We start from the raw sequence: 144,179 nt of genomic DNA, 5'->3' as shown, positions 1-144,179 counted from the left end.
CTTTTATTCAACAATAAATCCTTCTTCTTATCTCTAAACTCTTCATAAACTTCACTTTTTTATTGCTGGTTGTACAACAGTAGATCTGTGATGAGGGTAATGACTTCCATTGTAAAGATATGCAAATGAATTCCAAGTGTGCTGTCAAATGATGAAAGGAAAAATGATGACAATTTTATTCTACTTGTTCTAGAGTAAACATTGGTAAACTAATTATACGATACACCTCCACTGAATATCTATGAATGGAGCAAGAGTCTCTGATTACTAGTTTTGTCTTTATTTCTATTTGATAAATTACATTTAATTACAGTGTAATTAGATAATACCTTTAGCATTAAAAAAATAAGCCATGTAATAAGGTATAATTTCTGAGAACAGCATAAATTCTAAAGATTGTAAATAAAGAGACCACATGATAACTGTGAATTCATCAGAACAGTTTGGTTTGTATATTTTTATAAAAGATTGCTTTGCATAATATGGAACTTTATTCAGTGTCAATTCTAGAATTCTTCATGAAAAAGCAATTGAAGAAACCAGTCTTACATGCAAATGCATTTCATAAGAGGTAAAATTTACCTAGCTAGTAATGAAGCCTTGAAAATTAAAAAAAAAAAAAATTACCCACCAAATTCTCTTCTAATTGAAGCAACTACTAATTAAATCAAGCACTTAACTAATCACAATTAAATAGTGAATTTCAAAGCCTCTCCTAGTTGACATTTACCAGAAATTATTTACTTTTCTCTCTTCAATCACCTGCCAACACCCACTGTTCTCTTGTATTTCATATCCAAATCAGCAGGGTGAGATATCTGAAAACCACTTTCAGCAAGATCCTTTTGTCCAAGGATGTATTTCCGTATGTCTTTGTGATGAAAATACAAGAAAACGACAGTGGCTGCTTTCACAACTCACTTCCCTATTCTGTTATGTAAATGCCACCAAAAAGCAGGCATGGCTATTGGCAGTTAACAGTGGTGACTCTAAATCTGGTGACTACCAGATTAGAGGCAAAGGTGAGGGCATGTTGGTACCTTTCAGCCAACTACTCAAGTATACTTCTCCTACTGTTACCTATTTAGAAGAAAATATTTACCTCATGCCACAGTGACATTTGGGGGACAATGATATAACTTCCAGAATATATCAGAGATTATTTCTTCTTTAGCAAGTCTTGGCATGAAAGCTCTAACATTATTCTTTTCGATCACTTTCTAGTTATAAATTCCCCTTTGCATGCTACTTATAAAAAGCACCTATACTATATTTTCTCACTTCAATTTTATCATTCTAGGGTGATGAGAATCTCTACTGAAAATGATATTTAAAATCCATTTACCACAGTCATCTGGAATACTTGCCTCATTAAGTGAAGGTTTTGGATCATGGTCTCAATCTCTAATTCCTATGCTTGTCTTAGATGATTCCAAGTCAATGTTGATGACCCAAACTACACACCAGTCTTTCATTAACACCTTATGGTCTCCAGGATCACCAGTTTATCTCACCTAACATCTCCTTTGGTCATACTCTGGACATTGCCACCCACAAAACTTCCCCAGCTTTGGAATACTAAATTCAGACATATTCTCCCTGAGCACATCTTCCTATGCTTCCATCTTGTTTCCTGAACCACTTCTTCTCCATTGTTTTCCTACCCCATTGGGACCATGAATCCATCCACCCCTCTTTTTATTCCTATTATAGCAGCTCCCCTTTTCATAATATTGTTTCTGCACAAAGAAAATGATGTCATGTGGCAGTAGTTCCTACTTGGACAAGACACTGAGGTAAGCATTTCTAGCTATTGAGTGAAGTAGCCAAGGAAAAAGAGAAAATAAGAAGAATAAGGACAAAAAGTAGACTTAAGCTTTTCCCCAACCAACTGGTGTTGAACTTCTTTATCAACAGGCCATCTGAGAAAAAAAGAAATGAAGACAAGACACCTTTAGATGATGAGAAACATTCATGAAAAGAATTTTGAACTTTGAATTAATGGAATATTTGTTCCTACAGGCTATGTTAAAATACAAGATTGAGTTACCTTTAATTGTCAAATTTGATTTTCTACCCTCTGTGGAAATAGGAGGTACATCTCAAGATGAGTTCAGAACTAAAACATTCAGATACACTTTTGCACATGAAGTCATTGTGTGTAATTCCAATCTACAAATTAGTGTTTGTGGTCCATTAGGTTAGTCACATTTTTGCAAACAGATTGAACACAATTTTTTTCTGTTGCCCATTAGTTAAATCCCTCACAACACGCTAATCCAGGATGCATCCAGCCAACTATCTATCTCCCCTGTGCAAGCTTTGGAGCTAAGGGGAAAATTCACATATACAAGGAGATTAAAACCATTAAAAACTAAATTAGGACTTCAATCCTGACTAGTAATACTACCAGGTTTCTCTTGTTGACTCTCTCTCACCTCCTTACCATTTCTTACCATTTCTTTTTCTCCAAAGAGATTATTTCACTGTATATATATATATATACAGCGATATATATATATATATCACTGATATATATATACACTGTATATATATACATATCAAAGAGAATGTAGAAGCTTTCAAAGATAACCAGCTCAACTTTGCACTACCATACCCATAAGCCTACCTGAAATGGTTCCCTTTCTTTCCACTTTCTCTCTCATTATAATACATGAGGTATTGTGGGAGGAGATATGCAGAGGATGTGTCTGCTGGTTGACTCTCTAGCTGGATCCAGAAATTTGAAGCTCATTACCCCCTCTCCTGTCCTTGGAATGTACATTCAACATTCTGCCCACTGTTCTCACACTAGGAGCCATTTCAAGGATGCAGCATTAAGAGAACACTGTGTTACTGAGACCATCTGGACTGTATACATGATTGAACCCCATTAAGTCCTCTACATAAACTTTTAAGATCCTAGTGAGCGATGCAGAGATCTACTTATTTTGCAGTTACTGAGACAGGCATCCTACATAAGTCCCCTTGCTTATTAAAAATACCACCAGTCAATCTGGAGTGGCCTGTCTCTTTCTTTGGTCTTCTTCCCCTCAGTGTACAGGGTCCAGTTTTGAATTTCATCCAGAGAACTCCTGAGGTTGCAAACCAACAGGCATCTCCATTCCTTAAGTATCAAGGGATACTTCCTTGATTTCAAACCTAGCTTCTCCTTCTCTTCACAGGCAGTCTTCTTTAAGGAGTTTTCTATTTTTAATAGTCTTCAGGACATCTGGGTAGCTCAGTCGGTTAAGTGTCTGATTTTGGCTCAGGTCACGATAATTCTTCTGAGCTCAGATCCACATAGAAACATCTAAAGTTCATGATCAAATGCAAAATCAAGCTCATCTTCCTCCAATTTTTCTTCTCCAAAAAACAGACTTCTCCATTATTCTTTATTTTAGTTTATACCACTAGCCTTTACCTATTAACCCAGCAATCTGGGTTAACAGCAATCTGAGAGGTGCTGTTTCATAAAAACATACATATACATGATAACATAAAATAGAGTTCTTAATGTTTGTTACATTTAGAAAAATGTTGGAAAGCCAAATTTAACATAAATTGCTTAGAAAAATGTCTGACACAGGAACTATTCTAAAATGTGAGGAATTATTATAGCTCTTGTCGTTAACCCATCATTCTCCCTCACTGCCTCTCCAAAACCAATTCATCACCAAAGCCTCTTGTTTTTCTTCTCCAAATATAGATTCACTCATATCACCCTCCCACTTGGCCAATCTATTCCAGCTTCACTGTCCCTTCTCTCAAATTTCCTGAACTCACCAAACTCCTTTCCAATTCTGTATGGGCATCTACACCTTCTGATTTCTCTGGGCAGAACGCAATTGTACACTGCCTCCCATCCCCTACTTTTTGTTAGCCACCTTCCACTTATTTTTTCAGTCCAAGTTTACAGTGTAAAGTTATATTCTATGGAAGCATTATCTGATACCTTCCAATCAGTAATTTCCAAACTATAAATCATGGCTCACACATCAATTCAGTGTGTCTATAACCACTGTAATTTTAAAGTGGTGGAATGTTTGGTCAGGGCATGAATTGGGATCAGATGGAATAAATAATGCATTACTTGCAGTTAAGGTAAAGTACTATTTTATAAATGTGTGTGTGTGCGTGTGTGTACGTATATATGAAATATATGAAAGTATATTTTTTCTATAGTGAGTCACATCCAAACATAAGTTTGAAAGTACAAATTTGTAAACCACTCTTCTAATATTAATATGTTTTTATAACACCAGCATTTGTTTTCTGTGGGTTTTGTTTTGTTTTAGTAAATTTAGTTTCCTTCAGTAAAATGAACACATTCAGGCTGTTATGTGTATATCTGCAATGGAAGTATCTGTCTTACATAAGATTTAGGCAATAAAGTAAGCGAAGATTTAACCTTCATTAAATAATATGTCAAAACATAATCTACTTCAAATAATCGATTATCTTCTAAAGTTGAGCCTATATCACTGAGGGTTTCTTTTTTCAGCATCTATCAGGAAGCTACAAAATGAGAAACATAGGGGTGCCTGGGTGACTCAGTCAGTTAAGCATCTGACTTCGGCTCAGGTCACAATCTTGTAGTCCGTGGGTTCAAGCCCTGCATCAGGCTCTGTGCTGACAGCTCGAAGCCTGGAGCCTGCTTTGGATTCTGTGTCTCCCTCTCTCTCTGCCCCTCCCCTGCTCACACTCTGTCTCTCTCAAAAATAAATAAACATAAAAAAAATAAAATGAGAAACATAATGATGGACCTTTGGCTACAGGTGCTGCTACCACTGTTAATTTCAGGTTTAGCAACCACTATAAACATGGGCCTGGCAGGCAGACATACCTGTGTTCTAATGCCTTCTCTCTTGGGTACCAGTTTTAAAAGTTTTGCAGAAACAAAGTCTCCCCAAAACAAGGTCTTACACAGCTCCTTAAAGTTTCTTGTTTTCCCTCATCTTCTGTTGTAGATGACATTCCCAGTCTTACTGGGTTATAAAGGTTAAATGGTATAACATATTTCTAGAATAGTGTCTATCAAGTGGCAGGCATTTGATAAATGTTGTCCCATTTTTCTCTATTTCTTTTCCTTCTCCAATCCCAGATGCAATTCCTTTTCTAAGTGTAAGAAGCATCCTGAGACTTGTGGTCTCCTAAGAAAGGCTTTTCTAACATATTTCATACTTATTTTATAATGTAATTATAATATAATTGAATTAATTTCGAGTACACTGCAAGCCAAACTAATAGTTTCGTGAAATGTTTCTTAATTTTTTTATCTTATTCATCTTTTCTTCGGTTGTCTTATTCACAGCTGAGCAGGCCACCTGTTTGGACCAGATTCAGTAATCCCAGAATTCGCATTCAAATATTCCAAGTCAAGTCTGGAAATCTTCTGTATAAGTGGGACTGTTTGCTATCTGATGTAGGTATGCTGTCAGTTTTTAGATTATGTCCATAGGCTGATGGAAAATAAAGTATGCCTCAGAAGGAAGATCCTATTAATGTCCCCACCAAAATATGCTTTATGAAATAATTGAAATGGATATCATGATTTGATTGACCACTTCAGTTCAAAACTAGTCTATAACATTTCTTAGAATATCCATGAAATTCTATAAAGCTTATCTATTAAAGCCACCAGGGGTGCCTGGGTGGGTTGGTTGGTTGAGAAAAAGCATTTAGGGATTTAACAACAATGGAAATTGTAAGACAAGAAGCATTTCCAATACTAATAAAAGTCTCATTATTAAAATTTCGATAATTGCGGTTGGCATTTTAGGGGAGATGGGATGTTACAGTTTGATTCTCTTCTATAACACTGGAGCCATTGATTTCACATGTCCCTCGATGTGGGGGACAGCTAGAAGAAAGGGACAAAGCTGAATTAACTATACTACCTACCAAACTATGCTCAGAAATTCATATTAAAGCATCAAGGATCTATACTAATTCTTTAAAGATTTTTTTTCTTGCTTTTTAAGTGAAACTTTTCATGCAGACATGTCTCTGTTTCTGGATGTCAAAAATAAAAAGGAAATTGAGCGTAATAGTTTTAAGAGACATAACTTTGAAAGCAGCATCACCTTTGGAGCAATCTAATCCTCAATTTGTAACAACCCTGATTTTCTAAATGTGCTTATTTCATAACATGTTGAAACATTTTTAAACCCTGGTAACAATATTTATCTGAGTATATTCTTTATTTTAGAATATGTTAGGCAGGCAGTTTGCTCTGGAACAAGGTTACATATTTTTAAAGCTGTTCCACAGAGAATACATAAGAAGCATAATCACAATTTTCTTTATGTTAGACATATTTATAAATAACTTGATGCTTCATAATTTAAAGTAATTTTATTTTATTATTATTTCTGTTACTTATCACTGGCAAATTCATGTGGGGTCTTAAATCCTTTATACATGAAGAATATAAAGATATATTCTTTGGATGATTTTCCCAAGAGATAAAATAAATCCTGGGCTCAGATTTTTAAGTCTATAATAACTAAGCAGGTATCTGCTCTGTGAACTGAATACAGAACTCTTGTTATATAAACAGAAAATTTGGTTAAAATTAGAAAAAAATTGTGCTACTTTTTAGTTGATTTGTTAAATCATCGTCACTATATAAACCCACCTGACTCATCTACCTTATGTACTTTATTTTAATTAAGTTCTCTAAGTTCTGCTAGCTGATAGTAAAAATCAGAGAGAGGCACTAGAATCATAATCTAGATAGAAATTTGACAAAATTCTCTTTTGTAAAAATGTTTATTTTAAATATATTTCTTCCATGTTTTTTATTTCACCCCAACAACTGAAAGTTCACTGGGAAATCTCTTAATTAGTGAAAGATTGCATCCAATTATTAAAAACCCAAAATATTTGTTATGCTAAACTTTGAATTAAATTTTCCCAATGAAAAACTAAACTAATCAAAAATAATTGTTTTAATGATTTTTGGCACAACTCCTCATGTGGGGAATAAAAATCAGATCTCTGAAATATATGCTTTAAAAATATAATATGTTTGAAAACAAATTATTAAATAATATATTTTTGTTTCCTGGACATCTAATAGATAATTTTGGTTGTTTCCTCTTGGGTCTATTTGTAATGAACCACCTTTAACCAAAACCAAAATTCTCACCTTATATGTCAATTATTAAGAGGAGAGTAAAAAGAGAGAGAGAGAGAGGAACTAACATCGTTGGAATTTATAAGTAGGAGATAAGCATTATGCTGGATACCTCATATTTATTATCATATTTAATGTTCCAGTATTATATATAACAAAATAAAAATTAATCAAGTAATATATAGTACTAAATAGTAGTTTTAAAAAGTCATTTGCAGGGCGCCTGGGTGGCTTAGTCGGTTGAGCATCCGACTTCGTTTGGCTCAGGTCATAATCACACAGTTCGTGGGTTTGAGCCTCGCGTTGGGCTCTGTGCTGACAGCCAGCTCGGAGCCTGGGGCCTGTTTCGGATTCTGTGTCTCCCTCTCTCTCTGACCCTCCCCTGTTCACACTGTCTCTCTCTCTCTCTCTCTCAGAAATAAATAAAATATTACAAAAACTTTTTTTTTAAAGTCATTTGCAATGAATTAGACTTTCACCCTAAATTTCTAAAATGTGGTCTCTCAGCATCATTTCCATCACTGGTGACATAATTGGTGTTGTGCTAGAATCATGCAGCATAAGTCATTTTCATTTCTTGTCCTCAGTGGCTTTAAAATGTGTATATTTTAAATTAATTATATTTCAATTAATTTTGATTTGCAGCTTCTTTCCAATCATAATGAATTTAGAAAATTAATTAACAAGATGACAACATTCAAAAACAAGATTAGGTGAAAGACCCGTATCTAAAACCACATAAGAAATAAAATGTCAGCTGTCATTTTAATTTATTGTCCCTTATCACTTAACTATCAAAAGATACAGTTCTGGCATTTAGAAAAATGACGATGTGCATAATAAATGTCAAGGCTTTTCCCCGTCTCTGAATACAACTTTATTTTCAAAAAGCATAATGACAAAAATGCAGGTGTCATATAATTTGTTCTTCTTTTCACACTATAAGCTTTGCTAGAAACATGCATCAGCCAAACCTGATATCTGTTGCCTAGCAACCATCTGAAAATTGTATGACTTAGATGACCTGGATATATTTCTGACCGTTAACCCTTATACAACTGAGTTAATTAAACACTTAGAAACTCGTAGTGTTCCTAGGTAAACAATATTGAAGTGGAGTTTAATTTTAACCTTCAACAATTTAGGCTGATTTTCTTATTAAAGGAATTAAAGAATTGGAATAAACATGGCAAAGAATTTTTAAAATACCAATCAACTGTGAAGAAAACAGAATAATGGCTTGAATATTCTCATCTAGTAAACTTAAGAATAAAAAATACACTGCATAACTCTTGTAATTGAAGCCTCAGTTTCTACAATTATCATTCAATTTATATGTGTGCTTATTTTTTCAAAATTTCAATGTCATAAATTCTGAAAAATAAGATCACTGACATTGTCAATGACAGACTTCTCCAGTGCTTAAAACAAATATCATAAAGTTAAACAAAGGGATGCTTTCTGCCAAGAATTCAGGCAAACATATTAATCTCTAACATAAATATGGAACAATAAAATTAATGATTGCATCTGTTAAAAAGTTATACTTCCAAAAATACGCTTACTGGAGTTTTTATGTAAACACTCACAAATGAAGGATAAAAAGACAAAGAAGAGAGAAACTAAAAGTTTTTGCAAACAGTGACATTTTAATAAGTACAATTTTGCCACTTCTTGAGGCTACAAAAATAATCAAATGCTTAGCTGAACTCTGACAACACTCTAATCTTTAAAATGATTATTTCCACTAGGAATCAAGTGTTCAAAGTTCTTCCAAAAAATTCAAAGTAATTATAACTAGAATAATTTCATCACATTGGTGAAACTATTAAATTTTATGAGTTGACGTCGGCAAAAAGAAATCTGTGTGTGTGTTTGTATATGTACAGTAATTAAGAAAAAAACTGAGTGCTCACATATTTAAATTTTTTAATTGTCAACATTTATCATTAAGAGTATCTTCCCATTATAAATACATTTATTATAAAAATCAATTTTTTGAATCCTGAGTGTAAAAACAAACTTATTAGTAAATGGGCTAATAATGCAATATTGAAGGATGACCTCTACTAATTTCACAGAAAAATTTTGATTCTCTCAGGATAAAATATAATACAGTTCAGGGCCATCAGGGTGGCTCAGTCAATTGAGCATCTGACTTTGGCTCCTGTCATGATCTTGAGGTTCCTGAGTTCAGGCCCCACATCGGGATTTGCTGGTCTCAATGCAGACCCTGCTTCTGCCCCTCTCTCTCTCTGTCCCTCCCCTGCTTGCACTCTCTTTCTCTCAAAAATAAATATTAAATTAAAAAAATATATATATATATACACAACTGTATTATATTTTGTATATATTGTATCATTATAAGTGCTTGTTTGAATATATAAAGTATCAGTTTAAAATCATTGAAATTTAGGTGCCCTGGTGGCTCAGTTGGCTAAGCATCCAACTCTCAGTTTTGGCTCAGGTCATGATCTCATGATTTGGGCATTCGAGCCCAGCTTCAGGCTCTGATCTGACAATGCAAAGCCTCCTTGGGATTCTCTCTCTCTCTCTTCCTCTCTCTCTGCCCCTCCCCCATTCGCATGGTCTCTCCTCTTTCTCTCTCTTAAGATAAACTTTAAAAAAATGAAATCAGTTTGTATCATTCAATTAACTTATAAAGTTGTAAATGTAATTCAACTGATGGTTTTTAACCCAATGAAATCTCTTAGTAGGGTTCTATTAACAAACTTTAAATTGTTGAATTTGGAAGATGATAGGAGAAAAATCAAGATAACCTTATGTTCTAAGGGTTTTGCATCATATTGGAAAAAATATATAACTTAAAAAATCAGAATGATGATAGGATGTTAGTTGTTATTTTTATAATAGAAAGAAAAAAGAATATTCTTGAAACTAGAGAGGAAGAACAAGGGCAATAATAAGAATGAAGGAAAAAACACCAGTGATGCATTAGGAGAATGACTATTGTGGAACTAAATCTGAAAAGAGACAGGTTCCAAAATATAGATGGAAGTACAGCATCTGTTATTGGGATTAAGGAGTGAAAGTTAACTTAGAGAGTCAGTTTATATATTAGGCTGAATAATGGGGAGGGAGAAGTATAGAGACGTAAGGTAAATGTCATCTTTGCTTTTTTCTTTTACCTGGATGTAGACAGCTGGGGCTTTTCTGACCTAAAAGATGAAGGAAAGACAAACAATATTCCCATTATAAATTCTCCAGTACAGTCTGACCAAAGTCTGTCCAGGGAGGACTTCTGCAGCTGTCATGGCCATGCCCAGTATAAATGCCCACTTGTGGGAGGCGGAGGAGGTCAATATAAATGAGAAAGAACCAAGAGCAAGTTGGAGCAAGCATCTTTGCATGCCATGGTAGAAAAGCCTTTAAATTGTCTCTACCATCCTCTCCTAAACATTATACCCTCTGTCCATATGCAAATATAAATAGCACAGAACAGTGGAACGCTGATCCTGTAGGACAAGAAGGGAAAAAAATTAACTTTTAGTAGATTCAGACTTTGTTTTGTTTTATTTTATTTATTTTATTTTATTTTATTTTGTCATTTTATTTTATTTTATTTTATTTTATTTTATTTTTATTTTAGAGAGAGAGTATGCAAGCTACAGAGAGGGGCAGAGGGAGAGAAAGAGAGTCCCAAGCAGGCTCCAAGCTCAGCATGGAAGGCAGAGCTTGGCTGCTTCCCACACCCTAGAGCCATGACATGAGGCAAAATCAAGATCTGGACACTCAACCGACTGAGCCACCCACATACCCTGCAGAATTTATTTTGCTTTAAAACCAAATAGTTATGACCACGGAATTTTGGTATCAGATAAACCCAGATGCCGGTGTAATCTCTGCAACCCCACAGCTGTATAAACTTGGGCAAGTTGTTCAATCTCTATGAAATGAGATTTTCCTTGTCAATTTAGAAGACCAATACTTTATCAAAATGAAATGAAATGATGTATACAAAACACTTAAGATAATGTCTGGTGCATATTAAGTGTTTAAAAATAAAGGGAAAAAGTGTGTGATTGGGGAATGCAGGAATGAATAAATATTTTGCACTTATAAACATATTTGCACATCTTCTGATGCTATGTAAATAAGAAATACAAGAGACTTTCATTTTGCATCTACTCTGTAATCAGTTTGAGTACATCAATTGAGTTATAGTCTTAAAAATCTTTCTGAAGCAAATACAATTACTACCACTCACTAAATTAGAAGCCTATTGTTAGAGTAGGCTGTTAGCTAGGTTCTAACAGGATATTTGGAGGCCAGCAAAGAGGAAGTCATGGTGAGCTACTGGGTAAATCAGAGGCCCGTCCTGGCGGCACTCCACAAGAAGCAGGATCCAACCAGACAGGCCAAGATTGCAGGCGCCATGACAGGAAACCCCGACAAAGCCATTTGCAACAATGTGGATGGAACTAGAGTGTATTATGCTAAGTGATGTAAGTCTTTCAGAGGCAGATAAATATCATATGATTTCACTCATATGTGGAATTTAAGAAACACAACATATGAACAAGGGGAAGGGGGAAAAATAAGATAAAAACAGAGGGAGGCAAACCATAAGAGACTCTTAAATACAGAGAACAAACTGAGAGTTGATAGGCGGAGGAGAGTCAGGGGATGGGCTAAAGAGGTGATGGGCACTAAGGAGAGCACTTGGGATGAACATTGAGTGTTATATGTAAGTGATGAATCACTGGGTTCTACTCCTGAAACCAATATTACACAGTATGTTAACTAACTAGAATTTAAATAAATCAATTTTAAAAAAATAAAAATAAAAACAAAAAGTGTGAAATTCTGCATCCCCAGCCCAGGCAATAAATATTCTGCCTCTTCGTTACTTCCTTAACAACTGTCAATGAAAGATAAAAACCCAACCCCCAGGGCATGCAGCCCTACCTCTACCTCTACCTCTATCTCTACCTCTCTCTCTCTCTTTCTCTCTCTCACTCCCTCTCTCTCTCCTCTCTTTCTCTGTTAAGCTCTGCAACTCTCCTATCTTGAGAGTGTACTTTTGCTTTAATAAACTTTCCCCATTTGTGTTGCTCATCTGCTATGCTGTGTGTCTGTCCTTGAATTCTTTCTTGTGACAAGACCAAAAACCTTCGGCGACCACTCTCAGAAGGGCTGGGTTGGGGCCCCAGGACCTGGCATCGCCCTAGTTTACCTGACAACACTGTGACTAAAGTAATTTTTGTAACTTTATCAAAGTTGACTCATCTAGCAATTTTTAGAACCTATTTTTGGGCCATGTACTTTTCTAGATGCTCAGTATACAGTACCCAATAATTAAGACAGAATAAAGGCAACCAGCAATAGTCTAACCTGGACTTTGTTTTATTCCAAAGTTTCTGCTCCTTTCCTATGCTACTTTCTAATTCGAAACAGCTAAGTTGAATGCCCTTTTCCCTGGTGGTGAGCAACAAAGAGAATTCTAACAAGGTAGCCACAGTTTTAATCAGCATAAAATATCTAAACCACAGACTGGGATTCAGTGTATAAATCCCAGAGGAAGTTAATGAAACCAAAATGTTGAATGTCATTACATATATATTCAGCCATAATTGGTCAGGAGTAAATGTTAGTTTTATATAAGTGACCAAGCTAAAATAATTATATTGTTTTAATCTTAGTAAGAATTCAAGTTAAAGGTTAATCGAATAGCTCATGTATTCCATGAATATTCATCAAACACCTCCTAAGTACCAAAGTGTAATTCCTAACTCCTAAAGTAGGAATTACAGAGGTAAAGATGAGCAAGATTAGGAGTCTTATATGGGACATAAGTAAGCAGGTAATGATGACAGAGTGTGGTAGGGGCCACAAGGGAGGAAGATAGTGTGTTATGAAAGCAGATAAGAGAGTAAGAATGCAAACTCATCAGGATTGGAGGGGTTGGGGGGGAGGTGGAATTTTTCTGGAGAAAAGGGTACCTAGAATGAGACCAGAAGGGTGTGATGATTAATTCTGCTTGTCAACTTGACTGGGCCATAGCGTGCTCAGATATTTAAAAGTTATTCTGGGTGTGCCTGTGAAGGTACTTCTGGATGTACCAATTCAATTAACATTTGAGTTGGTAAGCTGAATGAGCCCATGTGCTCTTCCTAATGTGAGTGGGCCTCACCTAATCCACTGAAGCCCCGAATAGAACAAACAAGCAGAGTAAAGGAGAATTCATTCACTCTTCCTGCCTGCCTTTGAGCTGCACATTCATTTTCTCTTGCTTTTGGATTTGGACTCAGACTTTAGTTTACACCATATGTATCCTATTGATTCTGTTTCTCTGTAGAGAACCCTAACCAACACAAAGGGTGAATAACAAAGATGGACTAAGGAAAGAAGTGTCTTGGGCACAGAAAATGGCAGGGCAAAGTCTCAGAAGCAGGATAGTCAATAATCCATTCCAGAAACTGGAAGTGGTTCAGGGGAACTGCAGCAGGGAATGCTGGGAGGAAGAACTGAGAGATGAGGCTGGAGTAAACAGTTGGGGGAACAAGATCTTAGAGGAAGATGTGAACCAGGTTAAGGAGATTAAACTTTAAGTTTAGGGCAGGGAGGAGCCATTCACAACGGTTTTGGCACAGGAGCGACATACAAGTAACTCTGTGTATGCATCCGCATCTATGCAAGAAGCAGGCTAACAAAATAGGATGCTGCTGCCATAAACTGCATAAACGATGCTGATGGCCTAGAAGGTGGGAGGGCTACAGAGATGAAGAGAACAAACTGGATTCAGTAAAGGAGGTAGAATTGAGAAAATACAGTGACTGACTGGATGCAGGGTCTGTTGATGGAGAGGGAAGCATTTGGCTGATATCCAGTTTGGGCTTTTTGGGGTTTTTTGGTTTGTTTTTTGTTTTTACAGAAAATAAGCAACTTGTATGTGTAGTAATGCCTTTCATTAAGATTTGTGTGGAGGAAAATTAATGAGTTCAGCTCTTCATAATTGTTGTTTAAATGTCTATAGCAGGGGACAGTAGGCAGTTTAGAATGCAAACATGGAATTCAGTTAAAAGACCTATGTTGGTAGCATAGATCCAGAAGTCTTTGAAAAAAGTTGCAAATTTGTAATTATAGCCCTTGGAGAGAATGAGATCCCTCCAGGTGAGAGCACTCACATAGCATTCATACAGTAAACTGAATGAATATTAAGAACATGTAGAAGGGTCAATAAGGCACTTTGTATATCTGCTTTCCATTTTTAATAAAACATTGCTGGTAAGGAGAGGATTTTATAGTAGACTGGAATCAAATGCTGAAAGCCTTTCTGTGACAACAGCTCATATAGAAAAAAAAATTAGAGAAGGTAATGGATAGCACTGATAAGAAGATATAAAAATTTATTATAACTCGTATTGCTTAGACCAGCTATTCAAGAATATACTGATATCAAAGACATATTTTCAAAGAAAGTACCCATATGTTAAATACATATAATTTAATGAACACACAAGTGGCCATGATTTATTCCTTTACTGTAAAATGTTTTTGAACTATACATCTAGCAACCTGTAGTGAAACATGACCACACATTTTATCTCAAGGTGAAATGTGAAGTTCCCATTTCAAAAACTTCATCATTCATGAAATAAAATCATATCTTGATGGTAATCACATAGCATATTTCATGCATCATGTTACATTCAATTACTGTTAAATTGGTCAAACACCAGTATGCAGTATTAACACATTGGATGAGTCAAAAGGCCAAATAATGAGTCTAAAATTATCAATATCTTAACAATTCATTATTGTGTGCATTTGCTTTTGAAAAATTGTATTTCTTAAATACTATCCAAATAAGACAAATATAGCTTCATTTTCTTCCTTTCCAACTTTCCCTTGTTATTTAATGCTGTGGTTTTGCTCCAACTTACCCTTTTCCCCCCCCTCATTTCAACTTTAGGTACTTAGTCTCTTGAGAATTAAATCAAACAGGCCAGTTCCTAGACAAGACTCTTTTCAGCATTTATTTAGAGGTGAACAATAAATATATTTGCTATTTAGTGCATAAAGAACTTCATGAGAAATGGGGTAAGGAAAAGTTGAGGTGGAAATATAAGGGTAATAATTTTAATAATGACTAATATTGTTGCATGATAGCATATTACGGGTATTCTGCTAAATACTTTACTTGCTAATTAAAACCAAAAATAAAATAATAAAATGGCTCAGAATAAATGGTGACCAGAGATAGATAGGAAATTATAGTTTTTGAACACCAACACTGTGCCAGAATTTTTGTGTATATTACTAAATTTACTCCTCTCAACAACCTCTCAAGCAAAAATGATTTCTAAGATGGACCTCTTTGGCTAACAAATTCTCATGCTTTCCTCTGACTACTGCTTTTATCTGTGTCCTGAAGCTTCATGTGGAGGGAGACATTTAGTCCTAAGTAGCTCTAAATCCTGCTCCTGGGGAAACTAACAAGAGACAAGAAAGACTTTGGAATTAAAAAGGAAAGATAGATTTTAAAAAAGTGTAACAAAGATATCAGAATTGAAGGCCTACTAAATAAAGGAAAACAAAAAAGGACCCAGTCAAGGATACAGTCAATGGACAAATTAAGAGCCAATAAGGGATTTTAAGTAGTGAATAACGAGTTGCTACTGTTTTGAACTGAAGAGTAAATGTACTCATATAACTTGGGACACAGAAGATCATCTTTTTTGACAAACATGAGCCTACAAAAGGAAATCACCTGAAAGACACATTCCTAGGTAGCCTCTTCCTAAAAGAGTGAAATATTGTTAATATTATAAAATACTGAAGCTTTCAACAAAATCTTCCATATATATTTTAAGTGATCTGGTAGTGGTATGAAATATAATGTGTAAATATGGTTACTTTTCATTTCATTTAAAGAGTAAATTATTAGAGAACTTGGCCTAAAATAAGAAAAAATATCATTGAAAGGCCAGGTCTTGTCTTATTTACACGTCAAAATAAACGACACAGCTATAATTCCAGGAGTTTGAGGAAAGACCAAATCAGAAGGTCATTAAGAACTACCTTTTTGTTCCATAGATCAAGAAGAATTTTATTCTGAAACCCACTATATTGTGATAGGACCTTTCAAGAGAAGACATGATTCTAATTATTGTTACTGGATTTTAAAAATATGTCTCTGAAATAAAAGTATAGGTCAAAACCTCTCCCATGACAGATCTATATAGGAAAATGGCATTGGACCTTATGGCTAGGAAGAGAGATAATCATCAATTCCCATTAGTGGCAGATATAAAGTCCAGAATTTTTGTCAGGGATATGTGGCAAAACACAGGCACTTTACAGGATCATTATTCTTTCATGGGGGGTGGGGGTCAGGGGTGGGGGGAGATAAAATTGTAACTCAAAACTGCTTGTCTCTCATTCTAGTTAAAATAAAATTACCACTGAGGTTTCTTTCTTTCTCTTTCTTTCTTTCTTTCTTTCTTTCTTTCTTTCTTTCTTTCTTTCTTTCTTTCTTTCTTTCTTTCTCTTTCTTTCTTTCTTTCTTTCTTTCTTTCTTTCTTTCTTTCTTTCTTTCTCTCTTTCTCTCTTTCTCTCTCTCTCTCTCTTTCTTTCCTTCTTTCTTTTAACTGGGGCTTCATTTTAAAAAGACTAAAAGTTGACAGATAGGAGGATGAGATGAAAAATTCTGCTTGACTCTTGGAGTGCAATAAGCTAGAACACAATGTTAAAAAATCACCAAAAGACAGGACCTGTTTTAGTTGGTTCTCCTCATTCACTTGATAGCAAATGCAAAAATCATACCTGCGCAATGATCTGCTACCCAAGATACATCTAGTTGAAGAAAAACAGACCATTAATAATGATGCCATTAAATTGCAGTTGCAATGTACTCTTCCATTATTCCATTAATCTCCCTTAAATTTACAAAAGTGTAATTTAACTACCCTTAAATTTATAATTTTTTTAAAGTAGAATCCACACCCAGCATGGAGCCCAACATGGGGCATGAACTCATGACCTGGAGATCCAGACCTAAGCTGAGATCAAGATTCCAATGCTTAACCAACTGAGCCACCCAGGCACCCCTAAACTTATAATCTTAATGAATATTAAAGACTTTTTTATTCTTTTCAACTTTTTATTTAAATTATAGTTAGTTAACAGTGCAATACTGGTTTCAGGAACAGAATTTACTGATTCATCACTTAACATACAACAACAAGTGCCTCCTAATACCCATTACCCATCTAACTAATCCCCCTTCCACCTCCTTCCATCAACCCTCAGGTTGTTTTCTATCTTTAAGAGTCTCTCATGATTTGTTTCCCTTTCTCTTTTATCTTTTCTTTTTTTGCCCCTCCCATATGTTGATCTGTTTTGTTTCTTAAATTCCACATATGAGTAAAATCATAGGATGTTTCTCTTTTTCTGACTGATTTATTTCGCTGGGCAAAATACCCTCTAGCTCCGTCCATGTTTTGCAAACGTCAACATTTCGTTCTTTTTGATGGTTGAGTAATGTTCCATTGTATATGTGTATACATACACACACAAACAACACACACACCCCACACCTGCTTTATCGATTCATCAGTTGATGGACATTTGGCTCTCTCCATAGTTTGGCTATTGTTGATAGTGCTGCTATAAACATCTAGTGCATGCAACCTTTCAAATCTGTATTTTTGTATCCTTTGGGTCAATACCTAGTGGTGCCAATTGCTGGATTGGATTATAGCGTAGTTCTGTTTTTAACTTTTTAAGGAACCTGCATATTGTTTTCCAGAGTGTTGCACCAGTTTGCATTCCCACCAACAGTGTAAGGAAGTTTCTTTTCTTCCACATTCTCACCAATATCAGTTGTTTCTTGTGTTGTTATTTTAGCCACTCGGACAGATGTGAAGTGATATCTCATCGTGGTTTTGATTTAAATTTCCCTGATGATAAGTGATGTTGAGCATCTTTTTATGTGTCTGTTAGCAATCTGGTTATCTTCTTTAGAAGATGTCTACTTATGTCTTCTGCCCATTTCTTAACGAGATGATTTGGTTTTTGGGTGTTCAATGTGGTAAGTACTTTATATATTTTGGATATTAACCCTTTATCAGATATGTCACTTGCAAATATCTTCTCCCATTCCATAGGCTGCCTTTTAGTTTTGTTGATTGATTTCTTTTCTCTACAGAAGGTTTTATCTTAATGAAATTCCAATAGAGCATGTTTACTTTTGTTTCCCTTGTCTCTGGTGACATGTCTAGTAAGACAGGGCTCTGGTAGAGATCAGAAGAGTTGCTGCCTATATTCTCCTCTAGGAGTTTGGTGGTTTCCTATCTCACATTTAGGTCTTTCATCCACTTTGAATTTATTTTTATGCATGGTGTAAGAAAGTGGTCCAGTTTCAATCTTCTGCATGTTGCTGTCCAGTTTTCCCAACATCATTTTTTGAAGAGATTGTCTTTTTTCAATAGGATATTTTTTCTTCTTGTACCAAAGATTAGTTGGAAACCCATTTCTGGGTTTTCTATTATGTTCTATTGATCTATCTGTCTGTTTTTATGCAAGCACCATACTATCTTTGATGACTATAGCTTGTAGTATAGCTTGAAGTCTGGAATCGTGATGCCTCCAGCTTTGCTTTTCTTTTTCAGGATTGCTTTGGCAACCCAGAGTTTTATGTGGTTCCATACAACCTTACGGATGGTTTATTATAACACTGTGAAAAGTGCTGGTGTCATTTTGATAGGGATTGCATTAAATATGTACATTGTTTGGGTGGTATAGATATTTTAACAATTCCATGAGCATAGAATGTTTTCCCATTTCTTTGTGTCCTCTTCAACTACCTTCATAAAGTTTTCTATACTTTCAGAGTACAGATCTTTTACCTCTTTGGTAAGGTTTATTCCTAAGTATCTTATGGTTTTTGTTGCAATTGTAAATGGGATTGAGTCCTTGATTCCTCTTTCTTTTATTACAAGTGTATAGACATGCAAAAGATTTCTGTACATGGATTTTATATCCTGAGACTTTGCTGAATTCATGTATCAGTTCCAGCCATTTTTTGGTGAAGTCTTTTGAATTTTCTGCAGTGTATCATGTCATCTGCAAATAGTGAAAGTTTGACTTCTTCCTTGCTGATATGGATGCCTTTTATTTCTTTGTGTTGTCTGATTGCAGAGGCTAAGATTTCCAATACTATGTTAAATAGTAATGGTAAGGGTGGACATCCTTGTCTTGTTCCTGACCATAGAGGAAAAGCTCTCAGTTTTTCCCCACTGAGGATGATGTTAGCTGTGGGTCTTTCATATGTGAACTTTATGGTGTTGAGACATCCATCTATCCCTACTTTATTGAGGGTTTTTTTTTTATCAAGAATGAATGCTGTATTTTGTCAAATACTTTTTCTGCTTCTATTGAGAGGATCATATAGTTCTTATCCTTTCTTTTATTAATGTATGTATCATGTTGATCAATTTGCAAATATTGAACAAACCCTGCAGCCCAGGACCATGGTGGATATTTCCTTTAATGTACTGTGGGATTTGATTTGCTAGTATCTTGTTGAGAGTTTTTGCACCCATGTTCATTGGGATATTGGCCTGTAATTCTCCTTTTTAATGGGGTCTTTGTCCGATTTTGAAATCAAGGTAACATGAGTGTCATAGAATGAGTTTGGAAGTTTTCCTTGTATTTCTGTTTTGGAATGGTTTGAGAAGAATAGGTATTAACTCTTCTTTAAATGTCTGACAGAATTCCCCTTGGAAGCCATCTGTCCTTGGACTTTTGTTTGTTGGGAGATTTCAGATTTCTGATTCAATTTCTTTGCCGCTTATAGGCCTGTTCAAGTTTTCTGTTTCTTCCTGTTTCATTTTTGGTAGGTTTTTAAAAAAATTTTTTAATGTTTTATTTATATCTGAGAGCGAGAGAGAGAGAGACAGTGTTAGCAGGGGAGGATCAGAGAGAGGGAGATACAGAATCTGAAACAGGCTCCAGGCTCTGAGCTAGCTGTCTGCACAGAGCCCAACGTGGGGCTCGAATTCATGAACCACGAGATCATGACCTGAGCCAAAGCCGGACGCTTAACCGACTGAGCCACCCAGATGCCCCTCAGTTTTGGTAGTTTGTATGTTTCTAAAAATTTGTCCATTTCTTCCAGATTTCCTGTTTGTTGGCATATAATTTTTTATATTACGTGAATTTTATTTGTATTTCTGTGGTGTTGGTTGTCATCTCCCCTCTTTCACTTATGATTTTATTGATTTGGTCCTTTCTCTTTTCTTTTTGATGTCTGGCTGGAGGTTTATCAATTTTATTAATTCTTTCAAAGGACCAGCTCTTAGTTTTGTTGATCTGCCTTTGTTTGTTTTGTTTCTATATCATTTATTATTGCTCTAATCATTATTTTCCTTCTGCTGGCTTTAGGCTTTATTTTTGGTTCCATTTCTAGCTCCTATGGCTGTAAAGTTAGGTTGTGTATTTGAGACTTTTATTGCTTCTTGGAGTAAGTCTGTATTACAATGTACTTTCCTCTTAGGACTGACTTTGCCGATTCCCAAAGATTTTAGACTGCTGTATTTTCATTGTAATTTGCTTCCATGTATCTTTTTAAATTTTTTTCTTTAATTTCCTGCTTAACCCGTAAATTCTTTAGTAAGATGTTCTTTAAGCTTCATGTATTGTGGTTGCAAATTTTGTCTTGTGACTGATTTCAAGTTTCATAGCGCTGTGGTCTGAAAATATGCATGAAATGATCTTGTTCTTTTTGTACTTGTTGAGGGCTATGAAAGACTTTTTAATTTTATTTATTTTTTAAAGACTTTTTAAAATGTTTATTATTTATTTTTGACAGAGTGCAAGTGGGAAAGGGGCAGAATGAGAGGGAGGGGCAGAGACAGAGGAAGACGCAGAATCCAAAGCAGCCTCCAGGCTCTGAGCTGTTAGCACAGAGTCCAACACAGGGCTCAAAAACCCACGAACGGTGAGATCATGACCTGAGCCAAAGTCAGATGCTCAACTAATAGGGGAGTCTGTGCCACGCAGACTCCCCTATTAAAGACTTTTCTAAGTGCAAAAATAAAATTCATCAATTTTCTCAAGGTTTTCATAGTTTTTTAAAAGAAACACAAAGGAGAGGACAGCATTTAATTAACTGTACCTGTGTATATCTGCAATTATCTAGACCTCATATATCTTACATAATGGATTGATTTTTGCCCTTGCTTTCCCTTATTTTAATTAATTACATGTTCCTTCTCCATCACCTAATGTAAATTACCAGAATTTTACTGTTTTTATAGAAAAGATCTCTTGACATTATGCCTTTGATTAAGTGACATGCAGAACACACACCCACAAAAAATTTTTTTAAATGATATCAAAGAACATGATATGACAACATCAAACAAAGTTTAAAATCCTTTTGACAATTTCAAATTTTCAAGCTCCATGGAATTTGCTTTGCTTCTGACAGTTTAACCTCATGAACTACAGCATGTTCCTTTTTTTTTAATTATGGAAATTTTCAAACATACACAAATGTGAGAAAATTGTATAATGACTACACACTTTATCTACTTACCTTAACAATTATTAACAATTGGGGGCGCCTGGGTGGCTCAGTCGGTATGCCTCCGACTTCAGCTCAGGTCATGATCTCAGGGTTCGTGGGTTCAAGCCCCACGTCGGGCTCTGTGCTGACAGTTCAGAGCCTGGAGCCTGTTTCAGATTCTGTGTCTCCTTCTCTCTCTGACCCTCCCCTGCTCATGCTGTCTCTCTCTCTCTCTCAGAAATAAATAAAACATTAAAAAAAAGAATGCTTAAAAAAAACAATTATTAACAGTTATCAATCTCAGCATGCTAAAATTATATGCCCTGATTAAAGAAAAAAAACTCTGAACCACAAATAAACATACTACTATATTTTACCTTATACATTATACTTTAGGTTTAAACTGTATCCTATAAACCCAAGAGTTTAATATATTTCTCTTTCATTAAACTACTGAGTTTATGAGATCTAGTTTAAATTTCATGTATGTATATACATACATAATTATATTACATAATATTTATAACACATATATTAATTATACATACATATACACATGTATACACATATGTATATGGTACATATATAATTTTACATATACACATATACATATATATATATATATACATACATACGTGTTATATATATATATCCTCTACCCCCTCTTTTAAAAAATGAAATACTTAGGAGCGCCTGTGTAGCTCAGTCAGTTAAGTGTCCAACTTCAGCTTAGCTCATGATCTCACGGGTTCATGGGTTCGCATCCCGCGTTGGGTTCTGTGCTGAAAGCTCAGAGCCTGGAGCCTGCTTCAGATTCTGTGTCTCGTTCTCTCTGCCCATCCCCTCCTCATGCTCTGTCTCTCAAAAATAAATAAACATTGAAAAAACTTTTTTTAAACGAAACACTTAGTGGATTTGGGCTGCAAAACCTAATAGCGGAATTCTGGTTTTGGGTCTACCATACCAAACCAGATAAACTCATGCAAGTCACTTACATTTTACACTTTCTGGCATCAATCTCCTACTTCTCCAGCTCTAAGATGTTTTCTCAAAACAGTACATATCAGTTGTGTGCATAACAAATTTATCATTATTATTTGAGATCCTTCTCTAATTGATGTGGCTTTGCCACAAAACTTGTATCTTTCTTTTGTTAAAAGATGCAAATTAACTGTTCACATGTACAGAGTATATGTAAAACTAAAGGAAAAACCACTGATAACTAGGATATATGTTTTGCACTGCATCTGAAATTAAACCTTTCTTGAAAATGATTTCAGTGTGTCATGAGAAGAATTTTTCAAGAATGTGGTAGAAATGTCTGCAAACTCTTCTAACAGCAGTATGAGACTGCTATATTTATATATATAAGATTGAACATATAAATGAATAAGATGAAAGAAAACAATTAGTATTCCCCGATCTAAGGACAGTAAAGAGCATTATCCTCAGATTAAAAGAAAATACTTCAATGTTGAAGACCCATTACAGCTCAGAACTGGACAAGAATTTGCATTTATTATCCATGTTCCAGTAACCACAGATTTAGTGGCTTAAAACAACATGAATTTATTATTTTACAGTTCTCTAGGTATGAAGACTGATACAGATCTCACAGGGCTAAAATCAAGGTGTTCACACGGATGCTTTCCATTTTGTAGGCTCTAGAAGAGATTAGATTTTCTGCTCATTCTAGTATTTGCAGAATTCATTTCTATATAATTGTAGGACTGATGACTTAGTGCCCTGGCTGTCCACATCTGGGGCCACGTTTAGGTCCTAGAGACCTCTGCCTAATCCTTGCACATAAACCACTACATGTCTGAACCAGCAATGGGGCATCAAATCCTTCTCACATGGCCATTTCTCTCTTACATAGCCAGGAAAAATTCTCTGACTTTAAAGACACATTTGATATATTGTGCACACCTGGATAATTTAGGATTCTCTCCCTATCTCAAGGTCAATAATGTGAATCACGCCTACAATGTAAGATTCACAGGTTCTGAGGATTAGGGCATGGACATCATTGAGGATTCACTATTCCACCTACCACAGAACTGTATCTTCAAAAACAGCAGTAATTGGTCTGTTCCTCAAATCCCAAACTCAGTAATAGTACCCTGCATTGCACAAAACTTAAAATAGCCTCCCATATTATTTTTGGCTTCCAAAGATTTAGAAAAAAATTGGAAAAATTCTGATTTCATGGAGATATTACCACACATTCATTTTTCTATTTATTTGTTCATGTATTCATTCATCTATTAAATGTTTATTATGTGCAAGACACCATACCAGGCGATAAGAAAACAGCTATAAATAAAAAAGACATCATGCCAACAACTGCCATGGAACTTATGTCTAGAAGCTAGTACATTGGTGCATTATACCCTATATAATTTTAAGTACTGTGAGTATGTGCCATGAAGGAAAACATACTAGGGTTTTCTAGGCCAGTTATTGAGGGAACTACCATAGCATGTGCTGTTAAGAAAAGTGTCCCTGAGGAAGCAACATTAAGTTAAGAAATGAAAAGATGAAGAGTTTGCCCGAAAGGCTGATGACCAGGGAATTAAGAAATTGAGGATAAAAAGAAGCCATGCAAGACAAAGAGAAAAGCATGTGAACAGGCTCTGAGTTACAAAGTAACATTCTCTACCCCAGGTATAAATAAAAAACAAGAGATGAAAAAAACCAGGACTTTGTTTATATTTGCAGAGTCCAGGTTAGAGTACCAATGTAGGCCCCTAACCATCTCTCCTCCCCATCATCCATCATTCCCTCTGCAGTTTTCACACACATGAGTATGGACATCCTAGTCTTCACATCCAAGTTTCATCTATCCTCTCCATCCTTTCATGTTTAAGGGTCAGAAAACTTAATATTGTTAAATGGCAATACTCTCAAATTTGATCTTTGGATTCAACACAATTGCTAACAAAATGCCAATTAGTGACATTTTTGCATAAATTGACAAATAGATCTTAACATGCATATGGGAATTCAAGGGACCCAGTATAGCCAAAATAACCTAGAAAAAAGGATAGAGTTAGAGGATTTCCATTTCCAGATTTCACAATTTGTTATAAAGCTAGTTATTAAGACACTGTGCTATTCCATAAGGTAGAAATATAGAACAATGTAAAAAATTTTAGGTCCAGAAATAGGCAGTCATACTTATGATCAACTGATTTTTGACAAAGATACCAAGACAATATAATGGGGAAAACATTGTCTTTTAAAGAAATGGTCAAATGGTGCTAGAACAACCAGATACTTGCAAAAATAAATAAATAAAATTTAAAAAATAAAAAGAATTTGGATATCTTACTCAGATCATATACGAAATTAACTCAAAATAAATGTGAGAACTAAAGCACGTAAACTCTTAGAAGAAAATACAGGAATAAATCTTCATAACTTTGGACTAGATGATGGATTCTTAAGATATGACTCAAAAACACAACAACAAAAAAGATAGATAAATCGGATTTCATCAAAATTTAAAATTTTTGTTCTTCAAGGAATACATTCAAGAAAATGAAAATACAATCCATAAGATGAGAGAAAATATTTGGAAATCATATATCAGCTGAGGGGCTTGCATTCAGAATATATGAAAAACTCTCATGAGCCTACAACAAAAAGATAAATAAACCAATTAAAAATAGGCAAAAGATTTGAATAGACATTTCTCCATCGATCATACACAAGTAGCTAATAAGTATATGAAAATAGGTGTCACCAGGATTAGCCATCAGAGATATGCAAATCAAAACCAGGAGACATCACTTCATACCTACTAGATTGACAATGATCAAAAAGACAGATAACAGTTTTCGATGAGGCTGTAGAGAAATTGAAAATTTCATATACTGATGGTGGATATGGATAACAGTCTGGCAGTCCCTCGAATGGTTAAACATAGAGTTACCTATAACCCAGAAATTCCTCCTAGCTACGAGAAATAAAAACAGAACCTCCACACAAGGACTTGTACATGAATGTTTATAGCAGCATTATTCATAACAGCCAAAATGTGGAAACAACCCATCTACTTATTAAAAGATAATAAAATCTGGTTTATGTATGTAGTAGAATACTATTTGTCAATAAAAGTAAAAACTAATGAAATGCAGATGGAAAACAGTCTGGCAGTTCCTCAAATAGTTAAACATGGAGTTTATCATTATTAGATCATGACGAGAGTTGCACAATTGTGAATATACTAAAATTAATATAAAACATTCATTGAATTGTACACTTTAAATAAGGTTAAATTGCATGGTATATAAACTGTATCTCATGAAAGTCTATTAGGGGTGCTTGGGTGGCTCAGTCAGTTGAGCATTTGACTTCAGCTCAGGTCATGATCTGCAGTTGGTGAGTTGGAGCCCTCGTCAGGTTCCATGCTGACAGCTTAGAGCCTGGACCTGCTTTGGATACTGTGTCTCCATCTCTGCCCCTCCCCTGCTCACGCTTTGTCTTTCTCTCTCTGTCTCTCTCTCTCAAAAATAAATAAACATTAAAAAAAATTTTTAAATAGTGTCTATTATAGATTTGTATCCAGTATCCTGTCTGTTTTGCATGTTTCTTTCAAATTCTCATTCCTTTACTGCTTTTAATCTTAATATGTTTACAAGGACCCCTATCCTAATGTTAAATAGAAACAGCCAGAATGACTATACTTTGTTTCATTACTCATTTTAGAGGAAAGTTTCTAATACTTTATCATTAAGTATTATGTTTGCCATAGATTTTAGGAGATCCTCGATTCATATCTTATGTCTTCCATAAAGGATTTTCAGAGTACTCCAGACTTGAATCATGTCTTCCTCTTTGAGTGTCCGTGGTATTTATTGTCTGCCTCACAGATGTAAAGATAATAATCTTTTTGGTCTAATACTGCTTAACACAAAATAACCTTTGAAAAGTAAACTGAATGCCCATAAAATATCCCAGACCAGGCCAGACCAGCACGAAATGAGTTACTTCACCTTTATATACCCACACCGGTCATTTAGCATGTAGCACTGAACAGATTTAAAATAGCTTTTGTGTGATTATTAATTAAGTTTTATGTATCTTTTATGACTGGATCTTATTTCTTTGATTAAGGTCCTGGTGGGCACGGACTGTGTCTATTTGCAGTTCCATGAAGTCCTCAATAAATATTCGCCAAATTGACGTAATACAGTCCTTTTAAAGGCCTGTACTATCATTACCACCCCAGTGTTTTATGCTGCATCCATCACTTCCATTTCTCTATAGGACATACATGATTTTCAGAGATGAAGGCATATAAATTGAGGGCATTGATTTCATCAGTGTGAGCCTAGAGTGGGAGATTCTGCTGTATTTATCAATTAGCACAACTTCAAAATTAGCAGCAAAATAGTTTCATCGATGAGGCCCTGCAGAATGCATTTCCATCTGGAAATGAGGCACATCCTTGTTTACCTTTTATGTTGATTTTTTTAAAAATATTTCACCATTCTGTTTTAATGGTCAGGTGCTTCAGCTCCAATTCAGTGCAACCACAGAATCAAAGCAATTTTAAGGAGCTATCTTTGAGGTAATTCAGGTCTACTCTTTTCATTTTGAGGGTGAACAAAGTAGAGAATAAATCATTCACCAAGTTCTCGTAGTGACCTGATATTAGCACTGCAGTTAAACCTCCCCAATTGCAATCTATTGATTGGACCACTAAACTACAACCTACTTATTTTGCTTTCCCTTTCTCATTCAAGAATTTCATTTAATGAACTGGCTGGTGAGATATGAATTGTTGCCACTCCCTGGGCTGCTGAGTTAAAAATATCCAGGCTTTATCAATAGGAATTATAGAGTTAGATTTTTAAAGTCTGCCAGGATCACCATAAAAATGTGAATAACATCTTTAGATCAAATAGTGCATAAAAGAAACTTTAGCAATAAAAATTAATATTGTATCCATTTACTGCCTTACGGTCTGCTGCTTATTGAATTAGTCCAGTTGTTGAAGATAAAATCATAAAGCTTACTAAAGAAAAATAATATAAAAACGTATTTGTTTATGATCTTTCAGTACCAAGAGAGGAATCAAATCTGTAATTTGAAAACCATTTTTCAAAAATATAACAGAATACAGAGTAAAAAGCAATTTACCTTTACTCAGTAGGGTATGTTAAGACTGAAGGAATAAAGTGAAGAAACTCTCCACTATGTGCAGTTTTTCAAGATGAAATAAAATCCTTGTCAAATCCCACCAGTGAAAGAAAATGAGGAACGATGATTAATAACACTGTTGGCAGGATAAAATAAACCTTGACATCTAAACAATCTTCTATTGCACCAAAAGCACATGAATCTATTATCTCTTCACATTTTAATTGTTGGTTATTTCTTTTTTTTTTAATTTTTTAATGTTTTATTTATTTCTGAGAGAGAGAGAGAGAGAGAGAGAGAGACAGCATGAGCAAGGGAGGGACAGAGAAAGAGGGAGGCACAGAATGAGAAGCAGGCTCCAGGCTCTGAGCTAGCTGTCAGCACAGAGCCCAATGCGGGGCTCGAACCCACGAACTGTGAGATCATGACCTGAACCAAAGTTGTACACTTAACCGACTGAGCCACCCAGGCACCCCTAATTGTTGGTTATTTCTTAAGTACTGTTTAACTCTGTTTAAATGTTTTTAAATATTTTTCAGTATTAAAGTAGAATTACAGAAATTATTAGTGAGCCAAATACATACTTGATAGTTCCTATTGCTTTTAGGTACATATAAATCTTTTAGCTTCTCTGGTAGTCACTTAGCAGTTCCTAAATCAACATTGCTTACACACTGTGTCTGACACAGTTATAGATGTAGTGGATAAAGTTTCTAGCTACATAAACTAAATTTCCTTGCTGCTTGGAATATCCTATTATGGGCCCTTACTTTGATTATCAAGCCTATCTTTAAACAAACACCCAAACAAATATCCTCCCCTAGAATTCTTCACCTGATTAACAACCTCTTAAAAGTTATTTTTCTTTTTTACCTTTGATTCATATGTTTTCATCATAAATTGTGCCCACCTCTGAAATAGGATACTTCTATTCCATTTGGGATTGCTCAAATGTGAATATTCATTTTCCCTAATTAAAAAAATATATAGTACTTTCAAACTATATGAATTATCTACTGTTAATAAATGTACCTCCAAGTGATCCAAATACTTTAGATTATTTTGTTCTTCACACACCATTACTGGAAAGGCGAATGTACTGGCATGGTATTTTTATCCATGTATTAATTCAGGGACCCAGGTTCACAGCAGCTCTGCAGTCTTCAAATTCACCACTGATTGTGTCCGTGCCCACTAGCCTGAAGGAGAATGAAACATTGACTGCTCACAAGGGGTCCTTATGAACCAGGACTGGAAATGGCATGCAATATTCTTCACACATTACACTGGCTCAAATTTACTCACAAAGCCACAAATATCTCCAAGGGAGGCTGAGAAATAAAATCTTTACTATGTACCCAGAAAGCAAACACAATTTTTGATGAATAACAAGTTAGTTCTCTCAGAATTATACAACTTAAACTTTTGATATTTTTTAACTTGACGCAAAGTGTTTATATTTCATTAAAATCAGACCAATTAGGTCATCAGACCAGTTAGTCATAAATTCAGAATACTTTATTTGATGTAACATTTTTATGATGCATTATACCCATTTTTTTGAGATAAGAAACCTAGGGCTCAAAAGGAGTCATATGACTTAATCTAAGGTCACAAATTTATCTCATCTTTAACTATAAGTCTTACTTTTCTACTGGAAGTTTTCAGCATCCTCATGGAAATATCAAGAATACTAACAAAGTAGTGTCTAGTTTGAATCAAATGCCTCATGCTAACTTAAGTCAAAACTTGTTGTATTTACGGTATAAATACATATAAATGTATTTATATATATACATATGTATAAAATGTTGTTTGCATTTTAGAAAATTCCACATCCATTCAGAGTAAAAAATCCAATAAATAGCATTTTTCTAAAACACTTACAATAAATACCATAATTAATGGTAAAAAACTGAATATTTTCCCCCAAACCATCAAAAAGCAAGGATGATCACTTGCTCCTATTCAGCATCATGCCAATAAGGAAAATGAAAAGAAATAGGTGCACAGATTAGAATGGAAGAAATAATCCTACCATTATTTATAGACTACATGATTTTCTACTTAGAAAGTCTTTATGGAATCTAAAAACAGGTAGGGGAAGAGAACTCCTAGAATTATCAGAGAGTTACAAAGTCACATATTATAGAGTCAATATATAAAATTCAATTATTTTTCAATATACTAGCAATAAAAATTAGAATTGAAGTTTAAAAAGCAATATTATTTATAATAACATGAAACAATGAAATATATATACCTATAAATTTAGCAAATTATACGCAGGATATGCATGTTGAAAACACAAAACACTGGTAAAAGAAATCAAAGGGAACCTAACCTAAATTAATTAAGAGAAAGAACAAAGCTGGAGGTATCACAATTCAAGATTTCAAGAACCACTACAAAGTAGTAGTGGTAATCAAAACAGTATGGTACTGGCCCAAAAATAGAGACATAAAGCAATGGAACACAAAAGAAACCACTTGTATATGGTCAATTAATCTATAACAAAAGAGGCAAGAATATACAATTTATTGAATATAGTCTCTTCAATATATGATGCTGGAAAACTGGACAGCTGACTTTAAAGAATGAAACTTGACCACTTTACAACACCACACACAAGAAAAAATTCAAAATAGATTAAAGATCTAAATGTGAAACCTGAAAACATGAAAATCCTAGAAGAGAACACAGGCTGTAATTTCTCAGACATCAGCCATAGCAACATTTTCCTACCATGTGTCCTAAGGCACAGGAGACAAAAGCAAAAATTTAACAAAATAAAAAGCTTTTGTGCAGCAAAGGAAACAATCAACAAAACAAGAAGGCAACCTAGTGAATAGGAGATATTTGCAAATAATATATCTGATAAGGGGTTAATATCTAAAATATATAAAGAAACTATATAACTCAACACCAAAAAACCCCAAACAATTTGATTTAAAAATGAGCAGGGAATCTGAATAAATATTTTTCCACAGAAGACATACAGATGGCTGATAGACACATGAAAAGATTCTCAACATGACTGATCATCAAGGGGGGGCCTGGGAGGTTCAGTTGGTTAGGTGTCCAACTCTTGATTTTGGCTCAGGTCATGATCTCATGGATCATAAGATTGAGCTCCACATTAGGCTCACTGTGGTCAGTGCAGAGCCTGCTTCAGATCCTGTGTCTGTCTACCTCTTTATCTGCCCCTGCTCATGCTTTCTCTATCAAAGAATAGGAAAAAAAAAAAAAAAGCCACACTAATTAAATACTGTGGTATTATAGAATATAGTGACACACAGATCAGTGGAATAAAGTCCAGAAGTAGATCAATACATATATGGTTAATTTATAGTTTACAAAGATGTAAGAAAATTTCTATAGAGAAATGATAGTCTTTGAGCACATGGCTCTGAAACAATTGGTTATTTTATCTATCTACATTTCAATTTATATCTTATACAATTCACAAAAATTAATTCAAAATGAATCATGGACCTACATTGAAAATGTAAAACTATAAAATTTCTAGAAGAAAGTATAACAGAAAATCTGCATTATTTTATGTCAGACAAAAAGATTTTAGATCCAACACTAAAAGCATGACCCATAAAAAAATTGATAAATTAGACATTGTTAAAATCTAAAACATTTGCTCTGCCAAAGATACTATTAAGAGAGTGAAGAGACAAGCCATAAACTGGGAGGAAAAATCGGCAAATCACATATCTCTCAAAGGATTTACATCTAGAATATGGGAAAAATTCTCAAACTCAATAATGGGAAATCAAACAACCCAATATTTTAAAAGATTTTTTTAAGTAATCTCTACATCCAACATAGGGCTTGAACCGACAACCCCAAGGTCAAGATTCATATACTCCATCAAGTGAGCCAGCCATGCACCCCTGAAACAACCCAATTTTTAATGAATGAGCAAAATATTTGAACAATAATATCGTCACCAAAGAGGATACAGGAATGCCAAATAAATAGATGAAAAGATGCTCAGAATCATCTTTTATTACTGAAATGTAAATTACAATTTCAATAAGCTACCACTACATGTAGACAGCATTACATATCTCTTAGAATACCTAAAGCCAGAAAAGCTGACAATATTAATCAGTGTGAGGGAGTGGGCAACTAGAATTCTCATACATTGTTAGTGAGAATACAAAATGGTACAGTGACTTTGGAAAATAGTCTGGCATTTTCTTATAAAGGTAAATATACACTCACCATATGCTCTGACAATGCAATCAATCCTAATTATTCATATCTGTACTTGTGAACTTTACCACTTGCTGAAATTTATTTATAACCCAAATCAATACTTGTGAGGTGCTTGCAGTCATTCGATGGCATGTGCAGAACAATGAAAATTTTGACTAACTTTACATTCATGTTCCCAGCTGAGAATGAACAAGGCAGTCCTCTGGATTCTTGTTTTAACTCTCATATTGTAAATAAATGTCCTTTCCTTGGTTTATTTAGTTTTGTGGGGTTTTTTGTTTTTGTTTCTTTGATTGTTTTTTTTGGTGGGATTTTTTGTTTGCATTTTTGTGCTTTTTGTTGGTGATTTTAAAATGGCATCCAAGTGTGTAATCTTTCATTGGTGCTTAGTATTTCCAAACACAATAAGGCTAATATAGAGAAAATACATATGTGAGATCAGTTTCATTTAGCCATGAGTTACAATGCTGTTAGCTATGAGTTCAAGGTTAATGATCAACAATATATATATTTTTTCTTTTTTTTTGGTTTATTTCTGAGAGAGAAAGAGAGAGAGAGAGAGAGGGAGAGAGGGAGAGAGAGAGAGAGAGAGACTGCGTGAGCAGGGGAGGGTCAGAGAGAGAGAGGGAGACACAGAATCCGAAACAGGTTCCAGGCTCTGAGCTAGCTGTCAGCACAGAGCCTGACGCAGGGCTCGAACCCACGAACCGCGAGATCACGACCTGAGCCAAAGCCGGATGCTCAACCGACTGAGCCATCTAGGTGCCCCTGATTAACAATATGTATTAAATAAAGTGTTTTTAACACATATATAACAAGGTTATGTATTGATCAGTTGACAAAAATGTCATTGTAACCAGAGGCTTGCAGGAACATAACTCTGCATTTCCCTTAGGGGCAATGTCTTATTATTTGCGAATTCAATGTTCAAAATGACCTTATAGAACACTGCTATCACAAATAATGAGAATTGACTGTGACACTCCTAGGTATTTTCCCAAGAAAAATCAACACTCAGATTTAAATAAAAACATATATATTTAAGTTTTATAACAACTTTTTTCATAAATGTCCCCAAAGAGAATCTACCTATATTATTTTTCCATTATTGTCATAACAAATTGCTGCAAAAGTGGCTATTTAAGCAACACAAATTTATTATCTCACAGTTTCCATAGGTCAGCAGTAAAGCAAATTTAGCTTAGTTTCTGCTTAGAATCTCAAAAGCTCAGAATCTCTCAAGGCTGAAATCGAGGTGTTGACAAAGCTAAGTTCCTTTCTGGAGGTTCTGGGGAAAATATATTTCCTTATACATTTAAATTTTTCCAAGAATTCAGTCCATTGCAGTTGTAGGACTGAGATTCTTGTTTTTTGTTGGTTATTGCCTGAGGGCCGTTATTAGCTTCTAGAGACTGCCCCATGCCTTAGCTCATAGCTCCCTTCCTCTATCTTCAAAGCCAACAGCAAGCCAAACTCTTCTCACTCTGCTTCTATTTGACTGCTGCATCTGTGTTCCTCATTAAAGATCTGTGATTACACTGGACTCATAGGGATAATCTTATTTTAAAGTCAGCTAATTATCAACCTTAATTCCATCTGCAGGCTATACTCCTGATTCCATCAACAAACATTTCCCTTTTATCATGTAATATAATATAGTTACCAGCATAATATCAGGAACAAAGATCAGGGTGTCCCAAATCCCACCTACCATGCTATCCAAATGTCCTCCAACTTGTGAGTAAATAAACTATGGTATATCCATACCGTGGAGTACTACTCAGGAACAGAAAGGAAAAAGCTATTGATACATTCAACAATATGGATGAATCTCAAATGCATTATGCTAAGTGAAAGAAGCCATATTCAAACAGGCTACACACTGTATGTGTCTATTTATATAGAAAGATAAAAAACAGGTCAGTTGTTGGGTTGAGGGTAGGTAGAGGGTTTGACTATAAGGGGTAGCATGAGGGAGTTTGGGGAGGGAACTGTCATTATTTTGAGTATGATTTTGTCAAAACTCAAAGAATTGTAAACAAAAAATAATTTTCTTCTGTATGAAAATTTAAAAATCAATTTTATCAACTATTCCATTTGGTTACTGATCCTCTTCCTTTGCTTTTAAAGTCCTTACCATTCGACTTAGTAGGTACAATACCAGTATAAAGACACATAATATAAGAGAGTGAGTTTTGTAAACAAAAGAAAGATGGTTGTGTTTTTTTTTTTTGGCCTAGAGACAAACAATACTAGAAGGAGAAGGGCTTTTCTTTTTCATAGGACTCACATTCTTCACCAAATGCCTCAGACCAGTTCATCAAACTGTTCTCATTTTATTTTATTTTATTTTTTAAAATATTTTTATTTATTTCTAGGAGAGAGAGAGCGTGAGCAGTGGAGGGTCAGAGAGAGAGGGAGTCACAGACTGAAACGGGCTCCAGGCTCCGAGCTGGCAGTCAGCACAGAGCCCAACGCGGGGCTCGAACCCACGAACCGCGAGATGACGACCTAAGCGAAAGTCGGACGCTTAACCAACTAAGCCACCCAGGCGCCCCATACTGTTCTCATTTTAATGTCAAGGTCATGCAAAGAATCTGCATAATCCTAATCGACGGTGATCTTCTCTAGGTTTTCCTTCTTTTCAACCCTACAACACTAACTTGGGCTTGACCAGGAATAATTCTTGGTAACCAGGCTCCAAGCACTCTCTAAAAATCAAAAAGAATATGTGGTGAAAGTAGCCTATTCTAACAGTGGGTAAGGTTCACAGCCACTGAAAACCTTTCCAAAAATTAATTACTCTGAAGTTTCTTCTAAGAGGAAAAAGGTTATTGAAATAATTTTTTAAATCATTTCTGAAAATTCCCACGTGGGTTCCTCTCCAGGTCTGTAAACGGTAGTGGGGCTACAGAGGAGCAGGAGCTGTCAGATTTTAGGCAGGGATTAAATAAAACTCCTATGATGTGACCCAACAGCTAACTCCTCAAATTCTCACTTGCCAGGGAGGGCATCCTTATCCTGATGGCATAAACCTCTGTGTCGATAGTGATTGTGCTGTTTGCTGGCCACAAGATTTCTAGTCTCAGGCTGTCATTTTATATCATGCTTGACTCAATGAGGGGAAGAGAAATATAAAGAAAATAAAAACTCAGCCGCAAATCTCCCTGATTGAAATGTCTTCATTATTGCTGAAAGGATGGTGTCCTCAGCTTTCAGGAGGAGAGCTGAAATGGAGTTCTGGAGTTATGGGGTTTACATATATATGGCTGCTGGAAGAAATTTATCTGAAACTTCCTAAACCTTGATTAAAATTTCCTTCCATTCATGCTTTATTGACTCATTCTGAAACTTCCAATATTTTCTGTAGCATTTTCTGCACATTTTACATCATGTGATATTTAGTCTATAGGAGACAGAGATATTGAGTCTATAATTAATGGCTGATTCAAAATTTGCAAAAAGGCTAACATTAGATCCACATTGTCCTCAGGTTCCATATCTCCATTCACTCCCATATCAGAAAACAAAACTTCTACTGAAAAATAGTCATTAGCTAGCTCTAGCTTCATTTTCTGGGAGTCAGCATTACCATCCTTGTTCTTAAAATAACCTTAATGCAGGATCTCCATTCTGATCACTATGTTTCTCCCTTGTTCCTTGTTCATTTTACTTTGTATGCCTCCATTTCTTATGTCTGTCTTTCTAGCTTAGCTACCGTTCCTAAATTCCTCCTCTGTAATCTGCTCCATACACTAATCACCTACTAATATAAGGGTATTTTTCCTAAGTGCCAGGTTAGCATTTAAAGACCCTTTTATCCAGTGACAGATATTTTGGGTGATTGCTGCAAGGACTTCTCTTCTCTTCTACTTTTGCTAGATTTTCATTGCCAAATCTCACCCTCCTTCCTAATGGATCACTCTTCTTCGTTTTGCCTCATTTTCTATTTCTATTGCCAACTGTTTACCTGCAGTTTATCATTACCATTAGATCTTGTTAAAAGATTAGGGCACTTTAGTCTCTGTGTTGGTCAGTGACCAATGGGCTATGATGAACCTAATAAGATCACTACCAGAATGAGGACAGGGCTCTATATGCTGAGTCCAGATGCGACTATTCAAAGTGAACACAACTGAGATGGCACTGAGCAGTGAAGTCTTGGGTAAGTACCCCCTCCTACCTCTGGAGAAATTAAAATAAAAACACACTTTTCACTATCCCTTTCCCCTCCAAGTCTTCCCAATCTCTCTAGGCATTAGTCTCTACTTAGACAATTCCATTTGTTCCACTCTCTAAATAAATAAATACATCAATAAATGTATTACAGAGTTGCATATTTTCTTATAGATCCATTTTTACTAGGTAAGCTCGAGGAGCTCAGAAAGGAGATGTACTCAATTTAGATTCTGGGATAAGTACAAAATTTGCCTCCTATGTAGGATAAACCTTCACCTCACCCCTGCATTGGTATCACAATTGTCCTAAGTAGGTACCAGGGTGCCTGGGTGGCTCAGTCAGTTAAGCTTCCCTTTTCGGCCCAGGTCATGATCTCATGGTTCGTGGGTTCGAGCCCCGCGTCAGGCTCTGTGCTGACAGCTAGCTCAGAGCCTGGAGCCTGTTTCAGATTCTGTATATCCCTCTCTCTCTGACCGTCCCCTGCTCTCTCTCTCTCTCTCTCTCTCTCAGAAATAAATAAAACATTAAAAAAATAAATTTTAAAAAGTAGGTACCAAAATAAATCATAGAAAACTAAGATGAAAGGCTCATCACTCATACCCAATCCATGTGAATATTTGTATATGTACATTTATGTGTGTATGAAGTACTAAACCTTGAACACCTCACCAAGGTCCCAGATATTTACCACAAAGTAATGACAGTTATGATATAGTTCTTCAACATGGAATGTTTAACTCATAATTCACTTATTTATATCAATCCCCACAATAGGAAAATGGGAGAAAAGTTTCAATTATCCTGTCCTGTATCTTCCTCCATCCACCTAGATGATCCCCTGGCCATTACATCACTTGACCCATTCCTCTGAATATCAGTCCCAAATGGCAGTCAATATTGTCAGTTGGAAGTCTCTACCTCCTGTATATTCTTTCAGAATCAAAGCCTTGGTCTTTCTCTACTGACTCCTCTGACTTTATGATTTCTATCAGTTTCAGTGTTTGTTTAATGATATGAACTCAAACATTTTAAGTTTATTTATTTTGAGGGAAAGAGAGAAAGAGAGCACGTGGGGGTGGGCCAGATAGAGAGAGATGGAGAGAGAATCCCAAGCAGGCTCTGCGCTGTCAGCTGAGAATATAACGTGGGGCTCAAGCTCAAGAATATGAGATCATAACCTGAGCCCAAATCAAGAGTTGGATGCTTAACTGACAGAGCCACTCAGGGGCCCCCACATTTTTTAAACAAACTAAAATACTTGAATCATCTGTCATTTCTCTTTCTTTTGCCTATCCCATGTACAAATAGCCAAATTTAAAATAATGTTTCTCAGTCCATTCTTTAGTTTTATTCACATTGCCACTACTTTGGTCTAGGTTCTTTGTTGTCCATTTTTGGCTATTGAATAACCTCCAAATCAGTCTCCCTGGCTTCAGTTTTATTTCACTCCCCCATCAATCATTGGAGTTTACCATAAGCAGATTGGCTTTCCTTCCTAATAAATGGAAAGGAATTAGTTTTTACCCTACAGAAAGCTTCCAGTGACTCGCAACAGAAAATACTCAATATATATTTGTGAAATGAAAGAATAAATATTACTCAGAATACCTACCATGGTACTTTGCATATGAGAGGCACTCAATAATTAGAATAAGTTTTCCAATTGATGTTTATTTTTAATAGATCTTAAAAGAGTGTACAGAAATCTAAATATTTTCCTCATAAAGAAGGTAATCAGAATCAGCTCTTGAAACATGTCTGAACAATATCCCAGCAATGTTCCTAGATCTTTAACATGATCCTTTTAGAGCAATTTAGTTCTAACTTTATCATTTTCAAAGAGCTCATGGTCTGCTTAGTTTCATCTAAGGTTTTCCGCAAAGTGAAATCTCCTATAGGTTCAAATGTTTCCTCCTAACTCCTGATTCTTTCTGTAAAATTTCAGGCATATCACCATCTTAGCTTGTGTTAAATACAGACATACACAATATACATGAATTTAACAAAGAAATTAATTTAAAATTTTTTTAATATTTATATTTGAGAGAGAGAGACACAGTGCATGAGCAAGGGAGGGGCACAGAGAGAAAAGACATAATCTGAAGCAGGTTCCAGGCTTTGAGTTGTCAGCCCAGAGCCCGACACAGGGCTCAAACTCATAAACCAAGAGATCATGACCTGAACTGAAGTTGGACGCTTAACCAACTGAGCCACCAAGCACCCCACAAAAGAATTAATTTTAAAATATAAGAGTAGGGGCGCCTGGGTGGCTTAGTCGGTTGAGCGTCCGACTTTCGCTTAGGTCATGATCTCGCGGTTCGTGGGTTCGAGCCCCGCGTCGGGCTCTGTGCTGACTGCCAGCTCAGAGCCTGGAGCCTGTTTCAGTCTGTGACTCCCTCTCTCTCTGACCCTCCCCAGCTCACGCTGTCTCTCTCTCTGTCTCCTAGAAATAAATAAAACATAAAAAAAAAAAAATAAAATAAAATAAAATATAAGAGTAAAAATTTACTCTTATTACAATATTTCATTTCTTTAAAATTCAAAAGTTGAGTAGTTTTACTTATTTTTGGAGTAAATGAGGACAGAAATCCCTCAGAATTCTAAATTCCTAAAAGTCAAAAAATACAAAAATGACACTAAAACATTTAGTCTATTAGGCAGCTTAATAATTCCTAAAGCCAATTACCTGGGTAATTTAAATCCCCAAAAGTGAGTATCAAGCACAAAAACAGAGGAAACAGTAAAACTACACAGCAAGGATTGAAAGTGATTCTTTAAAAATTCCTTTTCTTCAATTTTAATGTTACAGGTTATGCCAATCATGTATTGTAGTCAGGTAATTTTATCTCTCCAACCAGCAATGACTATTTTTTGCAGTGGAGAATGAATTCTATACAAGGCAAAAAACAGTATGAATGGTTTTATAAGAAAAAATTCTTTGAACAAAGTTCATTTAAGACCATTTACTACCACAGAGGTAGAAAAGTATTTCCATTATCCACATGAACCCACAGCGCTGCTGTAAGTCCAAAGCACCGTTGCCAAGAGTGATGTGAGTCATTAAGCCTCAAGCAGATGCTAAGACTCAGAAGATCCAGGGCGTTGCACACTGTTCCAGAGTACTACAGCCCATAACTTCTAGGCAATCAAAGGTCAAGTGAAAGGAACACGAGTCTACTATCTTGGAAGATTATTTGGCACACACTCTCAATTTTTCTGTCTTCCCTGATGGTCAATAGCATTGACCTGAAATGCAATGCATTTTATACAGAACTTGCCATAGAAAATATGATTCCTTTAGAGAAAACTGGAAAGTGAATTGCCTATAACATGAATAAGTTGCTACTGCAAGCAAATTTACTCCTTTGGGATGACCACGGATGCTCTATTTTTAGTGAAAAGAGACCTAATAATTTCACTAGTCCCAACTATCACATCAGCACAATCCGGTCTCTGTACAATCAATATGAACACAGAGGACATCCAGTCAGGAAGAACCACAGCCCCTGGTATTACTGCCTCACACACTGAGCCAGAAGGGATGGGATATGAAAAGGAGAACCATAGACTTCTTTTTACAAGCCGCATCCTTAAATGTGAGCCACAGGAATGAATATTTATTACACGGACTTTCAAAAGGAAATATTTAAAACTTAAGAAATGATGAGACAGAAACAGAATGGCAAACATACTAAAGTCCATCACATAATTTAATGGTTTTCTAGTATCCTCGTTCTCTCCTTCTGTAACTTTTCCCTTTCTCCCTTAAAACAGGTTAATTACTGCTTATTTAAAAAACAACTTCAACTCATGCTACCAGTAGTACTAACTACTATCCTCTCTGCATGTAACACTCAAATTCTGCCTTCTTCCTTCACTGTTTTCTCTTAGAACTCCATGTTTCTGCCATACCAGGCTACACAATGTCCCAATGGGGCCCACTCTTTCATTTCTTTTCATTTCATTGCAGATGACACTCTCCACTTGAAAGGTTTTCCATGGTCATGTTCATTTTTTAACTAATTCATACCCTAATCTCTTCCTTTTCCAGACCTATTACAACCATCCAGTTAGATTCAACTTCTCTATACTTCCGCTATATCTTGTTCTTATTTCTATTTCATCATTTTTCATGCTGTATTTTACTTATCATATTATTTGATTCAAGATTATGTTCTTCTTCAGGATGACAAGTGCCTTTTATCTATCACTATCCTGATAATAGTCCCCAGCATATAACACTTATTGAATAAATAAGTACACATAAGTAAAGTGTATCCAAAGCAATGATTTCACTGTGCTTTTGATCCAGAAATTCAGTCTCTAGGAATTTACCTAACAGTTTTAAAACAAATTTTTAAATTAGGAGAGTCTTAGGGTGCCTGGATGGCTCAGTTAGTTGAGTTTTCCACTCTTGATTTTGGCTCAGATCATGCTTCCAGGACTGAGGGATCAAGCCCCATGTCAGGCTACACACTCAGCATGGAACCTGCTTAAGATTTTCTCTCTCTCTCTCTCTCTCTCTCTCCTTCTCTCCTCCCTCTCTCTTTCTCCCCCCATCTTCTCCCCAAGTCATGCACACAATATCTCTCTAAAATAAAAATAAACAACAATAATAATAATAAATTTAAAAATAAATATAATCAGGAGAGTCTTTACAACTTCAGATAGTAGACAATTTCTCACCACTTAAAAAATTTTTTTAAAGGTGAATTCCAGATTCAGATACAGAAATGCAGATGTGGACACCTGTATCCAAGTGTTAAAAATTATAAAAGATATGAGCATAGCAGGTTCATGGTAGATGACATTCTTTAAACGGATTTTGGCAAGCTAAGATTTGTGATCTTGAAAGCCTGGGTTTCCCATAACTTAGTTCTGACAATGTTAGAAGGAGAAGCTGCATGGGGCAGTTGGAGAAGAGGGTGTGAGGTGTGAGGAAAAGACAGAGGAACAAGACGGAAGAACAAAGGAGAAGACGGTTTAATTGCTTGAATTGTCTCACCTTTAATCAGAATTTAATCTTTTTAAAAATTGAAAGAGAAAGTAGTCATTGCAGAATAACATCTGTGGGCTAACTTCAATAATTTACATCTAAAGAACAGCTGTCAATTTTTATTCATAATGTAACCTAAAGAACTAAAAGTATGTGTGTTATGTAACAAATTTTTTATATACACAGTTTGCTCTTCTGTCTATAACTAATTTATTCTTCCTACTGTGTCCCCCATTGTTTATGTAAGCAAATAGCCAATCCAATCTTAAGGTTAGTCTGACAAAAATTAGCCCTTTGGGATATATTCAGTCTCTTAGATAAAAATGCTCAGTCTTGAAAATCACTCCTCCAGCTGTGTCTCTCCTTAAGGCAGTTGCATTGTTCACATGCTCCAGACTAGAGGCAGAGGAGACTCTACAATTCTGGAATATAGATTTCTTAGCAACCTGCTAGTCTCCAATATAAAAGTTGGCCCCTTGTAAACTTTTGGTACACTGTTCTTTGCTTGGACCCATGTTTCTGCTCACAGTTCAGGTCCTGAAGTCCTCATCTTCTCTCCTACTGGTGCTACAGATAGTTCTCATATCTGACTTTGATCCTACTCCTTCGTGGCATAGACAGTCCATCCTATGGCCATGACTGAAGAGCCATGCCTGCTAGACCAGTGCTTTTGGGTCTCCCCAAACATGTTTTCAGTGATACGGCATGGGTCAGTCTGCAAAGTGCAAATCTAAATTCATCCCAGAGTTGCAAGCCAAGGCGGGGAGAACACCTGCCCTGTACTTGGTGATATTCTTCTTTATCTGACACACCACCACTCTAAGGGGAAGTCTGGAAAACAGAAACAGAGACCCCTGTGTTTGACCATATTGCATGCTACTTTGTCACTTTTATCTGTCTCCTGCCCACAAGATTCAAGACTGGGAAAGGGAGTTCTCCCCTTTTTTCCTTCTACCTCCCAAAATTTCCCCTAATACTCAGTGATCTAGCTTGCCGAACATTTATCCCATGCGTAAAGGGATATAAACTTTAAGCCATTCAGCAAACAATAGCCTTGCTTGCACGGCAAAGGATAGACGCAAACACTCTCTTCTTGAATTTCAGAACCTGAAATCTCATTCTAGAGCTCATGGATGCTTAGGTAAACAAGAATGAAGGAAGACTCAGTAGGTCAAAAAAGGAATCGTAAGAAATTTAATCTACTAACATTGTTCTACATATCAAGTCAACTCTCCCTGGTCCATCTGCACAATTAAATAAAGCACCCTTTGGTAGTAAAAGTTAATTTATAGGAAGGCTTGACAAAAAGTAATAGGTAGAAGTGATACCAGCCTCTGTCCTCTTTTCTACTTTCCTGCCCCTGGCTCTAGAGTGTGCTGGGATGGATGTAGTACAGAGCTAAAGCAATGTTTCTCCTGAAACATAGTTCAGCTTCTAACACTCTCAATTCCAGGTAGAGATCCAGTGGAACTGTGTTGAGTCTCAGGGCATCACTTTGACTAGAGACAAAGGAACAATTAACACTATTTGAATTAGCTTCAGCCAATGTACAAAATTATACAGTCCCTCTCCCAGTGTCTGTCCATCAGAGCAGAACCTGTTTTTATAGTTCTCTCTCTCCTAAGGCTCTTACAGAGAATTATTTCCTTCTGAAACTCAGGGAGAAGAGACTCGTATTGTCTATTAGCTCAACTACTTTATCTTACTTAGAAAGACAAGTTTAATAAATCAGAACATCCTTCTATCTGAATCCTGTCTACCAGCATTATGTTATCTTTAATTCATGAGTGTATGTACTATCTGAACTTTGAACAGTAGGATGGCCTTGACTCTCTCTTTTTTTTAATCTCTAGGGGAAAATTCCCATATACAAATTAAAATCTTGTTTCACCTTTTTCATCTTAACTCTCAAGCTGATATATTCACACCTATAATCTTTAGCAATCAAAAGAAGGTAAAAGAGATTAATGGTGGGGAGCAGAGAAAAAGAAGGCAAAGTTCAAGTCTACTTTTCTAGCCACCCTAGGAGAACTGGATGTTCTGTGAAGGATGACATTTGAGAACATAGTGAGAATGAAAACAAAAACAATTTGCAGCTATTGGGAATTGGGGCTGAGGAATGCTCCTATATATACACGTAATAGTGACTGGGAAGAAATGTTTATTCTGGGTCACAGTATTCTGGAAAACACTTTCTGTGGGTATATCTTAGTCCATTTGAGCTGCTATAACAAAACACTATAGACTGGGTAGCTTATAAACAACAGAAATTTATTTCTGACAGTTCTGGAGGCGGGGAAGTCCAAGATCAAGGCACTGGTAGATTTAGTGTCTTGTGAGAGCCTTCTTCCTCAAAGATGGCTATCTTTTCACTGTAACATCACCTGGGGGAAGGGGAGAGAAATCCCTCTGGAATCTCTTTTATAAGGGAACTAATACGATTCATAAGAGCCCATCACCTCTCAAAGGCCCTGATTCCTAATACCATTACATTGGAGATTAAGTTTCAACATATAAATTTAGGGGAACACAAACATTCAGTCTATGGCAGGATATTGGAGAAAAGAGATCCCAATTCGCTAGATATGTTTTGCAAATTGATCATTACACCCAGGGATTTTGCTCCATAGTAATAGGGTTGTCATATAATGAGGTAAGTTTCCTGGCTCCTATTTAGGCATTCTTTCAAAATATTTAAACTTTTCATTATCTTTCTCACTAAATCTTGTGAGAATTATTCAATTTAATCTTCACAAAGTATTATTTCATAAAATTTCTGAGAGCACAAAACTTTTAAATCCCCTCAAATGTTGGTGAGCTAACTGAAGGCATGTTAAGAGGTGTGCTTTATCACTGGCCAACACCAAATGTTACACTTCACATATACTTGGGGGGACAATGGAGAGCAAGGGAGAGTATAAGGAAGGAAAGAACAAAGAACGGAGAGAGAGAGGGAAGGAGAAAGGAAAGAAGGAACAAAAGAACAGAATGAGAGGAGGAATAAGTAAATATTAGACAGACATAGCAATGCTTTCTTCTTGACTTACAGGAAATAGTAAATCTTATACAGTCGATGACAGAGAACTCCTCAGGGAGTAACTGAAAGGACAGCGTGAAAAATAAATCTTTAAGCCAATAAGAATTTTGAATACTTAAGAATGGTCAGATCTGGGGGCGCCTGGATGGCTCAGTCGGTTAAGCGTCCGACTTTGGCTCAGGTCATGATCTTGCAGTTCGAGGGTTCAAGCCTTGCGTCAGGCTCTGTGCTGACAGCTCAGAGCCTGGAGCCTGCTTCTGATTCTGTGTCTCCCTCTCTCTCTGCCCCTCCCCAACTCGTGCTCTGTTTCTCCCTGTCTCAATACGAAATAAACATCAAAACTTTTTTTTTAAAAAAAAAGAATGGTCACATCTGGATATGAAGAAGCATCCTCATATAACAGATTTGCCCATAGCAGACCAAATCTGTCTTCACCAAGTAATGTCAAATGTCTTCAGTGACTCATATGGTTGGGGAATGCAAGCTAAGAAATGTCCAAGTATTCCACATTTGCCATAGACGCTGTAGCTCTGGAAGCTGATTAATTCACAGTAAATGCTGAAAGAATTGATGCTCCAAAACAAAGACATCTGTACCCTGGGAGATGTGTGTGTGTGTGTGTGTGTGTGTGTGTACGTGCGCACAAATATACACTCACATGAGTGTATGCAAGCAAAAGGATAGTTCTTGTTTTTGTCACCTTTTGTATATAATATTTAGTGACTTTGAATAGCTTCCTTCTGATTACAAAAACAAAACCATGATTAAGAAACTTTGAAAAATACAGAAAATCACTAAAAAGAGAAATAAAAATTATTCATAATGCCTTATGCAAGAAATAAGAACTATTAATATCTCAGCATATATCTCCCAAGATTTTTTTCCACTGGGATTACACTATGCTTAATATTTTATAAACTACTTATTCACATAATCTTAATCACCCTGAATATTATTGTCTGTTATGAAGTATATATATTTTTGCCATGTGTTATTAGCACCTACAAGTATTCCCATCATACAGATTTAAGGTCTTTTAATAATATTCTTTGGCTGTAAATGCAGTTGTTCATATATTTTTTATGTTTGCTATTAAGCATTAATGCTCTAACTCACATCCATCATTAATTACTTAGGGTAAACTTTAGGAGACAAAATTAGAGATCAAAAGGTATTTTCATTTAAAATATTTTGATACAAATTACCAGATTATTCTACACATACGTTGTTACTTTTATACCTCTCCCCTATAATTCCCAAGTCCAATTTACCTGAACTATTAACAACACTGGCTATCATTTTTCTTTTACTTTTCAAATCTTAAAATAAAAACTACATAGATTTTTATTTTCTTTAATCAATTGTAAGGTTAAACAACTTCCATTCTTTTTTTTTTCATTTTGTTTTGTTGGTTCATGTCCTAACCAATTCTGTTATTTACGTAAAGCTCTTTATTTAATGAGAATATTCACTTTCAGGAGATTTTTGAGGAAAAAATTTTCTGAAAAATACATCAAGTTTTGGGTTTTTTTTTTTTAAGTTTATTATGAGAGAGAGAGAGAATAAGCAGGGGAGGGGCAGAGAGGGGGAGAGAGAGAATCTCAAGCAGGCTCCATGGTCTGTGCTAAGCCCAACATGGGACTTGATCTCATGACCCTGAGAGTCAGACACTGAATCAACTGAGCCATCCAGGTGCCCCAAGTTGTTTTTCATTGTAGTAAGGACACTTAACATGACAAATTTAACAAACCTTTTAAGTGTAAAATAGGGTGCTGTTAATTCCAGGCATGATGTTGTACAGCAGATCTCTAGAACTTCTCATTCTGCCTATCTGAAACTTACATTTTTTAACTTATATTCATAATATGTTTGCATACAAAACTTTTTTGTTTTATATAGGCAAATATGTCAATTACCATTGTTTTTATTTATTATGGTTTATAATCTCACATAAAATTCTTATTTTTATGATTAATAATGCTTCCATAGGGCAACTGGGTGGCTCAGTCGTCTGAGCTTCTGACTTCAGCTCAGGTCATGACCTCACAGTCTGTAGGTTTGAGCCCTGCATCCAGCTCTGTGCTGACAGCTCTGAGCCTGGAGCCTGCTTCAGATTCTGGATCTCCCTCTCTCTCTTACCCTACTCCAACTCGCACTCTGTCTCTCTCTCAAAATAAAATAAAGACATAAAAAAACAGTATATAGTGCGTCCAGCATCAGCATTTATATAAATTTTTCTACTGGTTTGAAGTTTTACTGTAACATACTTCACATTCTGATTACACTAAAGTCTGTTCCTGACATTTTTATTCAGATTCTAACTGATTTGGTGCTAATCACATGTTGTTTTAGTTATCATGGCTTTGTTTTAAAATCAAGTATTCAGGAGTGCCTGCATATCTTACTCTTCTTTGAAAAAAGAAACGAATGCCATTCTCCCTTTTTTTGTTCTTCCATCACACTTTTGTATGACTTTAAGTTCTAAAACTATTTTGAAGTTACAGAATGGAACTGACGTAAATCTTTAAATTAATAGGATAAAATTAGCATCTTTACAATATTCATATTTCCCATTCTGCAACATGACATAATTTATTTAATCAACAGGTTCTTGTTCATTTTTATTAGTTTATGAATATCCAGAAAATATTTTTTTTTTTAATTAAGTAGGCTCTATGCCCAACACATGGAGCTAAAACTCATGACCCTGAAATCAAGAGCTGCACAGTCCACTGACTGAGCCAGCTGTGTACGCCCTGAACATCTAGAAAATATTTTTGAGAGACTTTCATGGACCAGGCAATGAGTTAAGGCAATGAGTTAATTTACTCCTAGGTAAAATTTTGCTACTAATGTTTATGCAAACTGTTTTCTAGAATGTTTTGTGATCATTGTTGATAAATAACATAGGTCTTTATATGCATTTTAAACATATATAATTTCTTGTTAACTTTTAATACTTTTGAGTTCTTTCAAGTTATCTACAAACAATGTTAATTTTGACCATTCTTTCAAATATTGTAGAGATCATGCGTGACCTGAGCAGAAACCAAGAGTCGGATACTTACCTGACTGAGACACCTAGGAACCCCAAATTTGTATTTCTTCATAGCATTTGGTAATGAATTTCAGAATAGGATAATATATTAGTAAGTATAGAATTAATCATTCATTCAAATTTTTATTATTTTATGTATGTGTTTTCTCTATTTTACTTGATTTTTAATTATGAGAACTTTATTTCATTTTCTTTCATTAGACTTTTCAAGGAAGCAACTTTTGGTATTAATCTATCATTTTTGTGATGGTTTTTCAAACTGTTAAATTTTTCCCTTTGCCTTATTACTTATGCCACGTCTTCCTGAATAGTTATTTTGTGCACTTAAAAATATTTTAAATAGGACACTTAATTATTTCATTTTCTTTCTTCCTATTTTAATACCGAAGATGTTTAAGGGATGAATTTTCTAATTATATGTATGGATGCATCACCTAAATTTGGAGTGTTTGTTCAAAATGACATAATTTTTTAATTTCTAAAAATAGATTTCATTTCTGATCATGAGCTACCAGCCTGATTGGTACAATAAATTTTTCAAATTCCTTTTTGTGTTATAAATTACACTGGTGGCTCGCAGTGAATCATGCTCCCAGTATTGAAGCCTGGGTAGTTCTCTCCCATACTGATTGATTCCAGGCTTGTACATGAGACTTTGCCCATGCAACAATGTGCATGATAGGAACAGAAGGTTGACAAGCATTTGTACACTGGGACTGATCTTCTTGGAATTCAGTCTCCATGCTCTTCTCCTGAAGGGAGAGGACACATGGAAATACATTCTCTGAAGGACAAGACACCACATGGAGAGCAAAGGTAGCCTGGTTACCCTCTCAGCTTAAAGCAGCTGAGAATCAATCAAAAGAATCATAAAAAATAATAAATGCTGTTATTCTAAGCCAGTAAGTGTGGAGAGTGTTTGTTATGGAACAATAGAAAACAGAATTTTTTTCTGTTTAAACTCGATCTGACTCAATGACATTTTTCTATTTAGCCAAGATTCAGAGAAGACTGTTGAGAAGGAAGAGGCATGTCTCCATGTATCAAAGATGCCACCCCACCAAGAAGACAGTAATGTCTACAGCTAAATGTGCCTTGGAAAGGCTGTTTTTCCTCTCTTGTTTTCTGGTGCGAATGAATCCTTGCATCATTTCAGTATCATTTTGTTACTGATCCAATAGAAACATAGGACATAGGACATGATTTATTAAATATCAATATTCTCAAAGTCCTCATATGTAATTTCTAAATCATATCTACTTTTGAAAATACAAGGCATCATGCACAACATTTAACCAATGGTGATTAATCTGTCGTGAGTTACAGACCTTTTTAAATAAATGAGAAATTTGTGTGCCCTCTCCTCAGAAAATTACTTCACAAAGAAATTATTACAATATCAGCAGTTTCACGGACTCATTAAGGAAAATATGTAGTGATTTTCAAATACAGTTTAGCCAACTAATCTGTCCTCAGATAAAAGCTTACTGTGAAGCAACAAAAACAGAGCAACCATGGTTGAAGCAACAGTAGTGCCTGACAACCCACCTGTTGCCTTCATTCTTCATTTACCTACCGCTCTGCCACATCCCTCCACAGAGTGTAGTTTGTAAATCATTGTCTTAAAATGACACGATAAAATTAAATACCTAGAAGAGAGATAAATAAACATGAAGGGGCTGAAGTAAGGGAATTTCTGGCACAAACTAAGAGCAAGTATAAAATAAGGAGAGGCTGGATTCATTGGAGTAAAGGTAAAAGAAAATACTGTGTGAATCACTGTGGCCGGAGGTACAACATGAGACAGAAAATTACCTGCTGCTTTGAAAGAAGTTGGATGGCTACTTCAACTAATTTTATGTGTCAACTTGGCTAAACCATGGACTGCCCAGATATTTGGTCATACTTTTTCTGGATATTTCTGTGAGGGTGGTTTTGGAGGAGATTCACATTTAAATTGTTAGACTAAGTAAAGCAGTTGAACTCATCCAGTCAGTTGAAGGTTTAAATGGAAGAAAAGGCTGGCCCTCCCAGAGTATGAAAGATTTCTGCCTGACAATCTTCAAACCGGGAACTTATCTCTTCATGGCGTTTTACTGGGCGGGGGGTGTTTTCTGTGGGGTTCTTTTTGGTGAAAAAATTTATGTTTAGATTTAGCCAGCTTGGACACAGTTTAGATGATCCCAATTTTGTTGGCAACACAGTCAGGAGCCAGTCCAACATCTGCCTTCTTATCTCCAGGGGGCCTGATTAGAGTGTTGACCTTGGCCATTTCAATGTCATAGAGCTTCTTCACAGTCTGTTTGATCTGGTGCTTGTTGGATTTGACATCCACAATGAACACAAGTTTGTAGCTAGCTGTCTCCTATTTTCTTCATGGCCGACTCAATAGGGGGAACTTGATGATGCCATAGTGGTCAAGCTTATTTCTCCTGGAGACACTTTTTCGAGGATATTTGGGCTACCATCTTAGATGCAGTGTCTCTGAAGGAATGTAGGTGACAGGCAGATCTCTCTCTCTCTCTCTCTCTCTCTCTCTCTCTCTCTGTGAGTGTGTGTGACTGTGGACGACTTTCAGTACTGCTTTCTTGGCCTTCAAAGCCTTTGCTTTAGCTTCAGCTTTAGGAGGGGCTGGTGCTTCCTTCTTTGCCTTCAGCACCATCTTGAAAGCCACTCTTCCTGGTTTTATGGAGGCTTCCAGACTTTGGACTGAAATTACGGCATGGGCTTTACAGATTTTGGATTTGCCAGCTTCTATAATCTCATGTGCCAATTTCTTATCATAAATTCCTTGTATATACTACATACTATATACATGCAGATATAAAATAAAGAGCCCTGGAGAACCCCAATACGATCATATATCCCAGTGTGTCCAGGACAGACTAGGTTTATGCCTGTGGCCCAACTATAATTATTAATATCTCTCCTTTTCACTCACATATACATCCAGTTTTGGGTTTTGCTTTATTTCATTTTGTTTTTGTTTTGTTTTCACAAAGCAGGGAGAGATCATGTTTGTCTGAAATGTGTTACAAACAGGGACCAGTGTGGGCCCCAGCTGGGTGGGTCATCTGCTTGTTGAGGGCTGCTTTGAGCAAGGCAACTGGTAAAGCCACTGGGGACTGAGGACAAAAGCCCCAATGGGTATGGAAGCACCAGGGATGTCATTGTGGACACACCATAGGGTTGATTGGCTGAGAAGAGGTGGTTGTTCACCCAGGCCAGGCTATTCTTTCCAGAACCAGTGGAGGCTGGTAGGGACTGGTGCCAAGATGGCCTGATTTCATGCCCTCCTCCCAGCTTTGCCCTGCCCCTCAGGCCTCTGGAGAATAAATGATCTGCGCATCCATGGGAAGCCCTGGCTCTCATCAGGTTTGTTCTAGTGGGCACAGCAGTATCAAAATGTCCTTGTTTCTCCTAAGGTCAGTATGTTACATCTTAAGTAACCTGGCAGCACTAGCAACTCCAGAGTAAGCCACTAGTGTGACAGAACATGGTACTTAAATAACCAAAAAAAGAAAACTTATTAGGTTGAGGCAGGAGTTCTTGTTAAATTGACAAAATTATCAAAATTATTTCTTCCTCAAAGTTAGATTACCACAAAGCTTTAATGGAAATGCTTCACCTCAGATAGAGGGAAAAGCAAACTTTGTTTCACATTCACCTTTTCCTCCACACAAGTGAATCGAAAGTTCTAAAACCTTAAAATATATTACCATTGAAGTTCCATCCTATTGGATTATATCTTCACACTTTGGTTCTTTTTCCAATTAATGGTCCATTTGTGAAATGCATATGTAGTTATTTCAGCTCTATATGGCTCATTAGAGAGCCTTCTCAGTGATGGGTTTCATTTCCCTTTGTCTGATATGAATGAATTCATTAAGGACATACTATAAAATAACTAATAAAGTAAATTTTGAACATTTAAAAAGAAGTAATATAGCACAACTTACCTTCCTTAAAAAATAATGTAATCTGTTGTGGCCGTTTTAAAGATTTGAATTCAGGAGAAAATTCTTTACAAGTGGTTTTTATTATAACGTGGAACCTGACTCCTCATTCAAATGTGCATATTAATGTCTAATGCGTATCAGAGTAACTCCTGTGGGAAGAATAAATGTGTTAGACTACGCAAGTATAAAGAAGTAAGAATAAACATGAAAACTGGCAGAGGGTCAGATGGGAGGAACCTCCATTCTATTTATCCTTCCCTGAGTAATTTCCCAGTTTGCAAGAAACTATTGTCCCATTTAAATAGTAGAGCTGATCATGATTTAGTCTGACTTATGAATAAGATCCTATGTAAATGTGTTGCTCATTTGAATTGAATCAATTGAATCAATTGAAAAAATTCAATCCTTTTTTACTTTTACTTTTTCTGTTGTTTCAAGGAGGGGCCAGACTGCACTGATTAAAAAAGGATTTCTTTAGCAAAACTCTCCTACTTTAGACACACTGACGGTTTTAAATTGAGAAACAAAACCCTAGATTTTTCATTGGCAAGCAAAAATTAGTTTTTTTCCTCCTTTTTTAACAATAAGAAATTACAGTAATAAAAAAGTAACTGTCGTAGGTGCTACCTATACATATGAATTATATATGACATATTAAAAGAAAGCCAAGTTGTTACTTGACAAGTTGTGAGACTGCTCACTTGACCACCAACTGTGTACCAAGACCTTGAGATGCCTTTCCCTGCTTTCAACCATAACACATGATTACCAAGGTGTCAACTGCAGGCAAACTCCCTCAAATTCACATAATGCTGTTAGATCAAGCTTCATATCAATCTAATATCTAAAATTCAAGTTAGAACCATATAGACAATAGTAAACAAAACCAGCACATCATCTTAAAGTGCAAAGGTAACAAACTTTTGAAGAAATTACCATTTCCAACTTACATTTTACTGTTTTATTGCTACTGAGTTCAGATAGATATTTTTTAAATGAGTATTTCAGTATTAATGATATGTTCTCTTGTTTTCATATTGTCCAAATCACATGTAGCTGAAAAAGAGAGACATGAGATATAGATGAAAAAAATCTATTATTTTTAGCTACATTCTATGATGGTTATAGAAGAATGTAATAACAAAATACAAAAATGTATTAATAATTCCACGGTTTTTATGAAATGTGCATCAAAACAGACTTCAAAAGTCTAAAGTACACTATAAATAAATAACAAGAAACAATTTTCAATTTGTTCCAGTGGGATTAGGTCTTTAATTGATAGGATGGTGAGTTATAAAATTATAAAGAGTCAATTAAGGAGGGAGTTAAGTTGGCCATTTAAGAACATTAAAAATTTGACAATTTTTTAATCTCTAAATGTGTGTGTGTGTGTTCTTTGTCTTACGTTTCTCATCTCCTCTTTCAGCTATTTACAGCAAGGCATCCAGCCTTAAATAGTCTTGTCAGATGTGAATAAACCACACTCCTAGCAATGCATTACATAACTCTTGCATGGAAGTGTATTTTTAAGATATTTATATTCTGTTCCAGCAAGAAGGCTGATTCATGTATGTAAGCATCAAGGTCAGTTGATAAAGTGGGGTCACTCCTAACAGTAGCCGAGTGGGGCAAGACAGAATGCAATTGGGAAAGTCTTTGTTTAAAAGTAAAAATACATACTAACTTGATATTTTGCTTATAAAAACAGGAAGACAATGGCAAAAAGAAAAGAAAAATGAGTGAGGATTGGGCTTTGGAGTTCACCAAACAGGATTCCTCACATGGCTCTCTTTCCTGCAAGCTCAGTAATCTCTCAAAGGATAATCATTAAAATTAGCTTAAAAAAATAGCTGAACTTACTCCAGGTATTAGTATTAAACAAGGTAGTACAATTATAATATGGCTATATTTACCACACCCGAGAAAGTCGCCAGGTGATTTAGTTCAAGCATCTTAAGTAGAGGGATGTGGCATGAGACATGAGACAGAATTTTCAACCCTCAATTTTTTACTTACAAATGTTCTTGGGATTTGTAGTAGGCAAATGCAGTGGGTGGGTATGAGTTGGCAAAACAATAAAGTAAACAGGAATAAAGCAAATCTGGGGCGTCTAGGTGGCTGGGTCAGTTAAGCATCTGACTTCGGCTCAGGTCATGATCTCACAGTCTGTGGGTTCAAGCCCCGCGTCAGGCTCTGTGTTGACAGGTAGCTCAGAGCCTGGAGCCTGCTTCAGATTCTGTGTCTCCCTCTCTTTCTGCCCCTCCCCTGCTCTCTCTCTGTCTCTGTCTCTCAAAACAAAGACATTAAAAATTTTTTTTTAAAAAGCAAATCTTAGAACAAGCTCTAGCATCTCTCTTGCTGGGCTTATAAAATAGCATAGGACCCTGAACTACGAAGAGGTGAGGTCCCCTCATGAGATACTGACAGGAAGAACTGCTAAGATTGATTCTAGTTAGAGGAAGCCTGGGAAGGTGCACGCAAGTTCAGCAGAGTTTGCAATGGCTCAGTTCTTGCGTGAAACTGGGAAACCTAATAATGACTCCGCACTGATCATTTGGAGGTCCTTTTATTGGCTTTTCCCAGATATCAGGCTTCCTTCTTGGGAAACTTCTTGGGAGCAGCTGTCAAGAGAGTATTCTTTCTGAGAGCCCTCTCCTTTATATGTTTTTTGTCTTAAAACTACACACACACACACACACACACACAGATATTTTCCATATTTCTATAAGTATCTATAGAAATATTTGCTTCTGCCAAAATAGAAGACAATGTATCAAACCCTTTGATCCATCAAATGACGTTTTGTCCTGTGTTCTGTCTATTCTGCAAACCTACTTCTTTCTCATTTCTTTTTTAAAAAAATTTTTAATGTTTTAGTTATTTCTGAGAGAGAGACAGCGTGACCAGGGGAGGGTCAGAGAGAGAGAGGGAGACACAGAATCTGAAGCAAGCTCCAGGCTCTGAGCTACCTGTCAACACAGAGCCTGACGCAGGGCTTGAACCCATGAACTGCGAGATCATGACCTGAGCTGAAGTCGAACGCTCAACCGACTGAACCACCCAGGCGCCCCTCCTTTCTCATTTCTAAGCAAATTCTTTACTCTCTTCTCATATCCTTTAACAAATAGCGCTTACTGGTCCTTAAAATTCAGTATGAATGAAGGAAGATAAATTCCCTTTGGCTTACTATTCAAATCCAACTAAGACAAAGAAATAGTTCCATTCCTCTAATGAAACAAAGAGTGAGAGAGAGAGAAAGAAAGAGGGAGAACTATGAAAATCTATATTCTACCACATATTTACTCAACTCTCCATAGGCCTGAATGCAATAAATATTAAAACAATAGATGCCCTTCTATGTTTGAGAACCCAAACTTTGTTTCACTGGACTGTCATCCAGAACAGAATAGAGCTGTGGTCTTCGCAGTAAATTTCCAAAGTTAAATTCAGACTGCTGTTATTCATAAGTAAAAACATGTTTCTCTATAAGTTTGCATATCTTTTATCTCCCTATCTATCCTGTAACCACAGTACCCAAGTGAATCACAGTTAGAACAAAGCATTACAGTGTGACTTTGAGAGCCTAAAGTGTCCTTGAGTCCTCCACACAGAAGGGTAGCAGTAGTGATAAGGATTTTTAAAGCTCCAAAGAATGAATGAAACTCGGGAGCCTGAAGTATGGACTGCTAGAGTCCTTTCAACCTGTGCTTTCATTTTAGTACAGTTGCCTCTCAACCAAAATCAAAGAGGTAACAGTGAGAATTTATCAAAGCTCTTACCCATCAAATGGCAAGTTTTAGAAAAATCTTTGTACCTCTTTGACACTAATGCTCGAAATTTCTAAAACCATTTGTATGTCTCCCATACATGGGGAAGATAGGTCACTTACTTGATCCCTACTTTCAATGTTTCTGAGATACCCAAGGCTTCTCAATTTCCTTAGACCTTCAGAGCTCTAAAGCTCTGATGGTTCAATGGCCCTGTGTCTCTATAACAGGTCCAAAGGCCCTGTGTCTCTGAAACCAATTTGTTACCACATTCCATTTCTCCCGTGACATCATCTTTGGTAAGTTTTCCTAAATTTAAAGCTCCATCATCCTACTAAGCTATACCAAAAATAAAAAGACTAAAAAATAAAAATAAATAATAAATAAATTTTAAATGAATAAACAAAGCTGCACCACTCTTCTATCCCACCTAATTCATGTTCCATGAAAATACCCACTAGAAAAAGACTAGATTTGAAAAATTCCTGACCAAACTTGATCTTGAAACTCTTGGCCCACTGACAGTACTACCTCATCCCATCTCTTCTGTACCATTGCTTTCCACTAACTCTTCTCCCTCACTTTGTCCACATTTGCTTACAGCATAAAAGTTAGTTCTGACACAAATGTGTTACTAATAAAGACCACATTTATTTTCATTAACAGCCTCTGCCCTCTAGAATTAGGCTCAGATAACTGTCAAGTAAAATTATGATATATTCAAATTTTCAAAAATTATCCACACTCCTCTTTCAACAAGAGATTGAGTGGAGAGTTTGGCAATCTGAGGGTTATACACAATTAGGGTAGAAACACAGGTGTTGCCAAACATTAGTGCTGCAAAATCTCATTTTTTAACAGTATCACCTGTAGCTCTAGAGTGATATTATTTCCTTGTAAGCAAACATTTTTTCAGTTAATCCCATACCAGATCATACCTCTGTCAATGTTTGTAATAAAGGTGAGCAGTTTGTTTTTGGCCCCAGGACGCGCTATAAGAAATAAAATGTGCAACCTCCACTGTGCCTTAGGGAAGCATTTAGACATCTGTACATTTTACACAGTCTTTCCTGTGTTGCTATAGAAAGTATCACCTTGTCTTCCTCTTTAGTAGCTCTGGGGTAATATACAAAGCTGGCTTTAAATTATGAAATGCCAACTGGAGACCTCTCGAAGTATTCTCAAATATAATTCACTTCTTTGGAAATAGCGATTATCAGTTCTTCCAAAATATGATTTAATTATGTACTTACATAAAATGTCATCATCCTAGTACACTTGACATTTTTAACACATATTCTATTCCTGTCATCTATATCAATGACAAATGACAGAATAAAGGCATACTTAAAAATTATATCATCTGAGACATTTTATATAATTATGGGCAATTAGAATTTGTAAAACATTTAAATGAATTTAGCTTTTCTTTAAGAGCCCAGTAAGCTCATAAGAAAGCTAAAGCAAGCACTGAATACTATCGATCAAAAGGCCTGTTGAGGAGAAGTAGGCACTAGACTAATTCATGGCACTGCACTACCTCATCCTCTTCAAGATTATTTCTTCATCAGCAAGACTGGAGGGCTAAATTAGAAGCTTTCTAATTCATAATCTCTTAATATTTCCTGGGTATCCATATGTCCAGAACTTACCGGATGCTATGAGGAGTCCAGACATAGCTCTTATCTTGAGCTGCTTATAGTCTATTTTTGTAAGATAGAAGAAAAACATGAGGAGCACAACAAAGGGCAATTCATAAACAATTACCAGAGTATTTTCTATACAATGGGTGGTAGCTAACCAGAGTTACTGGAACTGAAAAAAGGGAGAAAGAAGTAGTGGAAGTTTAAGAACATCCAGATTTTCTTCAGGCTAACCACAGCCTACTTTTCTTAGAAAACCTACTAGGAGATGAAATTACATCCAATTTAATATATATTTATTGCATATTTTCTACATGACTAGTTAACAACTTATTTCAACATATGATTTTCCATCCTACTGCATTTCATCACTGTCAGTTTTTCCACTAAACTTTGAATCTCAAGCTCTTTGGAGCCATTTTTTAGACCTCTCTCCTGTAGTCTGGGCAGTCACTCAAGGTTACCCAGCAACAGAGTGGTGTGGGAGGGTTGGGATGCAGTTTCCTGACTCTTGGTTGAATTCTCCCCCAGGGCCATGGCCTCTATTACAACACATGCCCAGGTAAGCTCCCTCTCTGGAGTGCTTCCTGCACACCCTCAATACAGTTTCTCAAATAAACTTCCTCAAATCAACTCCTGTGCCACAGATCCCATCAGACTCTACTAGCAGCCTAGGCAGTGAAGAACCTTCGAAATCATCTAATCCTATTCCTTTCCATCACGCACAGACACAGCCGGTAGCAGGTGCAGAATGATAAGGTCCAGTACTGGGAAGTGATTACTTAGTGAACTGACACTGGTGGGACTTCATCACAAATTGGGACTTTTCCCACAATCACCCAACACAAATTCCCTCATTTATAAAATCAAAACATAATTCCTATCTTATGAGTTGTCATGAAAAATAAATCAGACAGCATCTGTGCCTGGTATATAATAAGTGTTTAATACTATATTAGCCATATCTTTTTATTCTGTATTTTGATGCTTTGGCATCTGGGACCTTGCTGACCTGGGAGGGGCTGCCCCTCCCAGGGTGAGCTAATCCCCACAGGTAGCAAGTACTTGCCTGTGAGGGCACCTTTCAGATGCAAACACAGTGCAGACCCCACAAATCCAACCACTTTCTTTATCAGCTATTCACATTCCAGGCCACTTTTCACTACCAGCTAGAGCCAAATACTGGTTTACTGAGGAGAACCCCTCTACCCCAAAGCCTGCTGACATCCATCTAATCAATCCTAAGGCTGCTTATCATGCCTTACTCATTCCTTCCCACAATAAAGGACCTTGTCCATATTTTCCTCTTACTCCCTGACTTCTGACCAACCCTGGTAATTTCCCCATGTGAGTCTGCATTGTATGCCATGCTTCCTGTTTCTAAGGATCTATGAGTATAATAAATAAACTTCTTCCTTCATGACAGTCATTTTCATACCTACATGTCTTTTTTTTTTAATGTTTTATTTATTTCTGAGACAGAGAGAGAGAGAGAGACACCGTGAACAGGGGAGGATCAGAGAGAGAGGGAGACACAGAATCAGAAGCACGCTCTAGGCTTTGAGCTAGCTGTCAGCACAGAGCCCCACGTGGGGCTCGAACCCATGAACTGTGAGATCATGACCTGAGCCGAAGTTGGACGCTTAACCGACTGAGCCACCCAGGCGCCCCCATACCTACATGTCTTACCATTCCTGATTAAAACAAATCCCAGCTACCCTTGAAACAAGTGCATACTTGTTTTCTCTTCTCTGGGCCTTTCCAAGTGATGGATATCCTATCCTGAAACTTCAGTACACCCCAACTGTGACTTCTAGAATTCTCTCTTGCTCTAGTAAATTGACAACTGAAATATATTATGTTTTATGTACCTGTGGCCTGGCTATCTTCTCTGTCCTTCTTTCAATATATACATTCAATCTCGGGGAGAGTTTCACATTTTACCACACGTGGTTTTGCCACATCTTAAGTCCTTTCTCTCTCTGATCTGATGTCTGGCCTACCTTCTAGCTTTTCCCTTGTAGCTTTTGTAGTTTTCTTTCCTTAGAAAAGCCAAAACATGGTTTCAGTCACAAGACTAGAAGCTTCATCTGTATAGGTGCTCCAAAACTCTCATCTTACCATATCTAAACCTCTCAACACATCCAAAAATGAAAGGCAAAATTGTGTTAAGAGTAAGAATAATGAATTTTTAAAAATGTGATTTTAAAAACTGACTCAGAAGACTATCTACAGTTGCTTAGCTTCTCTGAGACTCAATTTTTCACTTGTAAAAGTGGAGATAAAAATAGTATCCATATCATAAGGTGGGCATAAAAATTAAATGAGATAATATATGTAAAGTGCCTGATTTGTAATATGCCCTAAAATAGTAGCTATTATTGCTATGATTTTAATTGTGGTGGTTATTTCCATAGCAGTGGTTATTATAAAAATAAGACAATTTTTGAAAACAAAATTTGGAAGCACCTTTAAAATGTTCCTGTCACCTCGGAAAAGTGTGGCTTAATATCTGACTTTAAAATAAATTCTATTTTGGGACACCTGGGTGGCTCTGTCAATTGAGCATCTGACTTCAGCTCTGGTCATGATCTCATGGCTTGTGAGTTCAAGCCCTGTGTCGGGCTCTGTGCTGGCAGCTCAGAGACTCAAGCCTGCTTCAGATTCTGCGTCTTGGTCTCTTTCTGTCCCTCCCCAACTCCCTCCCTCCCTCTCTCTCTCTCTCTCAAAAACAAATAAACAGTAAAAAATGTTTTTAATAATAAATTCTATTTTTGCATATCTCCATCTATATTTAAAAACAAATCCAACTATTTAAATATCTATGATACAGGGGCAATTCTTATTGGCTTAAATTTATTTATTAAAGGAATAAATATCCAATTATTGGATGAATGAGTGTGTTTTTGCTTTAAAAATGTGCACCTCCAAATACATAAAAGAAAAGTAAATATTGTGTTCATTTGTGTAATGTTGCATAGGTCATCTTGTCTCATGCATTGTCATTTGATTCTTATAAAAATCTGGTAATATGAGAGTAAAAGGAGTGATGTGGGCATATAAACACCATTATCATCATTTTACACATGAAGAAACTGAGGGAGGGAAAAGTAATTTGAAATTCGTAGAATGCTTAACTTCATATATAAATGATTTTCATAATAACTGACTACTCCACTGAAATGACTTTTGTAAAGGATACTTAATACCTCTAAATTACCAAATCCATTAGTCAATTCTATGTCTTTATCTTACTAAAATATTTGACAACATTGGACACATCTCTCTTCTGAAATACTTTATTTAATTTCTTTAATGCTAAATTGCCTAATTTTTGTCCCCACTTTCGCCTGCTCCTTCTTGGTCTCTTTTTGCTGGATGTACCTCCTATTCTTGATTTTAAAATTATGGAGTATCTCAGATCCTTCTCTTCTCTTTCTGTAATTTCCCCTTACATGAGCCCTACTGCTTTAAACATCAACTAAATGTTGGTGATGCCCAGGTTTAAACTGCAGCACCTGCCCTGAATCCCGTGAGCCCCAGAATGGGACATTTACTCACTATAGTACTTCTCCATAAATATTTTACATTCAAAACTTAGCTTATCCAAAGCAAATATATTTAATTTCTGACCCCAATTCTAATGTAATCTCCTCTCCCAATCTTCTCATATCTAAAATGGCCTCCCATCCTCCAGCCTAAATCTGAAATAGATTAATTTTTCCTAACTTCAGAGAAACAATCCTTCAGAAAATCTTGCCTGCTCAAACTGCAACGTGTATCTCTAATCTGTAGCTTATTTTTTCCACAGCTGCCTCTCAAGTTCAAGTTTCATTATTTCTTACTTGAACTACTGAAATAACTTTTTAAGCAGTGTCCCAGCTTCTATTTTTCCTCCCCCACATTCCATTCCCTACAAAACAGCTAAACTAATCATAAAACATACATAAATTTTATCACTTTTCTGTTTAAACTCTCTAAAGACATCCCATTATTCACAGAATAAAACTGAGCTCAGTATCATGGCCCGGAGGCCCCACATAATCAGTTTCTTGCTTACCTTCCTGATCACTTTAGCCTAATGGTCCTCTTCATTTACAACATTCCAGCGATAGTGCACATCATTCTCTGTTCCTTGATCTTGTCAAGAAGACAAGATCCCACCTCAGACCTTTTTTTTATAGTGTCCCCCCAGCCTGGAATTCTATCCTATCACATTTTCAAATAGTTAGGGCCTTCTCATCTTTCAGGTCTTTGTTCAAATATATCCAGGTGTAGCTGGGTGGCTCAGTCAGTTAAACACTTGGCACCTGATTGCGGCTCAGGTCATGATCTCACAGTTCAGTTCATGAGATGGAACCCCACATCGGGCTTTGTGCTGTTGCAGAGCCTGCAAACTCCCTCATTCACTCTTGTGCTCTCTTGCTCTCTAAATAAATAAATACATAAATAAATAAATAGGGCTGCTTGGGTGGCTCAGTCGGTTAAGCATCAGACTTTGGCTCAGGTCATGATCTCACAGTTCATGGGTTCAAGTCCCACATCAGGCTCTGTGCTGACAGCTCAGAGCCTGGGGCCTGCTTCAGATTCTGTGTCTACCTCTCTCTCTGCCCCTCCCCTGCTCCCTCTCTCTCTCCCTCTCTCTCTCTCAAAAATAAATAATCATTTTAAAAATTTTAATAAATAAAATAAATAAATACATAAACATTTAACATAAATACAAACACACACACAGAGGACCTACTAAGAGCTCAATTAATATGACTGAAGCAATGGAATGAATGAATGAATGCAATGTTATCCCCTCAGAGACACCTTCCCTGAGCATCTGAAGTATGCTCATCTAAGTACTCATCTCACTCTCTAGCATTACCATGTTTTATTTTTCTCATAGAACTTATCACTCTCTGAATTATTTATTTTTGTGTCTCATATTGATTATCTGGGTATGCCATCAGAACACAGAGTCATGAGAACAGGAATCTTACCTTTCTTACACTCTCATGAATCTCATGCCTAGAACAGTGCCTTGCTTAGAGTAAGATCGCAATGACAGACATTCTATTGAATGAATAAAGAGCAAATGGGTTGTCTCCCTTTTACACATGAAGAAAATGACAGATGGGGAAATCAAATAACTTCTCTAAGATCATCAAGGTCATATAGACTAGTGGCTCAACAAGGATTCCAAGCTGAAACTGACTCAAATTCCTTTCTTTTTTCAATATGCCATGGTAGATGGCAACTTGAGATCCAAACAAGCTGTATAGGATCATTTCTCCCAGTTACTCCAAAATAAGTTTAAGTATAAATTCTGGAAATAATATAAAAGGCAATCAAAGAAAAACTCTGGAAGGTGAGGGGTGCCTGGGTGGCTCAGTCAGCTAAGCATCAAGCTTTGGCTCAGGTCATGATCTTCAGTTCATGGGTTCAAGCCACACATCGGGCTCTGTGCTAATGGCTTGGAGCTTGGAGCTGTTTAAGATTTTGTGTCTCCTTCTCTGTCTGCCTCTCCAGCTCTCCCACTGGCTTTCTTTCTCAAAAATAAAAAAACAAAAACAAAAACAAAAAACTGGAAGGTGAAAGAGGAAGGCAAACTGGTTTGCAATCTCAGGACTAGAAAAAGAATACAAAACTGAGATACCACCTCACGCTAGTCAGAGTTACTAAAATGAGCAAATCAGAGAACTCTAGATGCTGGCCAGGATGTGGAGAAATGGGCACCCTCCTACACTGTTGGTGGGAATGTAAACTGGTACAGCCACTCTGGAAAACAGTGTGGAGCTTCCTCAAAAAGTTAACAATAGAACTCCCCTATGACCCAGCAATAGCACTGCTAGGAATTTACCCAAGGGATACAGAAATGCTGATGCATAGTGGCACATATACACCAATGTTCATAGCAGCACTCTCAACAATAGCCAAAATGTGGAAAGAGCCTAAGTGTCCATCAACTGACAAATGGATCAAGAAGATGTGGTTTATCTATACCATGGAATACTTCATGGCAATGAGAAATAATGAAATCTGGCCATGTTTTGCAACATGGATGGATCTTGAGGGTGTTATGCTGAGCGAAATAAGTCAGGCAGAGAAGGACAAATACCATATGTTTGCATGTATAGGAGGATTAGGAGGAACTTAACAGAGGACCATGGGGGAGAAGAAGGGGGGAAATAGTGGGGGAGAGGGAGAGAGGCAAACCATGAGAGAAAACAAACTGAGGACTGATGGGTGTTGGGGGGTAGGGGTGGGACGGGCATGGATGGGGGCACTTGTGGGGATGAGCACTGGGTGCTATATGGAAACCAACTTGACAATAAACTATTTGTAAAAATTTAAATAAATAAATAAATAAAGAGAGACCCTACAACAAAAAAAAAAAAAAAAAAGGAAAAAGAAAAAGAATACAAAAGGAGGGCAATTTACATGAACTCTCTTCCCAACCTAGCAATAGGAGACAGCCAGGAGAGGCTCTTTTCTTCTGCCAACGAAAGGGGAATCCCTCTGATAAAACCAGCCAGTTGTAACGGGTGTGGACAGGGAACCTCACTACAATAAGCTGGCAGGGAAGTGCTCTCCTTCCATGCACAGCCCAACACACTTACCAAGAGCAGCTAAGCAACACTGGCAAGAGAGATCCTGCCACAACCTCACCTGGCCCAGGAATCCCAAGTTCCTATGGGCTGGGACTCCCCCACACCCACCCAGAGACATCTGCCTCCTAGCCTTGGGAATGCCTTTTGCCTCCCTTAGACAGCACCAGCAGGGACCAATAACAACCACATCAGTTTCTAATAAACCAAATAGGCCAAAATAACACTACAAATATTCTGAAAATTAAATGTACAGCCCAAAACTATAAGCCAGGACCTGGGTACTAACCCAGAGGTATCTGCTTGTTAAATATAAGATTTTAAATAACATCCAGACTCTCATAATAGACACAATGTCCAGGATTATATTAAAAAAAACACTCCTCTTGCCAAGAATAAAGACATCACAACTTGCATGAGAAAGAACAATCAACTAATGTTAACAACAAGATGGTTCAGGTAATGAAATTAGTGAGAAGGATTTTAAGGCAGCCATTATAAAAATGCTTCAATAATCAATGATAAATTGTCTTCAAACAAATGGAAAAAAAATAGTCAATTTCGGAAAAGAAACAATAAAAATTAACTAAATGGAGATCATAGAACTGAAAAATGTCATAGGAAAAAGAAACCTGATGGATGGTCCCAATAGTGGAGATAACAGAGAACTGAATCTGTGAACTTAAGGAAAGATCAACAGAATGTACTCAGTATCGAAAAATAGAAAATAGACTGGAAAAAAAAGAACAGAGACTGTGGGAATATAACAAAATTTTCAACATTCATATCATTGGAGTCCTAGAAGGCAAAGAGAAGAACAGTGGGGCTGAAAAGGGTATTCACAGAAATAATGAATGAAAGCATCCCAAATTTGGCAGAAGACACAAACCTACAGATCCAAGAAAGTAAATGAACCGTAACAAAACCTGGGTCATCTGGGTGGCTCAGTAGGTTAAGCATTGGACTCTTGATCTCGGGTCAGGTCATGATCTCACTCATGGTTCATGAGTTCAGATCCCAAGTCTGATTCTGCACTGACAGCACTGAGCCTGCTTGGGATTCTGTCTGTCCCTCTCTCTGCCCTTCCCTTGCTTGTGTGCCTGCACATGTGTGTGCATGTGCATGTGTGCTCTCTCTCTCTCTCTCTCCCTCTTTCAAATAGACTTAAAAAAAATAAACCCAAACAAGTCCTTGCCAAGACCCCTCATAATTGAGCTTCTGAAAATTAACACAAAATAAAAACCTTGAGGGCAGTCAGAGAAGTGATGCATTACTTACAGGAGATTACTCAAACTAATGACAATGCTTTTTCTCATATGAAACTCTACAGACCAGAATGAAGTAGCTAAATTTTAATATTATGTTTTTTCCCACAACAAACAGGAAGAATCATTAACTATCATCGCATAAATAGATAAATGTCTGGTGCTACTTACCTGGAAGCAAATTAGATCAAGTTGCAATGTGCGAAGCAGCTCTGTGCAAATCAATGCCTCAAGTTCTACTGGAGGCATTTCCTTGAGGAGTCTCCTGGGTCTTCTCTAAGTGAATTTCTTATTTAATACATAGCCTACATAATAAGTCCTAAGAAGGCTTTCTAAATTTCAGAAAATCTATCCAAACATTTTCACCATATGCAGTAAGCATCAGAGAGAAACTTAACTTTATTTATATAGATCAGTCGGGATAGCAATGCTAGCTTGGTGTTTCATGCATTTCATAAATGCACGCTCAATTTCCAATGTCGTACTAAAATCTTAAGTTTAGTCTCACCATGAACGGCCTCTGAAAAGGGATAGTCATGCTGGAAATGTACACAGTATTTCTTTTTGTGGATATATATCAAATAAAGTTTTCAGACTTCCTTATAAGATTAGAAACCCCAATGAAAGAGAGCTCAGTATTTGAATGTAGGGAACACCTAGGAAAGACTGTGGGGGGAAATAGAATTGCTAATTATAGCTTCTTTAAAAGTAACTGTCATTATGTGGCCTTGGCACTTCACTTTATTTAAAATGTGCTTGTTTTATATATACAAAACTCTTTTGAAATGATGATTAGGCAGTTAATAAGTCTTTTGAGAATGAAAAGCAGTCTTTTAAATGTTCAGGGTATTCCAGCTTTGCCCCTGATAGTATATCCTCAATGAAATGTAACTAGAAAATGGATTTTCTTATCATCCATGAAAAAGTATAAACTTAATCTAGTTTCAATTTCTTTATCTCAATACCCTTTTAATTGACACTTTGCCTCACCTAATGAAAAAGCACCCTCTTTACAATCACAACTATTAGAATCTTATTTTGGCCTTGTCAAGACTAACTGACAGCAAGTTGAGGCTTAAACACTGATAGTTGAAATCTCTAATCCAAAAGCCAGTAAAAATCTTCAGTATCCTGACTGAATATATATCTATTATTCTTTATACCTTACTTCAAGAGGATTTAAAATGACAGATTGCAAGATTCAAGAAAGCCTTAATACACTTTAATTCTAGCTTTAAAAGTCTTAGGTACTGTGATTTTTTTCCCTCTAAAATATATTTAAATGTGGAACGGGAGCTAAAGGTAAGTTATACAGACTTCTTAAAGCATACCATTTACTTCCCTTTAAATAATTCAATTTGTCAGCATCCATGGGGAAAAAAATGTATGAGCCCAAAGCTATGATTAAGCACATCAAAATTCTAGACCTCAAAGAATATATACTCAAAATATGGAGGATATCCATGGGATATAGCTGATCAGAACTCTCCATTAGCAGCCAAAAGCAAAGTAAATCCACAAACAAGTGAGCCTACAACCTTCTGGAATGTCCAATCCTATTTTGTTAAAGAGCATAAAATTGTGATGCTGGTAGTGAAATCAGAGTTCTGCTGGTGATTAGAGAGCATATTAAATAGCACATAACTCACCTAAATGATACAATACAATACCATACACTATTACAAACCACAGTATGTACAAGGGTGGGAAAATGCTTACTCCATATTGTCAAGAAAAAATAAAATATTCTAGCAGCATCCAGACTTTTAATATATCTCTTATGTCCATTCACTGCTTTGTATTCACATGATTCAAGTATATATAAACATACATATAAACCCTGAGTGTGAGTCACAGCTGAGTTTTCATCAGCTTATCCAAATGACCAGTGGTGTCATTTTACTGAGTTTATCATAGTATATTTTGCCTCTAGGAGTGACGACTTTCATTTAGTATACTCAAAAGCCAGAATTTACAAATGACGTCACCAGAGTGGATGAATGTTGTTTCATGGATGAATGGATTTTAAAATGTGGTTTATATGTACACCCCCCCACACACGTGGGATAAAAAAAAAAGGAAAATGCAGTCTCTGCCAATGTGGACAGACCTTGAGGACATCACAAAGTGGAACAAGTAGAAGGAGTAGGAGACCTCAGCCTCTATTCCCCCAACAAAGATCAAGAATTAGACAGCTATCCATGAACAAGAATATCTCTGGGAAAGTTCTAGAGTCCACTTAAGAAATATCAGCAATCCACTGGAACAAGACATATGAGAATAACCACACAAAGAGCAAAGGAAGACAGCTGCCTTTTGCCTGTACTATCCCATCTCCCTCGCCAGCATTGCTCAACACCAAAACGAAACTCCCGAGCTAGAAAAAATTCCTTCACAGGGAAAGGAAGAACAGAATGAGCATCCAGCTTGGCCAGCCTTGCAGTGCACTGCATGAAAATCCCTCTTCTGCTGCACTCACCCAGAGACCTACAAAGCTGAGATGCACAGGAATGACTAGGAACAAGGAAGAAAAGCCGAGGCTATCAATAGCAGCCACACCGCTGGAGAAACTGGGCTTCCCAGTGACCTGCTCTGGAGACAAACCCAGCTGCTTCTGCCACTGAAGAAAGCAATGGATGGCACAGCGCCTGCCATTGGCCTCCCCTGCCATGCTAGCATGGCAAGACCCAGTGACCGCGGTACTGCACACTGACAGCAAGGTGCACTGTCGGTGGGAATGCAAACTGGTACAGCCACTATGAAAAACAGTATGGAAGTTCCTCAGAAATTTAATAGAACCACCATATGATCCAGAAACCCCCCTTCTGGGTATGTATCCAAAGAAGATAAAACTACTATCTCAAAGCGTTATCTGGATTCTCTGTTCAGTGCAGCATTATTCACTAGACAAGACATGGAAACAACTTAACTGTCTTTTTATGGATGAATGGATTTTATGGATTTTTAAATGTGATACATACACACACACACACACACACACTGAAATATTCAGCTATAAAGTTGGTCCGAGTGTTGTGGGTTATCGTTAAGTTGAAATATTCAGCTATAAAAAAAAAAAAAGGAAATCCTGCCATACTCAAGGATGAACCTTGAGGGTATAATGTTAAGTGAGCTATGTCAAACAGATAAAGAAAAATACTGCATGGCCTCACTTATATGTGGATTCTAAAAACATCAATTTCATTGAAACAGCAGAATGATGGTTGCCAGGAGCTGTGGGGTGAGGGAAATAGGGAAATGTTGGTCACATGGTACAAACATTCACTCATAAGATGAATAATGTGTGAGCATCTAATGTACAGTATCATAATTATGATTAACAATACTGTATGATATACTTGAAAGTTGCTATGAGAGTAAAGCTTTAATATTCTCATTATAACAACAACAACAACAAACTGGTAATTATGTGATGTAAACGATGTATTAATTAATCTTATTGTGATAAATATTTCATATAATACACGTTTCAAGTCATTGCATTATATACCTTAAACTTACATCAAGTTATGCCAATTATGTCTCACTAGAGCTGAGGGGAAAAAGGAAGACACATAACCTGGCAAGTTTAGAAGAACAAAATAATTTTTCCAATATGGTCACGTTGTTGTGAGTTGATAAACTAGAGAAATATTTGTTCTTCAGAAGTAAATTCAAAAGGTAATTAAAGTTCAAGATGGGCTTATCTTCAAATAGATGTTATAAAGATCTTCAGAGTCTTCCATCATTTCAGATAAAATCTAATAAAATGAGCATAGCGACAACCTTGATTAGTGGCATTTAAATCATAAGAATGAAGTCCAATAGTAATGGCCAGAATATAGCTGAAGAAGGTCTGAAGTCATCTGTATTTGAAGAACTGTGCTCTTATTACATACAGATCCTCCACTGTAAATATTCATAACCTCATCTAATGCTTCATTCACAAATTAGAAATTCAAGGTCACAAAAATCTATGTAAATTTCCCACTGCTCAAAGGTGGTGAAGGTCAGAGCTTAAATGTTTCAATATCAACTTTTCACTACACAAAACTGGTTATGAGATCCCATATCAAGATGCCTGAGAGAGTTATAAAGGAAGAATGGGTATGTGACCGGTCATTGTCAGGCACCTACATCTGGGCAAACAGCACCACCAATCAATCTCCCTGTTGCTCAAGATGTACATTCTTTATGCTTCTTTTTCCCTCAGTACCCTTACCAATCTATCAGCAAGTCTTGTCTAGTCTACCTTGAAATCACATTTCAAACCCCATACTTTGCTCTGTGCCCACTAACCATCACTCTAGTCCAAGGCTTTAACCATGTCTTGCTTGGCCAATGCAATAGACTCCTAACTGGGCTTCCTAATTTTATTCTAGTACTTTCTTTGCATAGCAGTCAAAAACTAGAAATTAAATAACACCACTCCTTAACTACAAACTTATTTTGGTTTACAAGTAAAACTTGCAAAAATCTACATGGTTGTAGCCCCTGCTTTTATCATGCCCCTGTCCTTTCACCTATTATGTTACTAATCTCCTGACAACACTGACCTTTTTTTGACTCCTCAAATGACCAAGCTCATCCTCAGACGTAGGGCCTTTGCACTAAACTGCTCCCTTCTCTCACAATGTTCTACCCCCTGATCTTTGTATAGCTGCCTTCTGGTTGAACAATTCCATTCTTAAATGTTACCTTTTCAGAGAGAACTTTCCTAACCTCCTAAGACAAAGTGACTCGACAGACACTGTCTATCATATCTTTCTATTAAATATCTCTTTGTAACACTTATCGTTATTTTATTAGTAGTATTTATTATTTTGTTGTTAATTTTGATCATTCTCTGTCTCCCCATCAGTATGAATCTAATCAAGATGAGCAAAGACCTGTCCTCTTTTGTTTACCTCTGCATCATTGGAACAGAGCAAATATTGATATTGAAACATTTAAGCTCTGCCCTTCATCACCTATGAGCAGTGGAAAATTTACATAGATTCTGTGATCTCAAATTTCTAATTTCTGAATGAAGCATTAGATGAGATTATGAATGTATATAGCAGAGGATCTGTATGTAATAAGAGCAAAATAACTGTTGACTTAATCAACGACTCTAATTGTTTTTTAGCAGCAGAGCCTTCTTTTCTTCTCAGCCTACACTCTCCTATAAACATGCAAAATTCAGAGGTAGTTTTGGCTTCTAATGTTCTGTCTCTCACAGTATCTCCTATTGTCAGAGTTAGCCAAGTAACAACAGTCTCATTCTTGTTACCACTTTATTTTCTGTTCTCTATCTGTTCAGGAAATTCATTTGACTCTTGTTAAGGAAAAGCCATCTGTAGTCAGTAAAGATCAAAGTAGATAGAGCCATGATTTGAATGATTTGAGCTCAGAAATTAATAGTAACTCAAAAGAGTAATGGCATTTTGAATGTGGCAAGCAGACATATGGTAAAATAGCTCTAGGTACAACACATGCTAACAATACAGGAACACTGCATTCACAGCTCAAAATAAATTAGCAAACAGAATGAATAGCAGGCTAAATGAAAAATAATGAAGGGGAAGAGAGAGGAAAAGAAAGAGAAAAAGAGAGAAGATATTACAAAAACTCACCTATAAATGAAAAAAATCATGAGTAGTTGATATGTGTACAAGTATCATAATGTCTGTTCCAATGGCTTCCAAATCAGAACTACCTAGGAAGTACAGTCTCAGGTCCAAGACACTGATATTCATATTTCAAAAGCTTAGAGTGGAGCCCTAGAATTTTTTAAGCTTCTTTATTTATTTTGAGGGAGAGGGAGGAGAGGAAGGAGAGAGAGACAAAGAGAGAATGTGAAGGAGGGGCAGAGAAAGAAGAAGAGAATCCCAAGCAGGCTCTATGCTGTCAGTGCAGAGCCTGACGCAGGGCTTGATCTCAACTGTGAGATCATGACCTGAGCCGAAATCAAGAGTTTGGTGCTCAACTGAATAAGCCATCCAGGCACTCCTAAAATCTGTAGTTTTGACAAATGCCCCATGCTATTCTGAGTTTGAAAAGCTCTGGTTTTGTTCCACAACCTGCATCTTGCAGAGAAAGCAAAGATCCACAAAAATTCTTGATGCCCAACCCAAAAAACAGTGACTATTAAGTTCCCATAGATTGTTTTAGATACTGAAAGATCTCTTTAGAAGAATTTTAAATACTTCAAAACAAAAGGTAAGTGAAATGGGTTGATAGTGCAGTTAATACAGAAGATTGAACATATTTCCTATGGGCATATTTCCCAAGGATTATTTTACTGTTTGAAAGCACATCACATCAATCAAGTGTCACTCTATAACTTAAATGTTTGTTTCTTCTACTTGGGTTCCAAGTAGGAAATGAAGCAGAGGAAATCCTTAGTGGCCAGTTATGGAACTATTATAGAAATTAAGTAAGAAGTGACCATATCTTAGATTCGTGGGACTGCTATGTGAGGTTATAGAGGTTGAGCACATGGGCGCCTGGGTGGCTCCTTCAGTGAGGCATCCAACTTTTGATTACGGCTCAGGTCATGATCCCACAGTCATGGGATCAAGCCCCACATTGGGCTCTGTACCAAGTATGGAGCCTGCTTATGATTCTTCCTCTCTCTCTTTCTCTCCCTCTCTCTCTCCCTCATTGTCACTCTCTTTTGCTCTCTCTAAAATAAAATTTTAAAAACACCTAATTAAAATTTTTTTTATTAATTTAAAAAAAGCTATGCATAGCATAACTCTAGAGGGCCACAGTCACAGAGATTACAGCATGAATGAGTCACCTGAAATTATACAAGGAAACAAACTTGCAGGCTAAAATGGAGGGAGGGAGAGCCTGAGCCAGAGAAGTAAGAGCTGAGACTAAGATATATTTAGGATATAAAAAGCATATGATTTACATATACATAAAAGCATGAGCTCATGTGAAGTTGCTGTTACATAGTTGCTATTTCTAATACTGTATGTTCCTAGAAGTATATTCTCTATCTTTACATTTGAATTTCTCTATTATCCTTTACGCAAATCATACCCTACATACTTGACCCAGATAGTGGAAAAAGAGGCAAGAGAACTTCAACTTATTAAAAGGACTTATGGTCCTTTTTGAATAAATGCTCTTCTGCACATTTTCCAGTGATTCCTGTAGAAATAAAGACATTCTACCATCTTCATTTCAAAAATAACTCAAAAAGAAGTAAAAGTTTTAAGTAATCAACTAATAAGTTGAAGAGTAGGCAGTATAAAATAATTATTTCCAAAACAAAACCTTTTTAAAGACATTTTTAAAAAGTAGTATTTGCTATTTAATTTCTGCTGAATTCCAAATCACTATTAAGTATTTTCTACTTAACTTGATTTAATGAAGAAAAGGAACTACCAATATAAATAGCAATGTCCTTTATAAAAATATTTGAGAATCTATTATCAGAAAGTCAGAAAAGTAAGAAAACATTGTTACATTGAAGCATCACCTAAATTAATTTGGCTTATGGTCTCTCTGCTAATGTAGACCAGCAAAGAGAAGCTCTAAATTTAGTAGACACAATACAGTCTTCACAGTCCCTAATTTAGCATCTCTAGGAAAAACAACAATCAGGTTTGCATGCATTGATTTTTTTCCCACTAGATTCTCATGTAGTTTACTGTTCATGACTTAATTAACCAAAGTTCTATAACTTTAATAAAAGCTTACTCAATTAAGGAAGCTTAAATTTATTCCAAATCAGTTTGCAACTCTTGCAAAAAAGGTTTACCAGAAAAAAGCTAACAAGGCAAAGGTTGTCCTGTAAGAAGACCTTTTTAGTTATTATTTCAAACTTTTTAAAAAGCAAATTAAAGGTCATTTCTAAAATAAATGACCAAAAAAATTTTTGATGCTTGTGAGAATGAGCAAGTGTTATAAAGAACTAGTTAAGAAGGAGAGCCTAGGTGGCTCAGTCGGTTTAGCCATTTTCAGCTCAGGTCATGAGTTTGATCCCCACTGGAGCCCCACACTGTCAGGTTCTGTGCTGACAGCTCAGAGCCTAGAACCTGCTTCAGATTCTGTGTCTCCCTCTCTCTCTGCCCCCTACCCTGCTTGCACTCTCTTTCTTTCTCTCTCTCCCTCAAAAATAAACATTAAAAAGTAAATAAACACAAAAGAACTAATTAGGGAAACATTCTTATGAAAAGAATGAATTAACTCCATGCCTTATGACAACAACTACACCTCAAAGAGTGGCCCTATTATATGTTTGGTAGTATTATCATACACCCAGTCAGTCGACCAGAAGACTGAGCCAGAGATCACTCAAAAGAACATTGACTAGACTCTGGACCAAGGTGGTGACATTAGAGGATCCCAAATTTCCCTCTTCCCATGTACACACCAAATGCACAAGCTACACATGAAGCAATTACCTTGAAGAGAAATCCAGAAACTAGCTCAGGGACAGGAGTGACATGGGGCAAAAAAGAAAGTATGCCTACTGAAATGAGTTAGAAAGGCTGACACTATCTCTTGCCATAAACCCCACCCCCTGCACAGCCACACACAATTGGGATGGAAGCCCAAGTCCCAGATTCTCCTTGATGAGAGAAGAGTTTGGACTGCATATCTAGTGCCCCAACATCAGCTGCCCCACCTGAGGGACTAACCCCCACCCCCACCTCTGAAAACCAATGAGACAAGTCCCACAGGGCTATAGTCAAGAAGCACTCACTGCTGCTGTCCCCGCAAGGCTCAGCACAGAGAAAAAAGGTAAAAATCCATAACTCTCAGTGTCTCCCTGGAAGACTGCACACTTTACAAGCTGCTCCCGGAAGGTGTGACTTCCAATTAGCAAGCAGGATGGCTGACTGAAATGCTGGGGGCGCTGACGGGCACATCCTGTCTTCTCCCTCCAGCTCAATCTAACAGTAATACCGAGTCGCCGGCATCAGCCTGGAAGTAGCTCGTTCACACATCTAAAGCCCCAACTTTTAAAGCTGAGTTAAGGATAGGCCAAAAGTCACTTAATTCTGATAGCCAAGAGGGTTCAGCATCATGTGTCTCACAGCAAATAAAGGAGTATTTGCTAAAGAGCAAGAAAGCACTCCCAGTGGCTTGTCCCATAAGGCCTCATCCAGAGGGAGCAGGCAAACCCCTCTCTGGGTTTCTACCTGTAAGGGCATAGCTACATTCTTGTAGATGACCGTCTTCAACATCTTCACAAGGTCTGCCCTCTCTGTGAGTCTGCATCCGAATCTCCTCTTCTTGTAAAGATACTGGTCATTTGGATCAGAGGCTATGCAAATGACCTCTTTGTTTTATAAGGTTTTTAAAAATATAAATCATTTAAATTTCATTTATCATATAGTGTACTATCAGCCTCAGGTATACAATTTAGTGATTCAACACTTACATACAACACCTGGTGCTCATCACAAGTGCACTCCTTAATCCTCATCACCTAGTTCACCTCCCTCGCCCCTCTAGTAACCATCAGTTTGTTCTACATTGATAAGTACCTGTTGGAGTGCCTGGATGGATCAGTCAGTAAAGCATCTGACTTCAGCTGAGTTCATGATCTCGTGGTTTCTGAGTTTGAGCCCCACATCAGGCTCTCTGCTCTTAGGAAATATCCCATTTTGGATCTTCTGTCTGTTTCTCTCTGTCCCTTCCCCACTCACACTCTCTCTAGATCAAAAATAGGGATGCCAGGGTGGCTCAGTTGGTTAAGCAGCTGACTTAGGCTCAAGTCATGATCTTGTGGTCCATGGATTCGAGACCTGCATTGGGCTCTGTGGTGACAGCTCAGAGCCTGGAGCCTGCTTCAGATTCTGTCTCCCTCTCTCTCTGCCCCTCCCCTGCATGCACTCTGTCTCTCTCTCTCTCTCAAATAATAGACATGTTTTAAAAATAAACATTTTTTTTAAAAGCCTGTTTCTTAGTTTGCCTCTCTCTCTTTATCCCCCTTTGCTCATTTGGTTATTAAAAATGACACAAGTGAAATATGGGTTTTGTCTTTCTCTGACTCATTTTGCTTAGAATATTATTCTCTGGATCCATCCACATCATTGCAAATGTCAAGATTTCATTTCTTCTTCATGGCTGAGTAATATTCCTCTGTGTGTGTATGTGTGTGTGTGTGTGTGTGTGCACACCACATCTTCTTTTTTTTCCCTCCATAGTTTATTGTCAAGTTAGTTTCCATATAACACCCAGTGCTCATCCCAAGAAGTGCCCTCCTCCATGCCCATCACCTCCCTTCCCCTCTTCCCCACCCCCATCAGCCCTCAGTTTGTTTTCTGCATTCAAGAGTCTCTCATGGTTTGTCTCCCTGTCTCTCCCCAACTATTTTCCCCCTTCTTTCCCCCTATGGTCCTCTGTTAAGTTCCTCCTAATCCACCTACACATGTAAACATATGGTATCTGTCCTTCTCTACCTGACTTATTTTGCTCAGCATAACACCCTCAAGTTCCATCCATGTTGCTACACATGGCCAGATTTCATTCTTTCTCATTGCCATGTAGTATTCCATTGTATAGAAAAACCATATCTTCTTGATCCATTCGTCAGTTGATGGACACTTAAGCTCTTTCCATGTTTTGGCTATTGTTGAGAGTGCTGCTATGAACATTGGGGTACATGTGCCCCTATGCATCAGCACTCCTGTATCCCTTGGGTAAATTCCTAGTAGTGCTATTGCTGGGTCATAGGGGAGTTCTATTGTCAATTTTTTGAGGAAGCTCCACACTGTTTTCCAGAGGGGCTGCACCAGTTTACATTCCCACCAACAGTGTAGGAGGGTGCCTGTTTCTCCACATCCTCACCAGCATCTAGAGTCTCCTGATTTGTTCATTTTAGCCACTCTGACCGGCGTGAGCTGGTATCTCAGTGTGGTTTTGATTTGTATTTCCCTGATGATGAGGGACGCTGAGCATTGTTTCAAGTGTCTGTTGGCCATCTGGATGTCCTCTTTGGAGAAGTGTCTGTTCCTATCTTCTGCCCATTTCTTCACTGGGTTGTTTGTTTTTTGGGTGTGGAGTTTGGTGAGTTCCTTATAGATTTTGGATACTAGCTCTTTATCTGATATGTCATTTGCAACTATCTTTTCCCATTCTGTAGTTGCCTATTAGTTTTATGGATGGTTTCCCTTGCCGTGCAGAAGCTTTTAATCTTGATGAGGTCTCAATAGTTCATTTTTGCTCCTGATTCCCTTGCCTTTGGGGATGTGTCAAGTAAGAAATTGCTGCGGTTGAGGTCAAGGAGGCTGTTATCTGCTTTCTCCTCTAGGGTTTTGATGGTTTCTTGTCTCATATTCAAGTCCTTTATCCATTTTGAGTTTATTTTGGTGTATGGTGTGAGAAAGTGATCCAGTTTCATTCTTCTGTGTGTTGCTGTCCAGTTCTCCCAGCACCATCTGTTAAAGAGGCTGTCTTTTTTCCATCGGATACTCTTTCCTTCTTTGTCATAGATTAGTTGGCCATACATTTGTGTGTCCAATTCTGAGTTCTCTATTCTATTCCATTGGTCTATGTGTCTGTTTTTATGCCAATACCATACTGTCTTGATGATGACAGCTTTGTAGTAGACACTAAAAACTGGGATGGTGATGTCTCCCATTTTGGTTTTACTTTGGCTATTCGGGGTCTTTTGTGGTTCCATACAAATTTTAGGATAGTTTGTTCTAGCTTTGAGAAGAATGCTGGTGCAATTATGATTGGGATTGCATTGAATGTGTATATTGCTTTGGGTAGTAATGATATTTTAACAATATTTATTCTTCCAATCTCTGAGCATGAAATGTTTTTCCATTTCTTTGTGTCTTCTTCAATTTCCTTCATAAGTTTTCTATAGTTTCCATCATACTGATCTCCTATATGTTTGGATAGGTTTATTCCTACATATTTTATGGGTTTTTTTTGTCCAATTATGAATGGAATCAGTTTCTTGATTTCTGTTTCTTTTGCTTCACTGTTGGTATATAAAAATGCAACCTATTTCTGTACATTGATTTTGTACCCTGCAACTTTGCTGAATTCATGGATCAGTTCTAGTAGGCTTCCGGTGGAGTCTGTCAGGTTTTCGATGTAGAGTATCATGTCGTCTGCGAAAAGTGAAAGTTTGACTTCTTCTTTGCTTATTCTGATGCCTTTTTTTTCCTTTTGTTTTCTGATGGTTGATGCTAGGACTTCCAGTACTATGTTAAACAACAGTGGTGACAGTGGACATCCCTGTCGTGTTCCTGATCTCAGGGGGAAAGCTCTCAGTTTTTCCCCATTGAGGATGATGTTAGCTGAGGGCTTCTCATAGATGGCTTTTATGATGTTTAAATAAGTTCCTTCTCACCCAACTTTCTCGACGGTCTTTATTAAGAAGGGATGCTGTATCTTGTCAAATGCTTTCTCTGCATCTATCGACAAGATCATATGGTTTATATCTTTTCTTTTGTTGATGTGATGTATCGCATTGATTGATTGATTTGCTAATATTGAACCAGCCCTGTAACCCAGGAATGAATCCCACTTGATCTTGGTGGATAATTCTTTTCATGTGCTGTTGGATTCAATTTGCAAGTATCTTGTTGAGGATTTTTGCATCTGTATTCATCAAAGATATTGGCCTGTAGTTCTTTTTTGCTGGGTCTCTGTCTGGCTTGAGAATCAGAGTGATGATGGCTTCATAAAATGAGTCCAGAAGTTTTCCTTTGATTTCTATTTTTTGGAATAGCTTGAGAAGAATGGGTATTAATTCTGTTTTAAATGTCTGGTAGAATTCCCCAGGGAAGCCATCTGGCCCAGGGCTCTTATGTGTTGGGAGATTTTTGATAACTGATTCAATTTCCTCACTAGTTATGGGTCTGTTCAGGTTTTCTATCTCTTCCGGTGTGAATTTTGGTAGTGAGTGTGTGTTTAGGAATTTGTCCATTTCTTCTAAGTTGTCCAGTTTTTTGGCATATAATTTTTCATAGTATTTCCTGATAATTGCTCGTATTTCTGAGGGGTTGGTTGTAATCAGTCTGTTTTCATTTATGATTTTGTCTATTTGAGTGCTCTCTCTTTTCTTTTTGAGAAGCCTGGCTAGAGGTTTGTCAATTTTGTTTATTTTTTTCAAAAAACCAACTCTTGGTTTGTTGATCTGTTCAATTGTTTCTTTGGTCTCTATATTGTTTATTTCTGCCCTGATTTTTATTATTTCTCTTCTTCTACTGGGTTTGGAGTGCTCCTGTTGCTCTCCCTCTAGTTGCTTTAGGTGCGCTATTAGATTTTGCATTTGCGCTTTTTCTAATTTCTTGAAATAGGCTTGGAGTGCAATGTACTTTCCTCTTAGGATTGCCTTTGCCGTATCCCACAGAGTTTGGATAGTTGTATTTTTCTTTTCATTTGTTTCCATATACTTTTAAAATTTCTTCTCTAATTACCTGATTGGCCCATTCATTCTTTAGTAGGGTATTCTTTAACCTCCATGTTTTTGGAGGTTTTCCAGACTTCTTCCTGTGATTGATTTCAAGTTTCATAGCCTTGTGGTCTGAAAGTGTGCATGGTATGATCTCAATTCTTTTATATTTAGTGAGGGCTGCTTTATGACCCAGTATGTGATCTACCTTGGAGAATGTTGCCATGCACACTTGAGAAGAAAGTGAATTCTGTGCCTCAGGATTAGAGTTATAAATATATCTGTCAGATCCATCTGGTCCAATGTGTCACTCAAGTCCATTGTTTCTTTTGTGATTTTCTGTGGTTGATCTAATCATTGCTATAAGTGGAGTATTAAAGTTTCCTGCCATTAGCACATTCTTATCCATAGAATTGTTTCTGTTTGTGATTAATTGTTTCATGTATTTGAGTGCTCCCATATTCGATGTGTAGACATTTATAATTGTTAGCTCTTCCTGGTGGATAGACCCTGTAATTACTATATAATGCCCTTCTTCATCCCTTATAACTGCCTTTACTTTAAAGTCCAGTTTGTCTGATATAAGTAGGCTACTCCAGCTTTCTTTTGACTTCCTCTAGCATGATAGATATTTCTGCATCCCCTTACTTTCGATCTGAAGGTGTCCTCAGGTCTAAAATGAGTCTCTTATGGACAGCAAATAGATGGATTTTGTTTTTTTATCCATTCTGCTACCCTATGTCTTTTGATTGGAGCATTTAGTCCACTTACATTCAGTGTCATTATTGAAAAATATGGGTTAAAGTCATTGTTTTCTTTGTAGGATTCATGCTTGTAGTGGTATCTCTGGTACCTTGTGTTCCTTGCAGCATTTCACTTATAGAGTCCCCCTTAGGATTTCTTGTAGGGCTGGTTTAGTGGTGATGAATTCTTTCAATTTTTGTTTATTTGGAAAGACTTTTATCTCTCCTTCTATTCTGAATGACAGGCTTGCTGGATAGAGGATTCTTGGCTGCATATGTTTTCTGTTCATCACATTGAAGATTTCCTGCCATTCCTTTCTGGCCTGCATTAGTCGGTGGATGCTTCCATAATTTGCCTATTGTACTCAATGATCTCTTTTAATCTTAATTATCTCTTTAAATGCCCTATTTATAAATACAGTCATATTCTGAGATACCAGGGTTTAGGACTTCAACATATAAATTTGGGAAGGAGCATAATTTAACCCATAGAGCCATCCTAACCCCTCTTCCACATTCCTACTACCAGAGTCCTAGGTGAAAGCCTGTCTCATGACGTATATCCTGGAATTTCAAACTCAGTTTAATCTGTCTCCCTTATATCTTCCATATTACCCTCATTCTCACTTTATCTCTACCAGGATTTTAAAACAGGATATAAGAGAGCCCTTAGAATAAGATATTTATTGCTGCACATAGTGTAAGTCTGAGGAAAGAGTCTACATATGTTTATGAGTAGGTCAAATCCTGGATAAAATAATAATAATAAAATAAAACAATAAATAAAAACAATAAATAGAAATAATGGCTTAATAATGGGCTACTTACTATGTGTCAGACATTAAGCTACATGTTTTACAAATATCAGTTGATTTCATCATGATCACAACACCATGAATTAAATATTATTATCCTTATTTTACAGATGGATAACCTGAGACTTAGAAAAATTAGGTAACTAACAAATTTAAGCCACTAATAAGTGAAGAAGCTAATTTTCAAACTCCAAAATACAATTAATATTAGGATTCATTGCCTCCAATTTCCCACTTTTTTCAAGGCCACATTCCCTTCAAGTCTATGTTATTCTCATTCTTTCCCTCTCTCCCATTCAGGACTCTAGAGTTTAATCAATTCACCCTGCAGCATTGAGTAAATTTAGTCTTTAGTCCAAGAGTCTTTGAATTTAAAAGAAGACAGTTAAAAGAAACAATGGTTAATCAATAACATTGGTACTCAAAGTGTGGGCTAGGAACACATGAGAGTCCCTGAGATCTTTTAAAGTGACCTATGAGGTCAAGATTTATTTTATAACAAATCTAAGATATTCATTGATTTTTTTACTCTCATTATTTTACAAGTGTATAGTAGAGTTTTCCAGAAGCTACATGATAGGTACTATCTTAACAGATGAATGCAGAAGCAGATGAAAGAATCTAGCTGCCTTCTATGAAGCTAGACATTACACAGATTTGCAAATTTGAGACAGGAGAAATTCTTCTCAGAATTTTTTTTAATTTTAGAAAACGTAGTTCTTTTTCATGGAAATATTATTTATGTTAACATATAATGGTCTTGTATTTTAAGAAAGCAATATCAATAAATTTACTCACAGAAACAAGAACTCTCCAGGGTGCCCAGTCATGCTTAAAAGTATGGCAATGTCCTGAGACAAAATATTTTGAGAATCACTGAACTACATACATCACTCAGTAATGACGAACTCCCTGTTAGTGGCTCTACATCAGCAAAGAAAACATTTTGGAGGAAGTGACATTTCTAGCAGCTTCAATCTCTTCCACTACAGGGACACCTGCTCAATCTAAGTTTGTTTTCAAGCTCTCATCACTCTTTCAAGATCATAAAAAACAACAACAACAACAGTGTAGTCTACTGAAATTATACCCAGCCACAATATTCTAACATTTGTTTTTAAATCTAACATTTTAGGGGTACTATCCTGAATCTAGTTTTTAATACAATCAATATTTGGCAGCATGAAGACATAAACCTAAGTTTTCTTATTCCAAGTCTAGTGCTCTTTCCCCTACATTGCCACAAAATAATGTTTTAAAGCAATCAATTTAAGTACACCCAAGAAGGATCACCCCTATCATGCCAGTATATTTTCTATCTTTTCGCATGCACACACACACACACACACACACACACACACACACACACACACAAGCTCCCTATTAATAGAAACTGACAGAAGTAGACTTACATTTTCTGAAATAAAAAGAGAAATCACTGTTTTGACCTCTGCATTCTCATAGCAAAATTGTCATTTAAAACAATGAAAAAAGGTTTCTTGAGGGGCGCCTTGGTGGCTTAGTCGGTTAGGTGTCCGACTTTCGCTTAGGTCATGATCTCGCGGTTCATGGGTTCGAGCCCCGTGTCGGGCTATGTGCTGACTGCCAGCTCAGAGCCTGGAGCCTGTTTCAGTCTGTGACTCCCTCTCTCTCTGACCCTCCCCTGCTCACGCTGTCTCTCTCTCTCTCTCCTAGAAATAAATAAAACATTAAGAAAAAAAAGAAAAAAGGTTTCTTGCTTCATTTCCACTGATAATAGCATTATTGAGCTACTGAGCTGTTACCCTGCACTCACTGTACTTGGTGTTTTTCATTCAGTGTCTCAATCTTTACAATAATCTGTGAGTTAAGTATTATCACCCCCATTTTACAGATGAGGGAAGTAATGGTTTGAGAGAGTAAATAAGTTGGCACAGATCTCATGGCGATTCCATTGCAGCGCTGGGGTTCATGCCGAAATTCCTCTATGTATAATGCCTTAGCTCTTTATTCTCCTTCATAGTTTTCTTATTATTAATTCTCCATATGATAGATGGATAGAATTACTTGTGCAGCTGTTACATGGTTTGATAGCCCAAAGTAAAGAAGGTGGCAGGATATAGGGCACAAAAACATGAGGAAAATCAAGTTTTCTTCCTATTATCTACTCGGAGACTTTTTCTTTTAAGATGGTTTTAGTTCCTACTGTGTTATAGTTCCTCAAAAGTTTAAACAATAGGTCACAAAGCAAACGAAATTATTGGTAGATGTATTTATTCACCCAGCTATTCTGAGTTCAGTGAAAAATAATAAATTGACTCTCCTTTTTTAATGTTAGCTGAAACACTAGAGAGACCTCATGCAATCTACAGAGTATGGAAAGAAATATAGACAGTGGCAAGTACAGTTAATTGAACATTTTATAGAACATTGAGAGAGTTCAGGAAAAGTGCATTTCCCATTTTTTATCTTCCCATGTTTAATGAAAATTCACCTATTATGACTGCATAGAAAAAGAAGAAATAAAAGAGAATTATCATTTTTATTTCTACTTAGTAGCTCACCCAAGCATTCATGCTCGTTGGGGCTATAGGCAAAACATGTGGAGAGTCAGCCCGAAAGAGAGACAAGAGAGCAAATTTAGCTGCTTTCAATCTCCCTCACACAAACTAAAATCTTCTTTACCCCAGCTGCCCAGATTAGCCTTTAAAGTATATTTTGAAATAGGCAAAGATTTCCCTTCAATTCCCAGAACTTCTGTTTCTCTACTTTATTTCTCTTCTATCTTTCCAGTGGGGTGCCCAAATGAATTAAAAATGTACTGATCAGCTCTGGTGGAATACTGTTCCAGTGTCTGATGTAACTTACATTTCATTGATGATAAAAATCAATAGGTTAGAATGAAGCCTTAGGATAAAATTTCAGAGAAGGTGATTATTAATTAGCAGCTGGAGTTTTGAAAAGCAACTACAGCCACAGTTACTGCCTTTTTAACCTAATGATTACATTTTCAGATCAAATTTTCAGTAGCAAACTGTGTATAAATCTTATCGGTGATTTCATTTTCTGCATATTCACTTTCTGATAATCAGGTAACTCTCCCATGAAACATTTTAGAGGACATTTTATTTAATTTTTTATATTAGTGCATATTAGTAAAGAAAAAGAAAAAAGGGGAAGGGAGAAACAGGAAGGATCCAAGGGAAGGAAGAGAGAAAAATGGAACTTTTAACAAGAAAAAACACTAAATTTAAAAGGATTTCACCATTTAAAAAATACTGAAAGCCACCCCCTGTCACCTCAGGGACTCCAGGTCCTAAAAAGAATAACTAAAGTAAAAACCTAATAGGCATAACTCCTTTTGGCTAGAATAATTTTCTGAATTTCAGACCACAATGCAGGGGCATATGGATAAAATCTTGGAAAAAGCATATTTTACTTCTAGAACTCCGCTTACCAACGTGCATGAAATGTTGAACACAGAAGAACCTCAGAAGCATTCTATCCAGTCCTCAAACTTACCACTCAAGGAAGAAAGGAAGGGACGGAGGGAGGGATGGAGGGAGGCAGGAAGGGTACTGATGCTCACAATGATAAAGACTTGTTCAAGAACAGATAGCTAGGGTGACACTGGAACAACTCTATAGTCTGCATTTCATTCCCAGTTCAGTTATTTTTTTCCCATAGCTTCACTAGGATTTACTGTTTCAGTGATTTGGACTTAAGCCCACTCATTTTCTAGATACAGTCTCTGGAGAAGTTTGGAAGTCCTCACATCCCCATATGTTCTCTTACTACCTTTTTGTCCCCTCTTTTTAAAAGGTTATTTATTAGAGAGAGAGAGAGAGAGAGAGAGAATCTCAAGCAGGCTCCACACTGACAGCATGAAGCTGACCACAGGGCTTGAACTCATGAACCAGGACATCATGAGCTGAGCTGAAATTAAGAGTGAAAACTTAACTAACTGAGCCACCCAGAGGTCCCTACCTTTTTTTTTCCTTAACCAAACAAGGCATCCAAATCTCTATGATATTTAATTTCCATGAAGAAATAAAAATGTCAACACCACATGTCTTGGCCCATTCTGTTGCTTCTCAGCTCCTTTCTCGGCCCTCCTATTGTTCTGTTCTGCATACCGAGGTAACTAATCCCATAAATGACCTAGACACCGTTGCCAACTGACTTCTACCTGGGTTTGGGTAATGGAAGGAGAAAGTAAAAAATTAGAGGATGAGAGGAACATAGAAACAATGTTGTTTCTACAAAGCCCTCCTGACCACAGCCTAGATTGGCATCTATAACGACTTCTCCTACTGGCTCCAGCTCCCTCAGAACAGCTCCTCTCTTCTTAGACCCGGCTCCCACAACATAGTCCTCACCACAGATCGAGTTCTGACCTACACACCTGGGTTTGGGAGCTCGAGTAACATGTCTATTTAGAATGATCACTATTTCACAAAGTTAGAAATAACTCTGACTTTGCCTTAATATCTTATATAATTTGGTAGTAGTGCAATGTGTTTAGTGTTTGACAAATTATAAGCTAGGCAACTATATACATATAAATGCTAATTCTAAGATATGTGTAAACCAAGACTATACAGTAAGCTTGATTACTAATTGATTATTTGTCTTACAAAATAATTCAACATAATATTCCTTCAAATATCAAACATCTCTAGCATATTTAAAACATGATTTACCAAAACATATTATACTAGCAAACATTTCTTACCATGAGGAAAAGTTATCAACATTTGACATGTCATTATGTTTTAATTTATTAGGCTCCAGTTTTCTTGAGTTTGGAATGCCAAAATCTATAATGGAGGCTCTCCTACTAGCATTATTCAGGTTGACATAAATAGCTGAATATCTGGGTTATATTCTACTGTGGAGCATTTGCCTCATGAATTTTCTTTTTCTTTTTTTAAGCTTATTTATTTATTTTGAGAGAGACAGAGATAGAGACAGAGAGAGAGAGAGAGAGAATGAGCAGGGGAGGGGCAGAAAAAGAGGGAGAGAGAGAATGAGCAGGGGAGGGGCAGAAAAAGAGGGAGAGAGAGAATTCTAAATAGGCTCTGCACTGCCAGCACAAAGACCAATGTGGAGCTTGAACTCATGAATAGTGAAATCATGACCTGTGCCAAAATCAAGAGTTGGGCACTTAACCAATTTACCCAAGGGATACAGGAGTGCTGATGCATAGGGGCACGTGTACCCCAATGTTCATAGCAGCACTCTCAACAATAGCCAAAACATGGAAAGAGCCTACGTGTCCATCAACTGATGAATGGATCAAGAAGATGTGATTTATCTATACGATGGAATACTACATGGCAATGAGAAAGAATGAAATCTGGCCATGTGTAGCAACATGGATGGAACTTGAGGGTGTTATGCTGAGAGAAATAAGTTAGGCAGAGAGGAACAGATACTATATGTTTGCACATGTAGGTGGATTAGGAGGAACTTAACAGAGGACCGCGGGGGAGAAGAAGGGGAAAAATAGTGGGGGAGAGGGAGGGAGGCAAACCATGAGAGACTCTTGAATGCTGAGAACAAACCGAGGGCTGATGGAGGTGGTGGGGAGGGGAAGGGGGTTGATGGGCATGGAGGAGGGCACTTGTGGGGATGAGCACTGGGTGTTATACGGAAGCCAACTTGACAATAAAGTATTAAAAAAAAGAAAGTTAAAAAAAAAGAGTTGGGCACTTAACCAACTGAGCTACCCAGGTGTGCCTGCTTCATTGATGTTCTTTCAAAACAATTATGTCAAGGATACTTAAAGAAAGAGGTATTTTAAAAGAGTCAGGAAGTCTGGAGAACAAAGATAGGGCCTACAGATCAGATTTAGTGCACCCCACTGGGTATTTTCCTTTGCATCAATATAGCAGTCATAGGAAACTATAGCTAAAGTATTCACCTTCCCATTATAATAAATGAGAAGTATTTAACAAACTACAGTCAACACTTCAGTCAAATCTGATCAATGTGCACTTAATTTATTGACATTGGTAGAGGAAAATAAAGGGAAGAAGCACTATAGGGAACTTCATCACCTCATTTTTACCTCTCTATTGGCTCTGCTGCAAAGCAAGGAACATCCTGTTCAGGCAACTACATCCATAAACACCTGGCAACAAACAGCCCAGAGGTGAATGGTAGCCCCAGGCAGTTCTATGAAGGATTCTAGAGAAGTAGCTTCAACAGGAATGACTTTCCTAAGTGAAGACGAAACAAAACCCTGATTTCCCAATAAAAACTAAAGTGACCTGTGGAAGTTTGGGGGTAAGGGAGGAGGGGATGGAGTAAGAGGCTGCAAATTAGATGACATAAGGTTTTGTCATATTTGTGCACAAACATATTAGAATTCTATTTGTCCATATAAGATAGTTTTATCCCTGTAGCTCCATGAAATGAACTCAATAGCAAAGGAGATGATAGTCTTAACCCTACCACAATTTAAAAATATGAGTTGGTGAATTTAAATCCAGTAAGGCATCTTTACATGCTTGTTTATAGCATTGGTTTTTATTACCAGGGAAAATCCAATGAGTCGAAATCTTGTATCTTTTACATGAAAGCCTTGCACTATAAGTGCAGTGGGCCACCTCCCCACAACATCCACAATCCAACATTGAGGAAAATTTGAAATCAAATCACCAGAATGCTTTGCCAAGAGCTAAGCAGGGGAGGGGTTTGGAGTAACATAAATGGGAATTACAATCAAGTGAGTAAATTAAAATTGCTTAAAATTTCCTTCAAAGTCAACTTCAAAATTTTCTTGGAGAATAAAACTCAGATAGTAGGAGAATGTGGGTAAAGATCTCAGATGAGAAATAGCCAATCTGATGCCTTATCACATGTTCCAGGTGTGTTTATATGCTTACTACATAAAAAGAAACAATGTGTTAGGCAAGAATACAGAATGATAAAAAAGTATATATATATATATACACATACATATATATGTAGATCATGGTATACTATCTTTAGTGATGATGTCTATAAAAATACACAGAAATTTAAATAGATTAACAGTGAAATAATTGTTAACCAGCTTTTCAAAAAATTATCTGATAGTTTTTATAAGAAGGAATACTCAGTAGAAAAAAAATGGGTAAATATGGATGGAACCAAATTTTGACAATCACAGCCACAGGAAAGCCAGCTTGCATCAAACTCATCAGGCTCCCAGCAGCTATGATGTCATAAACTGAGAACTATGAGCAAGTTAACTCAAATAATTTGCTTCTAGATCATCTCAGTATATTCAATAGGGTGTAGAGATGGTAAATATGGGAATAGAGAGCTGATTTAAATGCTTTATAAAATTTATCTATATACAAAATATGCAAGTTTAACACAAAGGATTGTTCTACTATACAGATTTTTCCTAGGGTTCAATAAGGCATTCTTCAGAGGCTTCTAATTTACTACTTAAGTGCATTATTTTTCTGCGGAAGAAACAAAACTAAAATGACAAAGTTGATAATTTATTAGTAACCTTATTGATGGAGTAAGACATATTACATGTAAACTAACTGGAATGTAAATAAAAACTTAAAAAAATAATAGAGTAATTCATAAAACCAGTGTATTCAAGCAAATATTCTCCCAAGACTGAATGCTTAACCAGTGGCATGCAAAACTATTAATATATTTTACCGCAAAACACATGATTGTTAGGGTGAAAATGAAGTTTGAGAATTGGACATAGAGAGTTATTTGAACCAGTATGAAGAATTAAGTAATTGAGAATCTTATTTCCTTTTTTTTTTTTTAAGTTCATTTTTGGAGAGAGAGAGAGAGAGCGCGCATACGTGTGCACACCAGTTGGGCAGGGGCAAAGAGAGAAGGGACAGAGATTGTAAAGTGGGCTCTGTGCTGATTATCAGTAAGCCTGAAATGGGACTCGAACTCATGAAACGAACTGTGATATCATGACCTGAGCCGAAGTCGGAGGCTCAACCGACTGAGCCACCCATGTACCCCTAAGAATCTTATTTTCACTAAAAAAGTCCTTTGTCCTGAATCAATAAAAGAGCCAGAGCTCAAATAACCTTTCAATTCACCATATAAAAAGTGGATTTGATGTCTCACTAAGATGGTAAATACAGAGAAATTTCCACCAAGAACACTTTTAAAATTTAGCATCATACCACCTTTTCAGCAGCACTCTGGGTAGCTATCTTCAGTGACTGAAGTGGTGAACCTGTTATCTGTATCTGTATTTTTTTTTTTTAATATTTTTATTTATTTCTAGGAGAGAGAGAGAGAGAGACAGCGTGAGCAGGGGAGGGTCAGAGAGAGAGGGTGTCACAGACTGAAACAGGCTCCAGGTTCTGAGCTGGCAGTCAGCACAGAGCCCGACGCGGGGCTCGAACCCACAAACCGCGAGATCATGACCTAAGCGAAAGTCGGACGCTTAACCGACTAAGCCACCCAGGCGCCCCGCTGTATCTGTATTTTTATGGGAGTCTGGGTTAAGGTGAAAAAATTACCTCAGGGGTGAATTTTAGATGTGGCTTCATTTCTTTCTAATTCAGCCAAACAATCATAATGTGATAGACTTGCCATAGAGTAGCACCCACAGTGAACTATCAAACGCAGGTAAAAGATCATTATTTTTCCTAATTGAGAATAAAAAATATTACTTTATGTTGAAACACATATACATATATTTTAGGGTAGAACCAAACTAATGAGACTTACTATGAAAGAAAGTGCTTCAGATGAATATGTGCTTATACTGTGCTACTTCAGGCAAAATCTCCAGATGCTGCCCTCTACCCTTACATTTCTTTGACCATGAGGAGATATTTTTGTCAAAGCATGTGAAAAATTAGTGCAGTTGATGCAAAGTTGGATTAACGTCCTATCTATGTTATTGACCTGTTCTGTGACTTTGGAAATATTAAACTCAGAATCTCAATTTCTCCATCTTCACAGAGAGATAACATCTAATTCACAGAAATATTTTAACGATTAAATGTAACTGTAACATAAAAGTGAGGAAGCTTGCTAGGGGCCAAGCACTGGTGCAAATAATGCCTATAGAATATGGTGAGTGCTGCATGTAAATGACTTCAAGCGTCTCTAAAAGTACCCAGGAAAATGGCTGAATTTTTCACCGAAGATAAAGAAGTTACACAGAGAACGCATAATAAAGCATGCGGCCAGAGAAGTTGAGCAAGAAAGAGCGCAAGTGGGGCACCTGGATGGCTCAGTCGGCTGAGCTCCAACTTCGGTTCAGAGCATGATCTTGCAGTTCGTGAGTTCGAGCCCTGCATTGGGCTCTGTGCTGACAGCTCAGAGCCTGGAGCCTGTTTCAGATCCTGTAACTCCCTCTCTGTCTGATCCTCCCCCACTCATGCTTTGTCTCTCTCTCTCTCTCTCTCAAAAATAAATAAAAACAAAAAACAAAAAACAAGAAAAAGAACGAGCACAAGTAACCAAACGAAAGGAGTTGTACAATAATGAGAGGATTTTCAGCAGGTGATGGTGACAAAATGGTGAATGAGGATTACAGATGAAGTTTCAGCTGATATGTCTTTTACACATTTTGACTTTACATTATATAAAATAGAGAGTCAGGAGAAAATATTTAAGTTGAGAAATAACTGACATATAACACTATACATTTAAGGTGCACAAGATGTTAATTTCATACATTTATGTATTATAATATGATTACCACCTTGGCTAAATCTATCAGTCTTATCATATCACATAATTATCTTTTCTTTTTTGTGGTGAGAACAATTAAGATCTAGTCTCTTAGCAACCTAGCTTCTTTGAAGTTTATAATACGGTATTGTTGATTGTAATAATTATGCTGTACATTAGATCCTTAATACTTATTTATCTACTAGTCACAGGTCTGTACCCTTCAGCAACATCTATTGAGAAGAGTATATTGCTTCAGGCAGTCTGGAGCATGGTGTAACAGGGAGACTCGCAGATCAAGGAAACTGCCACACAGCCAATAGCCAAGAGAAGAAATGATGAGAAAATTATAAAACAACAATTTGGATAATATTAGTGTCAAAAAAACACTTATCTAAAATTTCAGAACATATAAGAAAATGAGAAAAAAAGAAAATTTTAAGTCAATGCGCTAAATATAAGCAAAGATATGCTAAGAGGCAAATTTATTATAAATATATAATCTAGCTTTTTAAAAATAAGCTAACCATTGACCTGAGGAAATTATAAAAATAATTTAGTTAAAAAAATAAGAGTAAAGGGGAGCTTGGGTGGCTCAGTTAAGCTTCCAACTTCGTCTCAGGTCACAATCTCATGGTTCGTCGGTTCGATCCCCACATCAGGCTCTGACCTGTCAGCACAGAGTCTGGAGCCTGCTTCGAATTCTGTGTCTCCCTCTCTCTCTGTCTCTCCCCCATTCACACTCTGTCTCTCTCTCTCTCTCAAAAATAAATTAAAAATATTTTAAAAAATAGTAGTAAAAGTAAGTTTGAAACAAAAGGAAAATAAAATGAATCCAAGAGCTTATATTTACTTTAAAAAATACTATTGTATATAAATTTCTAGAAACTCTAGTCAAGAATAAAAGGTAAATAAAATTAAACATGGAAAAGGTTGTCTGATAACAAGTAGAAGGACAGTTCTTTTAAATTACCAGTAGATTAAATGCAAAACTGTATGTTAACACATTTGAAAAGAAATTTGTGAAGTAGGTAATTTTCTGGAAAAAAAAAGTATAAAAGCAACCCAAGTGTCCATCAAGAGTCCATCAATACATGAATGGATGAAGATGTGGCATATTACACATACACACACACACACACTCACTCACACAAATATTACTCAGCTATAAAAAAGAATGAGATGTTGCCATTTGAAACAACATGGATGCACCTACAGAGTATAATGATAAGTGAAATAAATCAAAGACAAATATCACATGATTTCACTCAGATGTGGAATTTAAGAAACGAAACAAATGAACTAACAAAGAAAAAAAAGACACAAACAAAAAAACAGACCTTTAAATACAGAGAACAAACTGGTGGTTGCCAGAGAAGGTGGTTGGGGGTTTCTCACCCACCCTCACTTACTGTGAGGATAAACGAGTGATTTTCAGAATTGTTGAATCATTATACTGTACACCTAAAACTAACTGTATGTTAATTATACTTCACACTTAAAAAAGAGAACTAATAGAGTTGACATATAGAATGCAAAAAAAAATTTTTTCGAGGCACCTGGGTGGCTTAGTCAGTGAAGCAGCCCACTCTCAATTTCAGCTCAAGTCATGATCTTGCAGTTCATGGGATTGAGCCCTGCATGGGCCTCTCTCTCTCTGCCCCTCTGCTCATGTTCTCTCTCTCTCTCTTTCTCTCAAAATACATAAAATTTTAAAAATTCAATGAAAAATAATTCATTTATAATGAAACTACCAAATCATATAAAGAAGCTACCAAAAACTGTATAAAATATCTAAGAATAATGCTAACAATAAATATGTGGCCCATAGAAAGCCCCCAAACTTTACTGAGAATAAATCTAAATAAAATCATTCTCAGTGTATCTAATGGGCCTATAAAAATAACAGAGAATGAGCTAATTTTTCCAATCTTAACCAAGCAGAAATATTAGATTATTTGAAATTCTCAGATTATTGAAAATGGAAAATAATTAAAAATAATAACAGTATTATGTAGTGTTTACTATGTGCCTCAGCACTTTCATATATATAACCAACATAATCTTCATCTCTGTTCTAGGGATGATTTAATACTTTTCTGCATTTTATGGAGGAGGAAATGAAAACTCAGAAAAGGGAACTGCTCAAGATCACATAACTAGTAGATTTCGGAACCAAGAATTTAATCCAGACAGCATGACTCCAAAACCCACACTCTGACTTTGTATGATATTCAGCCTCTTAATCCCCTAAATTTGGAGACAGGTTGAATAAGTTAGGAAGAATATATATGTCTTTGAAGTATGGGAAACACTTAGATAGAACGTTAAGTGAAAAAGAAACAAATACAACATTATAAACAATAGAATCACAATTTTATTATTTTTGCCCATTTGTATGTTTGTGAGTAGAGAGTGCACATTAGAAAAAATTGGACAGGGACACTTGGGTAGCTCAGTAGGTTAAGCAGCTGGCTCCTGATTTTTGCTCTGGTCATAATCTCAGGGTCATGAGATCGGCCCTGCACGGGGCTGGGCACTGGGCATGGAGCCTGCTTGAGATTCTCTCTCTTTCGCTCCCTCTGGCCCTCCCCCACATTCGTTTGCTCACTCTCTATCAAAAAAATTGGACAGAAATACACCAAACATGTTAACTGTAGTTTGAGGTAAGATTCTACCTGATTTTAAACCTTTTAAAACACATTCCAAACTTTTAGTAAGCAACAGGTAGTATTTGTATTAGAAAATAAACAATAGGGCTGAATGTTAAAAATAGGTATAAATGGTGACCATAGATACAAAACGTGAAAATGTGCTTTAAAAATATATTTTATGGGGTGCCTGGGTGGCTCAGTCGGTTAAGCCTCTGACACTTAATTTCAACTCAGGTCATGATCTCATGGCTTGTGAGTTTGAACCTCACATCGGGCTCTGCGCTGACATCGTGGAGTCTGCTTGGGATTCTTTCTATCCCTCTTTCTCTGTCCCTCCCCAGCTCCAGCTCCAACTCGTGCCCATTCTTTTTTTCAAAAATAAATAAACTTTACACAAATAAAATAAAATTTCACTTGACTGAGTCATTCAGATATAGAAAGATTCCCTCTTTAACATTTCCAAAGTATATGAAATCAACTAAGAGCCAATCATAAGCAAAGCTAAAAATACCCTCCCTTCCCAATCCAACTTTCATCAGGCCCTTCCCTCCTGCTCCCAGACATATGATGCTACAAGCTAAGAGGAATTAAATTTATGAAATTTATATTTAGAGGGAAACTCCAAAAAGCCACATAGTTACACATTTCAAATAGTATAAAAAGCCAGTTTTAGCCTTTTATTATTCAATGAGTAAACACAAATCAGCAAATTATGCACCAATCTGTCCAATTATAGATTGTGTAATCCTAGGGTTCACTGCAGGCTTTTTCTAAGCATATGACTCTAGTGCAGGAAATGAAAGAAAATAAAGCAAGTCAAAAACCTTTATATTATGTTACAACTAAATGGAAACAACAAATAAGCTTGATTATTTTATCTTTTTATTCAAATACTAAAATCTTGTTTTTATATTAGAAGTGCGATATTACTGAAACCTTAATTAATCCTGCCCAATAATCATTAAGCATCCCTTCAGTACCACTTTCTGCCTCAAAAACAAAGCCCCCTCAAAATACATGAATGTTTAACTGTATAATTACTTGCCTGGGTATCCCTCCCAAGGTCCACTTCTCCTAACACAGGTCTCGAGTGAAACCTGGAAACCACAAATTGTACCGTGGTAATAGAATCCTGCCGTAATGAAAGTGTCAGTGCCGGCCTGTGTCTGCAACCACAACCACTTTCAGCTTTCAGTTTTTATTTAAAAGGCTTAATTGGAAGTTTTTATTACTCCCAATTAGGCTTTTTAATTAAAAGGAAAAGTTGAAAGAGGCTGCAGGCAAATACGGCTGAAACTCATATCAGCATAAAATCAAAGGAAATAAAAAACAAAATTACGCTACTGTAAAACAGCAGTAACAGGCGAAGCTTTCAATAATGTTTACCTCTGGTCATATTTAATATTATGGTTAGCACATTGACAGTGATGAAGCTGACATGACTGATTGGAAAAACCAGAGTGTATCTAATGTAACAATAAAATTCATCAAAATGAGACTTAAAAGACCACATTAGCATTCAAGGCAAAAATCTAACCAAAATGCACAGTTGACAATTCAAGTAGTTAGCAACTCTAATTCACCAACACGGCACTAACTCTACACACTAATGCAGACTCTTAAAACTCCTTAACAAGCTGAATACTACATATAAACAATGTGGATAAGTGTTTATTGTTGTAAGATGATTAGCTTTTGAATTTCTTAGAGTCCTTTTTCTCCTATATAAAACCTTAGCTTGTCATGATTGTCGAGTTTTGAACTAGTGATGGTTTTTTAATTCAAAATGAAGTTAGAAGTTGCATTCACTTCTATTTTTGGCATCTTTTAAATTCCATGTAATGTCTTTAGGGCAAAACAGAGCTTCTTATATAAAGGTGAGTTCATCCTCAGAGGTAACAGAGATATGTAGAGATACTAGATCCATATCACACAAGACATGGTTTTATAACTGATGAACTTGGCCATTTATCCAAAATTTTATAAATGATACCGAGTCGGAAGAAGATATTCAGAATGACTCTTATGTAAGCTGTGATACTAAAGAAGTTATTTCTTCATATGTTAGCTTTCCAATGCACAGATTAGATTAATACTTGCTCCCAAATCACATCTACCAAATTTTCCCCAAATTTGGGGGAATAAAATACAAACGTCTGTGAAGAAAGAGTATATTTTAGTATGATATCAAGGCTGACAAAAATCTTTGTTATTTATGTCCATTTTGGGAGCTCATATTTGGGCAGTTGAAATCTGGACTAAAAGGTAACGCCTTGTAATGCAGCCCCCTCTGCGTTTTTCTAGAGACAATGATTACACTTACTGTCTTTTAGGAGAAGACATGCACTAAACTTGTGCAAGACTGAAAAGAAGCAGTAGGTATCTTTACTGTGTGTGTCATGAATTATAGACCTCTTTGTCTCCCTGCCTCAACTTTTGGCCCCTACAATTCATTGTCTGCATATCAAATTTTTGTAGGGCATAAATCAAGTCAGGTCATTGCTTTACAAACTCTTTTATAGCTACTTACAGTGGCTAGAATAAAATCCAAACTCATAAGCATGGCCTATAAAAACCCTGGCTGATCTGGCTCATGATTTTAACCTTATCTTGAGTCTCCTTTCTAGGTTGTTTATTTGAGATATTTCGATTCATCCCTATGAACCTTCCTGTTAGAATTGCTTTTGTTTCATCCTATTAGTTTAGGTATTATTGTTTTTCCATTTTTGTTTCTTTCAATATTTTTCATATCATCTTTGAACTACTGGTTGTTGAGGAATGTACTGTTTAATCTTCACATATTTGTGAATTTTACAGTGTCCTTCCTGATATTGAATTCTGATTTTATATCTCTGTGGCCGGAAAAAATACATGATATAAATTCAATCTTTTTAAATGATAATACTTGTTTGGTATCTAACATATGACCTTAACTTGGAGACATCTCGTGCTTTAAAAAATGTGTATTCAGATGTTGTGGCAAGGAATGTTCTGTATATGTCTGTTTGGTCCATTTGATCGAAAGTATAGTTCAAGTCCAACATTTCCATACTGATTTCCTCTCTAAATGATCTATCCATTATCGAAGGTGGGGTATTAAAATCCCTTGGTATTACTGCATTGTGGTCAGATCTGTTAGTATTTACTTAATATGGTTAGATGTTTCAATGTTGGGTGTATATATTTACAATTATTATCACTTCTTGAGAATTTGGCCCATTTATCATCATAAAATGACTTTTTTTGCTCTTACTACTACTGTCTTTGTCTTTAAAATCTTTTTTGTCTGATATAAGTATAGTTACCCCTGCTTTCTTTTGGTTGCCACTTGCATGGAAATATCTTTTTCCTTCTGTTCACTTTGAGGCTAGTTGTGTCCTTAATTCTAAAGTTAGGCTGTTATTAGCAGCATACAGTTGGGTCTTATTTTTTTATCCATCCAGCTGCCCTGTGACTTTTGACTGGATGATTCAATCCACTTCCACTTAGAGTAATTATTGATAGATAAGAACTTACCAAAGCCACTTTACTGGGTTCCGGCAGTTTTGTAGTTTCCTTGTTCTTTTCTTCTTCTCTTGCTGTCTTCTTTGTGAATTGACAATTTTCCATAGTGATATGCTTTGATCGTCTTTATCTTTTGTGTATCTACTGTAGGTTTTGCTTTGAAGTTACCATGACGCTTACATAAAACATCTTATTAGATGTAACGGTCTATTTTATACTTAATACAACTTTGATCACACACAAAAACTCTACTCTGCTATTCATCCCCCTTTTTATGTTTTTAATGTCACAATTTACCTCTTTTATATTGGTGTGCTTTAACAAATTATTGTAGCTATAGTTATTTTCTTAATGTTTTTTTTAAGAGAGAGAGAGCATGAGCTGGGTAGAGGCAGAGAGAGGAGACAGAGAAGGAGGGAGGGAGGGAGAGAACCCCAAGCAGGCTCCACGCTGACAGCGCAGAGCCCAATGCAGGGCTCCATCCCACAAACCATGAGATCTTGACCTGAGCTGAAATCAAAAGTTGGACACTCATCTGACTGAGCCACCCAGGTGCCCTTAGTTATTTTAATACTTTTGTCCTTTAACCTTTTTACCAGAATTATGTGGTTAACACATCACAATATTACAGTAGTAGATTATTCTGAATTTGAATATATATTTCCTTTCTGTGTGTTGTATATTTTGGCTTCATGTTACTAATTAGCATCCTTTCATGTTAACTTGAAGAACTCCTTTCCGCGTTTCTTGCAAGACAGGTCTAGTGGTAATGAACGCCCTCAGCTTTTATTCGTCTGGGAGAATCTCTATCTCTCTTTCATTTCTGAAGGACCACTTGGCTAGATAAAGTATTCTTTTTGGCAGTTTTTCTCATTTAGCATTTTGAATGTATCATCCTACTCTCTCCTGGCCTATTTTAAGGTTTCTCCTGAGAAACTCACCGATAGCCTTATGTGGATTCCAATGTAAGTGACAAGCTTCTTTTCTCTTGCTGCTTTTATAATTCTTTGTCATTGATTTTTGCCAGTTTTATTATAATATGTCTCGGAGAAGATCTCTTTGAGTTCAGGGATCAGTAAATCTCATAAACTTGGATGTTCATATCTATCCCAAGATTTGGGAAGTCCTCAGCCATTATTTTTTAAAATAAGTTTTCTGTCTCCTTCTCTCCCTCTATTCCTGGGACTCCAATAATTCACAGATTGTTTCTCTTAATGGTATCCATAGTTCACATGGCTTTCTTTACTCTTTTTCACTCTTTTCCCTTTGTTCTCTCATAACTTCAAAGTTACTGTCTTCTACTTTGCAAATTCTTTTTACATTTGATCTGTTCTGTTACCAGATTACCATTACCAGGTTACTGTTCTGTTACCAATGCCCTCGATTGAATTTTTTATTTCATTTATTGTAGTCTTTGACTCTAGAATTTCTGTTTGGTCCCTTTTCATTATTTCTATATCTCTATTAAACTTCTCATTTTGCTCATCTATTGTTTCCTTAATTTTGTTTGTCTTTCTGTGTGTCTTTTTTTTTTTTTTTTTTTGGTAGTATATTGAGCTTCCTTAAAACAGCTATTTTTATTTCTTTATCAGATAAATTGCAGATATTTATATCTTTGAGGTTAGTTACTGGAAAATTGTTGTGATCCTTTTGTAGTGTCATTTCCTTGATTTTTCATGTTCCTTGAAGTCTTGAGCTGCTGTCTTCACATTTGAAGTAGCAGTCACCTCCTCTAATCTTTACTGACTGCCTCTGGGAGAGAAATACCTTTTGTCAGTCCTGCTAGGGATTCTGAGGCTTTCTCAGGTCTTCTATGGATATAAATAGTTATTACTGTCTTAATTTTCTAATGTAATAAATTACCACAAATGTAGCGGCTTGAAACAACACATTTATTATCTTATAACTGAGGCTTCAGAAGTCTGACATGGGTCTCAGAGGAATAAAATCAAGATGTTTGCAATGCTCTGTTCCTTTCTGCTATGATCTGAATGTTTGTGTCCTCCCAAAATTCATATGTTGAAATCCTAATGTGATGCAATTAGGAACTGGAACTTTTTGGAGGTGCTTAGGTCATAAAGGAAGAGCCCTCATGAATAGGACTAGTGCTCTTATAAATGGAACCGTACAGAGCTCTGTAGGCCCTTCTGCAATATAAGATTATAACAGGAAGTCTGTGGCCCTCACTCAATCCTGCTGGTATCCTGACCTTAGTCTTTCATCTTCCAAAACTGTGAGAAATGCATTTCTGTCACTTATAAGTATTTTGTGTTAGTAATCTAAACAGACTAAAACACTTTCTGAACCCTCTAGAAGAGAATCTATTTCATTGTATTTTCCAGTTTCTTGAGGATACCTACATTTCTCAGCTCACAGCCCCCTTCTTCTTTCTTCAAAACCATAATTTCACATTTCTCCGACCCTTCTTCCATCATCACATCTGTATCTTTAACCACAGCCAGGAATAGTGCTCCTCCATTTAAGGACTTATGTGATGAGGTAGAGCCACCCAAATAAGCCAGGATAACCAACACCCAGTCCCAAGATCTTTAATTTAATCACATCTGAAAAATCTCATTTGCCTAGTAAGATAATACATTCACAGGTTCCAGAGATTACAGTGTAGGTGTATTTGGGGAAGCCACTATTCTGTCTTCCATAATTATCTTTCTGAGTCTCAATTCTCTCACTTGTGTAACAGGAGAAATAATACTTCCTACTTTATAGGGTTATAGAGGATAAAATGTGATTATACAAAAGAAGCAATTGGCCCAGCATCTACATATAACTGTAGCTCCAAAACTGTTAGCTACATTCATAAATGCTGTATCCACTCACTTCTAACAAAATCTAATTTCTTCTACCACAAAATAGTCAGTGTCATTGATTTTGAAACTTTACCTATGACAGATTCTTTTCTACTCTCAGAAGACAATCTTTTTTCTGCTTCTACAGGTTAATCTTAAATCTTTCATAAGCATTTCCCCTTCAAATAAGCAGGAGAGGTGGTACCAGGGGTTGTAACTCTACCAATGAAATTTTCGAAAACTGCTGCTCACTAATGGGCCCTAAACCCCTTCAAAACATCTCTTATGACAATTCATGGCTACCTTTCAATCCAAATAAACCCCACACTAAAATTCATCATTAACACATGTCTCTTTCCCCTAGGCCCAGAGCTGAAAGCAGTGAGGCAGATAGCCAATCACATGCTACTTTCAGAGGGCCTGGTGTTACAGTATAACCAGATTGTCAAGGTTCACCTAGAGGATTACCTGCTAAATCACAAGTTTAAAGAAAACAATTTGGAGTTACCCAAGAGGAAACAACACACTTACTTATCTCCAGACTCTCCACACAGACTGTATTAAATTTTCCATAACCAAATTTACTGCAGGACTGAGAACAAGCATGTGATATTTCTGCTAAAAGCTCTTGATATTTGAAACTGCCTTTTATAAGGAAGCTTAAGATGTAAGGTGTAATTCCCTATCTCTTTGGCAAAACTCATTTTTCCCACTGGGGAAAATTGCTTGGACATCTAATTGTTCCAGAGCACAAGATAAAAATAAGTTCAAAACACAGGGCCTAAATTAAACAGGATGCTACTTCTCACCATCAAGATTTTTTTTAACACTAAATTTGATATCATCAAACTGTTCAAGAGTTCTTTTAGCACCAATATCTGTGACATTTTTAAATCCATAAAATACAAGTAGTCAAACTAGTGGAGGGAAAAAGAAATAAAAGATGGCATAAAAATTACTTCTTAACAATTTTCTAATTAAATATGCATTGTAATATAGCTATCATTGAGCCAAACTGGTAATGAACTCTTAGAGAACCACTCAGCATTTTTCCAACACTTGGGAGGTACAACATTAGGTGTATAATGTAAGAGTTTAGAAAACAAGTAGAATTCAGTCAGATAGGTTTGTTGTAGTCAACATTCACAGATGCTAAAAAAAAGAAAGCATGTTATGCTTGAAAGGGCACCTCAATTCCCATCCCTGCCTATCAAGTGAAAGGGAAAATATATGAGGATATCAATTGTGAAATGTCAGCATACTAAGTAGGGTATGTAGCTCATGTTTCTTGATATAAAAGGGAAAGACCTCAGTGAATGCTATTTGAAAGTCCATCTGCCATAGTTATACTGTATTTTCCCATGTTCTATAAAGCCACTCAGGGGGATGCGCAGAGTGGAGAAGCACTATCTCAATACATCTCCCATCACCACCCACAGCTGTTCATAGGAATGCTGGAGAAAACTGGATGTACTAGAAAAAAATGAATTTAGAAATAAAAAGGAGAGCTTCAGAATATCAACAAGAAAAGGAAAAGAACTGAAGAAAATGATAGGGTTACCTTATCCCATGAGACAAGCATGCATGAATGAATACATATATTATAAGATTTTTTACTAAGCCTAAACATTGTGATGAAATATAAAAAGGGCCTATATCTTTTGTTGTCTCTATCAAAGGTGGGGCAGGGGGAGAAATGAGCTAGTCCAAAGTGTCAGTGCTAGCTGCAGATAATGAAAGTTTGAAATTGAAATGGTGAGCAAAACTGTGTGCAAATCCTATAGATTAGATGAATATTTATTTCAGTTACATTTCAGATTCTACTGAACAGCACATAACATCTTAAGAATAATTTAAAAACCCCTCATCTTTTCATTTCAAAAGAAAAAAGGAGGGATAATCTACATGGATGAATCTGAATTCATGAATGGCAATAGTCATATCTTAAAATGTTTCTCAAACCAAAGAGCCCTAATCACTTCCAAATTTAACAAGATGACATCAAACTATGAACAGGATCATTTCACACCCAAAGATATCACAGCCACGTCTGAGGAGAGAGTGCAGCAACATTACACGGTTTAAAAGTGCATATGGAAAGGAAGAGTGTAACCAAACTACCCAGAGTATATGAGTGAGCATCATAAGATTAATAATGTGTAAGATTTAGCCAAAATCCTGCTGCTCATAGCAGGTATCTTATCTTTTCTTAGAATGTTTAGGTGGCTGAAAACTTTTAAAGATAGGACACCGTCATTTGAAATGGATCTTTCTTTACAAAGATGATTTTGATATATCACTACACAGCTCCAAAAGGAAATGGGCACCCAAGTGCAGCAAGAGCTCTTAGGAAGATACATTTTCAATACACACCTGGCCAAGTGTAAGACTGTAGAAAATATATTGAAGTTTGGTTTGATGGTCATCTCAAAAAAAAAAAAAAATCCTCTCTCATTGTATCAATGACAATATAGTGGCATTTGTTTATACCCAACCAATGGAGTGATTTCTTATATACTGTAGTATATATCTCATGAGTCTGTCTTATTAGGCCAATGATAATTTTGACTAAAATTTATATCTACAAGTATAGTGGCTTGAGACAGTATAAAAAATATACCTAGTTAATGAAACTCAAAACTTTTATGTGTTTTCTCTTAATCGTCTGGATAATTTGTCTAAAATATTGCCCTCTTGTACTCCATCTTTTAAAATAATTCTGGCTGGATAAATTTGACTCATTTTTCAGTTGTGCCTCCCCCACCATTTCATATTAATATGCCATCCTATTTTTCAGAAATAGGAAATAAAAAATACACTCTATATTCTCTATTTTTTGGAAATAGAGAAATAAGAAATACATTCCATATTTTAATAATATAAAATGATGGCAGAAAAACATTAGAGGGCAGAATATTTGCTTCTTTTCTTCATTCCTTCCTTTTAACCAGTTCAGGGGTGGGGCGGAAAAACCTGTCTTGATTGAGCTTTTAATTAGTTAATCTCCCAAAACAGGTAAGTCAGTGCTGTTAAGTGCTGTTCTGGTTTCAAATAATTACCTGAAAATGAGTGCCTGGGGTTGGATTAACTATAGCCTCATTAGCATTCATCACTATTGCTATAGCATGAAGTGAAAGAAAAATAAAATGAAGAGAAGAGATAAAACTACAAAACCAAAATGAACACAATTTTTTAAAAACTCTTGGCATTGGCCATCTTCTACCTGGATACTTACTTCACAGACTGTCATGGTCACATAAAAACCCATTCCTGAAACATACTTATCTGGCACAAATTTTGTACTTGTTTCTGTTTTACATGCAGAGACTCTCACACTTTAGTGGGCACCAGAACCACCTAGAGAGCTTATTAAAAGTTAAGACTCCCAGGACTCAAAAGATTCTGAGGCAGCATGTATATTTTGGGGTCCAGAAATTTCCAAACACTGAAGTTGATTCTCATCAGGGCATCTATAGATCATATATGGAAAAAAAAACTACCCTTGAGCCTATGGACTATATGTAGCCTCTTCTACACATTAAAAGAAAAAAAGGTTTTATGCATATACTCTACACTTCAGTAAGGTAGAAATACAGTCACAATTTCATCTCACTGCCTACTATATGAATGATGCTAATGCCACCTACCCTAAGCTGAGCCTCTCAGAACCTCCAGAAATTATTCATTCCATCTTTGAACAACTCTGACTTTTCCTATATTCCTATGTTTGCATATAGATCTTTGTTCTGTCCTTTGGAAGCATATTCTGTAACAACTATTTTGCTACAATAACCCCTCAAGATGACAGCGTAGGCACCCTATAGACAGTCTTACCCAGGAGATCGTGAAATGCTCTAGAAGTCATATGAGAGGGCTCATTCTTATAGAGAGATGGGGAGATTTAAGCTATTTGAGATTTGGGTAAAGCTGCTTATGATTATAAAAGATATAGATAGACTAGAAAATGGAAATGCCAAAGGGGAGTATCTTTTCTAAAGATAAGGATCAACATGAAAAAAAAAAGAAATTAGAATGATATGGAAGTTAAGAGTAAAAAGGTAAGGCCTTTTTTGCCCCCAGATATGACCCTCCAGCCTTATACTCCCAAAATAAGTATTTCAACATTTTTATTTTTAGTTATTTTACTCGTTACTATCACCACAACATATTTATATATTCCTCTTTGTTCAGAAATGCCTGAGAGTCTCCCTTTTCTCCTCATCATGAGAGATGAATAATTTGGGTGCCTACCTTGCTCTCCTCTCCCTCTCTCCCTTCTACATCCTACTCATTTGAAATATCCCAGTGATTGCCTCTACGACTTTAAGTCATGTAGTTAAATTTCTAGTTCTAAATAAATCATCTTGGGCAGTACCTAAAAATACTATGAGAAAAGAAATTAGCACACATCCTTCCTAAAGGTAAGATGTCAAAAATGTTTTCTTAATCACTAACTTATGTTTTAGGTAACTAACCTGAGGTGAGCTTATTGAAATAATTCTCTCTTCTATTCACAGGTAGTAGTATTGCTGACATATATACTGTGGAGAATTGTTATAAAGTTTCTAAAACCTTATATCTGACACAGATATGAATTTGTGGAACACATACACATACTAGACTGATTGTCCCCATACATTTTCAATCCAACAGACACTCCTATCTTCTTGTAACTTTGATATGGCACATGGTTTTAACACACACAGTGTGACTCTAATCTGTTCTTAATAGAGTTTATGTCTATCCTAAGGCTTCCTGGGTAACACATTCTATTTCAACCCCACAGAAACCCTTCTTTACTTGACAGGGTCCTGAATTTCTAATCAAACTTCATCAATATGATCCAAGAGTAATAACATATTTATTGCAAAAAAGGACACCAACTAATGTCCTGGAACAAAGCCAACCTATCGATTATGAAAGGATGATTGCTTCTAGACAGCCACACTGGGTTAGTCATGGCTAGAGAAAAAAAATGACAAAATTTACCCAAAAGCTAACATGTAATGAAAGAAACGGCAGAGCCATAGCAGGTACTGAATGAGTCACAACTGTGAAAGATACAGAGCAGTTGTAACATTGTTACTAAACCACAATGGCAGACTGGCTTGTCAATCATACACTATTATTCCCAAAGGGAATGTGACTGTTTTCAGTGTTGCTATTTTTTTTGAGTAACAACTGAATGAGTGAATCAAAGATGAAAAAAATAATACTAAAAACAAACCAAAGAACAACTGTCACAAGAATTCTAGGTCATATACAAGAGATACAATTGTCNAATTGTGAATGGGATCAGTGTCTTGATTTCTCTTTCTGTTGCTTCATTGTTGGTGTATAAAAATGCAACCGATATCTATATGTTGATTTTGTACCCTGCAATTCTTGTACTCTGAAATCTTGTGGGTTTTTTTTAATGTTTTATTTATTTCTAGGAGAGAGAGAGAGACAGCGTGAGCAGGGGAGGGTCAAAGAGAGAGGGAGTCACAGACTCTGAAACAGGCTCCAGGCTCTGAGCTGACAGTCAGCACAGAGCCCGACGCGGGGCTCGAACCCACGAACTGTGAGATCATGACCTAAGCGAAAGTCGGACGCTTAACCGACTAAGCCACCCAGGCGCCCCAATTGTCATTTTTTGTACCACACTTCCCCTATGCAGAGCTATCACCTTCAGTATTATCATGAAAACTAATTGTTAGAGTAGGTTATCAAGAAGACATGACCACCAGCTGACCCTCTAGCTGGACTCAGGCAACTGGACTCCCCCACACACTCATTTTTGTCCTTCAAATGTGTGTCTTGTTTGCCTTCCCCACTCCCAGAAGCTGCTCCAAGGATACAGCCTTGAGACAAAAAAGCGGTGTTGAGGCTACATGGACTATGTATGTGACTGAACCCAGTTAAGATTTTTATATAGACTTTTAAGATTCTGATGGGTGAGTGTGAAGATCTATCTGTCTTGTAGCCATCTAAGATAAGCCTCTTGTTTGTAAATTCTCTTACTTGTTAAAACTGCTACCTATCAATATGGAGTCTTTCTTCAGTTTCTCCCTACCCTGTGTGTGCAGGGACAAGTTTTCAAACCAACATTAATTTATGTAGGTCAAACTTTGATTTTCCTAGAGTTGATTGTTCAATTTTCCCAGTAGGAAGTTACTGTCTCTTAGAAAACATAACTAACTGTACATTTCTCTAAAAGAATTTATGGTAAGCCTTTTTGGAAAAATGTAAATCTTTATACATGTTTGAAAAATCATGTGCTATTATGATATCCATAATGATGTTACAAATAAATAATCCTAAATAAGTAGGCTATTTAATGTCAAAGTACTTAATACTATGTATTATATTATCATAATATAAAACTTTAAATAGATAAGATTTACTTTCTAAAGATAATTAGCCAACAGAACACTCCAAGAGTGGAAGACAAAAAAACTATCCAATGAGGTTGAGTCAAATATTTCATAAGCACCCATTCAACGGGTATAATAATGCAGAGAGAAAAAGTCACATTAGCAAACAAACAATAACCAAGACATGAGGGGTGGAAAAGATGAAGTATATGTTTAACGAATATATATATATAAGTTCAAAATATTTTACAAGGCAAAAATAAATATTTTTACATATATATTAGATAGAATATATTACGTATAGCATTTGATGATAAACTAGGTAGTTACATATAGCATTTGATGATAAACTAGGTAGAAATGAATAAAATTTTAAAAGTTTTATAAATTGTTGGCTGTGTAGGCGGAAAACAGGATTATAATAATTGAATTTTTTGAAGTTAAATATTAGTGGCTTTAAAAGTGAAAACCATTTTAAAAAGTATAATCCACACCCTGATGGTTTAGGATTAGTTACTATGTAAAGGAGAATGACCTGATTGTGTGATAGAAGTTGCTAAATTCAAGCTTTGTTTGGGGTTTTAGATTTTCCCAAAAGGGAGAAAAAAATAATAGCTAACATAATTCAAAACCCTAATTCTAACCGAATCATTTTACCTCCCTATCTATTCATGAATCAGAAATCTACTACCAGAATATATTCCAGTAGAAAACACTTCCATGTTCCAGAGACTATTTGATACAATAGTTTTTCATTATTCATAGTACAAACAGGTTCCAAATGGTTAGGAATTCCACAGTTGCATGTTATTACCAAAAGTGCCAAGAAATCACAATTTATATATATAAGTGATTATGGCTGATTCAACATCTCATCAGAACAATAATTATAAGTGTGAAAGAACAATGGATCCTCTTGTTTAGCATAGAATTTACACTAGCCTCTGGTAAACAACATCTTGTAGATACTAATTTTTTAGATGCTAACATTCTTGGTTTCAGCAATTTTCATTGCATCCTCTACATATTGTTAACTGGCTTGGTAATTTTAGCTACCATTTACTGTGTAATCCTAAAGAGTAGGCCAGAGTTATCACTTAGTGGTTTCCACAGATATGTTTAAGCCAATGTTAATTAGGGTTATTTATAATAGCTTCACGAGATTCAAAGTTAACTTCCCAAAGAGGTAATTCTCCTAATTGCTAATACTATTCAGTTTTTCAGTTCTTACCATTTTCAATGTTTTGTTCCAAAGATCAGGAAAACATAGATGTTCCAAAGAACAGAGGGAGACAGGCAGAAATATTATAATCATGAAGGTACTGAACTGGATTATCTCAGTACAGCCCTGAAGGTTTGACACATACTTTCCAAAGCCACTTAAAGAAGAAAGCCAAACTGATATTCTTTTTTTTTTTAATGTTTATTTTTTTCTGAGAGAGAGAGAGAGAGATGGAGATAGAGACAGAGAGTGAGTGGGGGAGGGGTAGAGAGAAAGGGAGACAGAATCTGAAGCAGGCTCCAGGTTCTGAGCTGTCTGTACAAAGCCCTACACGGGGCTCAGACTCACAAACCGTGAGATCATGACCTGAGCTGAAGTTGGACACTTAAACGACTGAGCCACCCAGGCACCCACAGATATTCTAATCTAAGATATGTCACTATCTCTAAGAACATACATAATTAATTTCTCTGAGAGTCAGATACTACTACACGTTGTTAATATTGTTTCCCCTTTGACCTGCAACCAGTCAAAGTTTATTATTCAGAGGTCAAAAAATGTCCATCTTCCTCCACTAAGTCCTTTCTGATTATTTAAGCTGTTATTGATATATTTCTCCTGTGAATACTTAGAGTTTTGATAACTCAATTTTGCACAGAATGATGTACCCTTTGTTTTTTTAGAGTAGTTTAAGGTTCTGAGCAGAACTGAACAGAAGGTACAGAGGTTTCCCATATGTCCCTGCTCCTATACATGTAGAGCCACCCCTACTGTCAACATTACCCCACCAGAATGGTGACTTTGTTATAAGTGAAGAACTAAATTGATACATCATCACCCAGCCTCAGTTGTTTACACTAGAGTTCACTCTCAGTGTTGTACATGCTAAGAGTTTGGACATTTTTATGACATGTATCTACCATCATAGTATCATACTTAGTGAGTGCACTGCCCTAAAAATCATCTGTGTTCTGCCTATTTATCCTTCCCTCTTTCACAACTCCTGGCAACCACTGATATTTTTTTTACAGTCTCCATAGCTTTGCCTTCTCCTGAATATCATATAGTTGAAATCATAGAGGATATGTAGACTTTTCAGATTAATTTTTCTCGTTTAGTAATACTTATTTAAGTATTACTTAATTCTTTCAAGACATTAATTCTTCCATGTCTTTTCATGGCTTGGTAGCTCACTTCTTTTTACTGTTGAATGATATTCCCTTGTCTGGATAAACCACAGTTTATTCATTCACTTACTACAGTTCATCTTGGTTGCTTCCAAATTTGGGCCATTATGAATAAAGCTGCTATCAACATATGCGTACAAGTTTTCGGTAGACAAAAGTTTTCAACTCCTTTGGGTAAATGCCAAGTATGATTACTGGATTGTATGGTAAGACTATGGTTAGTTTTGTAAGAAACCACAAAACTGTCTCCCAAAGTAGCTGTAGTATTTTGTATTACTACTAGCAACGGACGAGGTTCCAGTGCTCCATATCCTCACCAGTATTTGGTGCGGTCAGTGTTCCAGATTCTAGCCATTCTACTATGTGTGAAATGAGTGGTATCTCATTGTTTATTTTTAAGTTTATGTATCTATTTGTGAGAGAGAGCACACAAGCAGGGGAGGGGCAGAGAGAGGGGGAGAGAGAGAAACCCAAGCAGGCTCCACACTGTCAGCACAGAACCTGATGCAAGGTTCTTACTCCCCCAAACCGGGAGATCATGACCTGAGCCGAAAGCAAGGGTCAGATGCTTAACCAACTGAGCCACCCAAGTGCTCCTCACTGTTGTTTTAATTTACATAACCCTGAAAACATATGATGTGGAGCATCTTTTCATATGCATATTTGCACTTATCTATCCTCTTTGGCAAGGGATCTGTTCATATCTTTGGTCAAATTTTTATTGAGTTGTTTGTTTTCTTATTGTTGAGTTTTAAAGGTTCTTTGTACATTTTCACTTAGCTTAATGTCCTTCTAGGTTCATCCAGCTATTGTTTCAAATAGCAAGATTTCCTTCTTTTATATGGCTGAATAATAGTCTCTCTCTCTCTCTCTCTCTCTCTCTCACACACACACACACACACACACACACACACACACTAGGCAAGAGTGCCTTCATGGTTTCCTAGATGTCATAGAATGTTTCAATCCATCATTTCATTTCAATGTAAGTCCAGTAGGTTCACAAAGAATCCAGAAAAAAATCAAGTTCTCTGGTTAAATGGGGGTAAGGGGGAAACAAAATAAAAACCAGCAGGTATTATGTGACCCTGCTGATGGGAAATACTTATCCATATTTGATGTGTATTTCCAGTTAAGGGGAACTAATTTGTGTAATGCACATTCTCTTGGCCCTGCTAGTTAACTAGTTAATAAGTATGGAAAGACTGACTGGACATGCTCTGCTTAACTCCCCTCTCTACCTCCTGAGAAGAAGCTTTCTTGCAGAGGACACAAATTTTCCTCTCTTCCATGCAGTGAATTTTACCTGGGTAGGTTTCTGCCATGGGCAAGCCCCAGTTCAGAACAACATGAGGTTAGATGGGGGATTCTGCATAATCCTGGAATTTCTTATTAGCAAGTCTATTTGGCTGACAGATATAAAGTTACTTACTTGCTCTTCCTAACCTCTGTTGGTTCAAACACTTTTTTGACTTTGATAGTACTTTGGGGTTTTTTTTCCTCCAACGTTTTCAATGTGAATAAAGAATGCGACTAGTTGGGAGTTTCCTTGAGAGGCTTACAAACCCGTTTTGCAAAATTTTATATGTACATTTACTAAAAAATCTGAAAAATAATTAAACCAGAATGATACAATTATATAAATTTGGATTTGCATCTTTGTATACTCTTAACTTCTACCTTATGAAGATTGAAGATGTATTGTTAATTAGGAAAAAAGGTTAAATATACATTTTTTAACATAATGCTGACCTCCTCAGAAAAAGTCCTTTCAGTAGATGTTGTGTGTAAATGCTAAATATTTTAGGCATTTAATAGTATTTTAGTAATGAACCCCCGGATGGACTATACAGTTGGAGAAGTTCACAAGAAGTCTCAGGCCTCCTATATTACTAAGCACTCCTAATCAGTTAATAGACTCTTGGAGTAATCAAAGAAAATTGCCCTTATTTTTTAGCAGTTACAAATCCACATGACTTTTCAAAAACACATTACTGCATTGCATTCTGATGGTAGATACAGAATCCCTTTGGTCCAGTAGAAGCTATAGTATGCTTTAATGGTGACATTTTCCTCCAAATATCACTAACTTTCATAGAAGCCAGCAGCTTCAAAGTGCTGGGTGCAGCAGGCTTGGAATCAGGAGACATTTATTCCCTCCTCTGTCACTATATTTCTGTTCACTTAGCCTTGTTTCACTTTGCTCATCCACAAAATGAGAAAAATAACTCTTGCTTGTTTCTTAACAGCAGTAGAAAGGAAATAAATGGGAATCTATGTATGAATGCTATAATTTGAGATTCTTACAAATAAAGAAAAATATATACACATAAACATTCAGAACTGCCATCACTATAATTAATTTTAGCAGTCCATCAATGTAGACTATGTATTTTATTTTTTAACTCAAGACGAGCTTAAATATGTGACATTTTTCTCCAAACATCACTAAGCTTCACAAAAGTCAGTAGCTTCAACATGGTAGAGGCTGGATCGGTATCAAAATGGCAGAGGAGCAAGCTCTCTGTGTCTAGGAAGAAAACTGGTATTCTACCATTCGACAAGAAATACATTACCCCTGAGAGTTTCTTTCTCCAATCAAGAAATGAAAAATCACTTGTATGTGGCAAGTTAACCAAATAACAGTGGAAGAATGCCAGTTCTAGGAAAAGACATTTTGATGGATGCAGAAGGAATGAAATGAGATGCCTGCTTTATTAAACAGCAGCTGATCTGTGTTCTACCCACAAGGGGAAGTTTACAAAGGACTAGGACAGTTGTGTCAGAGAACAGAAACCCACAATCATCTGCAGTAGTTTGAAAGGGACAAAAGCACAAAGTACATAGAGCATAAAGAACATAAAAACAAGTGACATCTGATAAAACACAAGAGACTCAGTAGACGGGCATTACAGCTTGAAGACAGAAAGCAGCAAAATTAGGGTCAAGGAAAAAGCTTGTTTCTACGAATCTGAAAACACTGAAAAGACCAGGGAGACAGAAAACCCCTTGCAACTTAGCAGGGCTACAAATGTCAAATAGCTGGGAAAGGTTATCTTAAATAGTTCCTTCGCAAGAGTTTTGCTTTTCTTTTTTTAATAAACTGAATGAATGAGCTGAAGCTTTTAAAAAGTAGGCACAAGAAATAAGCCATGTCGACATACATAGCATTAGAAGGTTGCTCAAATGTTCTGCAGTAGTTAAGCTTTCAGCTCACCACTAAACCCAGCTGTTGACTTAGGGGACAGCTGCAGGAAGCACAGAGGGTTAAAAGGATCATTTGAAATTGGGAAATAGGTTTTGAGGGTTTGTGTTCTCTTTTTGAAGTGATCATTTGCCCGATTACATCAGAGGCTTAAAGAAGATCAAAAGCTCCAGATGCTGTAACCTGCTTTGTTGGAAAGACTTCTAATTGAATCAGACATGGACAGAATATAATTACATAAAAAGTAATAAAGTCTCTGATCAAGATTTGGAGCTGCAATGTTTGGACTGCTCTAATTCCTTTACTGTCTCTTTCACAAATCACTGGTAATTAGAGACATGCATTATTTCCAAACATCCAATAACTCCTGTCTTAGATAAGAGAAAAGAAGATCAGAAAAAAATTCTATATTTATATTTTTGCTATAAAAATTATATTGACGTAAGGAGACAGTGGGTACAGCCTGGATATATGGTTATAATGAAAAAGGATAAACATGGCTTCATATTTGAATTTACTACAAAGCATTTGGCCAGATCTGGCAAAGCCTAATCCCCAACAAAACCAGATGGAATAGCATATCCATCACAGAGAGAAACTCACAGGAGTTTTTATCTAGAATTTCAGAAACAAATACTGATTTCTGAATATTTTTTAGACAGTATGTCTATATTTTTGTTCTTCATATCTTGGCCAACACTCTTTAGATAACTTCTGTCTCCAAGTTTGAAAAACATAAAGCAATAGAACAGTTGAGATGTTTACTTCCAACTCAGTATTGACAGTCAGTCAGTCAAAAAATATTCCTTAACACCCACAGGGCTCATAACACTGCCGTGGGTACTTGGGAGTACATATTAAAGAACAGATATTGTTTCTGAACCAAAGAAAATGCACGGTAATGATTTCAGTGACACAGGGCATGTATGTTCAGAGATTCAAACCAGATACGGGCATTTGAAAAAGAAACCAAATGCAGGAGATGCAAGGAGACATTTCTGACAAGAAACTGAATTTTTTTTCTTTTTACTTTTTGTTATGAGAGCCTACCCAGCAACTATTACAGCCAGCGTCTCCTTGCTACATACTGCCATCTAAAGGACAGCTGGTAATTGCTAGATAATAACTTGTTTTCTTTCTTATGGCTGAAAGTAAATGTCCTAATTAATTTTATGATGCCCCTATTTTTCATGCAGCATTAAAGTTAAGTATGCAAATGCACACTCGATCTTATGCCTATTATAAAATTAAAGCATTGCCTAGAGTTTGAGATTGGTTTAAGAAAACTAAAAAAGTCCCTCCTTGCATATAACATTTCATAGCAAGGCAAATTTTTATTCCTGTTCTATTTCATTTCAGGAAGCATATTATCAGGACTAGGTGGTCAAAAAATTCTGAGTTCAGAATCTTCTAGAATCTTCTAGAATGCAATAAACTTAATGTTCAAATGCAGCATTTAATAGGTGTTTTTGACGATGGTGGTCGTTGACAGCGATTACTTTTACCTAAATGTCTCATTAACTGTGACGCAATTATCCATTGTTTCTCAAGGAAAATGTCACTATGTTTATACTGAAAAGATTTGGAATTTTAGATAATCTTTTTGATAAGCATAACAAAAGGAAATTAAAAGTAAAAAGACTTTTAACAAAGCACTTAAAAATACACAAACTCAACTCTCAGTATCTGCTCAATGTAATAAAATGACCAAAATATAATGATTATCAGGAAGAGACCTTTATGAATTAAAAGAAACAATTTGGTTCTTTCAATCTGGTAATTATGGCATTCTCCTTTAGAAAGAATTATCAAATTACTTGCTTGAAAAGAATTTGATCAAATCAGGCCAGAAGAGCAGCTTCCATGGCAACTGATGCATTAGAAGATCATAGATGTTCTATATCCTCATTTAGCATCCTGACTGATATGATTCAGAGAGAGTCAGTAAACCCTAGATGAACTGAAAGCTAAATTTGATCCCACTGATTGGCAAAAGCTACAGTAAGATTTCTGGTGATAAAGATCAACAGATTCCCAGAGATGGACTGAGATTTTGTTACATGGTTTAAATTCATCCTGAAAACAAATTATCCAGAAACAGTTTGATATTGAAAAAAAGAATCTATTTTTGTTTCACAGTAAATGTGTGACGAGAAAGTTCTGCATACATCATACTTCTGGTATTCAATTCACATTCTTAAATGTACTAGAGAAGCTCCCTATTTATAGGAATCATGCAGAGCATCATTTTGTAAAACAGATTATTTTTATAGTACAAATAGTAACAATTTTCTCTCCTCCGTGTATTTGGTAAATAGTGATCTTTAGATATTGAATTTTCTTAAAGTGATATAGCCATAATTTGCAAATAACAAAATGCCAGGAGACACTTTCAGGAATTACTCCTTGAGAATTCAGAATTCAAAGATATAGCACCGTAAGAAGGAATTTTTACAAGCTAATTATCTCTTCTTTTCTTGTATTATAAATAATAAGCATTTGTGCATTAATCAGGCCTACTGTCAGAAAATAAAGATCCTGCAATTCAGGTTCTCAGGTTAAGTTTAACACAGCAAAAATCCAACCGCTTGGCTATAACATATACTCCGACTTGGCACCCCAGAGGGAGGAAAATCACATATCAAATTTTTTAGTTAATAAGCTTTATTGTAGCTAAATTTAATTTTTCCTTTAGTGTTAATTCAAACCTGCAAACCGTGTATCATTTTGGATTGGTGTATATATTTTTGTGTGGCTTGCCTTTTGCATTTAGCCATAGACCTTATGAAAGACACCCCTAAAGAAAGATCTTAGTAGGGGATACAACATAGTACAAAAATACTAACCTGGATTCTTTATTCTTTCACAGAATTACTGTTGCCAAGAAGGCCTTTAATCCCCTGTTTTATTTCTCAAAAAGGTAGTAGTATTTTACTCCAAATTATTTTAAATAATTTTAAATGTTGTATGTAAGGCTCTGCAAGCCAAAAATCACTTTTGCCTGAAATACTAATTCTCACAGAAGAAACCTGGAATGACTTCATTTGCCAAATAATGATGGGAAAGGATTTTGCTTTATTTTACTTCCATTTTACCACGGAGTTTCATAATTGTAAGAAAATTCTCATTATAGTTGTGTTAAAGAAAGCATAGAAACTTGTATGCTTACGTTACGTGGTGGGGGAAATACCCATTTTGTGCAATAGCATCTGACCATTATGCTGCCTATGACAGGCTCTTTACATTTTAATAAGGCATTTATATAACACACTGTTTTTAAATAGATATATCACAACACTGAAAAAATCATCTCATAGTTTTTACATCATCCCTAACTGACAGACAATATATACATCCCAAAGCTGGCAGGTAAGGGAAAATGAAATGATGGCCCAAGTCCCAAGTCCGTTATAAAACTAACTACTATAAGCTCCTTGTGGGTAAGTATAATATCTTATTATCTCATATCCCCTGCTGTGGACACTGCTTTGCACAATTTGAAAAAGTAAAAAGAATCATGGCCTTTGTGTCTCCACATCTCCATTATCCTCACACAGTGCTATCTAATTCCACTGTAACAGAAACCACTATTACATAGTTGTAAATAGTTAAATTTCTGAATTAGAATTAAATGTGGTAAGGACCATATATATAGAAGGGTTCATCATCTAGGTGGCTATTGTCTATATTTAATAAGACATCCATTCTCCTGGTTCTCTGAAACCTATAAAATGAAATCATTTCAAATGGATGCAAAAGTTTAGATCATCATCCAAAACAGATGATAAAGCTAATGACAATATGCTAATTTAGTGATAATTTACCTAAAATTAACCAGAGGACCCAAAAAGGCTCATATTCTCAGTCTTCTATCACTGCTTACTTTCCACAGAAATTACTAATTCCTTCAGAAGAAACCTAGAGTGCTTCCATGTGAAGGCTTGGATGGGAAACTGCAAGCCACTGCAAGCTGCTCTTGAAAGTGGTCCCAGTGATCTGCATCTCCTGCTTCACATACCCTACAGAGTTCTCTTTCACCTTGTGCCAGAGATGTGCTGTGTGACCAACAGCATACGGCAGAAATAATGTGTCACTTTTGAGATTAGTTACAGATAACAGTTATTTCCACCTTGGGCATTCTTTCTCTGTGCTCTCCATCTCTGTCTGTCTCTCTCTCTCTCTGAGAGATATATAGATAGATATAGATAGATATAGATATATAGATAGATATAGATAGATATGGAGATAGATAGTGAGAGAGAGGGAGAGATACAGCTATATCTCTTTGAAGTCTCCAGTTAAAAACTAGCAAGGAGCACAGCTTCCCAACCATCACATGAGACAATTTCAAAGCGACTCTGCAATCTCTTGGTGCAGACCCACCAGCTAAGTTGCTCTCTGATTCTTATGAATATCATAGGAATAATTATTTATAAATTATCACAGGATAATTTATTATCTCCCAGAAATTGTTAGATAATAAATGCTTGTTGCTTTAAGCTCTTAAGCTTAAGGATAATTTGTTATACAGAAATTGATAACTACTACAGATATGCAGGCACACCTATGGATTTTATATCTTCTATCAGTGAAAGTATGATTATAGAAGCAAAGTTTTTAAAAAGCCCAGAAAGTAAACATCTAACGACATAAAAGATGATGATCATGATTTTGGCTTTCTAGACTAAGATTTATGACTCCTCTATTATCAACCATTGGGAAAGGCTGGATCTCTAAAAAAGTCTGAGATGAATATTTTTTGCTGTGATAAAGAAAGTTTTTAAGACCTGAGAGAGGGAAGAAAATGCCCAGATCAAAAGATTGAACTGACAGTATGAACAGTAAAAATAAATTTGACATAAAAAGAATAATGATGAAAGTGATATTAAATAATTCACAGAGAAGAAGTTTGGTAATAAAACCAAGGTCTCTCATGGGTTTGGTTCTGTTCTATCTCTAGAACAGCTAAAAATAAGAGTGTCCTACAAATTAAGATTTAAAATGCAACCTAAAGAAGTAAGTTGATCTCATGAGTATCAGTGAAAACTCACGGCAGATAGAACGTATGCTTGAAAAAGCAATGGATATATAACAAAGATATCACTGAAAAAACAAAAACAAAAACAAAAATGCCTGTTGAGGAATCCATGGACCTAAGAGCAGAAGTATAATTGGGAACCAACAGGTAAGATTAGGAAGAAAGAATCAAAGAAACATCATTAGGCATGTGGTCTACAGAGTACTTAGCCATATCAAAGTTGGGGATTTCAAAATTGCACAGATGACAAAATAGGAAAAGTATAAATAGCTTCAAGTATAGTGATATCTGGTAAGGTTTGTTTTTTTATTCCCTAAATGCAAAATATGTGATAAATTCTAGACTTTCCTTGTTGACAATTTCATGTTTCACATTTCATAATACCCAAATACTGACAAGACTTAGACATCCTTCCATATTGGAATTTTGGGTGGTGGGGGATAGGAGTGGAGATTAATGAGGAAGGAATCTAGCTTATATAAAAAATTCCAAACATTAAAGGCCAATATTGTTCAGTGATTTTTCAAAAAGGAAGAGAAAATTATCCAATAAATATACTAATGACATAGATCTGTACAATTCTAGAGTAATAAATGGATTCTTGAAAGTAATTATTTCCAGAAACTAACCCAGAGTCACCAAGAAAATTTCCTTAGTTATTATATCCTGATCTCCCTTTTTCTGATAGTATTATAAGACAACAGATTTAGAATATCACTTTTTAAAAGAGTATATCCTTATTTAATATATCTTTTGATAAAGTTTCCCCTGAAATACCTATGGGGAACAAAAGAACTATCTGGTTAATAACATAGGTGGAATGATCATTATTACTATAATATGTGGATTAATAGATATATGAGATTTGTAGTAAGGTTCTAGGGATGTATTAAAAGTGGCCCTTTAAGAGATTATAGGAGTGCTGATGCATAGGAGCACATGTACCCCAACGTTCATAGCAGCACTCTCCACAATAGCCAAAACATGGAAAGAGCCTAAGTGGCCATCAACTGACGAATGGATCAAGAAGATGTGGTTTATAATGATGGAATACTACATGGCAATGAGAAAGAATGAAATCTGGCCATGTGTATGTAGCAACATGGATGGACCTTGAAGGTGTTATGCTGAGCGAAATAAGTCAGGCAGAGAAGGACAAATACCATATGTTTGCATGTATAGGAGGATTAGGAGGAAATTAACAGAACACCATGGGGGAGAAGAAGGGAGGAAATAGTGGGGGAGAGGGAGCAAGGCAAACCATGAGAGACTCTTGAATGCTGAGAACAAACTGAGCACTGATGGGTGTGGGGGAGGAGTGGGGTGATGGGCATGGAGGAGGGCACTTGTGGGGATGAGCACTGGGTGTTATATGGAAACCAACTTGATAATAAACTATTTGTAAAAAAAAAAAACATTAAAAGGGAGCATTAATTTTAAAAAAATAAATAAATAAAAGTGGCCCTTTAATTTTGGAGGATATATTAAAGGCGGGTTTACCATATTGTTCGTGGCATAGTCAGGAAAAATAAATTTGATGACAGAACTAATTTTTTTATTAAAAAAGTAAAAAACAGGACACATTTAATGTCTGAGATTTAGATGAAATCAACTGCATACATACAGAATGGGAGACAATGGCTAATGAGTCAGCTGAAAAACATTCTTACTCTATATGACTAAAATCTCAATATTAGTCCACAGAGTGATATACAGAAGAAACCTGTATCCAGTATTGTTTAAAATATGGATTATCCAAGTTCTGAAAGGTGATAATCACTATATTCTGCACTGACCAGATAACCATAGGAGTATATTAGTTTTGGGCACTACTTTTAAAAGGAATATGGGGGGGAAATGTAGAAAGCTCAATGGTGACTGATCACTCATTCTTCTAGTAAGACTTCTGGATATAAGCTTTTAATTGTCTATTCTGTTCCAGACATTATGCTGGGACTGGACATAGTAAGATTAAAAATGATCTTATCCTTGTCCACATGAGCACTTGACCAAATAGGGAGCAAAGCAAATATGCAGTGAGCATCTGCAAAGACTGTAATGCAGGAAATATTTGAAATAATTGGAATGCTCTGCCTGGAGGAAGGACTTAGAGGAAAATGAGAGAGGTCTTCAAACACTTGAAAATATGGCTTAAGGGACATGCCTGTATTCGTGTGTCATACCAAAGGGCAAGGAGGAAAATTACAGAAAGGCAAAATTTGGCCTCAGAACTTTTCACCCATTAGAAATGTGTAGCAACAGAGTAGACTTCATATAAAGTGGTGAAGCTTTATCTTGGAAAATTTCTGATCAAAGGTAAATGAAACATGAAAAAATATCACAAGAAGGATTTGTGCCTCAAGGCATGACTGATGGTGGCGGTGTTGGTGTGTTTAAATGCATTTAATAAGGAAAAGAGAAGTAGGGTAAAGTGATTTACTCTGTCTCTAAGATTCTTTGATTTCATGTACAAAAACTATCAATCTCTATCTTTATAAAATAAGATTTTTATTTTAGTTCCATGTCAAAAATGTGTAATGCTTCAAGAATCATCATAATTTAGGCGGCATATTTATGAAAGGAAAAATGTGTCCCATGTTTAAGAGATTGGTTCTTGGGTATTGTACCTAACATGTTTCATAAAACAGAGCAACTTTTAGTAAAGGTATAGTTAATAGTGTCATGTCCAGTAGCTTTAAAAACCTAAATTAACTCGGATTTAGGACTCTTTTATTTGACATTTATATATAAAATTGACAGAAATGATGCAATCTAGGAAATCTATTCATTTTTATATAACTTTTCAGAATTTCTTTCAAAAGGTTTTCTCTTGCAGAAAGCATACTCTTTTCATTTTATTCAATGATTCTTAATACTACCCGAGTTATAATAAGGGGACTGATATTTTCTTTTGAGATTAGTTCAAACATCTTCTCAGGGGATTAATAACACAAACTCTAAGACATTTAGTACCCACCCCCTGCCTCGTGCTGTGAGGTCAGCTAAAGGACCCAGAACCTTCAAAACACATGACTTATGTTCCTATTATCAAACACACTGCTTTGACCTATAGTTTAAAAAATGACACCAGCCCATTTACTTCTTGCACAACACAACCATGTTACAGATTAAAGAAAAGGTAACTAAATATTCTAAACCATCCAAAAGAAAACATGAATTAGCATACTAATTTTTAAATAATTACGTAGTAGGTATTTGTGCACTTGACCTTTAACATAATATTTTAAATAATTCTTCCATTCTCTGTGAAACTCCTCAGGCAATCCTTCATATCAGTGTTTTCCATGGGGATTTTTCTGTGTAGGCTGTCTCACTTTCCTAAGAATCCTACGTTTTCAGTAGTTATTGATTGCAGAGAGCCTGGAGAAATATATTGGATGGCAGAACTAGTTGCTGTTTTTTTAAGTACATTTAACAGGAAGCATTTAAGGTCAAATTTTACAGGCCGCCTCCTGAATTAGCAAGATTTAATTCCTGCAATCCAAATTCTTGCCAAATAACAGAAACATACATATCAGCCTTTCTTATATAAGGCTCAGCTGTGGTAAACCACCCATATGGAAAACTGCCAACTACTCCTCTAGATCAATGTTTCTCAAATTACAATCTTTGGACCATGGGCACCAGGAATCAACTGAGGTGCTTTTCAATAACACAGGTTCCTGAACCCCATCCTTGATCTGCTGAGTCAGAATCTTCCCAGGTAATCTTTAAGCAACCTAAAACTTGAGAAATTACATTAAAAGTGCTTTATTATATATTTTTTAAAGTTTATTTTTGAGAGAGACAGAGTCAGTGTGAGTGGGGGAGGGACAGAGAGAGAGGTGGAGAGAGAGAATCCCAAGAAAGCTCCACACTGTGAGGCAAAGCCTGACGTGGGCTTGACCTCATGAACCATGAGATCATGACCTAAGCCAAGTGGGATGTTCAACAGACTGAGCCACCCAGGTGCCTGCCTTCAATGAAAGGTTTTATTTTTCGTGGAAAAAGCTTTACTTTTATCTTATCCATGATTCTTACTTCTCGCTTTGTTCTGGTCACTAGATAGCTCAGAAACCATTTTTTGACCTGTCTCTTATAATACTGTAATATGTAATAAAATGCATTCAGCCAGCTACAAGTTTATTGCTAATTTTACAGATATATAGACAGTAAACTGACTCAAATCGAGTTTCATAGAAAAGTGGAGTATAAATTCATAGATAGGTCAGGGTGCCTGGGTAGCTCAGCTACTTAAGTGTCCAAATCTTGATTTTGGCTCCAGTCATGATCTCACATATTTTGTGAGATTAAGCCTGCACCAGGCTCTGCGCTGACAGCGGGAGCCTACTTGGGATTCTCTCTCTCTCTGTCTCTCTCTGCCCATCTCCCATTCTCAAACTCTCTCGTTCGCCCTCAAAATAAATAAATGAACATTAAAAAATAAATTCATAGATAGGTCAATAAATCTCCTAATAGTGCAATCTAAAATGACTTTCATTATCTTGATAGCCAAATTACAGTTAACTCTGTCAACTGAAATGTATATGCTTTATTACATATGCTTTACATAGACCTCCCACACTTTTTCCTTTAAAATGTTAAAAATTATTTTACTTTTTCTATTCTCCACATCTCAGAAATGGTGCAAAGGTACCACTGAAAAACCAGCGATTACAAATGTAAGAAGAAATTGGGACGTGGCCAGCAAAGGTGAAGTACAGTTCTCAGGAACAGTGGAGGGGTAAGTGAAGAGGTAAACAGGCTCATAAACTGGAGCTCTTTGTATGTAATTATTTAACCAACAACCTACTTAAAGTCACTGCCTAGCCCATATTTCAAAACTTTCTTCCAAAAAGCATATCATGAGAAAATTATATAATGCCAAAATCCATATATGTTAAATATACCGTGTTTCTCCCACATTACTAGACTAGTCAGTTGCTAAAAAGAAAAAAATATATATGGTCTGATATTACTTGCTACCCTAATAAATCAACACATGCTAATTTCCAGTGATCACTGCTTTCATTTTTTCTTTTTTTTTTTTAAATATTTTTATTTATTTCTAGAAGAGAGAGAGAGAGACAGCGTGAGCAGAGGAGGGTCAGAGAGAGAGGGAGTCACAGACTCTGAAACAGGCTCCAGGCTCTGAGCTGGCAGTCAGCACAGAGCCCGATGCGGAGCTCGAACCCACGAACCGCGAGATCATGACCTAAGCGAAAGTCGAACGCTTAACCGACTAAGCCACCCAGGCGCCCCTCATTTTCTTTAGTAAGTGCTCAAACTAGTACTTCACAGATGATCTGTGTCAATGGATCAGTCTGTTGTTTCTTAAATTTCCAATAATCTCTCATGGACTGAAACTTTTATAAAATACAATAAAAATGATATTCTAGAAAAATGAAATAACATAAAAAGCAAGACACAACATGCAATTGCATTTTTAATCATTTTAATTTTAAATATTTTAAAATTATTAGATGTAATAGATGTAAACTTCTCAGGCATGTGCCTACAAAAGTTTCTAAAGGCTCACTCTATTTCTGCACTACATTTTTTATTGTAGTACAATAAAAATACAAAAATATCATTATTATTGTATTTTATAAATACACTTTACCTAACTTCGCATCAACAATTGCCACACCACTCTACTGGTTTATAATTTACATGCTGCATTTCCCATAAATTATTAGAAAAAGAATTATGCTCGCCCCTCTCAATTTCCCTTGACCTTCTTCTACCCCCCACAATCATCAATAACCAGTAAAGGTGAAATAGCAATCATAGGGCCAAATCCTTTCAGCAATGTGTGACATAAAAGAACCAAAATTAATGGAAGTAGCTAAAGGTTCTTTCTCAATTTTGGCCAAACCTGGGACATCATTTCCTTCTCACCATTATTTCTTCTAAGGATTTCAATTCAAAGACAGTTACCTCCATCCACCAATATCAGATTCTTCTCCTGTCAGGGCACAAGGAAAACTGCATTTCTCAATCTTGTTCAAGTTGGGTGAGATTCTGTGACTGCATCTAGCCAATGGGTGGTGAGAGGACCTGGCGTTATTCTCCTATTTCTCTTCCCTGGACCAAGTAGCCCCAGACAAACAATGAATAAATAAAAGAAACAAATTAACCCCCCGACCCTCCCCTGAAATAAAAAATGATTTGTTCTAGTAGGTTCACTCTAGTGTATGGTAGATCCCACCTCAATTGTTTTGAGTCTCTGAAATATTGTGTAAACCTGAACCCACTGCTGACCTGCACTAAAAACAAAGCACAAGCAAGAAACAAACTTTTGATGCATTAATTACCTGAGGTTTCAGAATTGTTACTATAACATAATCTGGACTATTGTGGTTAACGGTCTTTTAAAAAAGGAGAGTGGAGAAAGAAAAACAGGTATCAAACAAATATTTAGAAATAGGATATCTATAGTAAAAGTTAAAAGAAAAGGGAAATAAATAATGGCATTCCCATATATCAGGAAGACTTAATTTACTCTAGGCTAGTGAGTCAAAGAAAGTCTGAAGATGTGAAACTTAAATTGAGAGTTTAAGTATGACACAGAGTTATTTAGAAGAAGAGGGAAAATGAGCATTTCAGGCAAAATAAACTGTGTGGTGGTCTACAGCTGCAAAGCGCAATGTCTAAAATGTGGAAAGAGACCACACTTCCCCTCATAAGCTTGGTGAGCTTCGTGACCATGAGATACCTACCTTCACAATTTCTTTACCTCTTGTTCCCGCAGTCCAGTGTTAGACTTCTCTACAATTTTAGGTCTCGTAAGACAGCTCATCAATATTCTGGAAAACACACATTCTTTTGCAGTAAGATTCACCCATTACTTGAAGAACCTCGTGTTCATTGCATACCTGACACACAGATGTGCCTAATAAATAGCTGAAAATTGAATGAATGAATAAATAATGAAGGAATCATTGAAAGAAATAGTTTACATGTATCTCAACATCTGTGTAGCCTATTCTCAAACAAAACCTAAAACCAAAAATCATATTAGAGCTATTCTAAATTTTCTGATTTTCTAAAATTGTGTTCATATCACTTCTCTTCCAAGGACAGAGAATGTCAAATTGATTCTAATCAAATATGGAGAAAGGCAACATGAATTTTTGAAAAAAATCAATTTTAAAGAGTAAAAAAAATGCTACTTTATTATTGGCCAATACAATAACACAAATTAATAGAATACTAGCAATGTTAGGGAGGCATTCTACTAGTCTATGTATTTTTAAAGTTTATTTATTCTGAGAGAGGAAGAGAGAGCATGAGCAGGGGAGGGGCACAGAGAGAGGAAGACAGAATCCCAAACAGGCTCCATGCTACCAGTGGAGAGCCAACACGGGACTGAACTCACGAACCGTGAGGCTATGACTTGAACTGAAATCCAGAGTCAGACACTTACCCGACTCAGACACCCATGCGCCCCTCTACTGGACTCTTTTGAATGAATCAGTCTCTCAACTATCTATTGGATATCACCTGTATGCCTAGTCTTAGAGGGATAGAAGTAGTCTCTAGAGTTTGTTCTACAGGTCTTGAAGAACATAAAATCATTAAAAAAAAAAAAGAAAAAAAATCACTGTCCTCAACATGATTAGCTAGATAGACCACAAGTCACTGGAGATTTCCACTGAATCGAAAAAGTGTATGTTGATGAAAGTTAACATATTTGCATTAGCATATTCTTTTATTTTTATTAAAATGCATATAACAAAATTGAAAACAATTTCTTTCTAAAATTCATATATTTTGCTCCCAAAACTTTCTCTGTATTACTATTTTGTATAATAAAATTCCTCTTTGTGAAAGGTTCTTACAAATAAAATGGACTTAAACTTGGATATACCTATGTGAAGAACAGAAACATCCAGAAAACATGTAAACAAAGAAGATAGGCTTTTTCTCCTAGATATGCCTTAAAGTTTCTGTTCTTCACAAACTAGTCTCTGTGCCCTTTTAAACTCTCTTTTTCCATTGAACAGTCAGCATTTTGGGGACAACCACCTTCATACCCCACTCATCTCTGATTCAAGACCTACCTTCAGTTTTAAAGAAGGTACTAGTATAATGGTAACAGAACAGATCCCAACTCCTCCATTTTATAACACTATCAAACTTACTCTTCCCAACAAACTACCATTTAAAATTTTGCTCTCTACTATATTAGTTTATTTATGGATAACCAGTAATCCAATCTGTTTTCAATCTTTAAAAGGTAAGTCATTCAGTTTGAGATTGTCCTGGATATTACTTACTGATTCTCCTTGCTGATAATTAGCAAGACAGTTTCCATGATTACATTTTATAATGATCCATTTAACATTTCAACCTAATGAAAATTCATCCTCAAATACAGGATACTGCTCCTTTATGACTCAGGAACAGATTAGTCATTTATGTAATCTTCAAAATCAAACCAGTGTCTCTGCTTGCTGCAATATCTATTCTACCATAAACATGCTCCTCTGAGACAAAATCACTTGAAATAATTATAATTATTATATCTGCTTTCATCAAAGTCCATGATTTTGGCCAACTTTATAGTTACAGTAATGCTGAATCACATTCTGGTAAGTTATTCTTAATTCGTATACTTTCCTCTGCAGGGGTAGATTCCAGTTACATGAAGGCAAAGATGGATTGATGAATTCTTCAGCATGAATACATCTGGAGCATAAGAAGGAAAGTACTGAGTCCAGTGCAATTAGCAGCTGAGTCACAGCCTCCCATATAGGCTGGGGAGTCAAACACATCAATTATCCTTCAGGCTTTCAACTCTTCTGTTCCTTTTCCTTCTAGCTATGAATTACCCATGTAATTATCTTTTGTGAATTATCTTACAAAACACTGCTGAAAACATAACTAGAATTCCATCTAAAAATCTGCCATACTTAATAACACAGCACTCGTTTATTCCAATAATGGAGACTTATATCCTGTTCTGTACTCAAGGAACAATATTTAAAAGCAGCTGATACATATGGATTCTCAGAGTACTATTCAGCCTTTTAAAAATTCTACTCCTTCTGAAAGAAAAATCTTTGGTAATGTTAGGGGACAGAGCTAATGAAAAGATTCTAAGAAATCATCTTATGAGAGGATGACTTTCACTTGGAAGTCCTCAAGGGTCTTTCCATCTTCCCTATGGAATACAGTTTAAGCTGATAAATAGACAGGTTCTGTCTCAGCCTGAAAGCCTGTAATTTAGTGCTGTGTAGAGAAGTTTAAATAGATTTTTCTTTAACTTAAACAACATTTTTCATCAGCATTTTATTCTCATCATATTCACGCATCAATAATATAAGATGACTGAGGAGTGGAAAGATAACCTCTGCATCTGACAATGTACCGGATATCCTAGCTTTTTAGAGTAGGTCATTGGCATCTTTACAAGGTATAGTGAATGGTCAGCAGTGACATTAAAAGGCAATGTTTTTCCTAAGTAAAATAGTCTGAGGTCACATTCACCTAGAACTAAATGCTCCTTTAAGGTCCAGAGATCAAAGAGTCCCCATAAATACAAAGAGAACTAACACCTTAGCTCCATATCTACTCTGATGCACATATGAAACTTGGGATCAGAAAAATTCCAATAATGCTTCTTGTTTTGTACCATGTCTTTGGGAGAAAGTTTTCATCACAAGTAAGCTGCAGCCCCTACCTTTCCTATTCCTGTCTCTACTGATGACAGAGGGAGAATTTGATTTATTACTTTTTTAAAAAAATTGATTTGTTTAAATTAAAGTTAGTTAACATACAACATAGTATTGGTTTCAGGAGTAGAACCCAGTCATTCATCACTTACACAAACACCCAGTGCACATCCCAACAATTATTACTTCTATAATTACTTAAAATTAAGATAACAGTAATGTCTACAATTGTATAGTGACTTTCATTTGCAAAGTGGTTTAGCATACATATCTCACACAAGATGGATTCAAAACACTAGCAGACTCAACTTAGAGTTTCAACAATCACTGTGCTTGCTCTCTTTCTAAAATCAACATACATCTTGGGGCGCCTGGGTGGCTCAGTTGGTTAAGCATACGACCTTGGCTCAGGTCATGATCATCGGTTTGAGCCTCATGTTGGTCTCTGTGCTATAGCTCAGAGCCTGGAGCCTGCTTCGGATTCTGTGTGTGTCTCTCTGTCCCTTCCCTGCTCGTTCTCGATCTCTCTCTCTCTCACTCTTTCAAAACTAAACAGTAATTTTTTTAAATAAACATAAATCATTACTTGAATGTAAAAAGTATAAATGAAAAATTCTCTCCACATAATCATCTTACATCATTACAGACACTAAACATAAAAGAGTAATAAAGCAAGACACAATGTTAATTCTTTTTATTGGCCCAGACATAATCTCTGGAATCTCTGTCAGGAATACCAAAAAGGGATGAAGTTCAAAGGGCTGGGGGTGATATGAACTAGAGTATAGAAAAAGCCACTCCCCTCAGAGGCTAGAATTAAGAGTGATGTGAAGTAATATACCAGCTGCAGCCAGACATTGACATCTTGTGCACTAGACTGTGAATCCACTAGAAAAATGAGCACGAAGTATCTATGGTTAAGTGGACATGCAACAAGCTGAGCAACTGTATCCAAAGAGTGCTGAAGATCACATCAATGTCTAAGAGAAACAAACATCTAAACATAAACCATATGACTTCAACTTTAGACCTATACTGAGATTAATTAAGAGAAATACTTAACAATTTTTCAGATAAAATATACCAGAAAGGAACAGCTCAACAAATCAAGATTTAAAACTACTTTCCAAAAATGAAATTTTGGGGTAAGAAATGAATCAAATTTTAATAAGAATATGTATACTTTCTCATTTTTATTATTTTTTTAAAAAAATTTTAAAGAATGTTTTATTTCTAAGAGAGTGCAAGTGAGGGAGGGGCAGAGAGAGAGGAGGGCTAGGGGCCAAACCTTGAGTAGAAACAAATTGAGGGCATAGGATTTGGGAGTCCTAGATTTTACCTATGTGTTACCACTGTTCACTTCAAAGACATAAATGTAATAGTGACAAGTGGCTTGAGGATATGTGCTCACAGTACCCTCCAAACAAATGGTATCTGAATCTAGGAGAGTAGATTTAAAACCAGTTAGTATATCAGAATCAACTGGAGGGCTTCTAGAGCTGGCTTTCTTTTAAACTGCAAGAACTTCATCCAGACTAGACTAATTTAAGTGGCCTAGATGATGCCTCCCCACCCTGGGCTAGACTTTAGTTCTCAAATGGATTTCTCTTGGCAAGAAACCCTTCCTATGTTGGCAGACAATCCTAGGCCTCTCTTTCCATACCTATTACAAGGCTTTCCAAATATGCACAATCCCAAAGATGAGCCAAAGAATACAGAATATGACTCTATCATACTCTTTTCCTGAACAGAAAGCTCTTTTTTTTTTTTTTAAACTGTCCTCAAGTAGGACACTTCCTCCTTAAAAGCTGAGTTAGAGAACCATAAACACTCCCTAGAAGTTGGTGTTGTGTTCCCCTTAGGATTTAAGAAGTGTCACCAACATTTAAAATCTTCTATAATTTTGGTTCAAACCACCTTTCTACTTTTATTCCTCTGCTACACTAACCAAAGAGACCTGCTTGTACTCTCCTGAATATTTAATCTGTACTCTAATCACCCATGTTCTCTCATCATATCTCCAAGCCCCTGTTAGACATGCCACTTTTTCTAACCTTGGCCCCTAGAAAGCCAACTTTTTAATTTTTTTATATAGTTTATTGTCAAGTTGGTTTCCAAATAACACCCAGTGCTCATCACAACAAGGGCCCTCTTCCATGCCCATCACCCATCTTCCCCTCTCCCCCACCCCCCATCAACCCTCAGTTTGTTCTCAGTATTTAAGAGTCTTGTGTGGTTTGCCTCCCTCCCTCTCCTTAACTATTTTGCCCCTTCCCCTACCCTATGGTCCTCTGTTAAGTTTCTCCTGTTCCACATATGAGTGAAAATATATGGTATCTGTCTTTCTCTGCCTGACTTATTTCACTTAGCATAACACTCTCGAGTTCCATCCACGTTGTTACAAATAGCCAGATTTCATTCTTTCATTGCCATGTGGTAGTGCATTATATATATAAACCCCATCTTCTTGATCCATTCATCAGTTGATGGACATTTAGGCTGTTTCCATGATTTTTCTGCTATGAATATTGGGTACAAGTGCCCCTATGCTTCAACACTCCTGTATCCCTTGGGTAAATTCCTAGCAGTGCTGTTGCTGGGTCATAGGGGAGTTCTATTTTTACTTTGTTGAGGAACCTCCATACTGTTTTCCAGAGCAGCTGCACCAGTTTACATTCCCACCAACAGGGTAAGAAAGCCAACCTTTTTTAGACCAGGTGTCAGAGAATAAGTATTTTTGGCTTTGCCGGTCATACTGTAACTGTCATAACAACTACCCAACTCTGCTGTTATGTAGCATGAAAGTAGGCAAAGACACTGTGTTAACTGAATGGGTATAGCTGTGTTCTTATAAAACTTTATTTACAGAAGCAGACATGAACAGATTTGGTTTGCAGGTCACAGTTTGCATAATCCTATTTCAGATTCAGATTAGAAATTATCTTCTCTGTACCTTTCATGAAACTTTCTTCCCTTTCACCCCAATCAAGTAGAGAGAATTTCTTCTTTTATGCTCACCTAAAATTTGTACGTATTTTTATTACAGCAATTTTCTCATTATACTGTGTAAATTATTTACATGTTCAGTTGCTTCTCTAAGCAGTGAGTCCATCAAGGATAAAAAGCATGTTTTATTAATCAGTATCAAACAAAACGGCTAGCGCCCCACAGGTACTTAATAAATGTTGACTAGTTGAATGAATAAATAAATGAATGAATAAATAATTGAACGAATGAGTATATGATGACTATAAACGTTAATTTGTGGTGAATCTTGAAAGCTGGATAGAATTTAGCAGATGACCCTTGAAATAGGTGTTAAGTAGTTTTAAATCTAGGAGGAAACAGTTTGCTTTTCTCCCTGAACAACCTCCTTCATTCATTCTATAAACATTGATTGAAGAGTACCTGCTAGAGGCAAAGCCCTTGAGAATTAACATTCTGCAAAGCAGTGCTTCACAGAGTTGAAGACTATAAAGTACACTAAGTCATTGTGCCCACTAAATGTGCCTATTATCGTCTGTGCATGAAAGTCCTTTTAAAAGTTAATGGGATCCGAATGCATATAGCAGAATAAAAGAGAGGAAATACCCAGACCAAATTACATAAGAATTTATGACACTCTATCCTTGTATGTTGAATCAAGGGATTTGGGTTATTGAAGATAGCATTCCTAATGAAGTCTTTTCATCTGTTCTACACATCACTGTCCTTTCATTAGCAACACATTGGAGAGGGGAGCATGGCATAGCACCAACACACTAATCCTTTGTTTGAGAAGGTCCCTAGGTCTTTATGTCCCCTGTAAGTACCCTTAATCTTCTTTAATTAACTGTGAATTTCTTAATTTGTATTTTTTTTATTCTGTCCACTTGGCTTTCCTCGTAGCCATCTGCTCTAATGTATATTTCATAAGTAATTTTCACATATTTTAGATGCCATACTACTCTGGCCAATCGTTTATGCAATTACTGCTAAAAGGACTGAACAACAATTTCTGTTGGCTGAAAACTTAATATTTAAATGATGAGAATCTAAAGATTTTCATCAAACATCTATATATCTATTACTCAGCTTTGAACAAACACCATATCACATCAAATCCATAGCTCCAGATTTTTGGCAAGTAGGCTTCATGTATATATCAGAATTCTGGGCTTCTACAATGTTCTGTTGAGGCCAGATTAACTGTAATAATTGGAACTTCACTGCCTCTAAGACTATCTGCCAAGGCTGAACTTCAACCCATTGAAAAGTTTCCCAGAGCCACCCTCAAGTAGTTGAGGAATTCCCAGGAGATATTTTCCATATTCTCATGAGGAAATCTATTCTCACTTGGTATTAGTCCTTCTCTGCCATGTCTTGCTAGAAAACATGATGAAAGTTTACTTCCATGGTAATACAGGGGAGGAAGTAAGCATGCTCTTTGTCATACTTGGTGGGGGCAAGTTGGGGAACCTATGCCACAACAGTCTACATATTTTCATGAAACAAGTCTACTTTTCATTATAGTCCTTTTTTTTTAATGTTTATTTTTGAGGACAGAGAGAGAGACAGCACAGCAGGGGAGTGGCAGAGACACGGAGTCACAGAATCTGAAGCTGGCTCCAGGTACTGAGCTGTCAGCACAGAGCATGACGTGGGGCTCAAACCCAAGAACCATGAGATCATCACCTGAGCCAAAGTTGGATCCTTAGCCAACGGAGCCACCCAGGTGCCCCTCATTATAGTGCTTTTTATTCTTAACTCAGACACATATATGTCCATGGGTCAGGAATGGGATCAAAGAGAATTTGCAAATTGCCTTCAGAATAAGCTCTTTCCTCTGATGCCATAGTTTGTTTCTGGGAGAAGTTACTTCCCTGATGCATGTCCATAGGGCCAGTTCTTTCCAAAGGTTCATTTCACTTCCTCAATTAATATAATCAGATGTCTCCCACATTGGCCCCTGCCCTACCCCTGTTTGCCGTATTGAAATGCCAGCTTATGCTCAAGATAGAATTCTTACTATGTTATGATGCTTTTATCCTGAATACCTTCTTTAAATTAATAAAGACTATTCATAAAACTTATCAAAGAAGTTATTCCACTTCCTTCTGAATAACAATGACAAAATATAGGTCACATATATTTATATTTACCAATATCTTGCCAGAAAGCACTGCTTCATGAGGACAAGTATAATAATTACTTTGTCTTTATATTTTAGAGCTGGGAAAGATCTTGGTAATGTTCTCAGAGGCAATGTTCTACAAATTAGAATACTTACATGCAGAAAAATTAAAGGAATTTTGAAAGTCATACAGCTACAGAGTTGAATCTTTATTACTGTAGTCACTTAGAAAGACTAGAAAACTAAAAGTTTGAAGAAAAGATTAAAAGGTTCTTCATGAACTTCAATGTACATGGCAATAACAGTCCTTGGGAGCCAGCACCAAGCCAGTAACAGTAGCATGAGTTAGGCAGGGCAATGCCAACCTAATGTATATCACAGTTTATCTTATTTTCCCAGGGAAGGCTTGTAACAAGATGATGTTGGTCACCAAAACTTATGCCCAGTCGTCCATGACCTTATTCTATGCCCTGCACCAAATTTTAAAAGCTCTTAGACAATAAGGTTATTGTCATTCACTATAATTTCTGAATGTCCACTCCCCTTCCTCCAAAATGTAATCTTAAGGAAGTATTGGGGTTTTTCTACATTTATTGTACAGTGCCAAAAGATAGGTCAAAGGACATCTTTGAAATTCTCGTAGGCTAAGAAAAGAGGACATATTTCAGTGTCTTCCAAAAACAAAAGGACTCTGGGAATAGGAGCAATGAATTTGGTCTCTGACAGCTCCTCTGTTTGTGATGGTTATTGGTTACAGGGCTTTACTGCTACCTGGAAGTGTAAATTGCACCCCTGGGATTGTTCTGCACGTAACCTTTAACTCACACTTGATAGCAAACAAATGAAAGAGAGGCAATACCATCAGATGTGATGATTTATTTTTAAAGCACAAGTTTTTTGTTTAATATAAATGTAAAAACATAACTTTCCCTTCAAGCCAGCCAGGTAGTTTAGGCAATTTATCAAACCAGAAGCACTGAAGCTCTGCAGTAAGAAAGGAATAAAATGCATTTGTGCCCAAGTAATTGTCTTTCTCTTCCTGAAATCTAGTAAGATAAATTTGGGGTATAGGTGATTCCAAATAGTGATTACAGTCAAACAAAGAAACTCCCTCATGCAATTAGTCTAATTTCATTTCATCTTTAATTTTCAGAGATGCTACCACATAACTAATGTTAAGTCCCCTTTTGCTCTTTGAAAATTCACTGTTTTGTGAATTATTACTTCTTCAAGAACACGCTTGTCAGCTCTCATTCACATAATGAATGCAGTCCTCTCGAAAGCCATTTTTTTCTTTTGTCTCCTTTGATGAAAGCTATTTTATAACCTTTGCGCAAATCCTGCCCAAACACAAAGCTGAACCACAGTCACTCTGTAAACTGTAAGTTGTGTTGTGACTACTCTATCCATTCATTCCCTCAAGTACTTGCTAAGCACTTATTCTATGGAAGCATTCCAGAAGCTAGAAATATGAAGATTAACATAAATTATAAGTTCCTTGACCTCATGAAACCTAATATAATGAGAAAAGAGCAAGGAGAGGAGAATAAATAAACAAGATAATTTTCTTTTTTTTTAAATTTTTTAAATGTTTTATTTATTTCTAGGAGAGAGAGAGAGAGATAGCGTGAGCAGGGGAGGGTCAGAGAGAGAGGGAGTCACAGACTGAAACAGGCTCCAGGCTCTGAGCTGGCAGTCAGCACAGAGCCCGACGCAGGGCCGGAACCCACGAACCAGGAGATCATGACCTAAGCAAAAGTCGGACGCTTAACCGACTAAGCCACCCAGGTGCCCTAAACAAGATCATTTTCAATAACAAAGTGATCTGCAGTAGAGAGGGCAGTTACTTTAAACTCTGTGTAGAGATACAATCTCCCTGAGAAGGTAATATTTGAGCAGAAACCTGAATGGTAAAAAGGACACAGGCATTAAAAGATCTAAGAGAAGGGGCACGTGGTGGCTCAGTCGTTTAAGTGCCTTACTCTTGATTTTGACTCAGGTCATGATCTGGCAGCTCCTAATATGGAGCCCTGAGTTGGGCTCTGTACTGATAGTGCAGAGCCTGCTTGGGATTCTCTCTCACCCTCTCACTCTCTCTGTCCCTCCACTGCCCATGCTCTTTCTGTCTTTCTCAAAATACATAAATAAACTTTTAAAAAAGATCTGAGGAAAAACATTTTGTGTGGAAGAAATAACTAATGCCAAGACACTGAGTCAAGAAAGTGCTCAGCACATTTAGGGAATACAAAGGGGTCCAATGTGTTGAGCAGAGTGGGTGATGGGGAAATCACAGAAGTAAGTTCTAAGAGGCAGACATGGGCCAGATCATACAGAGCCTTGCAGGACACTGGATAGAATTAGATTATTTCAAGGTGCAGTGGGCAAATATTGTAAGATTGATTCCAAACAAAGAAGTGACCTGGAAGTCTTTAGGAGGAAGAAAAAGAGAAAGACTGCAGGAATTTCAATTCTATATTTTGGTATGTGTTTGCATGTTCGCACAGACATTTTAAAATTTCAGAATTCAGAGGAATGTTGGTGTAGCACAGACATTCTACAGACTGAATGCTTTCTGTTTTCAGTTAATTAAGCTTGCTGTATGATCTTGCTCTGAAGGTGCATAAAAGTGAAGAGATTATAGCTACATAATAGTAATACATACACTTCCAAGTATGTTTAGTGGGGACTACAATGAATACAAAAGATAATCTGAAAGAACAACTTGAACCCCAGGAATAGGAGCAAATCAGCATAATGTTTTAAACCTGAAGCATCATTTGAATCATTAGGGAAATCAAATTGGCAAATTAGACCTTCCATTCTCTGACAAATACAGAAGTCCACAGGCTGATTTCCATAATCAACCTAACAATCAAATTTCAGAACAAGATATACTTTAAGCTGTCCTGCCTTTGCCTTCTTCAAACACATGTACAATACAACAAAAGTTAAAGAGAGGGCTGTTACGTTTAAATTAAAATGTTATATATCACATTTCAGAATCCAGAGTAGATGTAATGTGAAGACATTTCAAAGCACAAAAACATTAAGGAGATAGACTATACATTAAATCCTTTCATCTGTTAAATTCTGCACCATTTTCCACATGATGTCAGGACAATGGGAGAAGATACATAGGAAATTATTCCGAGAGTCAGATCAGAAAAATTAAGGACCATTTTCTGTGCAATTTACTGTACACTTTGGAAACAAAGTTCTTAGGTCCCTGAAAGCCTTTTTTAACATTTTTAAAAATGTTTCATTTATTTTTGAGACAGAGACAGAGCGTAGTCAGTGAGGGGGGCAGAGAGAGAGGGAGACACAGAATCTAAGATAGGCTCCACGCTCTGAGCTGTCAGCACAGAGCCCAGTGTGGGACCCGAACCAGTGAACTGCAGCAAGATGATGACCTGAGCCAAAATCAGATGCTTAGCCAACTGAGGACCCAGGTGCCCCTACCCCTGAAAGCCTTAATAAACTTTGAGCTACATTTTATGATGCTAAAGGCAAATCTCTCCTTGAAGATAACACTGATCTGATACACATTTTGAGTGTCCAGTATGTCACGAGAATTATAACAGAGAGAAGAACTAGGCTCAAAGTAAGGAAAACTGGTCAATTGAATGGGTACTGTGTGAGATATCCCTGCAAATATGGTACATGCATCTTTAAAAAGAACTGGAAACTCAACCTGATCCTCCTTGAGAAGCCTCCATACCCTCCGTTCACTCAGAATATCTGCCATTTTCTCTCCCTTTTGGTGTTTTCAACTCTAAGACATCTTAGCAGTTTAGATGAAACTCTTGGCACATCATGGTCTTTGGTGTGTTTAGGCTTGGCAGAGACTGGGCCTATTGATTCCGCCTTTCCAGTACTAAATTCTATTCCATCTTTTGATTTGAAAGATCAGAGACCCAGAGAAAGAGGCAAATACCAACCACTGGCAAAGCCCAAGAATCCCTTAAGAGTTTCAGCCCTACTTTAAGTCAAGATTAGGTAAATCTGAATTGAATTTTAATTCGTATTGAATACCTATAGTAAGAATATATATATATGTATATCACAAGAATATATATATATATATATATATCACAAAATACTGATGCAGAAGAAGCAAAACATCAAAGATAATTTAAATATTTGTTTCTGTTTCAAAACTTAACTACTTAAATTCAGTTCTTCTCTGACAATGTTCCTCTGATTGGTCCTATTATTTTTTTGTGGGAAATGAAAACTGTCAATAAATTTAAATATTTCTGAAGAAAAATATAAAACTAGGTAGCCCACTAATTAGTAAAGAGCAGGAGAGCATAGAAATTTAGCCCATACACTCTGGAAGTAGGTTGCATGGGCTTCATTCTGGCTCTTCTACTTAGTAATCATTAACCTCTATTGCCTCAGTTTCCTTATCGGTAAAATAGGGATAATAATCATACCTGCATCATAGAGTCTGGCAGACAGTTAAATGAAATGATATATATAAAGTGTTGAAAACTGTTTTTGGCATGTTATATACCTGTGAGCCATTGTTTTTAAAGTTTACAAATGATCAGCAGATGTTGAAGATAATTAAAAGTCAATCTTGGAGACCAAATTTAATGAAGTGTGGGTAAATTACAAGTAATCTTATTTAAAAAGTAATTATGAGACAATATGGGTAAGAAAATATTATTTTTTTATTTTTAACTATAGTAGGGAAAGAAATGCAAATAATAAATAAAAACAAAAATAGTCTATTAATAAACTGATGATAAATAACTAATTAAACAAGAAATATATTCCTAGCAAAATGGTAACACAAAAAATCATGAACAGAGTTAAAAATAGCTGGTATTCAAATTGAGGCTGCATCACTGAGAGTTAGGGGATCTCTCTGATACTCTGGGGTATTTTTGCTATAAAATGGGAATATTAAAAAACATTCTCACAAACTTGAAATAAATATTCATTGAAAAGATGATATAAATAGCCCTCAGTATCTGGCACATAGTAGGTATTCAATAAAAGTTTTCTATTCTTTCATGAATGAGGTCATTGAGGTCACCCCAACCTTTCTACAATGTCAACCTGCCATGCCATAGTCATGGATGGAGGTGGAGACTGAGTCTACAATTGATCTACTCTGGGAAAGCACTGACTGTCCTAAACATATATCTTAACAGGTGAGAACAATTGAAATAAATTTGGGGTCCAAAAAAAAAAAAAAAAAGAAGAGTGGTGCCTGGGTGGCTCAGTCAGTTAAGTGTCCAACTTCGGCTCAGGTCATGATCTCATGGTCTGTGAATTCGAGCCCCACATCAGATGCTACACTGACTTCTCAGAGCCTGGAATCGGCTTCGGATTCTTCCTCTCTCTCTGCCCCTCCTTGGCTCACACTTTTTTTTTTCTCTCTCTCAAAAATAAACATTAAAAAAAACAGTTTTTTAAACAAGAAGAAAAGGAAGATTCTCCTCTCCGCAGCTCTACAGCCCAAGATTTTTTTATTACCTAGATTATGCAGATCAATGTACCTTGCCCAAGATTTATTGAGTTTAGTGAAATGTGATGGCCCTTAGCAGACTGGGTTGTCCTTAAGGATAGCCACAGACCTCAAATGTATTGAACTGAGACAGATCTGGCAAGACAGAACAAGCATGAGTTAATTAAAAATAAATCAGTGAGTCTTTATAAGCAGTGGGAATAGCTTCCTCTCCTCCCTATGTTTACTCGTTTGGTGTTCACAGAAGTACACATTTGTACTTACTTCAAGCAGATGCTTCTGCTCTTTTACTTAGCAATAAGAGGGAATCACTGGGGTAGGATTGTGGGAAGACTCCAACAAATGAGGCGTTTTACTGTAGAAAAAGTAAAAGGAAATCTGGCAAAAAATTTTCATAGGGCTACTCATCTGTGCAACTACTTGCAAAAATATTTAGACTAATACTGTCTTGTAAAAATATATGAGCTCTGTGTTTAATTTAAGATTTTCTAGTAGCTAAATAAAAAATAAACAGATGAAATAATTTTAACAATATATTTTAACTAGATATTTAACTGAGGACCATGGGGGAGAAGAAAGGTGGAAATGGTGGGGCAAAGGGAGAGAGGCAAACCATGAGGCACTTTTGAATACTGAGAAATAAACTGAGGACTGGTGGATGTCGGGGGGAGGGGGAAGATGGGCATGGAGGAGGGCACTTCTGGGGATGAGCACTGGGTGTTATATGGAAACCAACTTGACAATAAACTATTTGTAAAAAAAAAAATTAACTAGGTATTTCAAAAATATTACTTCAAGATGTAATCAGTACAATTATTAATGAAAGATTTTATATTCTTTTCTTTTGTATTACTCTCCAAAATGTAGTGTATATTTTATACATACTACATGTCAATTCAAACCAGCCACATTTGAGAAGATTAGCTGGTATATTAGCTCAGATCTAGAGAGCTGATGTGAAATAATAATAGGCTGGATTTTACTACTCCTCTTCAACGAACGTATTATGTGAGTCTAGCAAAAAAAGAAAAAAAACCATAGAAATATACTACCACTTGAAATAACAAAACCTAACTTTTTCTTGAGCCAGTTTTTAATCTATTTCAATTCCTAGGTATGACCTAGGTGAGAAATATGGCTGCAACTATCTTATTTGGGATTACCAGTAAAAATTTTGAAGTAGTGGGCTCTAAGGAGAACTTAGAAATACAAAGCCAAAACCGACATTCATTTGTCTTTCAAAGTCATTCTGAAATGCTTTATCAATGTTAATTACAAGTTCCTAAGAAGATAGATATTTGCTGAATGAATGAGCAAATGTACGAAGATGAAGAACATATAAGTGGGTAAAGTTCATTATTTTATAATTCATAGTTTGTATTTTTGTATACCCAACAATGAATTACATGAAATGTTGAATGATTTTATAGCTATGGAAAGATTACAGAGAGATAGATATTTATATGGGTATCTAAAACTCCTCTTTCGGGACGCGTGGGTGGCTCAGTTGGTTGAGCATCCAAATTTGGCTCAGGTCATGATCTCACAATTTGTGTGTTCGAGCCGCATATCAGGCTCTGTGCTGAGAGCTCAGAGCCTGGAGTTCGCTTGAGATTCTGTGTCTCCCTCTCTCTCTGCCTCTCCTCTGCTCATGCTCTGTCTCTCTCTCTATCAAAAAATAAATAATAAAAACAAAATAAAAATTTTAAATAAATAAATAAATAAAACTCCTCTTTCAAGTGAAAGTTACAGAATCCTAAAATTATTTCTAATCAGTTAAGGGTAGGGACTACATAATCAAGATATAGGCATAGCATAAAGAAATCTACGATGGACAACGGGAGAGTAAAATTAGAAGAATCTTAAGTACATTACTTAAATTTTCTCAAGACTGTCTAAATCTGCCTGCTTTGCAAGTATTCAAAAACTGAATAAAAATACTATTTTTACCTTCAGTTATATTCCACTTAAGCATAGATCTTAAAATAATCATTAAAACCTCATTATCACCTATCCATACTATTATGACTTGTTTCTGCTTCCTATTTTTCCCCCATGTTAGCTTAACCAAGACATTAGATCAAGGTCTTCTTAAAAGATGCAATTTTCATTACACCATTCCTGTACTCAAGGTCTTCTTGTCTGCTATCAGATCAACTCCAAACTCCTTGGCATCCTAAATCTTCTGTCAGATGCCCATATCTAATAATGTCTCCTGACTCACTACCACATCAGTCACTCCTCCTTATATTTCTGCACATTCTGTTCCTAACAAATTATTTATGCCCAGAGTCTATGAGAAATGGTGGAGAAAGACATGCGAAAGTGCTCTATGAAATTTCACTCTGTCCTTTCTGAGGCCAGCCAGAGTGCCCATGAATCAGCTGCAACAGACAGATACCCAAACCTGGCCAGGGAACAGCTATAAATGTGAAAGAAGAAATTATGGGTTCAAAAACATAGGTATGGGCAATCTGATTTTATGAGATCAAAAACACAGAATGGGAAATATGTTCAGCTGACATGTTAGAAACTCTTGCCAAAAATCGAATAAGTAACTAAATCCTGATTCATTGAAGGGTTGCCCAGTGCTCAGGATTTTTAGTAATATTTGAAGGTCTATTTTGTCAAGGTTGGTAAAATATGCCAAATTAAATGACCTGTCCAGCATATGAATCAGCCTTGGGAATTTTAAGGAAAGAAGTTTTTTGGCATACACAAAAACTCTGCAAATTAACCAAAATCATGGCTAGATGGTAATTCCTATTATTTTAATAGGAAGTCAGACCTCAGTATTATTAAGATGAAGTTAGAAATATAATACAGATAACTTGAATCACAGGCTGCTGTGTACCTTTATTAAGAGAGAAGATGTGATGTCAGGTACATAACTAAATGTAGAGAAATTCTGTGAATGTTGATTTGACAATATTATAAACTCCATAAAAGAAGGATTATGTCTGATTCATCCCCTGCTCAATTCCCAGAATCTACAATAGCAGACACCCTAGAATCCGTCTTTCAATTCTTTTAGCTATTCATGACTGCTCAGTGAATACTCTGGGTATCAAAAGTGTGGTATTAAATGCGTCTCAGTCCAAAACCATCTATAGTATATTCTAAGGCCCAACAAATTATTCTACTTTCAAGAATCAAATAAACAATATTCTGGAAAGAAAAGACCCGAGTCCTTTATGCACAAAGCTATGAATCTGAATGAGAAAAGGAGTATTTCTTTACAGAGAATGCCAATATAACATGTGCCCAAACAAATTAAAAAATAATATCATGCAGTTTTTAGAATTTTAGTCTAGAGCTACATAACTATATGGATTTCACTGATATGCAGTTTGCTAATTTGTTAGAGTTGAGTTTTTCTTTCTTTTAGAAATATCCGAAAAAGCCATGTTGTTTAACAGTGTTAAATACATGGAAAGGGTTATATAAATTTTTTCAGTATCATTATTGCTCTTTCTAATATAAAATTTTATATAAAAGAGTCATTCTCTTACCTAGGAGAAAAAAGAAACAATTTATAATTTATACTTAATTTAATTTGAAAAAATTAAAGTGTGTTAAATATGGCAAATAAAAGGTCTACTACAAGGTAGATGCTTATTAGCATCAATGCATGTCTGATATAATTATGGTCCAAGAAAAAATTCTGGCAAACACTGGTGTAACTACTTTTCTCCACTGTTTTCCTATTCTTTTTTTTTAATGTTTTATTTATTTCTGAGAGAGAGAGAGACAATGTGAGCAGGGGAGGATCAGAGAGAGAGGGAGGCACAGAATCTGAAACAGGCTCCAGGATCTGAGCTAGCTGTCAGCACAGAGCCCGACGCGGGGCTCGAACCCACAAACTGCGAGATCATGACCTGAGCCGAAGTCGGACACTTAACCAACTGAGCCACCCAGGTGCCCCTGTTTTCCTATTCTTAATATGCCTTACTGCTGGTCAACTACATCAGAATCATTTGTTATAAAATACTTATAAAAGCCATATTGGCGTACTAGTCAAAACAATGTGATAAATGGTCCCCCTTTCCCCTACAGCCACACATATATATGCATGCATACACAAATGCACAGACACACATCATATTACAGAAAATGGAAGTCACCTAAAATGGTAGAGTCCTCCTATTATTAGGCATGCATTATAGTATGTGTTGTCTCATTGACTCATAAAGAAGAGATCTTAGTATTTCCACTTTACAGATGGGGAAAGTGAGTCTCAGATACATAAAATGATTTTCCAAAGGTCACACTTGCAGGAAGGTGGAATCAGGAAAAGAAATCAAGTGCTTTGCTTCTTTAAGCTATTTCTTTCTATTCTGTGACTCCACTTTTTCCAGATCTCTTTGTCCTTGAAACACCATTTCAGGAAATTAGGAAAGCCTCACATTTTCCCTCAAATTAGTTCTGCTACAGAAACACATGCATACACATAATTCCATATAAAAAGTCTTGAAATGAGGAGATCTAATCACTTGTGGTGGACATTTGCCCATGAATGAGGCATTTCCACTGCAAGACACAATGAGAAGAGGTAGAAAGTTAAGGTGCTTACAAATATATTGTAGAGTCCAAGCCTGATCCCTCCACTAAACAGCTGTGAGATCTTGAGCAAGCTGTAATTTCTCTAAGCCTCATATTCTTTGCCTATGAAATGGGTCTAAGAATACTATCCATTTTATAAGTCTGTCCCATAGAGTCCTTAGCTCAGTGCCCAGCACTCAGAGCAGTTAAAGCAGACTGTCTGCAGGTTCAAAAAGAATGAACACAAGAGCTATTTCTTGGTCGGTAAAACTGCAGTGTAGTTTTTGGAAGCAATGTTTCCCACCACTAACTGTGGAATGTTTTGCAAAGTGAACTTCGCAGGTTTTCACAATGAGAACCAATTAACTCACATGCTGGGTTGTCATATACTGGCTGTTTCTGAGGACTATATGGCTGAAGAGGCTAAGTTGCCCAAGTTCAAAAAGCAACTCCCTCAGCTGAGCTACATAAAAGGAAAAAAGGTCACCTTTGACTGACTTTTGCTCTTGGCTATCAAAGGTGAACAGTTTTTCACAGCATATTCCCTGTGCGCTTTAACAGCCCCCCGATGGATGCTTTTGATAGAAGGTTGGAAAGAAATGTTAAAGAAGTGAAATGAATGTCTAAACTAAGCTCCCTCTCTGCAAGAAGCTACCTTCTGTTAGAACTACCTCTAGCTCCACTGTGGTGCACCTTGAAAAGGACCCCTTACAAAGCCAAAGATACAAATAAAGAACAAAAATCTCTGCTACAACTCTCCCTTAAAATGCTTTTAGATTATCTTTGAAGGTTTTTACAAACATTTAGGGACTCATCTGGAAGATTAGTCAGGAAAGGATACCCAGATTTCAAGTGAATGTTGACAAATACACTTCCACCTGGCAAGGTACAAAAAAAAAAACAATTGAGTTATTAGCATTTACTGCATACAAGATTTCAAAATCACATAATTTGGAAGTTAATATATAAGCAGTACTAATGTGCAGAATCTCTACAAATTAAACACTGTCTGCATGAAGCCATTTATAATCATCTGAAATGAAACCAAACACTCAACCAAAAAAAGTATTTTGGTATGTATAGGGCAAAACAGTTTGTTGGATCATATTGGATTTTTTTAAAATTTTAATGAACCAACAAGGTACTTTCCTATCATATAGAAAAGCTTAAGAGGTAACGTTGATTATTATAGAAACATCCACATGGACAATAAATAAGCAGTTATGGGAAGTGGGTTAGGAGTATGTCTAGGAACTACAAAGAGATCCAACTTGGACAAAGATGGTAGCATTTAAACTTAATTTTATCTTATTCAAAGAGAAATGCCTGTAAGTAGGAGAAGTAGAAAATGTGCCTTTGCACTTCTCAGTTAACTAGAAAATTCAGTGGCATCAGTTTTTCAAGCATGTATTAAGATCTAATATTTTGGAGCGCCTGGGTGGCTCAGTTGGTTAAGTGTTCGACTTCGGCTCAGGTCATCATCTCACAGTTCGTGGGTTCAAGCCCCGCGTCAGGCTCTGTGCTGACAGCTAGCTCAGAGCCTGGGGCCTGTTTCGGATTCTCTCTCTCTCTCTCTCTCTCTCTCTCCCTCTGACCCTCCCTGCTCGTGTTGTCTCTCTGTGACTCCCAAAAATAAATTTAAAAACATTTAAAAATTTTTAAAAAGATCTAATATTTTGTGTGATGCAGCTCTTCATTCAGAAAGAGCTTTCCAAACCATCATCAATGGATAATATAGTTACAATGACTCTTTCAAAACTGTGATACATATCAACAGGCAAGTAGTGTGGTGCAGTATTGTGGTAAATTGGATTATTGTATTCAATTCTTTGCTCCTTCCCTATTATAAAATTATTAATCTATTCCCTTAGCCATGTAGTCTTGCAGCTCTTCCCACTGTGAGGATGCTTCCTCACCCCCATTTACACTGGACTTGGCCATGTGACTTTCTTTGAATTGTTTGTGGCTATGACACGAACAGAAGCATTAAACAGTGTCTGTGGCCTGCCTGGGCACGTCCTATAGCCATGATAAATGTATGCCCCTAGGACACCCAAAATGAGATACATAAGCACATCTAAACCCAAAACAAATCCAGAGTCAAACCTGGCAGAGCCACAGCTTGAAGCAGATCTGCTCCTGCAGACCCACAGATACAGAAGTGAGAAAAATAGACAGGTATTTTAAATTGAAAGCCTATGAATTCTGGGATGATTTGTGTAGCAGTATTAAGCCATAGCTGTCTTAAGTATTTAGAATGTGGACTTCAATGTCAGAGGTCTAGATTTGAACAGCCATTCTGCACCCTAACTGTGTAACCTTGTGCAAGCTTCTTAAGTGTATATCCCTGAAATATTATCACTCTATAAATAGTTGCTGTCCTCATTGCCATCATCATCATCATCTTTATAATCAAGCCCTTCCTCCGATAGCTAGGCTTCGCTGAGTCAATCGTAGCTTATATCATGAACTAGCTTGTGTAAAGCAATTAAAATAATGCCTCGCACAGAGTAGACCCAATAAATATTTATTTCTTAACAGTCTTTCCCAACAGGTATATGCAGAAATGAGACTCCTGATTTTTGGTTCAGTAGCATCCTATGCTAAATAACCATAGTGAAGAAAAATATATTATTATTTTTCTTTGCAAAAAGTGATGCATTTAAAGCTACCCTCTTAGTCCACCCCAGATTGAGGTCACCAAACCCCTTATATTCCTCAAATCTATCTAACATTTTGAACTCAATAGTCGGTGTAGTACACACACACACACACACACACACACACACACACACACACACACACACTATAAGTACTGCTATGAGTCCTGACTGGGAATTTCATAAGTATCTTGGGATATACTGTCTTAAGCTGTTTGGACTGCTATCACAAAGCACCATAAAATGAAATGAATGGCACTGTAAAATGAAATGAATGGCTTAAACAAACAAACAAACAAAACATTTATTTCTCACAGTTCTAAAGGCTGCAACGTTGAGATCAAGGTGCCAGCATGCTCAGGATGCTGATGAAGGCCATCTTCCAGTTTTCTATGTGGCCATCTTTTCATTGTGTCTTTCCATGGATGGAAAGACAGATTATGTTTCTTACATTTCATCTTATTGAGAACACTAATCCTATTCATTAGGGCTCTATTTTCAATACCTCATTATAGCCCCAAAGCCCTACTTTTTAAAATCATCATTTTGGAGCAGCAGGGGAGGGAGGGGGGATGAAGATTTTAACACCTGAATTTGAGGCGGACACATTCAGTCAATAACATATTCCTTGTGATTGGCACCACCATGTCTGTTAGACTCTACCACTCTACCACTTCCACTGGGTACCACCATACCACAGTCCTCAGGTCCCCTGCACTGATACTGCTGGTATTTCCATATCATGGCCTTTGCTGGTGTTACGAATGCAGTGAATACCAAGGTACCAAAGCTACCCAGTGTTCTATACTAATGGGAAAAATTGATCCTTTTTCTCATCCTTCACAATGTCACAAATAAACCAATGCAATAATCTCTTCTAGTATCTTACAGAGATGTTGGTAAAAGTAATTCTTTCACTCTTTATTCACAACCCTCTCTCTCATGATATTGAACATTGAGTCTACCATAGAAGAAAGGAAGAAAGGAAGAAGCTGGACTTGGAACAAATCCAAAAGATGGACACCATTTTGTGACTATACTGCCCCTCTGGTTTGAGAGCTAAAGCTTTGCTACTGGGTCAAACTTGTTTTCTTTGCCTCTTCCCTTAATATGAGTTATTTTCTGTAAAGTCCTTTAGTCCCTCTTTGCAAATTATCTTCCAGTATACGTAGTCTCACTGATCTACAAGACCTGTGCTCACACAAATTCAAGCTTATAATATTGCCTAGAAATCCCTCCTATAAACACAGTGCTATTTAGTTGGTATAAACCAAAATGAATAGAAGATGAGGAAAAAAACTTGAGTCCAAAGAAGTTATATTAGGATAGCCAGCTTATTTTATTTTTTAACCACTTAATTATCTAATAAATATCTCAAACTTAGCACATAACAAATCAAACTCTTGATTCTTCAACCCACCTCCAAAACCTACTATTCTATATTATTCCCAGTTTGATAAAAAGCAATTCCATCTTACCACTTGCTCAGGCCAATAGGCTTCAAGTCACCTTTGACTCTTCTGTTTCTAATATTTCACATGCAAACCATTAGAAAATCCTTTTGGCTCTACATGTAAAAATACTGAGAGTCTAGCCA

The 144,179-nt window shown here is 36.4% G+C and overlaps 2 long non-coding RNA genes and 1 pseudogene across 2 annotated transcripts; 1 reads left to right on the top strand and 2 right to left on the bottom strand.

The window, feature by feature from the left end:
* Window positions 1–27,829: 27,829 nt before the first annotated feature.
* Window positions 27,830–121,941, bottom strand: LOC120225018. Its single transcript, XR_005526724.1, has 4 exons — window positions 121,831–121,941; window positions 51,290–51,438; window positions 28,860–29,026; window positions 27,830–27,913 (listed from the first exon to the last, which is right to left on the bottom strand). It is a non-coding gene; the product is annotated as an uncharacterized LOC120225018 (long non-coding RNA).
* Window positions 49,504–49,992, bottom strand: LOC120225015 (annotated as a pseudogene).
* On the top strand, window positions 97,427–98,909 carry LOC120225016. The gene is made up of 2 exons (XR_005526722.1): window positions 97,427–97,526; window positions 98,465–98,909. It is a non-coding gene; the product is annotated as an uncharacterized LOC120225016 (long non-coding RNA).
* Window positions 121,942–144,179: the final 22,238 nt, after the last annotated feature.

The sequence above is a fragment of the Hyaena hyaena genome, unplaced genomic scaffold (genome assembly GCF_003009895.1).
Source record: "Hyaena hyaena isolate Hyena2069 unplaced genomic scaffold, ASM300989v1 scaffold_1308, whole genome shotgun sequence".
Lineage (NCBI taxonomy): Eukaryota > Metazoa > Chordata > Mammalia > Carnivora > Hyaenidae > Hyaena > Hyaena hyaena.
Note: the sequence above shows the minus strand (reverse complement) of the source record. Positions and strands in the feature narration are given on the sequence as shown.